Raw genomic sequence first — 136,899 nt, 5'->3', positions numbered from 1 at the left:
GTAATGTGTATTTGTTAGAACGTTAAAAATCAACCATTAAACAAATACGAATAATGTAAAGATCGACATGGTTCACTAACAGTGTGTAATTAGCTACATTCACAGGAGAGGGAAAACAAATGTTCTTAGAAATAATGTTTCAGAATATAATACAACGTTATTAGGTTAGAGAGTTAATATATGCATTTCTCTAAAATCTTACGATCATATGCTCAATTACAAAAACTAAAAAGTTTTCAAGGATGTTGCTCTTGAATTTGAAGCAAAGCTCGTCATCCCTAGACCTCAGCTAACAAACCGATCGATGAGACCTGTGTACTAGATGGATTGTTTGTAGCGTCACATAACAAATTTAAGATATTTCAACACAAAATATTCATAATTCGACACTCCTCGCAACATTAGTGATTAAAATTGATAGATTTCACCGATTACTTATACCATATCTATGAATCAATCAAATTATAGATTTTTTTTTTTTTTTTTTTTTGATAAAATATGAGTGTTATAGATAATGCTAACTAAGGGTATTTTGGCGGCTAAATTGGCTATTATATATAGTTAATAATTTCTATAACACATTGGTTATAAATAATCATTATTTGGGTAGGGTGACAAGTAGGGAATATTAAATGTTACAATAGAAAAAGTTAACAACTTCATTGAAATTAATTATAGAACACTGTTGTTATTATATGGTATAAACGTGATTTATAATAACTATCTGCGCAAACTTCGAGTCAGGGACCAAAGTAAGAGACTAATGAGAATTAGTCAAGGGTTAGTCACAATGTCCAATGCATTCAAAGTAGTGAAAGACAATTAGTCCTAACAAAGTGGAAAGAGCAATAATAATATGGATGTTTCTTCATAATAAAACAATTAAACATAACTTTGCAAGTTTCAACAACACCTCCACTTTATGCAGTGATGGGATTATTAAACTAATCCAAAATTTAAATTAAGAATCAATTTCTGTTGTTCGATTCTATTTAATAAAAATATGTTTCCAAGAACATATCTACTTTCGCTCCATTTTTGCAAAATAAAAAAATCTTAATTGATGTTTTATCATAAACCGCTTTGACTTGTAACGTAGGAAAATTCTACCAAACATTCAATATCATTTCCAAACTCATATATTATCATTTTTGTCATCAATCCAAGCATATACCTCAACACATGAAACAACATTTACTATCATTCTGAGAAGACCCACATAGTTCTTAAGTAATGTGGACACAATTAACAATAAAGTAAAAACACAATAACAAAAATTCTTAGAAACTATGTATATTTATTGGAAAAAAAAAGGCTATAAATGTAGGATAAAACACCTAGAAAACGAAAGGGAAAGAAGAAATATTTTTGTTTATAGATAATGGGTGTTGTTGGATTGGTAGGGAAATAGAAAATGAGGAAAAGAAAGAAAGCCCAACAAGAGCAATGATGATAGTATGAGAATGGAGAAATGGGGCGGCCACTGCGCTAACAAATGGGGCTAATGCTCTGAATTGTTTACACATATTAAGTAAAAAGCGCTATTTCCGTTCCCATTGCCCCCTAAATCCCCATTCCCAATCATTCTCAGTCTCTTCCCTTACCACTACTTACCTTCCCTTCCACATTCATTATCAGTCAAAGTCAAAAGTCAAATGTCAAATGTCACTTTGATTTGACGCCAAAAATAACACAGCAGCAACCACGTTTATCGTCTCTTCACACAAGGAACCATTGATCCATCACTTCTTTCAGCTCACACCCTGTTTTCTTCTTGCTTTTAACCTCCTCATCTCTTCTCTTTTTTTTTTTTTTTTTTTGGGATTCTCGTTCTTTTAATTTAAACGTTTCTTTTTATTAATCGAGTGGATTTTGCATTGGGTTTTGAATCAGTCAGCCATGGATCCAAGGATCGCCCTCGTGCGTGCTAAATTCTAATCATGCGAACTCTGTTTTTTTTTTCTTTTTTCTCTCTTTTGAATTTATTGGTTTTTCATTCGGATTCAGATTGATATATGAGGATTTGATAGTGTAATGGAGAAAGTATAAAGAAGATGAACGATGGCAAGCAAAATAACACAATTTGTATAAACAGATCCAAATGGAAATCTCCCAGAAAACATTCGTTTTTTTTTTTTTTTTTTTTTTGTCGAAGAAGAGAGTTTCTGCTACTTCAGACATAATTGACAGAACCCCAAGAAAATAAAAACGCCTAATAGTGACAGAGACACCATTTTCACCCACAAGGTGTATGCTTTCAATATTTTTGCTGTATCCTATCAGTCTCTATTATACTCTCTATACCCAAGAAAAGAAAAGAAAAAACACATATATTGAAGAAGGTAAGATCCGGAAAAAGCCACTGAGAAGGGGGAAAAAATGAAGGAAATTAGAGAGCATTTGATTTAGGAACCCAAAGCAAAGCATTGAAAATGTTGTTGTGTGTATTATTATATTAGATTACTTCATGCTCTTGCCTTGCATGGAAATAGCAAGGTCCGGCCAACCCAGCAAATCACCGTCCACAACTCCACCGTTTCCTCCGCCGTCAGTGGCATTCATCTGCCACGTGTTGTACCCGGAAGAAGACGTCTCCGGAGCCCCACCGGCGGCGTAACTCCCAACGAGATCCCCAACTTCAGGGTAAGGACAAGCAGTACCCCACAATCCCCTGCCTAGAGCGAACCCCATATCGTCAAACGCTGCCGGGGCATGACCCGACCCGGAACCGGAGGTGTATCCGCCAAGAGCCAAGAATCCGGAGGCTTGGGAGCTGAGCAAAGAAGTGAAAGTTCCAGGAGGAGGGATGGTGTCGTTGATGTCATTGTTGAGAGCATTGGCAGTGGGGAGAAGAGAAACAGAGGAGGAGGAAGAAGCAGAGGTGGAAGATGAAACGGAGGTGGAAGAAGAGGCAGAAACAGAGGAAGGGGTATTGTTGATGTTATGATAGCGAGAGCGTTTGGAGTTCTTGCGGGAGCCGCCGCCAACAGGGACGTCGCGTAGGGTGCCGCCATGGGTCCAGTAACGGCGGCAGGATTTGCAGAAATGACGGGGCTGAGAGAGGTTGTAGTTATTGTAGTAACAGAACTTGGTGTTGAGGGAATCGCAGCGTGGACATGGGAGAGGGTCGGATTGAGGAGGGGGAGGGAAGCCCATGGTGTGTTGTGGTTGGGGCCTACTGTTGTTTCTGTTGGATGATTCCGACGGCATTGGGACTACGAGCCAATGGGTCAGATTTCACAATAACTCTCTGTGTTTTTATCTGTTTGTTTGTATCTCTCAGCTCAGTCAGTGGTGTGTGTGCGTGAGGAAAGAGACAGAAGAAGAAGAAGAAGAAGAAGAAGAAGAAGAAGAAGAATGAGAGAAATGATAAATGAGAGTGAGGTTAAAGAAAGTGGAAGGAAGATGAGGGGTTTTTATTTAGTTCTAGAGTTTACACTTTTTGAGAGATACAAAAGCGGTGGGTCAGTCAGGTACGATGTTATGCACCTATTCAATTTGACCAAACATCTACTTATTTTCGTTCTATCTTCACCCATCTCACTCTAATCCCATTATAGGATTAGTTTGATTTCCCAACCTAATATAATCTAAATTTCATATTTCAATTGTGAATAACTCATTTTTTTTATTCGTCAAAATTTCAATTAGCTCAATTTAAAAAAAATTTAAATCGGGCGTTAGGGAATAACATTATGAATGGAGTCAAAAGAGGAGAGGAAGGAAAATGAGTGTGTGGGGGTGGGGGAGGAGAATAATGAATGTCGGTGAATGTGAAAGAAAGTAATAATGAGTGGTAGGATGGTGTGTGCCATTTCTATTGTTGAGTTGTCGAGCTTTGCATGCTCCCAACACTACATTACAAAAACCATCCTTTAACTTCCCCTTTTTTCCCCCCTTTTCTTCCACAATTTTGTTTTGTCACTAAAACCTATGACATTTTCCTATTTTTACTACTTTTTCCATTCTTCCATCATTTTTAATTTCAAACTCATTCCTTAACCCTCTCATTTATATTTTACATACTCTTTATTTCCAATTAAGTATGTTAAATAAAGTTTAAGCTTTTGCTAATTCTATTTCATCATTAGAATAATTTTGTTGTTATTCATGTTCGAATATTTGAATATTCGAGACTTTAGCTTCAAGTTCACTCTTCATGTGTCGATTCTATTCTTCCTTGTCTTAAAGTTTCTATATTATTTTTTTTTAGTTGTAAAAAAAAAACACAATTTCATTCAATTTGAACATTTATTTCTTATCGTAGAAATCTAAACATTAGATTACTACTATGAAAATGAATTTAAAAATTATGTTGGATTACAAACAATCATATCACTAATGCCACAAGTTAGGAATGATCAACTAGTAGTCAGAGAGCACCTTTAAAAGACTAGAAAAGTATTGTTCGCACTGTAACGGATCATTATTATTAAGGTGATTCAAATTAGTTGTCCTATATTTAAAACAAATGGGAGAATCATGAGTTTCTACATCTTAAAAGATACACAAATAAATTTCTACATCCAAAAGGATGGGATAGTAACGACCTTCAAAGTATTATAAAAAGACTATGATGTTGGCTTCATAATGTCATATACACTATCTCTTGTCTTTCTATTATGCATTATATTTTCTCGTAGATAATAACAATAAAAAACTTCTTAAGCTCACATATATAATTAGTGTATTGTTAGTGATTCGTACGAATTTGTTTATTCATCTCTACGACGTTAACTATTTGTTTTTTTTATATATACACAAACTATTAAAAGTTAGAATCATATAAACATCAACATATGACGACGAAAAGGTGTATTTTTTTCCCCCAATAAAATGCATATTACATGCTTTGTTCATCAATTGGAACAAAATCATGAGGCTAGCCAGATGAATATAAATTGTGACATTTTTTTTGGCTTTATCCAAATTCATGAACTATATGATATAATTTGAAATAAAATGTCACATCGCACCATAACATATCACTGTCACGTTGAATTTCTATTGTTTTTCATATTGAACCAACTTTTCCTGTAAATTTAAACTTAAACATAAAATTGTTAATTAATTAAATTAAGTTAAATCAAAGCTATAATTAACCAACCAATATAAATAATATTTCTTAAAAATCAATTCATTAACACCATTTTATATTATTTTTAAAAATGGCAAAAATAATTTTAAGAATCTATAAATTTTCTCTCAAATTAAAAATGAAGATAAAAATACAAATTGAGATTAGTGACAATTAGTCAAGGGGTAGACATAATTTCCAAGTGGAAGAACAATAATAATAATAATACGAATGCTTTTTTCAAAATAAAATAAAATAAAATAAACAAACATCACTTTCAACAATAGTGCCACTTTGTGCATTGGTGGTATCATTAATCAAATCCAACAATGTAACAACTATATATTTACTACATAACAACAAAATTTAAAATTAATGATAAGTTTTATCTATTCATTATAGTTAAATAAACATATCATACCCACATTATCATTCTGTTTTCTTTAAAGTATCAATTTCTTCGCTTTTTCTCAATTATAAATTGAGTAGTTATTTAAAAAAAATTATAGTATTTACTTTAAATAAAAATACAATTCTATAATTTTTATTTTTGTTCATTAACTTAATTTTATAAAAGTAACCATATTATTTGAATAATTTTTTATATATCATATGATTAATACGATGATAAAAAAAAAAAAATTATACGTTGATTTTTCATTATAGATATATCAGTCTATTCATATTTGGTTTTTTCTTTTTCTCTTGAATGATAGGAGAGTAATTGAGTATATATGCTTTTGCAAACCACATTTTGTCTAAATCAAATACATATTACTCAAACTTACACTTTTTTAAATCATTATATGTATATATTTATATATATATATATATAAAGCATACTTCTCAAACCCAAAATTTATGGTTTAATTTATGGGTCAAAAAGCCACTTGATTCTTTTATCATAGCTATAATTAACGTTTACAATGTATGACTTAACTAAATACGACATTAACAATATACTTTTGAAGTCATAAGCTAAAAACATGTATTTTGAAAATTTTCAATACATCTCCTCTGGTGCTTGTAAATTCTTTCATTCATACTATAAGGGCGGGATTTCTTCACTTTTATAAGTATAAAAAGAACACGGATGATGGTAATTTAATTTCTTAATCTCAGTTTGATCTCATACGTCAATTTTAAAGTAATATCAATGTGACTTACAATTTACTAGTGACAGAACCATAATCTAATGTTAGAGAAATCAACCTTGTCTGTATAAAGTTCAACTATAAGTTAACTAATTAAAATGAAAGTAAACTTAACTTAACGATAATTGAAATAACTTTTCATCATATACGTGGTGGTAGGTTAGAGTCTCCCAATCTTAATAAGTATTTTTAAAAAAAAAAATCGTTGAAATTTCAAAAGAATTTACCGATCGTCGAATTCTAATATATTAAACAAGCCAAAAGAAAAGATATGAGTGAGGTTTGTTACAATTAATTAAATACAAAAACTTTTTTTTTTTGTTTGTTTTACTTATTATTTAGATATGAGAAATGTATATATTTATGAAAAGAATAAAAATGCAGTGAGATAATGTGAAATGTGAATAATTAGATTTTAGAAATGGCATGAAATTATGAAGAGAGTTGGAGTTAGAGGGGGGAGGGAATAATGAATGTCGGTGAATGTGAGAGAAAAGTAATTATGAATTTGTCCACCTTTGCATGCTCCCTAAACCCTACACTTATAAAACTCATTCCATATCTTTTCTTTTTTCTTCCCACAATTTTTTACGCCTATAAATAAAAATAATGGATAATAGACTTGTATCGATTTTTATCGTTTATCGTCGATAATATTAACGATAGATTGTTTTTGCATATTATAATGTACAAAATTTTGTTATGATTAGTAAATTGTTTAACATATTTTTCTATATTTAAAAAATTTGTCGTTTTAGTTTTATGTTTCGTGCATGTATGTGATGACATTTTGATTGGGATTTTTCTAATTTGTGTTAAATCTTAAAATAAATATACAAGTTCTAAAAATTATTATTTTAAAATTTTAAAATTTAGAATTTAGTTTTTAAAATATTGATAAGAAGGAAAAAGAGATAACATATAAGAAGAAATTGTTAGATATATTTCCTAAGTTGGACGAGAATTTTATAGTCTTAGGGTATTGAATATTTGTTACTTTTAGTTACATATGATTGAATGGGTGATCCTAAAAGGAAATGAACAAAAATGAGTTATTGAATAGAAGTTCATATCCGACAACCGTGGGCTATAAGGAAGCCCATCAAATATGTTGATCATATGCAAGAGTGATAATTGAATTATGTAAAATTTTCAAAAATTAATTCATATAATTAAATTCACTAATTTAGAATAAATTTATTATTGTAGGTTTTTCTCACAAAAGGAAGAAGTATAGATCGATTCATACTCCAACTTCCATCTGCAAACGTTGAGTGTAAAATGATGGAGATTATGCATGAAAACGAAGGAGAGAGGAAGAAACTAGAAAATATGGAGCATCATCAATCCATCCTTTGGGTTTATTCATGAAATTAAGGCCTTCAAAATGGGGATTCCGTACAAAAAATTGGCATAGAGAGAGAGCCTCGAATAAATAAAGTAATGACACGTTGGAGTGAAGATTCAGCGGCAGAGTACTTGGAAGAAGGAAAAACTCATTGAGCTTCAACAATGGCCTTGGAGCGGGCATCTCCATTAACTTTTTCTCTGCCTCACTGACTTGTCGTATCACAACTACGACTGGGCCTCTTCTCTTCAATCCCTTCTTCACTACTTTGTTTGTTCTCCAACTTTCCCACTGCGCGCCACCCCCTTCTTCATTCATATCCCTAAATTACATCTGTGGCTCCGCAATCGGCAGCTGACCCAACTTTCTTCTAGTCCCAATTTTGCTGGTAAGGACACCCAATTACTCTCTAGATCTAGATTCTTCCCAGTTTCGACTTTTTTCTTGCATAATCTATACTGGGTAGGTTTTGTTCCTTTGATCAAATCGTTGGGGGGTTTTCTCTCACTCTGTAATCTTGCTCTCTCAATCGATTTTCAGGTTCCGTTTCGATCTGTTTGTTGTTAGTTTATTGAGTCTCTCCCTGGAGAAATGGATAAAGTAGGCGATAGTTCCAACAAATGGGCAGAGGATATTTATTGGAGCCATTTTCAGTTCACCCACTTCTATCAAATTCTTGCCGGTGGTTGTGAACAGCAACTTGTAGGTTTTCTTTCTTTGATCTTCCCTTTTGTCGCTTTCACAAACTGGGTTCTTGCATTTGATGTTGGATTATTACTAGATATTAGATCTTGTGCGCTGGTACACTTGCTGCTGATATCATGTGCCTTTCGAGATTTATCCTCCCAAGATAGCAGCTTTAAGTTTCTTGCGTCTTTTTTATTGTATCTTGTTAGTTGGTTTGGACTTGAGAGTGAATACCATTTGTTTTCTCTTTGTTCATAAATGGTGTAAACTTTGTTGGAAACTGTCTTTTCCGAGAATTTGGTTCGATTCTCGAAGAAATTTCATGTTTAAGTATTTCTGTGATATTCTTTTTCGATAATGCCTTTCAATTAGGAGCTTATATTACCGCTGCTAATTGTGGTTTTTTTCCCATTGTTGGAGGATTTGGATCTTAGAACCTTCGATTGCCTCTTCCAGACAGCTAATGTTTGAAGGACTCGGCAACTTCCCCGAATGTTTTTAGCTTATGGGGTTTCATCAACGGTTTACTATTTGGATAAGAATGCAAACTCCAATAGAACTGATTTCTTTTCTGTGGTCAACTATTTCTTTGCCTAAATTGCTTCAAAGCTTTTCTTACTAGCTTTTCTGGGAACTTGAGAGCGAATACCATTTGTTTCCTCATTGTTCAGTAATGATCGTTAATCCATTCGAATAATCTCCTTTCCAGAACCGTACATGAGATTTTCATCGAACTTGAGAGTGAATACCATTTGTTTCCTCATTGTTCAGGAATGGTGTAAATAATGTGGGAAACCCTTTTGGGTCAAATCTTTTTCTCCCAAACTCATTGTGAAGCAAATAACTTTGGAAACAAATGGTTCAAAATGCCGGTGAAAATATTTACCTGGTTCAAAAGGCTCAAGTGAAAATATTTTGATCCCCCTCCTACGGAGGTTGTGATTAGAAAGAAACTCTAGCATCTTTCGCGATCAAGAAACTACTTTTCTGGAGTTCTAGTTACACTTTTTGCTTCGACGTGCTCCTCCACTTCTAAACTCTTTTGTAATTATAGCCTAACCCAAATTTTTACTAGTTCTCTTTTTTGTAACCTATTGTGCGGGGATACCTCATCTCCTCCTTTCGTATCATTCTTTGTGATAATTAAAGTTATGTTTCTTAAAAAAAGTTGGAAACCGCTTTCCGAGAATTAGGTTCAGATTAAATTTTAGTTTTAATGATCTCGGCTAATTTTGGTTTTTTGTACCATTGTTGGAGCATTTGGACCTTACAGCCTATAGTTGCCATTTGCCCCTTGCATAAAGATACAGCTAACTTTAGAAGCACTCAGCGTCTTTGACTGTTTTAAGTTTGTGAGGTTTTAGATGATTGATGATTTTACTATTTGGATACAGCCACTTACTTCAATTGAACGTTTTTCTTGCTATTTTCATCGATGTCTTTGACCTGAGAATTGCAGAAAAGTTTCTCCTGCAAGCTTCTCTAGAAACTTGCCGACTCATATATATACTCTTTGCTGCAGGTAATTCCGGACAAATTTTCAAATAATTTGAAAAACAAACTTCCCGCCACTGTGACTCTTAAAGGTCCTAGTGGTGCTACATGGGATGTGGGATTGTCAACCAGTGATGATAAATTGTGTTTCAAACGTGGATGGCAAGAGTTTGTGAAGGCTCATTATCTGGAGCAGAATGATCTTTTGGTTTTTAGATACAATGGAACGTCACAGTTTGATGTTTTGATATTTGATTGGAAGAGCTTTTGTGAGAAGGAAGCATCTTATTTTGTAAAAATTTGTGAGAATAAAAAAATTGACAGCGGCGGCCAGGCTAAGAGGAAGCTTAGGGAACCCTCTTTGGATGGTTTTGATGTTAATATTAACAATGGTGCTGAATGTGATTCTTCTGAAAATATCATACATGATGACAGTATGGAACGTATGATACAGGACGTTGTGTCCAAAGCTACAAATTTTAATGGTCAACCAGAGGTTTTTTCGGCCGAGCCTATACGAACAGTGCAGACTAGAAGAAAGAAAAAAACTCCAAATAATACAGCAATTATTTCCACCCCTGAACCTGTTCAGTTATCAGGTAGTTGGAGAAGAAACTCTTAAACTTTTAATCCTTCATTCATATTGTTCCATGTTTTCTGCGGTTGACCTCAAAACTAGAGAATGAATAACTGTGCTTTAGAATTCTTGGCGATTATTAGGTTGTTATTATGTTATAGTGAATTTAACATGATGGTGGTGTTGTGTTTCTGGTCTCGACTGGAAAAGCATTTTTGAAATGTTTCTGTAGTCAGACCCAGTCTACTTGACCATTTTGGATTAGTAAGGAAAACTAGATCTGTGAATCAAAATGTCTATATGGTTTTTGTGGTAACCAATATGGTTTGTAACCATGGACTTTGCTAGATTCTGATATGGAAGCTACTCCCGTTAAGAAAATTGGGTCATATGTTGAGCAATACGTATCCCATCGGAGGGCTATAACCGAAGGTGAGAAGAACAATGCCCTGAAGTTGGCAGAAGCAGCATCAAGTGATACTGGTTTCAAAGTTGTTATGCGACCTTCACATGTGTACAGGAGATTCTTTCTGGTAAATCTCGTCTTCTGTTACTGATTATTTTTGTTGCTCCTTAAACTTCATTTCAACATCCAATATATCTTTTCGAAGGGAACGTCTGGTGTGCTTATTAGTTTTAGAAAAGGTGGCCATCCTTTTGTTGACTCTACTCTCCAACTTTTTAATTTTGTCAAAATTTGTTTTAGTTCTCATATGCATCACAATTTTCTGCATGTTGGTTGATGATGCAGTTTATCCCCACCCAATGGGTTACAAAAAATCTCTCCCTTCGTAACCAAGATATAATACTTCGTGTCGGAAGTGATGAATGGCCAACCAAATTCAACTTTACCCCTAGTCGTCAATGTGGTGGCCTTACAAGTGGATGGAAACATTTTTCAATCGACAACAATTTAGAAGAATTTGACGTCTGCGTCTTTGAGCCTGTCAATAAATCAAGTGGTCCTGTCGTCCTGGAGGTCAAAATCTTCCGTGTCGTCGAAGATGTTATCCCTCTGACTCGTGTAGCATCAAAGAGCAACCGAAAGCCAACCAAAGCACCTGAAGCTTAATTTGTGGCAAGTTCCCAAAATATTTTAGTACCTAATGTTAAGACCCAAGATTCTCTGTCTGTATAATATTGTGTAGGTAATAACCCTGCTTTAACTTACGATGTTTTGTAGCTGGGACCTGTCCTTTGCTAACATTTTTAGTTGATGCCATGCTAGTCCTGACTCCTGTTGTATGCACTAGTAGAATATCCAGTTTATGAGCTTTAGTTTCACCACTTTCAATGTGAAGCACTGCAACCAATGAGTTTTAGTATCCAGTTTATGAGCTTTAGTTTCACCACTTTCAATGTGAAGCACTGCAACCAATGAGTTTTAGTGAAGACTCATCCCAATCACTCATGTTGTTTTCAAAGAATTAACCCTTTATCGATAAAAAGGAAGATATAATCTCAATAACTAAATAAGAGGCTCTCAATTCAATTTATGGTGCCACTTACTTAGAAATTAATTTCTTACTAGTTTTCTTAACATTCAAATATTGTAGGTTTAGGTGGGTTATTTCATGAGATTTGTCAACATATTTATTAGTTGACTTGGACACTCGCGGATATAAAAAAAAATTACATGAGAAGAATCGAGGAATTTCACATATCTGACCTTGCCATATATGCAGCTATCTATTAGAGTGGATGGTAATCAGAATCATATTCAATATGTGTTACTTGGTATACAATTCCACCCCCAGATAAAAAGTAGTGTTGGGTGTCGTATTAAAAAACAGAGCAAGGGATGGAAGATAGATATCTCTTTGAATCCCTGAGTTGTTATGAGTGTATATTTGAAGTTTGAAGAAGCAGAGCTTGGGGTTCACGTGGGTTTGCCATTATTCAGTATCACTTACACAGAGAGGACAAAATGTAAATCTTGCAGGCTATGGCTGGGAGAGGGAAGGGATGATATGATGCAATGGACTCAGAATCGGTCATGTGCCAGCAAATTCTTCCCAATCTTGGAGGGTTTTCTTTGCTCAGAAAGCGCCAATGGTAAATTATGAGTAAGTTTTTTTTGTACATATTCTCTGTGGTACTGTGTAAGCAAATGAGTCTTGGTTGGTTTTGATGGGAACTGCCACAAACAACACACACATAGATGCAGACACCCATTATATCATATTATATTATATGCTTTTTTGCAAATCGCAGGTGGGAATTGAAAGGGAAATGGGAATTTGTTTCTTTTTGTGCTGTTTGACGTTTTCAAGTTCTCAACTTTTCTTTGTCTTCTGGACAATTGATGGGGAACTTGAAATTTTCAGGTGTAATTTTGTAGCATTTGTTTGAAAATTCTTGAGGGCTATTGAGAGGAAGGGGAAGGTACCTTTCCAACTTCTTTCATTTTTTCACTAAACATGGTTTTGTTCTTCTGTGGTCCATCCCACTACTGCCCAAGTGACATATAGAACCTTTGACACAGAATCCATCTCCCTCCTCTCTCCTTCTTTGTTTGATAACCATTTAAATTTAGTTTCCATATACTTCCATTTATGAGTTTCTTTGTTTTAATACTATTTTTTAGCGCTCTTTCTAACATAAAATTTAACTTTTTAAAAAACTTCTGTTCTTGTAGTTTTAGAATTTTACTTTAGAATATAAATGGTGTTGTAAGAAAGGTGAAAACCACTGTGAAGTGTTAGAATCCCATAACTCACTTACAAGCATGGTAATAAATGGTGCCATTATTGTTAGTATCACTATTCCTATTTCTACCATTTCAGACATTTTTCTGAGTTGGTCTCTTAATTACTAGTTATCCCAATTTTACTTTTTTCATGTGTAGAAAACAATTCGAATCAAAGCAATCTTTTTAGATTTCTTCTATCTTACCATCGTATTTCTTACATGTCCTAATAGGTGGGTAACTAGGATTTATTTGTCTCGTAGAGCTTCACTTCTTGAGCAAATATTAGAATCAATTCAATAAAGTGAAATCAATGTGGCTTTGCTCCACCAAGAAGGAATATGAAATGATATAAGTATATCATAATATTGGCTTTTAAACTTATAATTTCGTGCGAAGTAAATCACCCATTAAGATGAATTCTTCAAAGATAACTTGTAGATCACTATGCATAAAAACAACCAAGAATGAAATCAAACATTTAATATAAACTATTAGCCACATAAATTAGATTCACCTAACCACAAGAGTTCCTTTTTTTTTTTTTTCTCTTAAACAAAGTGGATTAATTTCATCAATTTCTCCATAGAGTATAGACTCTTTTGACTCAATAACCCAAATAAATAAAATAAATTAGAAAAGTCAAATGATCCAAAGGACAATGCCTAACCTTTTAGAACTTACCTAAAGATTTTTCTTTTTTTTTCCCTCTCAATTATTTGATCCTTACATCACTTTTGTGCCCTTCTTCTCATTAGTAAACGGCAAATGGAAAAAGCAAATAGATATCTTTACATCGTACGATGGGCACATGTGGGTTGTAGGTACCATAATCATTCAACTTATGACCAATGTTTGTCAATTTTTCACTATTACCCCTTACCTACATTATTACTTTTCTAACTAATATCACACAACTCCACATTTTGTCTATTTCAATACTCGAAGAACAACACCTATGAGATACTATAGAATCTCTTTCCCAAACAATCCATACTAACATTTACTATTTAAGTTTCACCTCTTAATTTAAAAACTTACGTTGATACCATCGATATTGCATGTGCTCCAAGTAGATGTCAGACTATGGATGATATAAACAATCTCATTTTTCCATCTTAATGGGTACGTGATATTCACTAACCTAAGTAATAAAGTGTATTTGGTTCGCAAGTCCTCTAGAGTCAACTATGTTTTTTATTTCGAAGAACCTATTAGGTATAAAATTAAAAGTTTGAGATGTTTGTCCATGAGTAAATGCCTCTAACTCAAAAGTTGTGGATACGTAGCATTTCATCATGTATTTGAACCTTCAAAAGTGAGAATAATGAAGCAAAGAAGAGATTTGAAGATCAGCTAGCTGAGAAGAGATTTGAATATCAGCTGAGAAGAGATTTGAAGATCAGGTGAGAGGAGATATGAAGATCAGCTCTTGAAACCAAAACATAATGAAAGAGAGAAGCAATAAGTTTTTCAGTAAAGAGAGAGCAAAGAACACAAAAAATGAAAGAAAGCACATGGTTGTGTTGAACTTCAACAGCCAAAAATAAGGGTCCCATCCCATCCCCCAATCCAAATTATGCATTGCCCTTTCTCTGATTTTCTCTATTAATTTTAAAGGGTCCCTTCAACTTAACACACAACAAAAATGTACTCTTTTTTCTCTTTTTTTCCCTCTTATATATATATATATATATATATATATATATATATATATATATATATATACCCTTTGATTGTTATTTCAATTTGAATTAGATGTACGGCATGCAGATGAATGTCTCTCATAAAAATAAAGAAAAACAGACTCAATTTCTTTGCAATAAATCTTCTTCCATTATGTGTTTGTGTTGTTATGTTAGGGAGAAAAACAATTGGGGTACAGCTACCATTTTTGGTCAAAGGGTATGATTGAATCAAATTATAAAAAAAAAAAAAAGTTTAAAAATATTGTTTGTGTCATCAGCCCTCCTCCTGACATGTGACATCCCTACATCAAGTTTCTCCATAAAATTATGGAAGTTTGGAATTGGAAGCCTATAACTTGTTAGGGTTTAGGGTTGTTGGGTGTTTCTAATTTCTAGACCAACATTACTCAAAGTCTATTTTAGACTATCAATCATATAGTAGAGAACATTAAAAAAAAAATATCATTTACACAAGACGAGGAGTTGTTAAGTCTAGCTTGTGTTATTTAGTTAAAAAATTCAATATGCGTATATGTTAGTTAAGCTAAACTTTTGTTTTTACAAAGTTTTAATATATAAGGAGGAAAAAACAAGGAGTTGAGTTATCCAATTTTAACTCAAAAATATTTTTCTTATTTTTTATAAATTTGAGTTTAATTTCTATTTACATTAACCTTAAAACATTCAATTTGATTTTAATTTAGTCTTTAAGAATAAAATGTTTTTATTGTTAATTAATTAATTAGGGATTTTCTAAACACATAACATTTTAAATCTACAAAGTAAACTTAAAGTTAAAAAGAAGGAAAGAAAGATAATTTTTACCATAAACGAAAGAAGAGTTTATCACATGACACAATATATAATTAGACAAGTGGATATAAAGGGTAAAAAGATAGATGCAATCAACGATGTAATAATCATCCATTTATGATTAAATAAAATGACAATGGCGAATCGTCAGCTTCGGTTATTCCAATGGCATCTTTCTTTCTTTCTTTCTTTCTTTCTTTCTTTCTTTCTTTCTTAATTTCTGTGTGTATTTAAGGGATGATTAAATAAAAATACACCCTAAAATGAGTTGTGTTAATTACAAATTAATTAATCAAATTGGATTTCAAATACCAAAATTGTAATGTTTCATTATTAAACGCCGTTGATTTCGCTGATTCCTTCCTTCCTTTCTTTTTTGTCTTTTTGGTCATCTCACCAAGTTAGACAGAGAATGAAAGAGAAGATGGGGGTTTAAATTAGGGCTCCAATCTCGAAGCAACACATGCATGTCGATACGTGCATACAATAAACTAATAAATACATTATATTTCTCTCTTCTTCTTCTTCTTCTTCTTCTTTTTCCCTCCCTTAATCTTGAAGCGTTTTTTAAAATAAAATTATGATTTTGATTTCTAAGAAAAGAACATCTATTTTGGAATATTTTGTTGATGTAAAAAACATCTTAAAAAAAAGGCTAAAGCTAAAGAAATATAGGTCTTCAAAGTCAAATTAAAATATAGTGTCATAGAGCTAGATGGGTTTTTATAGAGGATATTTGACCCCTAATTAAGCACAACTTACGAAGTTTTAATAGAATGGATTAATTAAAAGCTTATTAATTATCTCAACTTATACATGTGGGTTCTTATAAATCGTAGTATATGATATGATAAGGAAACAAAACAAGTAGCAGTGAGCATTTTGAGAAATAATTAACCTCATAAATACCGATCAATAGAGAAGATGATGATAATTATTCTTGAGTATTTAAATAAAGACAAGCTATAGAATCAAAATGTACAATTACATATTGTGAATTAAAAAGAAAGGAATTAAAGTGAGAGGAACCAAAAAGTTGAAAGAAAAGTTAAAAGAAAAGGAGACACATAGAGAGAAGAAATTTGTGATAAGACAAAGACATAGAATATAGAATATGATCGTCCAAAAAAATCATATATATACATATATATGTGTGTGTGTGTGTGTGTAGGCATGTTCCCCAGAAATTTTGTATATTCTAGAGAGAGAAATGCACAGAGAGAGAGAGAGAGAGAGAGAGAGAGAGAGAGAGAGAGAGAGAGATAAGAATGAAGTAATTTATTTAAGTGAAATTGATTAGCTAAGTTTTATTTGTTTTTTTTTTTTTTTAAAAAAAGAAGGGTTTTGTATTTCCCGGAGAATCTAGAGCGCATCAGACGCTGACCAAAGAAGAATACTTTAAATGTAAAAATGTAAATAATAATAATGAAATGGGAATTTAGAATTAGAATTAGGAGGGGGGGGGGGGGGGGGGGGAGGAGGTCACGTGAGGCACGAGGGGAAGAATGGACAAGGAATAATTGGACACGGAGAGAGAATATTGGGGAACTTAAGGATACATCTTAAGTTAAGGCAGACAATTACTACCTGTTTCTTTCAACCTTTAATTATGTTGGACTTCCACCCCCCTCTTTTTTTTTTTTTTTTTTTTTTTTTCTTCTCTCTATTTTTACCTTTTTTATCGATCTTATCAATCTCAACTTTCGTACACTTATCTCATTTTTGATAAATGTATAATAATTAAGTTGAAGTTTAAAAAGCTTATTAGAAACTAAAAGTTATTAGAAGTGATACATATCAATTTGGTTATGGAGTAATGAGTTACCCAGAATAGAAAGTGATTGAAAGTAACAAGTTAGGAGTTGAGAAGAGGGTAATTTTTGGACTAAACAAAACACATGTAGAAACCAAAAGAGGGAAAAAGAATAGGAGGGGAGCAGTGGAGAGAGGGGATAATTTGGAAACAAAAGTGAAATATACCTAGTTTATACACAAAATGGGGAATCTTTCTTTAAATTGATGTAACCCCACATCCCCCCCCTTATATTCAATTTACATATATCTTAATTGAATATCTCTATTGATTTTAAAGGTTTGGTCTTTACAAAGTATATATTTTGTCCAAAAAAAAAAAATTGCATAAAATTGAGAATACTCTATATTCTGTACCATACGTTGTAATTATATATTTTGTTTTTATTTTGAAAATCTTATATTATTCCTAAATATTTGTATCAAGTTACAAAGAATAAAAATATAATTTTGGAAAGGGAGGAGCTCATTTTCATTCCCCCATCATTTAGATAAGAAAGTCTCTCTCTCTCTCTCTCTCTCTCTCTCTTGTGTAGTGTGTTTGTGTTGGAAAAGCTGTGTGGATCCATCTGTGAGTATTAAATGCACACACAACTTTCAACTTTTCACTCCTAAATTTCCCTTTCCATTTTGCTCAAAATAACCAAAACCCTTTTTTCCTCTCACTCTCTCTCTCTTTTAATTTTTATATATGTAAATCAATTCTTATGCATTCACAAATTAGTTTTTTTTTTTTTTAAGAAAAGGTTATTAATGGTCTGGTTTTCCAAAGATCCCATTTTTGAAAACCCCTTTTTCTCAAACCCTTTTTCTCCCAAATCATAATCCACTCATAACTACTTCAAAAGCCCTCACCTCACCTTTTTCTCTTCAAATATATATTCATCTTTTCATTATAATGTTTATCAATAATATGGACTACTCCAACACCACCACCGCCACCCCACCACCGCCATTGCCGGACCTTTCCTTGCACATAAGTCCACCCTCGGATTCCGGCAATCATTATTTCAACCACCACCACCATCACCACCACCACCACCAACCTCAAATCTATAGCAACCATTTCAAAAGAGGCCCAAAAATGGGATTTGGATCAATTAAAAGAAGCATTAGAGCTCCAAGAATGAGATGGACTACCACTCTCCATGCCCATTTTGTCCACGCCGTTCAGCTCCTTGGTGGCCATGAAAGTATATATCTTTACCCTTTTCCATTATTATTTACTCACCACTATTATACATTGATTTAACAAAACTAATCAAAAATAAAAAATCTTTTAATTTCCCTTTTCTTTTGAATATGTAGGGGCAACACCAAAATCAGTCTTGGAGCTGATGAATGTGAAGGATCTAACCCTAGCTCATGTAAAGAGCCATTTACAGGTGGGCTTTTTTAAAAAAATAAATAGTAATCTTCTTTTATTAGACATAATGAGAGCAAAGTTGTCATTTTCTTTTTTTTAGTGAAAATAAGAATTAATGAATTGTGTAATAGTAATATTTTGAGAACAAAGAAAGTTAGGACAAAAGAGCATCAAGAGTTGTAATCTTTATATTGTTGACTCTTTTTCCTTTTAATTTTCGTTTTCTTTGCCCTTTTTCTTTGGCTCATGCAGATGTATAGAACAGTGAAAAGTACTGACAAAGCCACTGGTAAATTACTATCTTTTCTTTTGTTATTATTTTCTACACTCTCATTTTGGGAGTTTTCTTGAATTAATTTGAAACAATGTTTTCATTATTGAAAAACTACAAGAACTAATATATATATATATATATATATATATATATATATATATAGATTCTTTCAAAATAATTGCTTTTAGAATTTGAGAAAAATGAATATGTTTCCTCAAAAAATTTGTGTCCTATAATCTTTCTTCTTCTCTTTTTTACACTCTCTTTTCCGGGTTTTTTTCTTTCTATAAAAAAGAGTTACCTTGTGTGTGTGTGTATATATATATATATGCTAATTTCACCTCTATGTTAACAATGTTTTCAATATTCACGAAGGTTCCATAAAAAAAAAAATAGATTGATTTTATAAAATTAAAAAACACAAATTTCAAAATCATTTATTTTAGGGTTTTGAACCCTTTTTTTATATGAAATTTTAAATTTGGCAGACTCAGCCATGAAGAACCAAAGGCAAGAAATTGATGGAAGTGGTGTTTCAAATTGTGAGATATCTAATAATCCATCACTTACAATGTGGAAAAGCCCTAATAAAAAAATGTGAGTCCATTTTTTTTCTTTTTTCCTTCTTAATTTTGATTTCTGAATTTAAATAATCTTGTTTTCATTTGAAAGAAACATAGATTTAAGTAATTTCACATGTGTAATCAATAATTAGTTACTTAAACGTTTTGCATATGCAATATATCAGCTTCTTTGACCATACTCAAACTCCCCATTTATGATCCCTTCATTTTTGGGAATTGTTTTAGTGCCTACTGTCTGTTCTTTTTATATATTTCTTAAACTCAATTAATGACCCATCATTTCTTCACTTAATAAACCCATTAAAAAGATTGACTTTACTATATTAACATCAGTTTGAATGGTTGATTAGTGGTAATATTAAATTTATCTTTAGCTTAAATTTTAAATAGTATACATATCCTACCCTTGTCACGCTTGTAATTACTTTTTATAGATTACTATTTTCGTAAAATTAAGTTTCATTCTCGATTCTGGGGTATACAGTGGTATATGTCGATAACGTGTCAACCTAGTTGAAGTGCACTAGTTATCCTTTGATAACCATAAATCTCCTTCTAAAAAAGATTGATTTAATAGTGTGTGTGTGTGTTTTTTTTTTTTTTTTGTACTTTTTAATGAAAAGTAATATTTTTTACAACCCTAGATAATTTTCAGAAGGCCCATTATTTATTTTATTTTTGAAACCTTGATTAAAATAAACATAAAGATACAGAACAAATTGTCAATGATCATGAAAAACAAATTTTTAAAAATTGATAGTTTGGTATATGAGAGCAGCACTAGAATAGTTGGAAGGTGAAGAAAAAAACAAAAATTGAAACATTCGAAAACTCAGTAGGAATAATTTAATTTAAGTAAAGTAGAAGGATGAATAAATTAATGAGTATATGGATGAGCAGGAAGTTGTTCTGTTCATCAATGGAGACAAACCAAGAGATGACGAGCAGATGGAATCAATTTTGCAACAACACTATTGGAAACAACCAGGTTCGTATATGTACAAAACACAATACAACAACACCAACCTTAAACAACAACACAAATGCTTTAAATTTTCCTTTCCTTTTAAAAAAAAAAAATACACACAGTAATTTATAATCTGATGATAGTACCTTTCTTTTTTGTTGAAGCAGCAGCAAGAGAAGGACCGACACAATGGAAATGCAAATATGAAAATCTCGAGTGGTGTGAACAATCACAATAATAATAGTAATAATAATCTTAACTTAGATTTCACTTTGGGATGCCCTAATTATTCTCTAACAATCCATTCTAATCCTCACTCTTCATCTACTGAACTTCCTCTTCTCAAATGCTAATTGGGGGTTTTGATCACATATTTTAGTTAATTATTAATCTAATTAATTATTAATGTGGGTTTTGTTATTAATTGCTGCTTCATATAATGTTTTTTAATTAATTAATGTAGCCTTCGTGTAATATTCTCATTTCCCAATCATCTTCAATTCCATTGCTATATAAATGTTATGATGAAGAGATCTAGAGATGTTGAATTTTGATTAATTTTCGTTTTGTTTCTAGTATAAGACGTGCAGAGAAAAAACATGTTTATAAGGTATTGTAACTCATAAAAGTTCGAGCTTTTGGATTCGTTGGAGATTTTAGATTTTATTTTTAACTAAACTTTGTTGAAAATTTAATCCTTCCTTAAGATTCGAAGTGTATATGATTAACAAAAATAAAAGAATAGTAATTATTAAGTTTGATCTTATGAAAAGAAAACAAAATTGAATGATGGGTTGTAGAAAATTACAAGGTTTTGTTGCATTTTCTAAGCTAGAAGTTAGTGATTGAATTCTTACTCACAAAGGCCCACAACCCTATCAAAAGAGAGCCCATGCTTTCACAAATCAAGACAAATTGTTGAGTACCTTATTCTTCCTTCAAAAATATATTGTTGGCGTAAAGAAGCAGAAGCAAAACTGATGTTACACAAAAAATCATATGAAGTACACAATAATTTGCTCTTGAAATTTATCTTTGTAGGCTCTAATATGATGGCTAACATATTTCATAATATGTTGTTGATTGTGATTGGAGATATTCAATTTTATTCATTAAATGTGTGGGGTAGATATCTATCAATATGCCAATCTATATCATGGTGACAAATATTATCTATACTTCATCACCAAATTTCTTGATACGTTTAAAATGTTAATTTCAAATTACATTTCTATTTACTAGATGTTAACTTACTTGAGGTAGGAGTGAAGTGAGGTTGTTTTCTATTTAAAAAAAAAAAAAGTTAGGATAAGGATGAGAAATATCAAGTATGCACCAAGTTATTTCAAACTATGTTGACACATCCTTAAGACCGTCGTCGTATTCCTATCATATTCCGAGCCCAAGGACATATGTTAAGCAAAAGATCAAATCAAATAAAGATCAATTCATGTTAGAATTTTTTCTTATAAATGACAAAGTCAGTTTATAAACTTCATCATGTGTTAGATCCAGCTAGTGAGTGATGCTGGCAATGTTTGGGCCATCTCTATTTGTATGTAGCAAAATTTGTCCCCCCCACTTTTTTGGTATTAAATTTCAGGTCCGGGCGTCGACAAGAATATCTTTATATATAAAAGAATTTCAAGTAATATCTTTTCTTCTTTGGACTTCCAAAGTTTGTGTCATCTACTTCATTTACTCTTAAGAATTTTTTCATAAATCTCTACTAAACTCTCCATCAATCTTAATTGTATGAATAAAATCATTTTTGTTGATTAAATTTTTACAGTTTAATCCATATCTGATACACTATTAATGGCATGCATTGTTAATTATTTAACAGTATCAAATTGACAAAACCATAGAATAGCCGTGAGATTAAAAGTTAGATAATTTAGTTAATTATAGTTTAATATCTTATTCTCCAAAATTATAGTTAAACGAGGATACAAGCTAGACTATATATAGAGCAATATTTGAGTATAGCTCATGCTCCCATCGATGAGCATAATAAGGATTACGTTACACATAGGTGAGTGTACCGGTAGGTTGCGCCCAAGTCTTTTAAAACTATGCATCAAATATGTAAATCCGTAAAGAATGTGGCCTTGGTTAATTGCATATTTCCTTTTTTCATCATCTATATTTTAGCATTATATTGGGAATTCAGCATTTTCTTTTTCTTTTTTTGTATGGTGTAAGTTTCAATTAAGTAATAGAGAGAGTAGATATAATGCTTTACAACTATTTGGGTAACAAGATTACATTCTCACTAAATCTTCATTCCAAAATTATTACTTTCTCCACATGTCACAACATCACCTACATGCAAATTACTATACAATTCATGATACGCTTTCATCCACGTGGCACCTTCTCACTTCCTCCCCAGCTATTATCCATCGTCAGCCACCGACCCCGTCGGAAACTCCCCACACCTTCACCGATCTGTCCAGGCTACCACTGTACGCAATCCACCGTCGACTTCCCTGTTTATCCGGGCAGCGGCGATCTTCCTCCACGGCCAAGCATTTAACCGGTCCAGTGTGACCCGTCAGCACCGATACGCACGTGTGGAAAGGCCCATCCCTCCGCCACACGCATATGGTTTTATCGGCGCCGCCGCTTAGTACTATACTGTTCCCGGCGGCCGCAAGGCAGAGAACTGCCAGGTTGTGGCCCTTGAGGGCTCCACCGTAAGTCAAGCGCTTTTCTCGCTCCCAGAAGTTGACCAACCCGTCGGAGGATCCACAGTATACCACTGTGCCGGCGGCGTTGACGGCCACCGCCGTCACTGCACTGTCTTGCTTCAACAGCGTTTGGTCCAGTATGTGTTTTGTTGCGTCGTTCTCTTCTTCATGCTGTCTCCGCCATACCTGTCAAAAAATTAAAATATTAAACATATATATGAGCTCTTTTGGTTTTAGAAAAATCAAAACGGAAAGCATATGGAACTAATCAAATTAACAAATAATTCTTAATGCTAATTAGAATACAAAACCACCACCTAACTCAAAAAGATATAATGATACTTAAAGATCAAAGCATATACATAAATACATTGAATCAATCATATAACCATATTTGGATCTCTAATCCCATCATTATTAAAAAGCAATCACTTTTGAAGAATTATTCTTTTTTCATAACCCAACAGTTTATGACAAGAAAGAAACAACCATTTAATGTTAATTCTCTGATTAAGCTAACTTTTATTTAATTCATGTGATTTAGTTAAATCATCTCTATTCATAATTTCTAAATTATTATACTAGATGTAATTAAGTCACTAATTCACCCCAAAAAAAATTAATCAAGAGGAATGTTAATTTAATAGTATAGTATAATTTAACAAGTAAAAAATCAATATAGTTATTAACTATATCAGGAAGAAAATAGTATTGCAAAGTTTGACTATATCATGATAAATTACCAAGGTTAAATTTAATATTACATTGTCTAACACTAATAGTTGACTAACAGATAATCAATCAGTTTGAAAAATATTAATTCAACTGAATGGATATGAAGATAATTCGACAATATTACCTTAGCGGTGCCGTCGGCCGAGCCCGTAATGACCAAACCATCTGAAGTTGCGACGACGGCATTCACTGCATCGTCGTGAACGGTAAGTGATTCGAGGCACTTGGAATCTGAAATTCTCCAAACCTTCAAAGTTTTATCCCAAGAAGAAGAATACAATAGCGTCTTATCTTCACTCAAGCACAAGCAAGAAACTGCATCGGCGTGTTTAAACCAAAGCAAGCTCCGGTTCCGTCCCACAACGAAGTAGTTTTGAGGGTTCATGGAGCTTCTTAAAACATCTCTCATCGCCGGTAACGTCCCAGCCCGTCGGTGACTGCCGCTTGGGTTTTTCGGCGCCCCTTTCCAGACCCGAATTTTTCCGTCCTGATGACCGGTGAAGATCTTTTCGCCGGATATTATAATTGCCTTAACCAAACCACTGCTTGATTTAAACCCAGTAAATTCCTTGAGATTTTTCCATACCCGAATGTTCTTGCTGTCGGAGCCGGTGTAGAGAAGCTCGCCGGCGGTGGCTAACGAGTACACATGGCCTTCCTCACGAACAAGAGACCCAATGAGAGAATTATTGTTTTTATTATTATCATTAATATTATTCCGGTGAAGAACGAAGCCGTTTTGGAATTCGGAAAAACAAGGAGATTTCAGAAAGGGATAAGTCTGATTCCACGGTGAAAATATCGGAGGAGACTCGTCGCTGGTTGGCGTCGGAAAATCGCCATCGTCGTCTATTTTTAGATCGGAATTATCCGAGAAGAAATTCCCAAATTTCATAATCGTAAAATTTGGGGAATGTGAAGGGAAAAAAATTCAGAAATTGAAATTCAGGAAAAATGGAAATGATTTTGATGGGAGATTGCATGAAATTATTAAGGGATATATAAAATGGAAGAAAAAGATTTGAGGCAGAAGATGGAGACACGTGTGAGGAAGAGAGACAATAAATTAAGTCAATAATTGAAATTAAGTGGGGAGAAATAGAATTGAATAATACGAATTTGAAAATGGTCACTTATTGGTTAATTAGTAATTAATATTTAAGGACTATAATAATACGATTAGAGGAAAAATAAAATCAAGGTTTAGTGATGCAATGGGTGCATTTAATTAAGACTTTTAAAAGAGTGGAATGTTGACATTTAATGGATCTTAGTAAAAGTGCGATTTTAAATTAGAGGAAAAGTAAACTAAGGGATGCATCCAAGTGTGGGCAGCACATGTAAGGTTTAATATGGTAAATATTATATGGGAATTGGCTTTTTTGGTTCATTCAAAGATTAAATTCTCCTGATTGTGAAAAATAAACACTGTTTACTTATTATGTTTAACTTGTATTGTATTTATTAACACTTTCTTAATCTTAGATATTGAGAAACATTACCCCCATCTTATTGTACGTGACATGACAATTGAATAAGATATATCCATTAAAAGGCATTGAATTCATTTATTGATCAATTACAAAGAAAAAAGAGGTTTGTCCGAGAAGAATTATAACAACTTGTGGGATTAAGTACTTAAAATGAGTTGGACGAAGATGGTTGTAGGTTTGCACACCAAATATTTTTCTTTTAAAAATAAATTTATGGGCATGTGATGCTAAAATAGATTTGGATTTTTTTTTTAGTTAGACATAATTTAGTAGTAGGAGAGCTTTTGAGTTTTGTATTATTCTTATGTGTAATTTTCCAATTACGGAGGGACATGCATTGCATACTTTTAATTTTAATGATGAGCCAACCTTTTATAATATTAAGTATTTGGGATTAGAATTTGGTTTAAACACTTGTATAAAATTTATTTGAGCTTCATGATTTACACTAATTTTACTATTCCAAGCAATTGAGTTAGGTTAAATTGCATAATTTTATTCAATAATTGAAGTTCATTGATGAGTAGTGGTGATTAAGCACCAATTGCATATGGGTTATTATGGCTGAAAGAGTTTATCCATGCATTATTTTCTCCTTGTTAGAATTCAAAAAGTAATTACTTGTTCTCCTTTGCTTCATTGAACAATCATTTGACTTCCACCTCTTAGAAAAGAAATAATTTCAATGCATAGAAAGAACACAATTCAATAAATTGAATCTTATCTTTGATTTGACTTCGTAATTGGCATGTTTTTGTTACTCTCATTCATGTGTTCTTTATAAAAATAATAAAACAATATCATCTTACAGCGTTAATTTTCTAAATACTTGAAAACTTAACTATATTTTAAAAAAGAAAAAACTAAATAGTAAAAGAAAATTATATCATCAAGAACAATTAAAAGGAATATGTTATCCATAAAAGTCTATGAAAGGGATGGATATAAGAAAAATCCAAGCAAGCAGATTAACAAAAGTCATTGATATTTCTTAAATATACATAATTAATCAAAGTTACATTAAACATTTTACTAAAATGATAATCTTATCATGCGAATTTGTGTTCATTAATTGCATTTTGTCTTCCAATTTAGATGTGGATGAGAACAATAATAACTAACTCTAATCACAACTTAATTTATTTTATTTACCGATGATATTAACTATTATATAGTTTTGAGTAACCTAAACAACTTAACATGATTAAATTAAAACATAAGAAAAGATTTAATAAAATGATAAATTGAAATTTACATGTTGACGGTGGGGGTGTGGGGTGGCCAAAGGAATCAATCCTTCAAAGAACCAATAACGTCACAACCAATATGCCTGTTTTCTCAGGGCATTCACTATTACCTTACAAATCTCCTCATTACTCATAACCATCCAAAAGGACATTTGGGTGGAATTTTAGGTGTCACTTTGGCATCTAAAGGAACAAAGCTATTATCAAACCCATTTTTCCATTTCTAACCCAATCCTTTTCTAAAGCTTTTCTTTCCTTTTATTACTTCCCATATTCTTCTTTCCTAAACTTCTTTTTTCTTTCAACGCCTTTCATCATTACATTTACTACCTATCTCATTTCATAACTCAAACCAGTAAGTCTTCCAACTCTACTTTTCCATCCAAATTTGAATCGTGTCGCTCCCTATAATACTTCTTTATAGTTAACAAACATCATTGAATTATTCACCGACTATTATTTAATTTTACTATTTCTTATCCTAGCGTAATGCTTTCACTTTTGTCCTCAATTTTAGTTCGACTAATGGATAATTATGGTAATATCGTTTACTAAGACTGAATAATAAAGACTATATAAATATATATAAAAAAGTAAGTTCCTCGTTCTTGATCATGAGGATGTATCTCGTTATTTAATTTTTTTTCATTTCGTTGTGGAATAATATATGGAAGAAAATGAGGTGGCGTTTGTTAGTTGAGGGTGTTGAGTTGCTGAGTTGGATGCCGGAAGTGGAAAGCAAACAATAAAACGCACCAACTTCAACTGGGAGTCTGCCAACACAGCTTTAACATCCACCAACGACTACGAACCTTCCTTCCCTCATTCTTCAATCATAGTGCGACACGTGGTCTAGTTGAGATCTTCAATCGCCGCCACGTAATGGGAACCGAATACGACATGTCGTTAGGGAGCTTTCTGCTTATTTCCCAGCATCGTACGAGAGAAGAGCCGTCGAATTTGTAATTGCACCCCTTGTGTGGTCTCTCCTACCCCACACGTGGCTTATTCTTTTGGACTTGTCATTGCAAACAATAGTCCCATAAATATCTTTTTCTTTTTCTTTTTCTTTTTCTTTTTCTTTTTTAATCTCTACATTTTAATTTGGGGTTTTTGAGTCTCCAATGTTACCATTTTATTAAGGATTGAAATTTGAGTTTTGTTTAAATTAATATAAAGAAAAAAAAGTAGACGTAGAAACTTACTGGGCCGTACTATTGAGGACACTGTTGGCCCAACATGCTGCCTAACAAATGGAGCCCATGAAATCACACCAACTCTTGGAGTTGTCAGAAGTAACCATAAAAAAACGTTGGAAATATATTTAGAAAACAAAAACAATTATATTGGGAACATAAAACACAAGTTTTGATATATGAACGTAATTTTATATAGACTAATTGAATTTTATTTTATATATGTGTGTGTGTGTGTGTGTGTGACTTTAAAAGATTAAGCCTTAACATTAACACTATCCAATTATATGGGAAGGGAACAAAAATATATCTTAAAGAAAGAGTAAATTAGAAATTCGGTAAGCTGAAAAACAAAATTAATTATTTACGAGAATCTTTTCCTTTTTCCATTTTTGGTGGCTATGTGATTCTCTCCCACTTGTAAGATTTGTTATATCCAATCCAAATCCTTCACATATCAATTCACAACGTTAAATCATTTTTTTTTTTAACACACAATGCTATAATATAATACATTATAATATTCGAGTCTGTGTACTCATCTTAACTTTGTTTTTTTTTAATTAGATATGGCTTAGGATAGTAGATTTAAAAAAATAAAACTCTACAGTATTTATAAAGTTGATAAACTACTTCTTTTTTATTCTTTGCTACTTAATTTTGAGATGAAACAAACAAAAAATCATAGATAGATATAGTAATTAACTTTACTAATCAAATAACATGGACTTGTAATTGATACAAGGGTTGATAGTTCAAAACGAAAAGAGAGCGTTTGGGTTTACGATTTGGGGAAAGGATTATGGAAAACTAAAAACCCAGATTAGGTTTTCCATAATCCTTTCTTTCTCTCTTTTTCCACCATTTCACTCCTGCTCCAATTCTTTTCCCTCTTTTTTTAATCATTCATTAAACACATATTATCATAACACTGTTTATCATAATAACATGCTATGATAACACCAGAATTATTATAATACTGGGATCACTCTCTCAAAGTGTTAAAAGCGATTTGAAGTTAGAGAAAAGAAAAAATAGAGGTGTACGAAACTTATATTCTATTGGTTGGTAAGTAAAAGGGGGTGTAATATTTGAGTGATTGGATTCTGTTTCACACATCCAGTAATCTAAATTTAAAAATAAATGAAGAGGGACCAAATTCCCACACATTACTGACAAAGTTTTTAACTTGGAGCCTAAGAATCTCATAAATCCTTTCACCATAAAACCATCATATCTAATTAATAATTATAAATATAATCTTTGGTTCAAACTGATGCCGGCCGGATACAGAGCCCTTGTTCTCTTACTGCCGTCGGTTTCCGCCGCACGATTCCCCATACCACCGCCCTCTGTCCCACTCTCCCCATCTATAAAAACCCTTTATTCTTCCCCACTCGTCTCTTCAATTCTCATTCTTAATTTTCTCAAAAACAATGGCGGCTATGTCACCTCGACCTTATTCAGTCGAAAAGAAGATCGACGGAGATCAAGTGGAGGCAGAGATAGAAACGGAGGTTTCGGCGGCGTTGGGCCCAGCTGTGACGAGGCATATTGTGGTGAAGTCTTCGTCTTCTCACTCCAACCAAGCTCTAGAGAAAGCGGTGGTGCTGCGGCGGATCCGGCAACGGAAACGTGTTAACAAGTTGAGGGCGGCGGTTGGAGCTTTGTTCAGCTCACCGTTCACCGATAAAACAGAGGAAACCCATCAGAGAAAATGGGTGGACGAACCCTTCACTTCACTCTAGATCGATTCCAATTTTGTAAATTAGAAAAAGAAAATAAAGAAAAAATCCCCTTTTTAGTTGCTTCTTAATCCCATGTAGTATGATTCATCCATTCGAATTAAGAAATTCATGGAAGAGGTCAGTTTCTTTTCTCTCTCTCTCTTTTTTTTTTAATTTAATTTGCATCCAAATCTTATTAAGAGAGGTACGTTATGATGGCTTCGTTGAACAAGTTTTTGTTGTGATGTATTATACTTTGAATAAAAAATATCCAATAAAAAGGTATATGAACATAAGGTACAAAACACTACACACCTTCACGTTCCAACTTGTAACAAATTATTAACTTAAGCTTAAGAGTGTATTGGATTAAGTACAATCACACATTAACAATATTAAAAGTGCCTTTTTAAAATGCAAATATGCTGCAATGAATGGATAAATTATGGACCTGAAGTTGGAAATTAGAGAATGCGAGAGAACTGACCCAGGTCCAAGAGAAATGAAAATGGGCTAAGCCCAATTGGAACCAAAAAAAAAAACATAAAATTACAAAAATGCCCATGAGTCTGAATATGCGGGAAAATGTGAAAAGGACAAATTGAAAAAAGAATGTTATATAATTTTATTTACTTTCTACCTTTTGTGGAAGAAGAAAACAAACAAAGATTAGAAGCGGTTTTTAAAATCTCAATCCCATAGTCAAAGTCAAACAGGATGGGTCCTACTTTCAAACACGGGCCATAATTAATGAACCAATCAGGCTCCACTACACGGGGACCCACTCCAAGTACACGTCTATGAATACATATTTACTTTTGACTTTTTGACTCTTTTCACCTTCAACCTTAATATTTGGTTATGTCCCATTCTCACTCACTTCTATTCTTAATTATATACTCATGCTTATTTTTGTAAATTACAAGTATAGAAGCCTGAGCTTTAAATTTTGTGCTCAATAAGTTCGAAAAATTTTAAAAATGTTTATTACTTTCGTAAATTTTCTATTGTTTATCACTTCCTAATAGATTCTTAAACTTCTAGTTTGTTATATCAATTTTTAAATTTTGTATATAATAGTTTCTTGATATGTTTGATACGTTTTTTAAAAGGTCACTAAACTTAATATTGAAGTCGTATGACTATATTAGACATAAAAAAAATAGTTTTATGTCTAATATATTGATTATTGGTTAATCTATTAAAAAATTAGAGAGATCTTCGATAATATTTTAAATAAAATTGATAGACTTATTAGATAAAAAATTTTAAGAGAAAAAATATATTAGATGTCGTTTCTCGAAGTTATAAACCAAATAAATACAATTAAAGTTGTAATTTAAAGGTATGTGACCAAAGCATGATGATGATGATGGAAGAGACACTTCCAATTAAACTAAAATGTTTATGCATAAAAGGGAAATAGAGCAATTACAAGAATTCAAAGGAGAAAAGCTCCACCAAACATCATTATTCATATGAAAATATTGTGGAAACTTTTGGAGATTCATAAATGCTGGATGATTCAACTATTTGAATGATCTTCAGACATATTATGTAGGTAGATTTTTCTTTTATCAAACTTCAACTTCATCTTTTATCTCCTTCTTGGTTCACTAATTGCATGTGATTCTTAAGTTTACATAAGGTTAAAATTTATCTGTTTAATCATCCTTAAATTTTATCATTTTTTTAAACACTTTTTTAAAAAAGTTGTAGATTTAGAAGATTAAAGTGTTCGGTCTCAAATTCGAAGGGAACAAGAAATATATATAATAACTAATATCTATTTTATGACGTTGTTCATCCCAATTGTGATAAGTCTTTTTTTTTTTAATCAAAATTATGTTGTTGCGACTATGCGAATAACATTTAGAGCTTTGTGTTCAATTTCTAAATTTAAAAAATAAATATTTCGTTTAGTAATTATTTTATTATTTATTTTTGAAAATCAAATCTATTTTCTTTTTTTTTTTAATTAATAATTTACATATTTCTTAAATAGAATGTTATTAAATTTTTTGTCAAATTAAAAAAAAAAAACATTAATTTTTAAAAGCTACTTTTAAAAATTTGGTTTAGTTTCCTGAAGTACAAAAAAATTAATAACAAAGTTATGTTAAAAGACAAAAAAAATTCGAAGAAGCTAAGAGACATGTCAGTAAATGTTTAGGAAGTTTCCTTAATTTGTACGATAGGCTTTCTAACTTCTAAGAAAGAAATAATTCTTTGTTGTTTTAAAAGTCACACAAAACTTGAATTTTCTTCTTCGTCTTTCTTCTTAGAGCCGTATCCTAATGAGAACAGAACACCGTTTTTCAATCTTTTGACAGAGAATAAATAGTTGTTGGAAAATGGCCAAGTTGAAGACCACCATTTCTCTCATCACCCAATACTAAATTTATTTCCTACACATCACTTTGTGACATATCTATTACTCATTAAAATTAACAAAAAAAAAAAAAAAAAAAAAAAAACTATATACAACTAGTGGATAATACTGCCAAATGTTTTTGTTAATCTTTCCCTCTTGCTTCAACTCCACACTTACAACCCCTTTTCCATCAAAACACATTCTCTAATACCAACAAAATTCATCATTTTCCACAAAATCTAATCCAAACGCAAACCTTTCTTAATCTCCTAAGTTTTCCCATCTATGATCTCAAAAACCCGTTTCCTAGTTTCCTCTAATCTTCTTTTTCTTGTTCTAATTTCAATTACACTTAAAACAGAGGCTAAAAAATGTTCAAAATCATGTTCTTCCCATCAGACCCCTTACGATTTTCCTTACCCATTTGGCTTCTCCGCCGGCTGTCCAATCCGCCTCAACTGCAGCCACGACGGCGCCGCCATGATTGGAGAATTCCCTGTCGAGTTTATTAACTCCGATCATATCAAAGTTGTGATTAAAGCGAAATGCAACCGGGGGTTCCACACAATTCACCAATTCTTTAGCCCCCATTACGCCCCAACGGCCAACAACGCTGTTCTTTTACAAAACTGTTCTTCTCCGATTTCGACTTGCTTTTTGCCCACGACGATGGTTCAGACCAAATTCGAATCCCCCGATTGCTCTGTGAATCGCTCAAGCATAAGCTGCTATACCCAAAACGCCACCGGGTCTGCCGGTTTCTTGGACTTCAAAAACCTCACCGGAACCCACTGCGATTACCTTCTGTCGTCGATTTCCGCGGAGGAGCTCAATGGTAACATCTCTACCGGAATTTCTCTGGAAATTCAAACAGTGGATCTTGGGTGGTGGCTGCAGGGAGGCTGCCACCACTCCTGCCATGAAGATGCTAACTGTACAGAACTTAAATCACCCATTAACGGGATGTTGTCTCATCGTTGCCGTTGCCGGAAAGGTCTGATCGGCGATGGATATTTGGCCGGCACCGGCTGCCGGAAAGGTTAGTTTTTTTAACTTTAATTTTCTTCCCTCTCGTGATTATTATTATAATTATTATTTAGTTTGTTTGATTGCGCGTGATGATTTAGAAAGTCAAAAAAGTTGCGAGAAATGATGAAGAAATTTTTGGGGGTATTCCTTTTCTTTCTTCATATGTGGGATTAATTTGGTTGACTTTGTTAATTAGTTGTTGCGTTAAATTTTTATAATGTCATGTTGTTGACCCTACTTCAATTACTTGAGCATTAATAATCTCAATTAAATGTTGTATCCCCCTAATCTTTAATCTTTTAGTTTAGGTATCCCTATATATAATCACCTCAGAAAAATGTGTTCAAAACTACTATCATTTTGTTTTAGCATCACTTCAAATAATTGACTTTAAACACCAATAGATCACCATAGGATTCTTTCATTATTTGGTTGGGTATTTTCCATTATATATATAAGGTCTCACATCAACTTGGTCTTTACACTTCCTTTTATAGAGTTATTGATGTCTAGTCCATGAAACGTACCTAAATATGACCTATTATTTTAGACATATTTATACACGTGTAAATTTAACCCTTACTCTTAAACATAGAGGAAAAAGAATACTTTATTAAGAAGTTCATGATAGTCTTTGTCTTTTAAATCTTATTTATCTAAGTCTTGCTTATAGAAGAAAATTCTCACTCAAAGGCCCTCGTACTACTGACTTTGCACCATATTCAACTGCAGCCTCGACGTCTGCACTCCTCTCAAATTCTTTGACCTTTCTAACCTTTTCAAACGTCTTATTCCTTTCCTAGCTTCTTGACTCCAGCTCCGGCCAAAGAGTTGGATAGATAGCCACTTATCCTTTAACACATTGACTTGAAAATGGGTAACTAAGTGAGAAAATGGATCTAATGAAACTAACTTGATTTTAGCTCGCACATACAACTATCCTTTCGTCCCTCGCTGCCTTAAGGCATGTCTTTATCCCTACTCCTAAGCCTTGACTCCACCACGAAGAAAGAAAGAGGTCCCATCAAAATTTGTATGTACAAAATTTGAAGTTGAATCGTTGAAAGCCACGAACTACACTACTAGACTACAATGGTGGCAATTTTAGTGATATCTTTTAAGCAAAAGAAATAAATTTGAAGTGAGGAAGGTGAGTGTGTGTATAGTTTTTGGTTATTGGTATTGGCAGTCCTTTGGGAAGGGACAGCATTCCAAGAAAGGTGAGGCAAGAAAAAGTTGGGCTGTTGGAGACCCCATTTTGGGGCACTCTCTATCTTATCCTCTAACAAAATCAACCATCAAACTATTGGCCCATTACCCCAAAGTGACAATACCCCAATCATCTTTACATTTCCCCCCATCAATCTCTCCCTCTCCCCATTTCCTTAAAGTGGTCCTATCTTCATCAAATCTTGCTCAAACTTTGTTCCTTCTTTCTCAACTCTTGTCTTGTCATTTTCTAAAGACTCGTTTATAATTGTAATGAAACGTCAAGAATAATAACGACGATTAAGAATATGAATTTTAAATTTATAACGAGTTTTTTCTTTTGCCATCGTTTTGATTTTTTGTTTTTTTTTTTTTTATAATGTTACCCACATGGAAGTTATGCTATTTGAGTTTTCCTATTGTTCCTATTCTTATCTTTTATCAAAAACCTTTTACTTAGACATTTCATTTTCCCAAATCTTCAAAATAAAGTTCCACTTTGAATTTTGTGGCTTTTTTTTCTTCTCTAACATTTTTCTTTCATTTCAAAATGAGTGATTTATCTTCTTCTCCTTTTTTTAAAAGTGATTTATCTTTAATATGGTTAATAGAATATATTATCAATTTTAGGAATTCTTTTTACCATATAAGCTCTTGATATATTAAATTATAACAAAAAGAAAAGTTAATTTAATATACTATATAAATTATCTATTTTTTTTAGGTAAATAAACTTGTCGATTGAGCTAAACTCTTATTGATTGGACGTTTATTTCTGATGTTATATAAACTTACCATTATTGTTAATAGTTATAATAAATGATATCAATACAATTCAATAAGTTAAACAGTATCTATGATTACGTGATTTTATTAAAATTTATTGAGTTATATTTATTTTAATCATAGCTATAAATATAATAATTAAATTCAAAAGACAAGTACTTAATTATTATTATGTCTAAAGTTAATTGATAGGTAAATAGAGAGAGAGGTTGGATTTGTTTAGGAATATTTAATCACATTTGGAGAATGAGTTATAGTTAGTTTGTATGATCTGATTAATCAAGACGTTCTTCTTCTTCCCTAAACAGCCTTAAATTGCTACACTACCAAGTACGCTATCGGCGAATGCGGAACATCAACGACAGCCACAAGAACCGCCATTCTCATCGGAACCTTAATCGGCGGAGCTTCCGTACTTCTTGCTCTCGCTTTATTATGCTTCTTCATCCGCCGTCGTTCCAATCCCAAATCTATACACCTCAACAAAATCACCAAACGTCGCCTCTCCGAAGCCACTGCTGGCGCCGGCAAATCTACCATCCATCTCTACACTTACAAAGAGATCCAAAAAGCCACCCACAACTTCTCCGACGACTACCGTCTCGGCACCGGTGCATACGCCACCGTCTACGCCGGTAGATTACGCAACGGCGAATGGGTCGCCATCAAACGCCTCAAAAATCGAGACCCCGACACTATCCACCAAGTCCTCAACGAAATCAACCTCATCTCCTCCGTCAGCCACCCTAACCTCGTCCGTCTCCTCGGCTGCTCCATGGAATCCGGCGACCAAATCCTCGTCTACGAATTCATGCCCAACGGTACTCTGTCTCAACATTTACAAAAACAGAGAGGCACTGGCCTCCCCTGGCTCGTCCGTCTCGACATCGCCATCGAAACGGCTAACGCAATCGCCCATCTACATTCTGCAATTAACCCTCCGATCTTCCACAGAGACATTAAATCCAGCAACATACTACTCGATCAGAATCTCAAATCGAAAGTAGCGGACTTCGGGCTTTCAAGGTTAGGGATGGCCGAAATTTCCCATATCTCGACGGCTCCTCAAGGGACACCGGGGTATCTCGATCCACAATACCATCAAGATTTTCATCTCTCCGACAAGAGTGACGTGTACAGCTTGGGCGTGGTTCTTGTTGAACTGATCACCGCCATGAAAGTAGTGGATTTCTGCAGGGCGAAAGAGGAGGTAAATTTGGCGGCTTTGGCAGCCGATCGGATAGGGAATGGGCGGGTTAGGGAAATTATCGACCCGTTGATGGATATGGAAGGAGATGAATGGGGAATTTCGTCGGTAGAGAAGGTGGCGGAGGTGGCGTTCAGATGCTTGGCATTTCATAGGGATGTAAGGCCGTCAATGGTGGAGGTGGCAGCGGAGCTGGAGGAGATACGACGGAGCAGGTGGGAAGAAGGGGGATTGAAATGTAAGGAAATGGAATTAGTAGTTGAAAGTGGAAGCTCAAAGTCTAGCCATGGAGGAGGAGATTACTTTTCAAGAGGCTCTATTGAAGATTCATGGCGGAGTGAACAGAGCTCGCCGTCGTCCAGTAGTTTGTTAAATAATGTCCTTTTATGATCCCATTTTTGGGCCTTTCTTCTTCTTAATTGATTTGGGGTGACTTTCTTTGATCTATTTTTCATAAAAGAAAAAATAAATTTGAAGTTTAATTGATACCATAATTGATATTTGGTCTTTTATTTTAATTAAACGTGATATCTACTTACATTTTTTTAAGAGTAAACGTGAGACATGCCCTTAAACAAAAGTATCAACAAATTAGATTTGAAAATCTTGGTTTTTGATTCCTGAAATTATTGAAGTTAGCCACTTGTCACCTCTTTTTAACTGTCCATTTCCAAGTGTATGTAATTATTGAGGAAAGTTTCTTGTAATTTCATTTTCAAAACCCTAGAATTTCCCATTCCTTTAGGCAACAACACGTGATCATGCACCCAAAAAGATGAACCTCCATCAATTATTTCAAAGTTAAATCATATATTTTCCCTTTCCATTTTCTCTCTTTTTTCTTACTCAAAATAATGTCATAACAAAGGGAGAAAAGAAAAATCTTTATGTGATTAATTTCATATGTCAATCATTTCCATTCCATTGCCCAACATATTTTTCCTAAACCCCTTCATCTAATCTCTATATACTGATATGAGTAGTGTGATGCATGGATGGAAGATAAGATATTTCTTATTTAGAATTTGTTTGTATTAATTGTCTCATGTGGGCAAAATTATTGTTAGTATTCAACTCTTCGGTCTTCATTAAAGTCAATAAAAGAGGTTTATTAAATTAAAAATATATATATATCAAGCTCTTTAGTCTTATTATACTCTTTTTAACACGAGTAACAATTATGGAACATTTTTACGATTTAAACCTTAAGTTTTCTGCTCTACTGTTTAAAACAACATTTTATGGACCATATTTTAAGGTTGTAAATAGTTATGTCTTGGCCCAAAATAAAAATGTTCACAGTTCCATATTTTTCATGCGTGAATGAAATATTGACAAAAAGAAAAGATTATATACGTATGATTTACCCTGATCACCTTCGAAATTCATAAAAAGAACTAAAACATCACATAAATTGATGCATACACGAAGATAGAGAACACCAATAGGTAGAAGGTAGATTAAAGAGTTGGATATATGTAAAATTTTGGGTAGAAGGTAATAATAAAGTCTTGAAATAGTATTAAAAGATTGAACTAAATAATAATTATAAAGTTGAATAAAAATGAGGTATCACATGGGTACCTCAATAAGATATAATCACATGAAATAGAGATTTATTGGTAATTATATATATATATATATCTTTTATTGATAACTTCACAATCTTTGGAGCAAAGACAAAAGCCAGTTTGTGGGGGTCCCACATAGATCTCCTCTTCCATTGGTTCTTATAAAGTGGCAGACCCCACACTCCTTTTCCTTTTTACCTTTTTTATCTTTAAATTCTCGTTTTAAACTTTCTAATTACTAACTATACACTAATTACTGCGGTTTATTTTCTATTTCTTGTTCCCTTAGAAACTTGCTTTCTTTAGGGAGGTTACGGTGACGGCGGCACCTAACGGAGTGTTTGAGGCTTCGATGTCGAAGGAGTCGTAACGGAGGAAAAGTTCAACGACGAGAAGCCGAGAGATGAAGACGATGAAGTCTTTTCCTGCGCACTGCTTGTTCTGAACCGACGGCGACTGTGTTTCCGGTCCGTTTGACCATATGACGTGTTTGAGAAGCTCCTCACCCTCGCCCGTGAACCGATCAGGTACGAACTCGTCCGCTCTGTCGAAGATTTTCGGATCTCTTGTTGCGAATGGCTGATACCCACAAATCACTTCTCCTTCTTTGATCTCGAAAGCCGCGTCGTGGCTTTCCACCACAAGGTCTTTCTTTGCCCGACCGTACTGAACCGGAACCGGCGGCTCGATTCTTAACGCTTCGTACACCACTGATTTCATCAGCGGCATCTGTTCCATAGCCCCCATCGTGATTTTCCCGCCGTTGGCTTTTACGGCAGTACGAATCTCCCGTGCTAGTCGGGTGTGGAGATTCACTCCGGCTCGGCCGATCCATTTTATCATATTGGGGAAAAAGATCTTCATCCCTCCAAATGAATTAAAACAAGTTGTGAATAGCAAGTTGTGACAAGCTTCTTCCCTCGAAATTCCCAATCTATCCGCCTCCTCAAACACCGCCTCCGACGACTTGTAAAAGAAGTCGTACAACCGACGGTAATCGGCTTTAATCAACGCCGGGGGGAGCCGGACCGTGCGGAGGAGAAGCTCCTCGACGACCTTGGGGAGGCCGAGACTCAGAACAGGGCCAAGCTGGAATAAGACCCATTTCGCGATCAATTTCGGCGCATCGCGACCCAATTTGGAATCTACCGGATCAGCGCCGAAAAGAGACCGAGCCAAGAAATTAAACGCCGCTTGTTCACCGGAAGCATTGTACTCTGCTCTACCAGCAGCAGCCAAATCCTTTTCCAGAGTCTCGAATAGCTCAGAAAAAGTAGAGTGAAATTCCGGCATAATTTTATCCCGGCGGTGCTTGAGGAGAAAGAAAATCAACTGTTTAAGCTTAGCGTGATCGGGCTCAGATGGGTCAATATAAGAAAGCACCCTGTAACCGCCGGTGAGCTCTGTTACAGGCATGTAAGTTCCGGTAAAGAGATCTTTCTTCTCAACTTTAGAATGGTCGAAAAGAACAGGAAAACTCTTCCCGTCGAGTAAAACAACAACTCGGGAATCGGAAGTGATAAATGGACCCGGCGGCATATTAGTTCTATACACAGTGGATTCATACCGGAGCATTCGAGATTTCAAATACTCTTCCCTCCCCTGATTATAAAAATAATCATGTCTGTCCTTCAACGCCCCAAACATCGGTGGCCCATAATCACCGGGAACCTTCCTCAAAGGAAGCTTGGTGGGTTCCGGCGGCGAAACAATCCGCTGCGGCACTTGAAGAGAGGAAGAAGACGAGGAAGAAACTCCGTCGGTGGCGTAGATTGGACGTATGGAAACGAAGCCAACTCTAGAACGAGATCTTTGAGGCGTTTCTTGCGAGGATGGGAATCGCAAGTGAGGTTGAAGAGAAGGAATGACAATGGAGGACATTTCTCGCCAAAAATGCTCTGAAAGGGTAGTTTGATTCAGAGAAAAAGGAGAGTGTTTTGGTTTTGTGTTGTTGTTTGTTATGAATGAAGAAGAGATAATCGCTTTGCTATTTATATGAAAATGTAGGAAGTGGTCAGCTTTGACAAAAGACTTGTGAAATGTATGTTGAAAATTTTATGTTCACACGCTTTTCTTTCCTTTTTTATTTACTTTTTTTTATATCTTTTTCTTTCTCTTTCCTGCCCCCTTAATTATAATTATAATTATAATTAAAGTCAAAATTCAAGATTTTTACTTCTCTAATTTTTTACATACATCCCATTTTTAGTCTTCCTTTTATATATATATATATATATATATATATATATATATATATATGTATGTATGTATATGATATTATTATTATTGACCACGTAAAGATTGTTTTCTAATTAATCAACCTTAATTCTTTCTTTCTTTCTTTAATAATATTTTGTAGCTGTCTTCGTAGACAAGAATGGTCGTGGAGTTTGTATGACCATCAGAGCCATCTTTATGCAATTTCCAATAAACTAAAACCAATTTTAGTCCTACATTTCTTTACCTTTTTTTCTTTTTATATAGAATTTAGAGAAAGTGATTTTAAGTTATACTTTTTTTTCCATATTTTAGAATGTATGTCACGTTTCGTAGTTATATTAATTTTAATCTATGAAATGTATGTTTGCTTTCTCCAAAATTTCATATTGTAACGAATTGTTGAGAAAAATAAAGTTTGTTTGGTAATAATAATAATAATAAATATAGGATAAATGAAACGTTTATTTTAAAAATTGAAAATTGTTACCAACCAACCCAAAGTTTTTTGGTTAGGTCACCTATTGGACTAGAAAAGTGGTAATGATTGAAATTTAGTAGTTAATGTGGTAAAAGAATAACTCCTCGAGGGGGAGCACTAATACCTTTCAAAAACATAATTAATCTCTAATTGACTCTGTTTACTTTTAACACTATTTTTACTTTTCTAAAGTTCTATAGGGAATATATTTAAACTTTATGGTCCATTATATATATATATATATATATATATTGCGTCACCAAACAAACAAGTTAGTAATAAAGGTATGTTTATCTTTTCAATCAAAATACTTTGTTTACTTTTACATATTTTGACATGGACTTGGTGGAATTTAGTTTGGAATAAAAATTTGATAATGTTAAAATTCAATTTGATTCCAATCAAAATTTCAAATTTATCTATCAACCAATTTGTGGATATCAATTATACGAAATAATTTAATTGATAACTTGGGGGGACTTTTATATTACTGTCCATATTTTGAGAACAATAATAATTTAAGTTTTGAAAGTTGGATATTGAGGTTAATTTAATTTCAAACATCTCATGCTCATCTAATTCTTGTATTAGTTTTCCTGATTATTGACCAATTTTCTCAAATTTTACTTTTTCTACCTAATTTTCAACTTAAGATCTTGATTATTTCAAAACCAAGAAAAATCCAACAAATCTATTGTTTCTTCTATTCTGAATTTTTATCCCCTTTTTATGGACAAACAAACAAACATGTTTGTTTCACTTAAATTATGCTAACCTATTCGAATTAAGCCTACTATTTTACTTTACATGTACTTTAGTTTAAGCGCCACGTCATCAACAAGAACACTTTTTTATTTATTTATTTATAAAACCAAATTAACTCATTGAGTAATTGAATAAAAAAGAAAAAGAAAACAAAGAATATAACTAAAAATGGTTCTTTAATTCGGTAGAAAATTTACTCTTTTTTTTTTTTTTTTTTTTTAGAAAAAAAGGGAATCGGAACACTAAATTTCGGCTACAAAATAACACGAAAATTTGTTTTTAAAAAGGTGTCGAGTGACACGTGGCAAGTTAGGTTGGTTCCGTCCGACAACGTGGACAGTGTTGAGCGTGGGACCCGGTCGGTTGTCAAGGCAGCCGCGTTTTCACTCTTTTGACTCTGTTTTTTTTTATTCAAAATATACTTCCGATTTTTTTTACACTTTCAAAAGCTTTGATTTTATTATTATTATTATTTTTAATAATATGAAATAAATAAAGTTTCCTTTCAAGGTCGATTGTAAATTGAGGGAAATGGTTTAGAATAATGTTTTGATTGTACTTTTAGTTTTTGAAAGTTGTAATAATATTCTTAATTCTTATCACTCACTGATCACTTTCTCTTTTAGATAATCATATTCCTTTTTAATTAAAAGTATCAATAAAATATTTTTAAAACGTGAGAATAGTTTTTAAACTAAACTTCCTTCTCATCATCAAAATCCTATAAACTAATTACCTTATTTTATCACGTTTTTATTTTTTTTTAAAAAAAAGAATCATCAACAAAATTCTCTAAGTTTAATTTTTTTTTTGTCTACCTAAATGAGTTATATTGTAAACACCTTTATACTTTTGACTGTTGGGAAAATATTGGGTTTGAAAATTAATTTGAATATGCACCATATGCTCATCAAAATTGCTTTTTAATGACATCAAATTCATAATATATAATTTAGGTTTTTTATATTTAGTTTATTGTATAAAATTTGTACAGTCCTGGGGGAAAGAAAGATAAGAAAATAATAGAAAAGATAAAAAGGTATGGAATGCCATCCCCTGTCTAAACCCATATCGTTGTTGTGATAATGTATTTACATTTCTTGTTTTTTTTTTTTTTTTTTTTTTTTGTGTGTGTAGTGATTTACGTAGTTTGTTTTGTCTCAACTATATCATATATTTCAATATATATTCATTATCAATTAGTAATTGTTCATATTTCTATTTAGAAATAAATAGATAAAAAAAGAACTAATTAATTTTGATATGGATAGACAATAAATTATGATGAAGGATAAATAAAAGAAATAAATAAACACTAAAATATATGGTTTGAAAATAGGAAAAATAGATCATAAAATAATGTGAAGACAAACAAATGATTTGTTTAACTAAAATGAATCTCAACTTTTGATAGAGGATCATGTGGGAGGATTTTTGGAAAGGGAGATAGATATTATTCTAATTGAGATATATATATATATATATATATTTATACATTATTTCTTTTTATTTTTATTGAATTCTGAGATGGGACTTGAAACAGGGTGTTTTAGGATAATGTGAAGTACTAATAATACTAAACTATGATATTGTTAATTACAAAATAAATGGTTTGTTCAATTACTCTAAAAAATGCAATAATAATAAAAGTTTGATACCATTTTCTCCCAACCTATTTTCTGTATTCTAACAGTGCTTTGAAGCCGCACATATAGAATATGAAAATGAACATTTTTCTAAACAGGGAGTGTTAAATAAAAAATAAGAATCATGTTTTGCATTTATTCTGTTATTGTTATTGTTCCATGCCTTTTATTTCGTATTAATTTTTCTAACTATATTATTAGTTCAATACTCGTTTTAATATGTATTTTTATGATTTTTTCTCGGGTGAGTCTTGCTTTATATTCGTAAGATTTTTTTATTAAAGATGCAAACTTATCAAAAAAAAAAAAACATTCAAATTTTAATGCGAGTAATAATGAAAAATCGATACTCTCTCTAAAATGGATTTAATCGATACAATTTTATTCTTCAAAGATAAGTGGGAGATTCAATCTCCTAAATTCAATTGTTGTACTAAAAAACACTTCTTTACGTTAGATATTTCTTAATCGAAATTTCAAGATACAAATACCATTTGTATCTTGAAATATGACTAATTTTGTAATTGTATTTTTTTCTTAATTACGTATATATATTATAGAATTAGTGAATTACATTAAAACCCATATTTGTAAATATCAATTTAGATATTAAAAAGTGCACATCAGGTTCCTATATGGGCCTTTACGAAAGCAACTTGTTTGGGCTCCGTCCATCAAAGTTCGATATTCCAGCACGTGGATAAATCCTCCACCGGCCATTATCGCACGTGCGTATTCGATATTCCGGCGAGCCACCGATGGCGCCGACCAACCTTTATTCAGCTCCGGCGTCTGGGGTGTCGGAAACTTCCCCGTAATTGCCAAGAAGAATATTACCGCCACGTCTGCGGCTCTAAACACAGCTGAACCCACCAAAGGTTGAATTCCATTTCGACACTTCGTCCAACGTGGAAAATCAAAGCACACTTCTCCAAGTAAAAGGGAAACCGGCGTGTCAAATCTTCACGTCCGGACAAATTCCGGCCAAAATATGCTTGGAATCTTCCTTCTTTACTGGGTATTAATAAAACTCACCAGATTTCGTTCATAAACGAATATAAGAAACAATGGCAGCCACTAGATTTATGCAGCGAGTTCGGCCAGCCGCTGCCGTCTCCTCCTCTTCCTCTTCTTCATCTCCATCGTCGATGACGAACGTGAGGGTTTTGGGAAAAACAGGGTTAAATTTGAACAATGGCGAACGTTTAATAACTTCTGGAGGCGGCGAGGGAAGGCAGTTAATCGCTGTGAAGGCGGCGACGACGGCTCCCAAAACTGTGGAAACTAAAACAGGAGAATTGGATTTGGGTTCTTTGGTTTCGGATCTCCTCGTTCAATTGAAGACTACCTTGGGGAAGACGAAGATTAAGAAGCGAGAGATTCAGAAGTTCATCGAAAAGGTGAATATTCAATTGCATTAAACGTCACTGATGTAGCATTCATTAAAGCCTGACCGAAGTTTATGGATTTCTTCAGATAATAATCGACTGTCGATTCTTCACATTGTTAGCCGTCTCCGGATCTTTAATGGGTTCAATACTCTGTTATATTGAGGTGACCGACGCCGGCTACTTGTAGAACTCATTTTCTTTCCAATACTACTCTCATTTTCACCCAATTTTAACTACTCTGTTTTGAAATATTCAGGGGAGTTTCATTGTTGCGGAGTCATATCTTCAGTATTTCCATAGTCTTTCACAGAGAACGAACCAAACTCATACGGTGGAGCTTCTAATCGAGGCCTTAGGTAACTTTTGTACAGAAATTGAAATGCGATGTATGCATGTATCTCTCCGACTGATTTGTTTACTAAATGCAATTTAAAACTCTTTTGCAGATATGTTCCTCGTCGGAACAGCTCTGGTTGTTTTTGGGATCGGATTGTTTGCAATGTTCGTGGGATCGGAGAAGATGAAGGAAAAAAATCAGAAATGGATTTCTAGGTCGAATTTGTTCGGTTTGTTCTACATGAAGGTAATTAGGGAAAACATAAACATAAACAAAAACTTAAACCCAGCCCAATACAATGAATTATTTTGTTGATGCTTTTGGTCTGAATTGAATTATTTCTCAGAAAATTCCGACGTGGGTAGAAATGGAATCAATGTCGGCGGCGAAATCGAAGATCGGACATGCGGTGATGATGATACTGCAAGTGGGTGTGTTAGAAAAGTTCAAGAATATACCATTGAGCTCTGCCGTCGATCTGGCATGTTTCGCGGCCGCCGTACTGATTTCCTCCGCCTCCATCTTCTTCCTCTCTAAACTCAACGTGGGAGAAGGCGGCAGCGGCGGTTTCAAGTGAACCATGGCGGTGCTTCGTTCTTCGTTGGCATCCACAGATTTATGTAAAATTTTGGGAAGTCTAGACTTTATGGAAGAGAGATATTACCAAAATTCTTTTAGTTACTAATTTAATCAATTTTTTTTTTTTGTTTCCAAAATGGTAACATTCTACCCTTTTGTAATAACACAATCGATTGTACTATATTAAATTTTGGTGCACATGTCAATCTTTTTCATGTCCTTTGGGTTTCATATCAAACATTAGAATAAATTGAGAATTAGGAATTAAATTATCCATTAACCCTTCTGTCATTCTTGTTTATATGAGCTTCATCACCTTTCATAAAAACAACCTTCAAACTCACAATACCCACTAATTAAGAATCAGAATAAAACTCAAAGTTCTCAAAATGTACAAAATAACCAAAAAAAAAAAAACCCTACAACATGAAAAGTTCGTCATACATTACATTTCAATGGAAAAAAAAATGAACGAGAAAGATTACAGAAATTAAGAACATTTTAGGATAATAATACAAAATCATGATTTATGTGTCATTCACATGTTTTTCTTTACAATTATTGCAAATGAAATTTGTGGTTTATATTACATTTCTTGGGATTGGGCCATAAAGCCCAAGGCCGGGCTAACAGATAATGGGCTTAATGTTTAACAAACAGTTGAAGGCTTTGAAATCGATCTGGCTACGAGATTAGGAGAAATCCTCCATTCCTCGTGGTTCAAACTTTGAACTTGAAGGCAGTGGAACTGGATATACAGCTCGGAATTTGAAGCTTTGGAATTTGCCCATGATTTCAAACTGAAGCAAATCCAAGTGGCCGCAGCTTAGACTTCAATGGAGTGTGTGGTTCAGGGCATAATTGAGACCCAGGCAAGTTCCTTTTTCCTTTTCACTTCTGATTAATTTTCTTCTAGGTTTTTCAATTTACCAAGTATAATTCATCTATTCTTGAAATCTACTCAACCCTTTTATTCGTCCTCTTCATAAGATCTTGAAAGAATAACCACTTATGTTCTAGTTGACCCTTGAATCAATGTCTTCCTGCATTCTGCTACTGCTCGCTGTTCTTTATGACTATTGTCTGTTATTTTGTACCACTTTCAATGGAGGTTACTTTTTCCCTTGGTTATTCCTTACTTGACAGTAGCAAGAAGTTTTGTGCTTTGGACTTTTATTCTTGACAGTTTGATTCTGCAGCACGTTGAAGCCCTTGAGATTCTTCTTCAAGGTATTTGCGGCGTTCCTAGAGAAAGATTGAGGCTCCATGAAATATGCCTAAAAAGTGGACCTAGCCTAGGTATCCATGTCTTTCTTTATCCTATTATTTCATATTTTTCATTCTTAGCATCTGATGGTACTTTTAAGTTTTATCCTAGTTCTTTTTAACCCCTGATTTCGTTAGCGAGTGTTTGTTTTTTGGTTAATCGATGATTTAATTGAGTGATTGATACAAGTAGCATTTCTCCAAGTAAAATGGAGGTTGTGGTTTGCTTTTATAATTCAATGTCTTGTTTCATAACCAATCAGCATGACTTTAGGTGCTGTAGCATCTGAGGTTCGGATCTTATGCGACCTTGAGCAGGCTGAACCGACATGGTATAATTTGATCTTTTGTAGTAATGGCGTGTTGTTTACTTTGGACTTGGAGCTAACTGAACTAATGAGAACTGTCTCCATGAGTTTTTAGGACGGTTAAACATATTGGAGGGGCAATTAGAGGTGCAGGTGCTGAACAACTCTCTGTTCTGGTTAGGACAATGGTAGAAAGCAAAGTTAGCAAGAATGTGCTTCGTCTATTCTATGCACTTGGCTATAAGTTAGATCATGAGCTGCTGAGAGTTGGTTTTGCCTTCCGCTTCTATCGGGGTGCCCACATAACAGTGACAGTTTCATCAGTTAATAAGATGTTAAAGCTACATTCAACTGATGAGGCTGTACCTGTAACACCTGGTATACAGCTGGTCGAAGTGACAGCCCCAGCAACTTCTGATAACTATTCTGAAGTAGCCGGTGCAGTGTCGACTTTCTGTGAATATCTTGCACCGTAAGTACTTCTATTGAACTTTTAGTGTTAATGAACCATTTCAGTTGATGCATATTCAATAACCGATGAACACTGGAGCTTGATGTTGATTTGAGAAAACCCTCCTTATGTATATGTGTGTCATCTAACCTAATTTGAACATGAAACGGTTAAAATTATCAATCACAATTTGTATGCTGATTGAATTGTTTTTTGACCTCGGCCAGTGTTTAGAAAGCCCACTGATGCCCCTTAATGAAGCCCACTTAAGGGGTGCACGTCGACGTCTCAACCCTGATTTCCTACTTTCCTTTTTGTGTACCATGCAAGAATATCCTTACCATCTTGAATAAAAGCTCTATTTTTTCTGAACGTTGTATCATCTCGTTAATTACCATACTATTTTTCTTCACATGCTATCTTGTTTTTAAAGAGAATACTGACCAGGGAAAAATTCACTGGATGCTTTTGCATTGTAATCATTATCGTGCGTCTCCAAAGAAACTAGTAACTATATGTAATAGGGTTAGAAAGTTAAAATGAAGTGTTGTATTTCTGCCTTCTGGTATAGATTGAATTAGAGATCAAATCCCAAATGTGCATGTCTTTAGCTTACTGTTTGTACTTTCTAAAGAGCGACAAAATCAAGCTTTCCTCTTTTACTTGTACAGGCTGCTGCATTTGTCGAAACCAGGAATATCCACAGGTGTTGTTCCTACTGCTGCGGCCGCGGCAGCCTCGCTTCTATCTGATGGTGCCGGAACAACAATGTAGATGGTTCGTTACAATGCTTGAAGGTTATTGAGTTGGTATGGATATGGTGGCAGTAAGTTCTTCTAAAGTTTAGGAGTTAACCAAAACTTAATCTAGAAACGATTTTCTGTAGTTCCCATTGAGTTTAAAGTAGCTAGGCTGTAGCATATCTCTTTGATATCTTCAAGGAATGAAGCTTATATTTATGTAAATATCCTTCAACTACCAGATCTACTCCACCTGTTCAGAATTCTTTTTATCTAAATCATTGAAGAATTATATCGCACTTTGGATTTGGGATTTTTCTGGTGTACATAATCTTATTCATGAGTTGTAAAGGAAAATTTTGAATGTTTAGTTGATCATCTTAGTTTTTTTCTATTTTAAAAAATCAAGCTTGCAAATGCTGATTTGATTTATTTGGTTGGTTATCATTTTTCAGGTGTTTTCTGAAATATAAAAAGTTGAAGGGTAAAAAATCTAAAATCAGAAATTTGAAAACAATGTTGTGATTTAAATTCAAAAATTGGATTCTAATTTTAAAAAACATTAAAATTAGCTTAATTTATTTATGAATATAATTTATGTTTAAAAAATTGGATAATTCACAATTTTGATGTAAACATGAAGACTTAATTTTATTTAAGACCAAATTTGTAATTTAACTTAAAAAAATTATATAATAATTATTTTATATTATTATATAATTTACGGTTTATAACATGACATATTAAATTTATTTAATTATACTAAAATTCAAATTTTAGATACAATAAAATCATAAAAATAATTTTTTTTTACAAAATTTAAATTATTCAACAAATACATGCATCCTAAATTTATTGAATACGAAAACAAAAAATATATTTCTTATAAAATAAAATTTGAACGTATGATTTATTAAAAAAAAAAAAAAAGAATTAAAAAGTTTTAGTTCAGAAAAATGGAAGCTGCAAAATAATTCAAATTATATATAGATAAAAAAGAACAAATGGTGGAAGCAATTAAAAAAAATAGAGGAGTTGAAATGAAGAATGCTTTGGGTTTAAGTTTGAAAAAAAAGTCTCAGAAGGCAAGAAGTCAACATTTTAGATAATTTTACTTCAAACCGTCACTATTGACATTGAAAAATCAAATGCCAACGCACTAATTTAACTAAATATAATAACTCTTATCTCCAAATATTCTTTTAAACTAAACAAATCTTTATGCCATAGATTTCTTTCTTTTTTTTTTCTTTTTGATGAGTTTTGTCAATTTTACCCTTCTATCTAAAGATCATTCAATTTTAATTGTAGAATATTTGTTCCCTCATAATTTATAAATGGCTATAAATTATAATCATGAGTTGTTGTGAATGACAAAGATTTTAAAGATACTCATTGATCATATCCATAAATTAACTTTCTTTAACTTTTTTTTTTTTTGAAGAAAATAAAACAAAATCTTTTGGACTGATAAAAAAGTTTCATTTTTGTTTTGTCCCATGTAGATTTTCAATTCAGATTCACACCAAAACGCAAGAAATAGTCAGCATTAAGCCAAAAATAATAAAATTTATCATAGGAAAAAAAATAGATATATGTTTTATGAATAAAGATTTATTTTTCTTTTCATTCCAGTTTTGTTTTGATGGAGTAGGAAAAGAAAAATGTTGAAAAAGAGTTTGAAATAGTCCAACAATTGGCTGCCAACACCAAAACAAAAGTCAAAGAACTCGACAGTGCTATGATTTTTCTTTTCTAGTGGTAAATTTTGTTCTAAATTCAAAGTTTCTTAATCATTAGTTAATTAAGATCCCTTCGACTTGGAATGGAACTTTATTGTTCATAGAGGCAATGGGGTTCGAATCTTTTATCATCCACACCATTTTCCTTTAAGAATCTTTCAACTTTTCTTTTTCCTCCTTCTTGGTTCCATTTCTTCCCTTTTTACTAAAATCTTTCTGAAAATTGTTATGTAACATTTTCCTTTCCTTCTCTTGTAATTGTTGAAGAAATCAATCTATCTTTTCACTTCACCTGCCCACTTTCCCACTTTCGCTTTATTATCTTCTTCTTCCTCCTTCGCTCTTCTTTCCCCCTTTTTCTTCTTGTAATTATAAGCATAACGCGCCATTCTAGGAAGAGAAATTATACATTATTTCATGGTCTTTTTTATGCCTTTTTCTTCCTTTACGCTTTCTTCTCTTAGAACCCTTTTGGGGTTTATTGTCGTTGGGCAGAGTTTTAGGGGCCCCCACGTTCTGTATGTCTTCTAAGAATTGAAATCTTTGATTTTCCCCAACTGGGTTTGATGTTTCTTCGTCATCCCCTATTGGGTTTGGATTATAATCTTCTTTGACTTTGAATTTCTGAGAAAATCAACTTCTCAACCGATCTTTGCGTGTCTGCTTTGCCGTATTTCTATTTGCTGATGTATGAATGTGGAGAATAGCTTTGGAACTTTTCTTTCCGTCTGTATTCTCCCAATTATTTTCACGCTCTTGGCTGCTTTTCTTTACAAAAATTACTTGAAATTAAAAAATTATATCGCTCCCTTTTTTCCATACCTGAATAGATTATTCGCTTACAAAGAATAAAAGAAAGGGGGAGGGGGTGTAAACGAATGAAATATTGGTTTCTGTGATTACGGCGTAATTCTGGCTTTCTTTTAGCGAATTGGGATCTTTTCCTTATCTGGGTCTCTGCTACTTCCACCATTTGTGCAGCTTCTTGATTGATTTCTGGAGGTGAGTTGCTGAACCCACTCTTTTATTCTCTTCCTATTTCGTTCATCTGAAACTAATTGAATTTGAACCTTAGCTGAGCTGGAAGAATCTCTCTCTAATTACAGATGTTTTTTAGGGATGCTGTATTGTCTTTAGATGTCAAAACTTTTATTTTCAGGAGAATTCTTCTAGGGCAGAAGAAATAATGGCCGTGTATTGTTCTTGTTTGATTTTCTTATTGGTTTAAAGGGTTGTATTGATTGGGTGATTGAGACTGGATGTTTCTACAACTATGGATAAAAGTGTTTATATGATTGAAGGATGCTGTTTATTTGAGCCATTGGTGTTTCTTTTCATGCGGTTTTTCCTTCTAATGTTCTTCAAGCATGTTAGACATTGGTCTTTCCTTATGCTGTTTAAGGTTTAGAATGAATTTAATCCTCGTATGTTTTGTTTCCTCTTTCCCTTTTGCTTCATTTGTATAAGAGTCTTGGTATATAATAATTTAACCATTGCTCCTTATTCAATCTTTTGAGGATTGTTGTAAAGCTGAAACTATCAATTTGAGGGATGTATTTAATGATCTACGACTGCACTTATGTACTTCCCTTTTATCATTTTATTGGCTCTGGTTTTTCCCAGGTAAATTTTTTCATTGATCATGGACAGATAAGACTAAGCAACATGGGTTGGCTAAGCAAAATTTTGAAAGTTGGATCTGGTCATAGAATAGCTGAAAAGAATTACCAAGCAAACTATGAAGAAGATCCGAATTCTCATCTGCCCTCGACTTCTGAGGTGATGCAAACACTACCGGCAATCATCACTTTTTTGTTGCTATTTTTAGTTTCCAGAACAATTAGACATCATAGATCGTTCAACTAGTTATATGCAAAACCTTTAACTTTCGATGTTGAAACTTCTAAGTTGCCTTAAATCTTCGATCTTATTATTTCACGAATTTAACATACTGTGGTGGGAACTTGACAACAGGGTTTGTGGTCAGAGAATGAGAACGAAGACATTGATCGTGCAATTGCAATATCTCTTGTAGAAGAAAGTCAGAAGGCAAATAATGTGATTGGTGAGTGAAGTGTCTGTCAAATCTTGCTCCAATTGCTATTCCCAACTGCCATCTTACATTTTAAAAGAAATTATTGTTTACGTTCTCGAGTCTTATTTACAAGAGAATATAGGATGCACGACCTTACTTGAATAGGATCTATTCTATAGGTTGTACAATTGTGTCTTTTGAGTTCTAAAGAGAATATAGGATGCAATACATGGGAGTCTGATATTTTAAGTAGTGCACATGTTCTAGTTTATTTCCAAGACAATTTGCTTCACAATTGTTAAATAGCAGAATGAATATCTGAAATATTAAGATACACTATAAAGTGTTTCATGGTGTTGCAGACAAATGACATTAACTTCTCAAGTATTCATATGTATAAATATAGATATTTTATATGCGTCCCTTGATTAATTGTTGTAAGTGGGGACTTATACATGAGTTATTGAAACTTTTGATAGATCGTGATTATCAATTGGAAGAAGATGAACTTCTTGCCAAAGCAGTACAAGAAAGCCTCAATTTGGAGTCTCCTCCACAATATACAAGTGGAAACATGTATCAACCTTATCTACCTCAATATCAGTTTGGTTCCAGGTACTAATGTTCATTTCCATCTCTAGCAAGAAGCTCTTATCTTTGTTTCTATTAGTTCTTTTTTTGACCTTCTCTGCTTTCGAGTCTATTTAATTGCTAAGAAAATGAAAACTTAAGAACTTTCAGGCTACATTTTACAGTGTGAACCTTTTCTTTTCTTTGTTCGAGGAATTTATTGTCTACTAATTGATGAGAAAAAGAAATACGACGGTATGTTTTAACAAGTTTTGAATCTGGTTAGAATATGTGCTGGCTGCTATAATGAGATTGGCTATGGACGTTACTTGAACTGCCTCAATGCATTTTGGCATCCAGAATGTTTCCGTTGTCGCGCTTGCAACCTCCCAATTTCAGACTATGAGGTGAAAATTACTTTCTACATCATTCCGGAGTTAAAAGTACTTTTCTTGGCTCTAGCTGACAAGACATGATCCTTCCTTCTTATAGTTTTCTACTTCTGGGAATTTTCCATATCATAAATCTTGCTACAAGGAGAATTATCACCCAAAATGTGATGTTTGCAAGCACTTTGTAAGTACTTCTTCCGGTCCATAATCTCTAACGTGTAACTGAGGTGCTTTCATATACTGCTTTCTGATTTCATGAGGTTGTCTGGGTAAAGAGTGAACATTCTGCATGTTGACGAAAGCATATTTTAGTCAATTAGCATGTTGTAATGTTGGAGAGATTTCTATTGTCAAAAAAAAAATGTCACGTTTATCATGAGTTGTGATGTTTCTATGAATGGAATTAACATGTACAGAGTATGTTTTTCATCAAATATCTACTTATAGTCAATTGGTGTTGGGATTTGGGATATGTGTCTCATGAACAGATTCCAACAAATCCTGCTGGTCTTATTGAATATAGGGCACACCCTTTCTGGATCCAGAAATACTGTCCGTCTCATGAATACGATGGCACTCCTCGATGTTGCAGTTGCGAACGAATGGAGGTTAGTGGCATTTCATTAGGGTAAAATGGTTAAATTTACCATTGAGATTTTTAAAATCATTTTGAAATATGGTTGTATTAATTCAAATCAGTATCACTTTTTTAATCATGATTTTTATATAATCAAAATGGGTTTTAAATGAATTTTGAAATAATTTTGAACATGTCAAAAGTGACTTTAGAAATTACTCTCAAACAAATATGTTGTAAGTTCATCAAGAAAATCTCGATTTCCATGAACTCTGGACCAAGTGTTGGATTTTTTGTATTTACCAGCCACAAGAGGTTAAGTATATTCCACTTCATGATGGTCGAAAGCTGTGCCTTGAGTGTCTCGACTCTACAATCATGGACACGAAAGAATGCCAACCTCTTTATCGCGATATACAAGAATTTTATGATGGTTTGAATATGAAAGTAGAGCAGGATGTTCCATTGCTTTTGGTCGAAAGGCAAGCACTGAACGAAGCAAGAGAAGGAGAAAAACATGTAACTAGACAACCCCTTCTCAGCTGCAGTATTTGACGTTGTCTGGTCATTTGTTAATTGCTAACCAGTCATTAAGCCAGTATTGTGAATCTGTGTTGATTTTTCTCGTCCTTGTTAGGGCCATTATCATATCCCCGAGACAAGAGGACTGTGTCTTTCGGAGGAACAAACCATTAGCACTGTAAGAATTTCTTCTTCTCTCCACTCCCATTTCGTCTGTTTTTTTTCCTTGGGTTATGAATCAAGTTCATTGATCCAATCCCAAAGGTACAATATTCCCTTTGCACCAAATAATAATAAAGAAAAACCCTCAGAGATTTAACTCATCGAACAACTCACAGGTTTTAAGACGGCCTAGATATGAAAGGGGAAATCGAGTATCGAGCACGATGTCGGAGCCCTACAAATTGACACGCCATTGTGAGGTCACTGCAATTCTCATTCTGTTTGGTCTTCCTAGGTATGTAATAATCTCTATTTCATTGTTTTAGTCATTGGTTATTTGTTGAATGGAGTATTTAGTAGCTAAGTTACTTGCAATTTTTTTGCATTAATTATGTAAATCTCGATGCCCTCCATCCTCATTCTAAACCAACAACCTTAAGAATATGTTATTTCTATCCATATTTCAATGGAATTGTTAAAATTCTTGAGTGTCAGAAAAATGAGTACGACATAATGGTATATTAGTACATATGTATCTTGTGTAACTGGGATTCTCGACATGCACAGGTTGCTTACTGGGTCGATTTTAGCTCATGAGATGATGCACGCATGGCTACGTCTTAAAGGTGCGTTTTACTTCATTTGGATTTGACCAAAAAAAATTATCTTTGGCAATGACCTTACAACAACTACATTCCTCTTCTGTTCGATATTCTGACAATCATGCCACGGTTTTTAAAGGTTTTCGAACTCTCAGTCAAGACGTGGAAGAAGGTATCTGTCAAGTTCTAGCGCACATGTGGTTGAGTACCGAACTCATGTCTTCCCAAGACTACAACGATGTCGCCTCGACCTCATACTCTGCTGCTCCCACAACATCATCAAGAAGAAAAACCATGTCCAAATTTGAGAGAAAACTTGGGGAGTTCTTTAAACACCAGATAGAATCGGACATGTCCCCAGTGTATGGAGATGGATTCAGAGCTGGGCAGATGGCTGTGCATAAATACGGTCTTCGGACTACCCTCGATCATATTCAAATGACCGGGACCTTTCCTTATTGAAACTGGAGATCTGTACCTTTAATCAATAGCAATTCTTTTAATTTCTTCATCATTTCTTTTCTTGGCCTTCCATATTTACAGCTAAGGCCAAATTCATAGAAGGATCCCCTTTGTGCAGATTAAGTTAATTAGATTCATTTAATTTAATGCCTGTAATTCCACATTTGTTTCTGCCTCAATTCTTTCTTCATATTGATGGCGGTCGCCATATAACAATGTTGACGGTTGTAGCTTCTGTAAATGAACCTGAATCTTTAATAGAGATGACACTACCTCCCCCATGCTCGGTCGCTGTTCTGGTTCTTGGTTCAAGCAGGCTGTACTTAGCTTAGCCATCAGTTTAGCAAACTCCATTTTCTGTGTTTCTCTAATGTTGGAATCGATAAACCCGGGCAGTCGAACTTCCATATTCTCTCCAATGTTGGGTTTCATTGAAGAAAGTAGTACCTCTCTTCCCCCTTCCATAGAAACAGCTTCTTTTCCAGTAACAAGCTCCAAGACCACCACTCCAAAAGCATAGACGTCAATCTTTGGAGTTACAAGTCCCGTCTCCTTGTACTCTGGGGCCATGTATCCCTTTGCCCCCACAACATTTGTGGTCAAGGCAGAGGCACCCGTGGCTCTTTCTGTTACTCTTGCTAAACTAAAGTTCGAGACTTTGGCTCTTAAATTGCTGTCGAGAAGAATATTGCTGCTGTTGATGTTGTTATGAACATAGGCAGGCTCTGTGAAGCTGTGAAGATAGTGAAGTCCATTAGCGATGTCGAGAGCAATTTGTATCCTCTTCCTCCAGCTTTGTCTCTCTTTTCTGCTGCCTCTATTGAGCCATTCTCTCAACGACCCATTTTCCATAAACTCAAAAAGAAGGTAAAAACGACCATGGTTTTCACAAACACCCTCAAGCTTCACTAGATTGAAATGGTAGACTTTCTTCAGAATGTTAACTTCTTTAATGGCGTCCATCCTTGTTCTTTTCACTGCTAGTTTCATCTTCTTGCCAAAAGTTCCTCTGTACACAGACCCATTTACTCTGTTCTTAGGACTGAATCTTCTTGTGGCTTTCACAATTTCGTCGAACCCGAACACTTTCACAACTCTATCCATGCTTGCAATTTCAACTCGAAGATCAGCAGGTGGCGTCCATTTTCTGATCATGTTCTTATCGATCTTAGAATCCATCCCCTTTGCTCTGGTTTTGTAAATGAGAAAAAATGCAAAAGCAACAACAGCAGTGGCTAATAGGAAGAAACCCGCGCCTTTTGCGATTTCAACCCAAATGTTTCTTGTCGATTCATTCCCCTGCCAATTAGCAGTATAAGAGGATGCTAATTTAATTTGTGAACTTGATGGTTCGGTTGACAATGGAACTAAAATCGTCGAAAGGGGAGATAGATTTGGATCATCTTCTTCACTAAATCCATTTGCTTCAAGAACACTCTTCTTACTCACATTGAATCTCTCCCCAATTTCAGAAACCCTCTCGCCATAACCAACCAAATAAGTAGCTAAAAACTTGACCCCAATTCCGGTCTGGTTCCCGGTGGGACAGGCACATCTAAGCGGGACGAGCAATATCATACCAGGCCGGAGATTCAGTTCTTCAAACCCATTAGCAAATTTAAGAGCCTGGCAAGTTACAGAGCCCTGGTAAACCTCAGTGGCCGCAACGTAATAGGTATGAGAGTGCGATAAAACGAAAGAGGCGTTTGCTTGGTAGAACCGGACGACGCAAGAACAGTGAAGCGGAACGACGACCGGCGTGTTTGGCGGGAAAAAAGAGAAGACGCTGACGTTGTTAGCTACGGCGATTTGATTTGGGTCTGACGAAGTAAGATTGGAAATGGAAGAAACGGAATCGTAAGGAGGTTTGGATTTGAAAATGAGGAAGGCCCGGCAGGAGGTTGGTCCGCCGTTGCAGGAGTAGAGTCCGGTCAGTTCATTGTCGTCGGAGGCACCGCCACCGCAGCTGTGCGGTGTGTAATTCTGTTGAGCGTTAATGGATGAAGAAATTAGGAGAAGAGCATAAAATGTTGAAATTATATTCATTTTGTTTTGCATTTTGGTTTAGAACTTCAACGAATTGCTATTTAAATTATAAAAGGATGAAGAGAAGAGAAGAGAAGAGAAGAGAAGGGATTTTTAATTAATTCATTAATTATAACTAATTAAAGATGTCCCCTTCCAATCCATTTTTTCTACTTTTTGTCTTTTCTTTGTTGGAAGCTTATCCATGGATTTATATGTTCTTCCTATTCCTCCCCCCATCTAAAATATTTCAAAAACAAACATTTACAAAAATATAGACACCGAATTTTAGACCAATCATCCTCAACCTTTACCATTAAATTAAATTGTCATGTCAGACTAATTAAAATGTTTGATTTCTCTTTATTTGTATTTTGTCTGTATTAAAATAAAGTTGGGTGATTCATCATGTAAATTATAAATACAACATAAAATCCTTCAAAATTGAATGTAATCTTCATAAGCTACTTTCTAAGAGATTTATTATGTAAATGAAGAGAATGGTTCATGGATGTAGCCTATATAATAATATCCTTTGGAATCTTCTATGACTTGGAATCTAATGACTCACCATTCTCCAAATTCTTTTTCTATATATATACTTAGTGTTTGAATTGGTCAATATTTGATTGTGTCAAATAATGAGAGACAAAAATCAGCAAAAGTAGGCCTTTTCTTTTTCTTCCCTATTTCTTATAGCTATTTGCATTAACTTATTTAGTATTACCAATTAAGAGATTACCTTTGTGGGGGTTTTACTATTCAAAGGGAATTTGAATGTATTAGGAAAAAAAAAAACTACTAAAAACAAAATTTACTATACTTTTAATTCTTTTTTTTTTTTTTTCTATTTTTGACCATTTTAGAAAGTTGGTTTTCTTTTTGGGCTTTGGTAGAAGAAATTGGAGAAGGCCAGCCCAAATATGTTAAGCAAAAGCCCATTTGGATCTTAAAATTGAACAAATGTGGGTTAGAAAGCCCATAAGATCGCTTAGAAGAAAAGATTTTGTTTGAATGTCGTTTTTAAGAAAGCGTAATCCGTGAGGACAACACAACATATGATTTACCCTTTTCACCAACCACTCTCTTTCACCACCCAACTTCACACTAACCTATTCCCCCAACAAATAGTAAAATGTCTTCACGACTGACAACTAATATACATTGACGATTTAAATGTTTGTTCGTAGTTTGAGTTCACTCACTTTTGAATTTTGCTATTCGACAAGAACATATACTTAATTGGAACCTTTTTTTTTTCCCTCAAATTTTCTTATTTATGCTTGCTTATACATCTACTCACTTCCATTGAAACCGTTATTGTACTAAATATGAATGTCGCCCTCCACCCTACTCAATGTCATATACCCTAATCATATCTCTTACATATAAGCTTTAAAAATGTGAAACGAATCAATGCAATTCACTTAGTCTCATATTATCCATCCTTTTTACACACAAGAAAACATAATAGTGTCACGTGACACATTTTTATCGAGTGTTAGTTAAGCTATACAAGAGAGATGGATGCGACGCGATTATGTTTTTTTTTTTTTTTTGTATATATATATAAAATAGGTTATTTATAAAATGGCAGCAGAGAAATTAGAGAATTGGCTTTTTTTTTGTCTGATGTAATTAAATAAAATAGGGAGGAAATTAAATAGAATTAACGGGGGGGGGGGGGGGGGGGGGGGGGGGGGGGGGGGGGGGGGGGGGGAAAGACAGTAAAGAGTAATAATGAATTGGGGGAATTAAAGAGGGCAATCAGCTGGGAACTACTTTTCCACCCTCTTTTTCTCACTCCAACTATCTTACTTTATCTCTTCTTAATTCTTCTTTCTTTCCTTTTCTAATTTATATCAACTTTGTTTCTTCTTATAACATTATTTATCTTTGTTTTTTTTTCTAAATTTGGAAAGTGTGAGTGATCAAGATGAGATCGTACAGGACGAAAACAATAAGGAATAGTGTTTGATTAAAAATTGTTGGAACCAAATAAATTTTGTATTAATAATTGTATTGAAATGTTCATTTTAAATAAGGGTTTTGGATTACATTATAACACAAATTCATCCAATTCAAATAGTGTAATACATCATCGATTGTTGCATAAGAGAATATGATGTTATAGATGATGATAAAATTGTTTTTTTTTTTTTTTTTTTGTAATAATGCATTGATTACAATAGATGTTTTTCAATGAATTAAGAGGAATTAAAACACTTCATTAGGAGAGACAATGATAAGTTATCAACCAATTTCATAAGATTTTTTTTTTTTGGGGGGGGGGGGGGGGGGAATTAGAAAGTTTTATGTTTTAGATTACTAGTTTCTCATTTAATTTTTCTTGTCAACTCACTATCTTTAGAAAGTATATAATAAATTGATTAAATTAATTTTTCTCAATAATGTAATTAGAGGGTTCAAAACTCAAACAAAGTCATAGCTTGCTTAAAACAAATCCTTGTCAAAATTTTATTAATCTTGGATGTATTTTAAACTCCACCTATATTTTTACGATTCATTAAAAGTAACATTTTCAAAAGAGGGAAATTAAACAGTGACAGACAATTAAGTAATTGGTGAATCAAAGTACCGATTTACTTATTTTCAAGAAGGCAAATGTTTAGCCATAGATCTTCAAAAAGTTTCAACACAATAGATATGGAGAATTGATATTGTCAATCATTTTGACAAGAAGTAAATTGCGATAATTAAGAGATAATTTTATAAATTGGAGGGGATAATGTCAAACAATGCTTTAAGACTTGTCTCCATATAAAAATGAAGAACTCAAAATAAAAATGAAAAGAAGAAGAAGAAGAAGAAGAAGAAGAAGAAGAAGGTATAAGGAGTAATGATGTTCAAATTCTTACCTTAAAAAGGAAAATGGTTATTTATAGAAAAAATTGATGAGAATTGAGTGTTCATAACAAAATCTATACAAACTTTTGAATACAACAGTTATAGATACATAAATTTGATCTCCTTTTATCCTTTATTATTTTTCTTTTCCTCTCAAAATTCACCTTTTCAACATTTCCAATTTTTTGTTAAAAAAAAAAATTATAATTTTCCCAATTCCTATTTCCGGCCAATCATACCTTCTCCGTCACCGACGGCCGTCGTCTTCTTCTTTAATCCTAAAAACCAAAGCTTTTCCGACGAGCTTCTTCAACCGATCAAGAGTCCAACGAAAATGGAGTCTGTAACAAATCATAAGGGACCCACAAAGCGTCCAACGGACACGGCCGGTTCGCATCGAGCCGGGCCCACGGTTTCCCCTTTCCACTCCAATGCAGCAGGCTCACCGGACCCGGATGCAAATCCCGGCACAGTCCCCGGAAATTGTCACCGCCGAGTCCGTGCTGGTTCCATCGGTGGTCCACGGGAACGATGTTTCCGGCGAAGACGAGCATGAACGGGGGTAGAGATCCGAGCTCGTAGATCCTCATTCGCTTTTGAAGCTCCATCCATTCCTCGATTTTAGAGGTGAAGTCGCCGAGACGCCACCGGGAGAGGTCGATGACCATGACGCCGGTATTGAAGTAACAGGGGTTGCGATTGGCGAAGGTGAGAGACAGAGAGGGATTGGACCAGAAAGTGGGAGTGAAATAGGAAGTGAAATTGGCGTTGCAGTACTCCGGTGCTGCGAGTACGGCGTCGTTTAATTGGGTATTTGCGAGATTAGAGATATCGTCGACGAGGATTAGATCCGAATCGAGATAGACAACACGGCGGACGCAGAGAGGGAGGAGGTCGGCCAAGTAACTACGGGCGTAGTTCAATGGACAATCCAAAGCGGAGCGAATTGAGGTGGAGATCAAACGGGAGACAGCGCCGTCGTCGAATGGGTAGATTTGAAATTTCAGGTAAGGGAAGGAGGAGGAAATGGTGGCGCGTAAAGCGGACACGTTTGCAGAGGCGGAAGAAACGAAATGGAATATTACGTTTTGGGGGCAGGAGGAATGTTGGAGAACGGAGAGAATGGCCGCCATGGAGCCTCGAATGTAGGCCGTGTCCAATGTCATCGCCACGTGGACGCCGTCGTCGGAGCACAGCCCGTGACTGTCTTCCTGGCCGATGACGACCAAGGGACAATCCGGGGAGTTGTAGAATTGGGGGGCCTCCTTGAATAGAGTGGTGACATTGGCAGCGGTAATGGGGGAAATGAAGAAGAAAAGGAGGAGGAGGAGGAAGAGAAGGGAGATGGGTGATGGCGGTTGGAGCATGGCGGCCGCCGGCGAGAGGATGTGAGGAAAGCAGGAAAGGTAAAAGGTGGGTTTTATGTGTAAGGTGAGAATGAGAGAGATAGAGACGGGCCGGTGGTGAGTAGCTTTTGCTTTCAAATGAGGTTTAAGAAAATATTCCAACTACTTTAGAGGAGGGAGAAAGAAAAGGCAAGTGACTCTCAAGTCTCAACTCAATATGCAATCCTTTGTCCTTTGCTTCTTATTAATACTTATTTATAATGTTAATTTGCAACGAAAATCAAATAATTACTTTCCACCCCCCATTAATCAAACCATTATTATTTACGATCAACTTTCAAAATTATTTCACTTCCAAACTTAATCACATACAATACAATTACTAACCATAATGGTCATATACTTCATATCTAAACATTATTTTTCTCTCTAAGTCAGTTTAGTGAAGTTATGGAATCAATTTCTATGACCTTTTTAACTTTAGTTAGCTTTTCCATGGATTCTTTGTTGGGACACGGCCACCATGTAGTTAGCCAAATAAGACATTTGTCTTAAAATGATACAATAGGTTATTCTCTTGGTTACAACTAAATAGTTAGCCTTATTTTTTTTTTTACCACAATGACAATTATAATAATAACAATTGAGAGAGTATAACATAAGTATAAGATACAATAAATTAGTTATAAAAAAAGAAAAAGGAGAGAAAATAGAATAATTTTGAAGGACTTTAGAAAGCAAATAAAAAAGGGGTAATAAAAGTAGGTAAGGTATAATAAAAAGGCGAAATGGTAAATATATGTATGCTTTTTTACATGCACGTAACATTCTTCCAGAAAGATGACAATCGACATGTCGTATTCACATCGCGTTGAGTGGTGGTGGGTACCCCAAATTTGTTGCTTCATCCTCTTCTTTCCAAATTTATTACTCTCATTTAAATTTTTTAAAAAATACATTCTCACATGTACATACATATATGTATTCGTGAAGTGGTTTGATGTGTTATATTTTATGAAGTCCACTTCGTTCAAATGTGCTTGAGCTCGTGCATAGAGATTACGGTAATTGAGTAGTCAACTTACCCACTTCCTCTTTCATGAAATGGTAATTGGCTTGACTATGTCTCCTACACAATTGAGGCATGCTTCTTTTCCAAGTGTGAATCCTAAAGTTATTTGGGTTTTAGACCTACTAAAGACGATCTCTCAACTCAACATATGTCATCGACTAAGAAATTGAAAAAGAAAAAAAAAAATCTTATATTAGTTCGTCTCTTACACATGTTACAATGTCAACCATCCCTTTTTTAATCAAAATTTGTCTATGCATCAAATTCAATTGTCTTTTCTATATAATCATTGATGCATTGAGAATTTCAAAGTAATCATAGCTAAGAAATAGTCTAAACTAATTCACTTATGATAATTTAAAGATTTAATCGATACAATTGGTATAAATTGATACAATTGTTAATATTCAATGTTTAAAGTGACATGTTCGCCATATATATATACATACTGAATTATACATGGGAAGAATTCATAAAATTAGTCTGGTTTAATTATTGTGCATAAAATAATAATTGAAATACCTACCCATACACACATAACTAAGACATGGTAATGAGATCTAAAAAATTGAAATTGTTGCTAATACGTTTTCTCATTAAGAAGAAAGTCGGGAGCTTTGTAAACTTCCACTCAACTCTCCACATGCTATGCTACACTTCAATAATTTTTTCCACCCTTAGATTAGACAGCATATTAATATGTAGTCTACATTTATGAGCTAAGACTAGTAGTGATCACTTTATCACACTTTTCATACTTTGATTTACATATAACTATTTATTTTTCCTATTTGTTATCTTCATTTTATTTTCAAATAAAAATTAATTATAAAAAAAATTACTTCAGTTAGTGAATGTAGCACATCCAATTAGTCAACCATATTATGATATGCGAATTATTTTTTCCTCCTTTTTACATTATTATATTTCATTATTATTATGATTATTACTGTTATTTGATAGGTGTGCAATGTAATTTTGGGAACCGTTAAAGAAAAATAAAAAAAATAAAAGAGTAAACATATCAATAAATTTGAAACCTCACAGTTAGCCCTTTTGTTTTGCCATTGCATTTTGAAAATATAATTTAAATCCGAACATGTTTACTTAGAAAAGATAAATGAATGGCAAAAGAAATGCAACAATTTCAGAAATTATGCAGAGAAAGAAAATTGAAAACTTAACCAATTGAATATTGAAAAAACCAAACAAGTGAAAACTCAGTTCTTTCTAGGAATGTCACGCTATGAGGTCCCATGAATCTCAACTTTGGGTATGGGTAGAGGAAATGTCTCCTGTTTTCATTTGGGAGACATGGTTTGTGCTCCCTACAACCACAAAATTTAGCGGCGAATGATTTGAGAGCGGGGACGGGGACAGAGAGACCATCCCTATCTCATCCTGCCACATTGATTACTCCTCAAGAATGCTAACAAATCATCTTCAAAAAATATCTACAAGCTAGGCTTTAGAAAGAAAAAACATCCTGAGCAAGTTCAATACTCTCTGGTTTTCACAAGATGTACCATAACACATAAAAATATAGAAAGTGTCAACTATCATATGCTCCTATTGCTTCACTCATAGATCTAGATACTACTTTGCTAAATGAGGGTGGAGACAGACAATTCATTGGACGAACAATAAAACATTAAACAACTTAGCTCTACAAGCCATAGTACATCATTATATAAGTTCATTTGATATCCAGCACCAATAGCAAGCTCTACTATTCATCTCTTCATTTTCTGATAAACGTGGTCTATCCAGACAGTGACATGTTACATGAGCTAGGTGTAAGACTAAAATTCTAACATATTCCAAAAAAACCACAAGAAGCACATAGCGCGGATAGCGAATTGGGTAAGAGCACTAGATAAACCACTTAGGCAAATTAATCATCTTAGAGAGAATGAAATCAGAGCATCTGTTTTGTCCACTCTTCATTTGATGGCAATTGGTGGTCAGCAAATAAATCTGTGTATGATGTATATATGCATAAATGAAAACCTTCGAAATACAATTGCATAAGCATGTAAGCTCATGTTCACCATGCCTAAGTATAGAAAGTCGATGACCATTCAACATACAGTAAGACAAATCAAGATGAATGATGAGATATCAAACAATGTACCAGCAGATTTTTTTTTTTAATTATTTTTTTTAATTCTTATATTAGAGATTGAATACACTAAACACCACGAAGTAATATAAGCCCTAATGGATTCTTTCTTCTATTGCCAGATTAGGGCAAGAAGAACAAAAAAACCAATCAACAAAAGCAGGCGCTTCAGATAGTAATCTTGCTGACCTTGACGAAGCTGGTGATAGTATCCATGGGCATGACCATGGCTACCATGAAACATGTTAGGAAACCCATAAGGAAAGTTAGCGCCTGCACCATACATGCTTGGATCTGCATATCCATGCATCTGAAAGTTGAATAAAGATGGGACAAGACCACCAAAAGCTGCAGACAAAGTAAAATTGCCAAACCTCGTCGATGCCATTGGGGCAAACCCTCCAAGTCCTCCCATGAATCCAAACCCATTGTGAGGAAAAGGATTTGGTTCTGGGGGAGGACCTGCTGCTTCAGGTCTCTGTCCCGCAGGACGATTAGGAATATTAATTCCAGGAATACCTTTCGATCTCGGGTCAGTCGATGTCTTCCCCCTGCCATATAAAGGAACCAATTTTTGCTCTTCAATGATAGCCTTGCAAACTGGACATTCCTGGGGATGAGAATGAATATGCAGCCACTTATAAAGACATGGCCAACAGAAAAGATGACCACATAGGGTTACAATAGGATCTTGAGCTAAATCCAGGCAAATATTGCACTCAAAATTACTAGCATCACCATTGTTATCGGAACAAGAAGGACTTTGAGGTTGCCTACTCGTCGATTCCCCAAGCCCGCTTGCCATTTCTACACAACCCACCTATTGAATCACATTACACCACAAATTAGGATAAAGAAAAGAAATCCACAAAAGTCAAAGAAAAAATTCTTCGAGATCGGAAAATTTTCCTTCTACCAACAGAACCAAAGGGAAAACCTAAAGAGAATCAAACATCAAATCCATGGATCCACAAGCAAAACAACACAAACGAATCCCGAATCCTAGGGTTTCAAAATCCCCAAACAGAGACCGAGACAAAAGAATCGAAATCAAGGGAAACAAAAGAATAAAAGAAATGAGAAATTAAATTGCAATTACAAAAATAATCGGAAAAAAAAAATTGAAACAAACCTAGTGATTAAAGAAGAAGAAACCAACCGATCCTGCGTTCCGATATGGATCAAAAAGGGAAATCTGAAACCGGAGATGAACGCGTTTGACGGAAAACCGAAAAATATACGTTTGAAAATGGAAGCTTCTGGCAGCCGTGTGCCCTAAACAATATTCACTGCACTTTCTCCGTTATGCTCGTCAACGTGTTAGTTTTACCACGTGTCATTAGATTACTGGGTTACATCCTTAAACTATTAAACGGCTGTAAAAGAGAGTATCGACAATTAATTATATAGTCGCAGTAGGAAAAATACAATAAATTATATCACTAAAAAAATAGTATTTTTCATCCAAATTAAATGTCAAATTTTATGAGAACTCACCAAAGTTCATTCAAATCAACTATTGCTTCTTTCAAAATTCATAAATTTTCAAATTTAAGTCAACGACGGTCTAATAATATCAAATTTTATAAATTTGTCAGCTTTCAATGTTAAGTCCATATCATGAAACTAAAAAGAAATGGAGATAATTAAAATAAAAGGAGAGAGAGAATAATTTCCTTATCCAATTGATGTTTAAATAAAGGTGTTCTTATATCATTTATTTTTAACTTTGCTTCATTTTGTTTTTTTAGATAATAAAATCATTCATTTTGATCTTTCTACGTATAAATTGAAACTATTTTTTGAAGAAAAATTAATAAGTAACTAGATCAAAATAAAAAAGGTCCTTTTCAAAAATAATAAGAAAAAATTATTTATCCTTTATAAAAAAAAAAAAACTTACCAAAATATGGGAAAATGGACAAACTATTTCAAGTGTAATGAGTTTTTCTTCTTTAGTGGTTTGTTGTAATTGTAAATTGTTTGTATCTTTTTACTATTCTCGAAAAGAAAACCCCAAGGAAACAAAATCACACTACCAATTGTAATGAGTTTTTGTTCTTATGTCAATTGTTTGTATTTTTACTATTTGATGAAAAAACTTCTTAAATATATTATCTATTTTTTTATCTTTTACAATTTTTTTTTTAAAAAAAGGTGACACTATCATGTACTAGAAATTTTCTCTTATTTTTGTCCATCAAGATTGGAATTTGGAATTGTTACTTTTAAGAAAGTATAGAAACAACAAAAAAATTAAAAAATTATAAATACTTAAATTTTTTTTTTTTTTTTAAAAAAAAGAACCAAAGTGAAAAGTATAGAGAGAAAGTAATATTTAAAGGGACTTGTTATAAAATATTAGTTTTCTTTCATCCAATAGCTCAAGGGAAGCAGGTATGAGGAAAGCTAAGTTGGCAAGTTGTCATTTTTCTTCTCCGACAGATTGAAAACCTCATGTGTTGACTTCGTTAAAAAGGAATGAACTAAAGAGAAAAACAAAATGGGAAGTTTAGGGAATCAGTACAAAATCTAAAAACATAAATTTGAAGTAAAAATAACAAATTATACCCATTGAAGTTTCTCTAAAATATATTTATTAACAATAAAGCTAAGTGCAATTACTCGCCCATGTAATTTGAAATTTTGATGATTGATTGTAGATATATTCTTAATATTAGATAAAATTCTTCATTTTTCATTTTCAATTTTTTGTTTAACTTCAAATAGTTTTATTAGGGAAAAAAATCATATTTCTATAAATTAATTATTTACATTAATTTTAAATATCTCTATTTACTGTACTAAAATAATATTTTTAGAATTGATAAGTAATTCCAAGGGTTTCAACCAACCCATAATTAAAAAAAAAAAAAAAATGTATGGTTTCTAGAAATACAAGTGTTCCACACTTTTCCTTTTTCTTGTAGGACAATCCAACTCCCTCTCGACTCTTGACTCTTCATTTTTTAAAGGAAAACATAAAATTTACTGTCTATTTTTTTTCTAAAAACAAAATTTTACTAATTTACACCAAAAGAACAAGAATAATTTAACTCATATTTATCATGTTGTAGAGTCAATATTTGAATAATAGAAGAAAAAAAAAAAAAAGAGATAGTAAGCTTTTGATAATTGTCAACGTTTTGGGCATGTTTCATACGAAGAACACGAATCAGATTTTCGACAAAACATTTGTTTGTGTAAATTATTAAATTATTCAATAGATAATAATTGTAATAAATTTGGTCCCCGGAAACGAACCGTCCTTGCGTCCCACGATGGCCCAGTTTACTAGTCGGCGTCGTTTTGATCGTATTGTGATGCGTTTTTGTCTAATTAAAATTTAATATTCATATTTCTTTTTCCATTTACAAGATTATCAATAATATATTTATATAATCTCCTTTTTTTTTTTTTTTTTTATTATGTATTTATATGTGATGAATGATGTTATGAATTTGTTTTTATATTGCGAAACCCCCAAAATCCAAATGCCGACGGTTCCCCTCTTTCAATATTGGCTATCGGAGCATCCTTCCATTGTCAATTTCCGATGGAGCCACACCCAATCATGGGGCTCCACCTGGTCCTTTCTCGTCTCCGCTGTCACGCTCTACATCCTCGCCGCCGTATTTCTCCGTCTTTTATTGATCATCCTCCGCCGTCCACGCCCTGTCCCACTTGGTCCTGTTCCGGCTGTTCATAGTCTCTCCATGGCTGTAATCTCGGCTGTTATCTTCACCGGAATGCTCCTCTCCGCTGGGGCGGAGATTCGTGACACCCGATGGCTCTGGCGACGGAGCAGAACTAGAACCACCCCATTTCAGTGGCTGCTTTGTTTTCCAATTGGCACACGTCCTTCAGGACGCGTGTTCTTCTGGTCCTACATCTTTTACCTCTCTCGATTCCTCCATCTCCTCCGTACCTTTTTCACTGTCCTCCGTCGCCGCCGCCTCCCATTCTTCCACCTCTTTAACCAATCCATTCTCATCCTCACTTCCTTCCTTTGGCTCGAATTCTCACAGTCGTTTCAAATTCTGGCCATTCTCTCCACCACGCTCCTCCATGCCCTTGTCTACGGCTACAGATTTTTGACCGTCTTCGGGTTTCCAGCCGCCTCCTTCCCGTTCGTGCTCAATTGCCAAGCTGCTCTTCTTTCTTGCAACCTACTCTGCCATTTTGGGTTGTTTTCGTTTCATATTCTGAAAGGAGGGTGCAATGGCATTGGAGCTTGGGCGTGCAACTCTGTGCTCAACTCCGCCATTCTTTTGCTGTTCGTGAAATTCTACAAGGAAAGTCGATCGGATTTGATTTATAAGAAGCCTGCGAATTTTTGAAATGGGATTGCTCCGTTCGTGTTTTTTGTGTGGGGAATATTGAACCCAAATTAATGGGAGCGGGGTGTCATTGTAAAGTTTGTTTTTTGGTTTGTTAATATTAGAAGCCCGTCATTGAATGCACAGTGTGTTGTTGTTAAGGTCTAAGGAATAGAATTTTGTCAAATGTAAAAACTGATTTACACATATGATATAATAGCAGTTAATTTCTTATGTTATTAGATTCGATTTGTTAAATATATATTTGCAAGACAATTAATTCTAATTTGTGAATATGTTGTAAAATGCATCTTTAAAAACACACAAATATATCTTTGTTCATATTGGATACATTATTTTCAAATTTTTGTTTTAAATTCTATAAGACATAATGTTTGATAAATTTATTTATTGTAATTTCTCTTCCGCTACGTTAGTATTGATGTGATTTGAATTGATTTTGACCTTCTATTATCTTGATTTATTTTAGATTATCTGCTTCTTTGTTTATCTTATTCTAAATAAATGAAAATAATTTTGTTATGGAAAAAACAAAAAGGAAAACCTTATCTCTTATGGGAAATTTTAACACTCAAAAAGAAAAATTAGATGAATAAAAACAAATTTAATTCAATTCACAAAAATTTTAATTTCAAACAAATAAAAAAATCATAAAAACTCATTTCAATATGAAATTGAGAAAAAATCGAGGTTGGTGAGGCAATTGATGAAAGTCTCCAAATGTGTTCTTAGATAACAAATAATTGCTTTTTTTTTTTTCTTTTTTTTTATTTGGATAAAATTGGAGTTTATGGTCCAAATTATTGTTTATCAAATTTCAAATCAAGTTTAAAATCATATATTAACTTGTATATTACATAAGTATAATTACGATGCAATTTTGCTATATATTAATTTTGATTAGTTAGTTAATCAAAATGGCGGGGTCTATTTCCCCAATTTAGAATGTGTGTTAGTTTTCAACAACGCCCATCAAATACCCCATTTTGTCCCTACTTCTTTTGCGGTCCATTGCTTTCTGCAAAGGGTAATTCTGGAAGTACACCCACCCATCCACTAAACATTTGTACGGTTTGTCGGTGGTTTGTCCAAAGTCTAAACCCGACTTCGCCTCCACCTCCATCTTCACCTTCACCCACTTATCTCATTTTGTGATTTTTTTCTTTTTCCTACAAGAAAAAAGTTTTATTTTGCATTAACCAAAAAGTTTTAATTAATTTTTTCAGCATCCTATAAAGTTATAAACAGAGATGATAGGGTTATAAAAGTCAAAATAATATCATATTTACATTTCTAATTCACTGAAAGCATCATTTTACAAAAGAGAAAAAGAAAAGGCAAATGCGAGAATCTTACCATAAGTGTAGGTAAGTTTTGGTCTCCCTCGATGTGACATTGGCTCTTACATGCTTTTATGTTTAAATCAAAATCTAAACTAAATTAGGGTCGAGCTAAATTTGTGTTGTATTGCTAACCTCTCGGATGAGATGGATTAATTCCTTAGACTCATACCCTTTGAGAGGTCAATAATTTGAAACTTAATAAAATGAATATTTTTTTTTAATAAAAAAATCTTATATTGATTATGAAACTGAATTAGTTTTATTAATTTTATGTATAAGATTGAAGATGTTACCTAACCAGAGTTAAATCTCAGGTCAAAATCTGTTTATTAGTTTGGTAGTAAAAATTGATTCGACAAGCAGCCTCTCCTTTTCCTCATCCCTTACCTTTCGTTAATCTGAATTTTTCCAAATCTCATATTTTTATTATTATTGTGATTATGATTTTTCTTTGTAATTTAACTTTCCAACTTCTCTCTCTTCCGATAATCATTATCTGGTCTCAATTTACCATTTTGCGCGATTCCCTGTTCCATTACATTAGATAAGAACACACCCAGTTTCAATTTTTTTCAAGAATTTTAAGAGAAGACCCAAACAATCTTTTCTTCCATCCCTCTCTTTTTCTTCGGTTTCTGAGGTAATCCTTGCTCCTATCGAATGCACTTGTTTGTTTATGTAATTCAGCTGTTCTTATTAGCTTCAGATCTGTATTTCAATTCAACAACACTCTGGAAATTGTTATTGTTCTTTAAATTGGTATCTGCTTTTTCGTAATTCCCTTTTTGGGTTTTCCTTTGAATGGAATCCTTGATGCCTTTTGGAATGATTCTGTTCGGGATTTCAGTTTATTTGTCTTTTCCATGTCTAGAGCTGTTTAAATTTCATTAGATTTGATGAAGAAATTGTGAATCTCTTAAGGGATGTAAAAAAAAACGTGTGTTTGTTTGCAGCCCCATCTGTAGGAGAGGAATTCTTTGAATCGGTTCTTGGAAGAATGGATGTTTCTACGCCTCTGCAATCTGATAATACACAAAAACATAAATCTCTTAGTCCTAGTAGGCTAATGAGAGGGGTGATTTGTTTAGCGGTGTTTCTATCAACTGCTTTCATGTTCTTGGTGTATTTTGCGCCTGTAGTTACTCTCTCTTTGCGCCTTTTTAGCTTGCATTACAGTAGGAAGGCAACTTCCATTGTATTTGGTTGCTGGCTGGCCCTGTGGCCCTTTCTCTTTGAAGTGATAAATGGGACTAAAGTTGTCTTCTATGGGGATGATATACCAGCAAATGAACGTGTTTTACTAATTGCCAACCACAGAACTGAAGTTGATTGGATGTATTTGTGGGACCTTGCATTGCGAAAAGGGTCCTTAGGCTGCATCAAGTACATCCTTAAAAGCAGCTTAATGAAGCTGCCTCTTTTTGGTTGGGGATTCCACATTTTGGAGTTCATTCCTGTTGAAAGGAAATGGGAAATCGATGAACCGGTTATGTGCCAAAGACTTTCTACGTTTAAAAATCCTCGAGATCCCTTGTGGCTTGCTGTTTTTCCTGAGGGAACCGACTTTACGTATACCTTCCATTCCTTTTCTACTATATTCCAGTTTTTTTTTTCTCTCGTTTAAATGTATTATCCTACTAAGCAAAGAAAGGATGGAATTGGTCAAAACCATCCATTCCGCCTTCAATCTTAATGGTATGGTTGCAAATTATGCCTGATCTATTAGCTAGTTTGAGCTTTGAAATTTTAGCTTTTGTTCTTGATGATCTTTCTGCATTTAACAAATTGTCAACTCACACGAAAGTTACATGTAGGGAGGCAAAATGCAAGAAGAGTCAAGCATATGCTGCTGAAGTTGGACTTCCGGTGCTGAAACACGTTTTACTTCCTAAAGCAAGAGGTTTTTGTGCTTGCTTACAAACCCTACGAGGTTCGCTTGATGCTGGTTCGTTTCTTCAAATTCCGAACTCTTTGCTCTTATTGCTTTTATGCGATATGGAAGAGATTTTCTTCTTTGTGTTGGTGGAGAACATGGTAGCTGCTCAATGGTTGCTACACCATATAGCAATAGACTGAAAGCTAAGCAAGCTTATGTGTGATAATCCCGTCTTTAGTGAAAGACATCTTTTTATCTAGATGATATAATGAAATGCTTAGCATGAAAGAATATTTGAATTGATTGTGTTTATTTTGCCATAACTTCTGGTCCTGGTTTTGCTTCCCTTATTCCTAATTAACTTGTATCTTTGTAGTGTATGATCTGACTATTGCCTACAAGGATCGATGCCCTACCTTTCTGGATAATGTCTTCGGCCTCGGTCCTTCTGAAGTTCACATTCATATTCAAAGGATCCCTGTCGGTGAGATCATCCCCGCGTCAGATGAAGGTGCTTCTGCTTGGTTAATGGATAAATTCAAACTCAAGGATCACTTGCTCACATATTTCACTGCCAATGGCTATTTCCCCGAGTCAAGAGAAGAAGAAAAACTTTCTGCCTTCCAGTGCACAATGAACTTCATACTGGTTGTTTCCTTGACAGCCATATTTGCTTACCTTACTTTGTATTCATATTGGTCCAAAGTTTATGTAGTTTTATCTTGTATATATCTTGCTTCCGTTACATATCTCAGAGTACAACCAGAGCAAGATTTAGGCGTTTTGATATCAACGTTCATTAGCAAGAAACAAAGCATTGAATAACATTCTTTACAGGATGATACATGATTTTTTTGAGGCGAAGGTTTCTCAAATGCATCTAATATTTTGCTTAGATTGGTATTGAATTTTCGTGTAGAAAGAGAATTAATTTTTTTTTTATATAATGGGTCCCCATAAGCTAATGAAATCTTTGCTTCTCTAGATTCTATTGTCTCTTGGCCTATAAATGGACAGGCAGAAACTGAGCCCAAAAGGGAGTTTGTAGCTATATTATCTGTTCGTATCCTTCTCATTTGCCTAGCTTTTTTCTTCCATATTTCATCACTCGATGATCTATTTCAGAAACCCACTTGCGTATATGATGTGAAATCCTGGCTCTTGAAGGAGAGATCCCATTTTAGAATTTCCAACTCTAAACCTGCTCCATTCTCATCTTATGATGATCTCAAGTTCATCACTTGACTGTGAGCAAAAATGGGTGGCCACCAGATAGAATACGCAAGTGATTAATGTGAAAACTAAAACGCGTATTATGCATCAGAACTGAGACAAAGATATGGGAACAGCAAGTGATTAATTGAAATAATGCGATATTTATTACACACACGCTTACCAACTGTTCGTTAAAAGTTCCAAACCAGCAAAATGGATATTGTTGGGTTAGGTGACCGAAAAACCAGCAAGATGCGGTAGTCCCCATGCCATGGCCTACCTTGATTGCTAGCTTATGCCTACAACTTGGCCATGGAAGAATGTTCGGATGGAAGCCCATTCTGAAAAGCCACCAACTTCTTCTCTTAGAAGGTGGGTGGAAGTTGGAATGAGACAAAGCACATGATTTTGTTAACTGCTTTTTGTGGTCGTGGGCTGATTGTTCGGATAAAATGGGGATGTCGGCATTCACGATTACCTCAGTTCTCTTATGTTGTCTCTCGACATCTCCACTTTCTACCTCCTTCTTCCCTCACTCCTGTTTTTGGCCATTTCGGTTAATTGTGCTCAAACTGATGGTGAAACTGAAACCCCATTCTTTTTCTCTTTTCCATTATATACTCTCCACGTGGCTTCTTCTTTGTCCCCATCGTTCACGAAAAGATTGGTTGAAATATCTTTTTCCCATCATTAACTAATATAAATACACACCTCTTTTTTGCGTTTATCTTCATCTAACTCCCTGAAATCCTTGTTTTTGTCTCTGCGGCTTACTTGGATTAGAGGAAAATGGCTTCCACATCAAGTTTTTTCCTTCTGTTAGTTGTGTTGTCTCTTGGTAACGCCTTGTGGTTTAATGTTCTCTTTTCTTCTTTTTACCTTTAATCGACTGGGTTTATTTCAAAATCGCTTCTTTTTGCTGTTTTCGTAATGGGTTTTGGTTAATTAGATGACGTTTGCTTTCCTTTTTGGCAATTGGCTTGTGTAATGCTGCAGGAAATTTGGCTTTTGCGACTGTTTTTACCCTTCAGAATCATTGCAGCTATACACTATGGCCGGGAACACTCTCAGGCAATGGCGCAGCAGTGCTTGGCGACGGCGGATTCCCTCTAGCTCCCGGTACGTCGATGCAATTGACTGCTCCCCCGGGCTGGTCCGGGAGGTTCTGGGCAAGAACTGGCTGCGACTTCGATAGCTCTGGCAATGGGAAATGCCAGACGGGTGACTGCGGCGGGACGCTTAAATGTACCGGCGGCGGCATGCCCCCGGTCACGCTGGCGGAGTTCACTATCGGCTCAAGCAGTAACAATATGGATTTCTACGACATTAGCCTCGTCGACGGCTACAATGTGGGTATGGGCGTCCGGGCAAACGGAGGCACCGGCGACTGCCAGTACGCCGGCTGCGTCTCGGACGTAAATGGAATCTGCCCGTCGGAGTTGCAGGTAACCAACTCAGGCTCGGTGGTGGCCTGTAAGAGCGCATGCGCCGCCTTCAATACGCCGGAATTTTGCTGCACGAATGATCACTCGACGCCGCAGACATGCCCTCCGACGAAGTACTCAGAGATGTTCAAGAACGCCTGTCCGTCGGCGTACAGCTATGCATACGACGACGCTTCGAGCACGTGCACATGCACCGGGTCCGACTACTTGATTAGCTTTTGCCCGTCGGGTTGATCCTTTACTATTATTACCTTATCCTTTAATTGCATTTTTACTTTTATTTTATGAATCATTAAAGTCTTCTTTTTTCTAAAGAATAAAAAATATATATAGCCAATACAGTATTGTAAGCCAATACAGTATTAAATAGCAACCAACTTCGTTTAAATTTTTATAATTATCATTTAAATTCATATATGAAATGTCTTCCCAAAATAGTTTATTTGAGCAAATTTATTATACTCTATGGTCACACTCGACAAAGAAAGAAAGAAAGAAAGAAAGAGTAACGATGAAAGAAGACAAGAAACGTGAAACTTACCTTTGTGTGTGGGAAAAGGAATGGGAGATCCAAAGTCAATTTTAATAGCAAAATGGAAACATTAAAATGAAGAAATAGTTGAGAGTTTAAACTAAAAAGGCCAACAAAGACATGAATCACCTATCTCTATAAACTTTGACTTTTTTCATATACATACATATATATATATATATATATATATATATATATATATATATATATATATATTTTCATTACTTTCAAACCAATCAACCTTTTTTTCCATTTTTGGGTAATTCTTTCATTCTCTTTGTTTGATATAATTCTGCAATTTCTTAATCATACTTTCAATCTACATCTCATAAGGGTTCAATGCATTGAAAAACTTTGAACATAAGATTAACCTTATTTCACAATTTTAAAAATAATTTTTTTTTTGGGAATACGACGAGGTTAAAGTGTTCATAATCTTTAAATTTAAAATGTCTCAATCGTAGTTTTAAAATTTAGACGTTTAGGTTAGAACTCCATTAAAATTGATGAAAAGAAAATTAGCATGTCATCTTAGACTTGGGATTTGTCGGCATAAAGAATATTCTACCTCTTAATAATAATATGATAAAAATAATTAAGTACCTTTTTGATTTATGATTAGTATTTGAGTCATTTTCGAAATAGGATTTAATGTTGTTTGATGGAAGTCATTTCAATTAATGGTTGTTTGATGGGGTTTTGCAAAATTCCTATGGAACCAAACTTCAGGATCATTTATCAACTGTTCAATCAAATCACTTCTTTCTCATCTTCGATTATTTCGTTTTAGATACGTGAATTGGAATCAACATGAATTATGAAGCAAAGAAAGAGAATCGATTTCATGAATTGATATATAGAATTAGTGGAATGAAAAGAAGATAACAAATTAAGGAGAAAGGAAGCTTTTTTTCCTTTTTTTCTTTCTAAATTTTGAAGGGCCTTCGGCCAGTTTTATGTTATACATCAACAAAGCTTTTCCGACTTCACTTTTTTCTTTCTTTTTCTTTTTTTACCTCTCATGGCTTTCATACACTTACAAATTCTCTCTACAAATAGCTTTCACTTTTGAAAGCCTAAAACTTGACACTCTTTCAACCCAATTTTTCCTTAAATCATTTTTGGGTTGAGCACAACTCCAGACCTAAATCTAAAGGCATTTGCATTGCCAACTCTACCCCCTAAGTTAAGACCCCTTGGTAAAATTACAAACCCGATCGATAATAACAAAATCAAAAGAAGAAAAAAGAAAAAAGAAAAAGAAGACCCTACAACTGAGACTATTTTACAAACCTCCCTCCTTTCGAGGTGCTGTTACTTACGAATAAGCTACTCCGCAATCGATTAAACCAAGACAATTTGATTTCACCGGAGCCAGTACATTGCCCTTCACCTTCCTCCTCGCTGCTGAAAAGGGTCTGATCAGAGCAGTCGAGTGATGCCCCACAAGCTAGATTGTATGACTGACAAGCAGAATGGCATACTCGGAGTCTGTTGTCACCATCTTGATCACACTTTTGTATCGAAATCTGAATACAAAAACGGCATGTATGTAACAAGTGAAAATTAAAGACAGATTAATTCCATATGCTGAATTCAAATATTATGTGAAAGAAGATGTGCTGAGATAAGAGTGTGCTTTGAAAAGGCGAGCCACCTACCCAGCAAGCCAACTGCTTGGCAGCTGCATCACAGTAGCTACCACCAAAGATGTTAAAAAGTTTCCGGGCACCACCTGGAAACAAACGGTGGTAATTTGGCATGACAACAACTTCCTCGAGTTGCTGTAGTATACTCGGTTCACTTGGTGCACAGTGTTGGCCGGTCATATCCCTTTGCATTACATTTTTGCACACAGAGAGACTTGATATAAGCCTAGAGCTATTCTGGCATGAATATCCAGCATAATCCGAACAACGGAACTCGCAAATGCCATTATCACAGACACCACCATGAAGGCTACATTGCTCATCACAAATAGCTGAGATCATTCCAAGATGATTTTTTGTTAGGTCACAAAGTAGAATTCTCAATGCTACAAAAACAATAATATCTACCACAAGGCCCAATTCTTTCTTTCACTTATGGGATTCATAGTACACAAATTTCTTGAATCCCACAATTGCTTGATCAACTCCCACCTTGTTGCTAGGCATCTTTTCTTTTTTTCTATTCTTTTTTTGTTACCAAAAACCAAAGAGAATTTTTCTCATAGTAAAATTTCCTGATTATTCAGAAAAAAAATGAATGTTTAAGAAGTTCAAAGAAGAACATCAGAAGAGAATTACCAGTGGAGCAGTCAATGCCAGTATAACCATTTCCACATTCACAAAGTCCATTAGAAAGACACGTTCCATGATCACTACAGTTGTTAGGACAAGATCCTGCAAAAATCAATTTACATTTGTAGCTGAGAAAGCAACTTATCAACATAAAATGAAGTTATACAGGAAAGAAATTGATGCTCACGTTTGCTACAATCATGTCCATGAAAGCCTAGAAAGCAAAAACACTTCCCATCCACACAATCTCCATTGAAGTTGCAAGTATTGGGGCACTTTCCAGGCACTGAAACCGAGTCTTTGCTACAAAGTTCATGATATGCAGGGCAGACCAATTCACCTACAATAAGTAAAAACAAATCGTTAAATTTCTTGGACAGAAACCGTTCCCAAGACATAGACGAGTAATAAGGGTAAGCACTTGCCATTGAAGCCAGGAAACTGAACCGGTCCACCAGCTTCAGGGCAAACTTTCCACATACCATCGACAGCCACCTACAAAGAAAACAATTAGATCAGATTGCAATAGAGTAGACAACAAGTCCTTCTCTAAGAAATAAGAATCATGTCTCATCATCGTGCAATCAGAACAAAACTGTTGCAATGTTATACAATCACCAACTAATCCAACAAGCAGCAGAGGAAGAGACTATTTATGGTCCCATAATACTAATATTTGCAAGACCTTGCTAGAACTAAGCTAACTAGGAACTGTTCATATGTGCCTGTGGATATTTTTTAAATAACAAGGGTACAATGATAATAGCAAAAGTCCCAATACCTCCAATGAATTGTTAATGCACCGATGCTGATAACAACCATTTCCTTGGGTCATGGAACCTCTTACAAATCCAGTCCTCACAAGCGAGGAGGCCATACACCTGCATATCCATTAGAAGAGCTGTTGTTACCAACAAGATTATAAATCATTCACACCCAAAGTGCCAATTAGCCTTAACCATTCTTACCTTGAATTACTTCCCCGTACTTCACCCAACATTCTGTCAGGTGCACGTGCACTGTTGGTGTCAGTGCACGACCCATCCGAGTAGGCCACAAAGTAAGTACAATAATCAGCCAATGACGATTGTCCCCCTACGGTAGAGAAAATATCATATTGGTGAAAATTTCAATATCACAAAAGGGCTCAAATAAACCATTCGTGAATACATATATAATAGTCTACTCCAGAAACGGAAAAGAAAATAATGACTTCACAGTAACCTAGTTCCAATTCAAAACATATGCAAAATCATGAAATCTTCTATCACTCACCCTTGTTAGGTTGTGGAAAATATCGAGCCCATTGAGGGAGATCCCCGCTATAGCTAACAATTGGACAGTAACCCTCTGCCTCCCTATTATATGTACATCCTGACAACTGTGTTGTGTTGCAATGGTATGCCCCCTTCCACAGATTGCAGGGGGAAGTGACAAAATCATTTCCCTGGTTGTGACCCCAATCAAGACGATCTGCCATGCTATAGTTGGCCTGGTACCATCCACTATCTTCCAATAAAGCCAGAGTCATTTTCGAAACTACAGATCTTGTATCAACTGAACCAGTCATAATTTCATTCATCAGAAGCCTCTTCTCCCAGTGAGATCCTGAAAGACAGCGTCAATGATATGTGATCACTTCAAGTTTGATAATATAATGATTTAAATATTATCGTTTGCAGTGGTTTTATAATCTAAAAAGGTACACCTATTACATCCAAAAGTGACATGTCAGGTTAAGAATGCTTCCAGAAGAAAAAGACTACAATAGGTTGAGTAGACTGCAGGATCACAGAACTAAGGGGGGACAGGTGGAAGAAAAGTAGCAGAAAAAAACTAAGAGGAAAACCTGAAGTGCCACGTCCACCTCCATCTTCAAGCTCTAAACCGGTGAAATTCTCTGAAAATGCCTGTCAAGAGAATTGAATATTGAAATTGCTTGGTTATTTAGTTTTCAAGAATAATATAATAAATTCCCCTCCCCCCCAAAAAAAAAAATCACACACGCCAAAAACAACAAACAAAGCACTCACCCCATAATGATATCTTGAATGCATAACAACACGTGGTAGCACCACACGAGTCACTGTGCGCCCAAGTCTATCATCCAAGACCTGTTCTGTTACCTGATCATACATCAATCCATAGGTCAATTTCATGTAATCCAAAATCATATGAACATTGTCAGAGAGGAGAGAGCATTGGATGTATATCTTATATTTTATTCCTCAAGCCATTAGCACTAGCTATATTTTACCTGACTGCGCCTTCTTTTCCTCTCATCTCTAAAATGGGCGAAGGCATGTGGATCAAAACCAAGGACGTGCATAACCTGTGAACGATGGAACATGGTGATGAATAAAATAAATCAATTCTTTTTTTTTTTAACAAAACTACGCATGAAGCCCTCAAACCTCATGTATAAGAGTAGCTGATAGTAAGGTTTCTGCTTCAGCAGTCAAATGCCGAGGTGCAACATTCACATGTCCTGCAAGAGAAATGAAATAAGGTTCATATTTCATGTACCTCTGGAAAATGTATCATTCATCCAAGTTTCAAACAGTTCTCCCTCAAATAAAATAATATTAATTTCTTGTTTATATCCATGAGTGTCCAGACCATTTAAGTTACATCTCGACTAATCTCACGGACAATCCGCCTTAACTTAGAACATTAGGGTGTCAAAGTAACTTGTAGAAAATTAATTAAATAAAATAATTACCTGCAATTGCCCGACCCCATTGATCTCGTTCACATGCAACAGCCCAAGCAAGTGTGTTCCCAGTGGTAGGCCTTGTGGTCACTAAAAGAACCAAGTCTGCATTGGGAATACCCTCTGGAGGAAACATATACAATAGTTACAGCCTAAAGGTAGAGAGGTATCCCTTCTAAGGAACATTTCAAATAAAAAGATTAAAATACCTTCGACATATTCACGTGGTAGTTGCACACCACCATCCTGTCCACAAGCAGAATATCCACTTAGACGCAAGTTCCCTTTCACAGGTTCAACAGCTAATGCTCTTCTAAACCAATCTGCTGTCTGACCTAAAGCCTGCATTGAGAAGCCTTCTAAATCAATTTCCATATCAGAGCTTATGCTCCAAGAAAACTTGATAATGCATTGTATGAATAAAGAATGCCAATGAAATATAGAGATGAAGTGTAAGTGTCTTTTCAATACCTTCAGTAGTTTTCCCGTTGGTAAACACCTAATGTCAATTAATTTTCTTTTGCTTATCGTAATAATTTGCCAACTTAAATGAAGGAAATCAAGCATGCATAGAATAAAATATAAAATGAAGCATGGCATACGGGTAGATAATTAACACTGCATAATACCTTGTGCAGTCGATGCCTTTTGTCCTCCCCAGAAATATCATCCAATGTGCAATTATACCAGCAGTCTCCCGAAATTGGAGGATTGTTATGAGGATTGCAAGAAGGAGAGCCCAAAAAGGAACTAGTGACAGGAGGTTCTCCCAGCTGCTTAGAGAAAAACAAAAGGTAAACTCATGGTCAATATCCAAACTCTGTGTTGGGTAGACACGTTAGTTAAGAAGTTTCAAGGTCCTGTTTCACCTTCACAATATCGCCAACTTTTTGGCAATCCCTTTCAGGTGAGTGACCGACAGCATCATAATTCAGATATATTCTGATAGGTTGTTTTGCACTCTTTTGCTGATTTGATTGTTCTGAAACTCCAAGCAATGCTCTACCCTTTCTGTGAATGGGTTTTGCAGTACCAGAGACGTCATAAACTTGTGGTGTAACGGAGTATACCTTGAGCCCAGGCCGCCTTTTTTGCTCTAGAATTTGATCATGGATGCAGGCGTGTGAAACAATGCTTTCAGCTCCCCTTTCCAACTGGCGATCTTCAGATTTTACATATGCAACATCCAAAGCCAGAAGAAGCAAAATCTGAACGACAACACAACAAACCAAAAATTATGAATCACAGAAAAATCTATACATATAGTTTGTAGTCAAAACAAAAACAATTAGTTTACACAGGCAAAAGGTGAAGCTTAAACGCCAGATTTCTCTGAAGATTGGAATACACGCCCATCTATTTCCTATCTGGAATAATGAGATCTTACAGAAATTAGATCAAAGAAGAAAACCCACTTTAAACTCTATTGAACTTAGAGGAAACCATTGGTTCTTTCACCTAAAATAAACCATTGGTTCCTTCAAACTCAAGAAGCAGAAATCAGCTCAACAGAGAAAACCCAGGGAAATAGAACAAAACTTCCAAGCATTAACTTCCATGTTCCTTGACTTCAAAAGTTAAAATAAACGAACTCCCGGAAGAGAGAGAGGAGAGATTTAGAAGAGAAGAGATGAGATGGGCAAAATTACGAATTATTTCTAAAATCCAAACTTCCCCAGAAAATAAGCAAAAATAAATAAAACAAAACTTAACAGCCGTTCAGTTTTCTTGAAATTGTTTAGGAGAAAACGCACAGCAAAAACAGCTTTAAAAGTGCACTGGCAATGCCAATCCAACAATTGCAGACCCAAAAAGAGCTTAAAGAAAACTTTTTCTATTTAAGAAGAAGAAGTCCAGTCTAGAGAAACCCTAAACCTAAATCTCCACCTCCCACATAGCCAAAATGATTAACCCACCAAACTTTACCAAAAAAAACAAGCATCAGTCACCACAAACAGCTCACCTCAAATACAACAACGGTGAAGCGGATCTTAGCATCAAATTTACGAGCAGTACATAGACTACACCGAATCGTCTCCTCCATTAAGAGTCGAAGAAGACTGAAACAGTAACACAATCAATCCCATCAAATCGCCGCTGATTTTCCGATCGGGTACAAAACCCAGTAAAACCAAAAACTATTCTGCATTATAAACTAGTTAGAAGTATAACGAAATGGGGAGCTAAGAAGGAGCGTTTTGGAGTAAAAATGAAATGATTCAAAGGTAGTAATGAAATGGGGAAGTGGGGGTCCTCGATTTCTCCGACCCAGTTGAAATTTGAAGACTGATTCAAATCTGGAGCTCGTCAACGTACGGATAAGCAACCCCAAAAGCAAGAATTCGGTGTAAACAAGCACCTGAGAGCTCTTTCAGAGAAGAAAATGAGGAAAGAGAAGAAGGAAAAAACAGTGACTGTGAAGGGGAAAGCGCTTAAGAAAGCAAAAATAAGAAAATATCCAAAGGATTGAGTGGGGGTGGGTGGGGAAGATCAGTTTTTTTACACTAAACCAAAAAAAAAACATTTTTTTCGCTGAGAAAAAATTCCAAACCCATAAGAAATTTAAATAAAAATATTAGCCCCCCACCTTACCTTGGTTGCTTAGAACTACAAAAAATCCCATTTTACCTTACCATCACGTCTCTCTTTTTTTTCTTCTCTTTCCTCCAAAAATGATCATTTATGTTCATTAATGCTTGATTAGGTCTAAAATGTGGGCTTTAATTTTCAAATTAAAAACAAGGTTTGTCACCAAAATAGTACATAATGTTGGTTGGTACTAATCTAATGTGTTCTTTTAATTACTATATATATATATATATATATATATATATATATTTATCTACACAAAACTAAACAAAAAAAAAACACAAAGATTGAAGTTTCCAACCTTTTTAAATATATACTTTCTAGTTTTGTTTTTTATATTATAATTACATGTAAAAGCAAATTAATTTATTTATAAGACATAAAAAAAATTATTACTTGAAAAATAATGCAACAAAACAGATTAGCAAAGTGAATGTACTAATTATTTTTCTTTTTTAAAACATCTTCGATGGATATATACTATTATTTGATTGAAGAAAAATATATGACTCACAATGGACGATGCAAATTTAATATCCAAAAATCATATATGTGTTTGGACATCGATGAAAAAGGAAAACCATTTAATCTGTATTTTTATCCATAAGATATGAAATGGAAATTAAAGTCCATCTTATCCTATACATATTTAAACTCTCATTAACATTTATGGTATTATTATCTCCAACTCGTCTTAAAATCTAGTGTTAATTTTTCTTTGGATAATTTTTACAATCATCTCTAAAATTTATCAACTTCACGTATTTATTTTTTATGTACATAAAGTATTTAGTTATATCAATTTTAAAAAATATTGTTAGATTTTTTAGACAAATACATCTCACTTAAATGCGTGAAAATTCAACTCATTAATCAATAGAAATAGACTCGTTCGTCAATAAGATGTATTTTTCAAATGACATATTACATATTGGAATATAGGGACAAAATAACAATTTCATGTCATATTAACTTTGTTTGCTATTTGAATGATTAAACCAAATAGAGAAAAGTAATAAAAATGAGTACAATGGATGGATAGAGCATTGAGAAAACTAATATTTTTGAAATGTGTAATTTTGCATTTAATAATGAATTAAAGTAAATAGACATGCTATTGTCTTTTACTCTATAGCCACATGCAATGATCTTAAAAACAAATTTATCAATCATTTTCAATCAAAATGAGTTTTCTTTTTTTAAAAAAAAAAAAAATTGAATATATATTTTTGTATTAAATTTAATTAAAACACATAAACGGTAAAATATAAATTAATTAAGAATTAAGATAGAATGGTTATTAAATAAAAATTTGAAGAATCAATTACTTCCGGTTGACTTGACACAGTTGCCGAGAAGATGGAAGAAAGGGAAGGGAAGGAATCGAAGAGAAGCTTTTGATTTTCTTGGATGAATCAAACTTTTTTTAGGGAAAAAAGAGCGCGCCCATTGAAAAGGTAATTTTTTTTTTTTTTTTTTCGTTTGGTTGAAGAATTGGATTAGTATTAATCGAATTCTAAGTTTAGGGGATAGGGATTACGTGAATTAGCTTTTTTGGTTTCGAACAATTCTCAAAAGCTATTATACAATTACCCGGATTTGGGTTCGGTATTTTCTTCAAACCCACTTTTACAAGCTTTCCATTTGTGAATAGTTTCTCGCCGTTTCATTCATCCTCTTCCCCCCCATATGTGATCTATGTCTCTGATTCTTTCCTCAGATAATCCCAATAATCGAATTGTTTATGGTAGATCAAGGAATCTTTGAAAGTTAGAGAGTGGGTGTTCAGTGGGGAAAAGAAGAAAAAAAATTTGCGTACGGAAGGTGTTTGTGGAAATGCCTGAGAGAAAAACAGGGTTTTTTAGGATGTGGATTGTGGCTCTGTTTTATACAATTTGTTTTCTAAGCATATTTTGACTGTGGAACTGGAAAGGGACTTTTGGAATCCAACCCACTTTGCTTTAATTGCACAAATTGCTAGTGGACGGATTTGACTGCAACTCATGCAGTCTAAATAATGGTTTATTGTTATTATTAGCCTATCTGTCCAATTCTAGTGTCAATTATTAGAAACTTCCTGCCCGGAGTTTGGTATTTACCAACTAGCTTTTCATGGTTGAATTTTCAGATCTATTTGAACTATCAACCCAGATCTGAATCCACCTCGATTCATTGATACCCATCTGCATATTCAAATCATCTCAACAAACAGTTCATTCCATTAAGAACAAACTACTAAAACAAAGATACTTTTCTTTCTTTTGGTTTCATTTTAGTCATCAGTAAACACCTCTTTAACATCAGTTGTCCTTGAAATTTTTGGAAGTTGAATCAATTCTGTGCAACTGATGAATCCGCAAGGTCACTACTGATCGTCATGTTCTATATGCTTTCCAGCTCCCATTTTTCCACCCCGAGAAAGTGAAAGTGCCAAGTAAAGTTAGGTTGGAGTGATGATAAAGTTTTTGAATGTTAAAACTGGTGGGTGTGAAATCTGCTTTGATGTGGGAAAAGAAAAGTGATCAGAATCAGAACCATTCAGCTAGTGGAGCAAACCGAGCAAACAACTTCTAACTAATTTAATCAATTCCCCCTAAAGCTATTTCCCAATAAAACAATTATGTTTTTGCTCAGTCTTGCCAAAGCTTTTTAATTCGGTGAGAGCAGTTGGGTGGGTCTTGACATCATTTTTACCAAATAAACTTTTAGTTAGCGCCCATTTGGTCGCCTACCATGGTCCATTAGCATTTCTTTTCTTCAATGAAATTTTGATATTTTGATACTCAGAATCATCATTTTTTTTCTTCTTTTTCTTTCTCTTTTTTAATAGGACAAGATTCATCCCATTCCCATTACAAGTGCCTGTATTTTAAAGTCATTCAGATCTTACCCATATAGTTGGCCTAAAAATTTAAAAGTCACAATCTCTCATCTTATCCAAATATATTGGTATTATACTTTAATGTAGATGATTCATCCAATAACAATTTTAGGTCTCCATTGTTTTTTATTAATTTTATTCAACACGATTTGTTTTCATGATAGTACGTAATTATTGTTTTAATTTTAATAATAATTAAAAAAAGAAAGACGATTGGTGTAAATAAATCATAGATTATGATTATTGGGGTGAGCTAACTTTATTCAAATTATATGGAAAATAAATAGGCTTTGAAAAAAAAAATCCTAATATTAAAGTGATTTGAGATATTTTGTTGTTGGATTATGGGTTTGTTATCGGTGAACTTCTTTAGCAATTCTTTATAGCTTAATTTCAAATAAAGCATTCATTTTACAACTTATTCAAATTTAATGCGTAATTAAATAGTACACCATGATTTGAAATTCGTAACAAATGTCAAAGTTCAAATTTTTCAATTTTATTTTGTGTTTACTTTAGACATTACATTAAGATATGATGATTTTTCGGAAGAAAATTCAATTTGAAGTTTTATCCTCTTTATTTGAATAAATTCAATTTTCATACCGAACAAAAGATTTAGGTAGGAAAAAACAGTGGAGAAATAGAAGAATTGTTGGAGTTTTTGGTGATTAAAAATAAAATTCAAAGGACATAAAAATGAATAAAATTTGGGTTGGAACAATAGGTGGGTGTATGTGGAGGGGCCATCTAAAGTGCCTTGATAATTGAGAAGCCCTAATTATGAGACCCCAAATTTAAAAAAAATATATATATATATGTGTGTGTGTGTGTGTGTGTGTGTGTGTGTGTGTGTGTGTGTGTGTGTATGTATGTATGTATGTAATTCCAAAGGGGAAGAGGATTTGTTAGTCTATTGTCCTTTATTTGATTAGTTTTTAGGATTACCTTTGATGGCTTCTAAAATGAAATTTGCTCAATGTGATATGTAATAACACAAATAGATACCTAAATCTCATTTTTTTTAAAAAAAATTATATTCCAAGTTTTAATATTTTGATTTATGTTTTTATTAATCATTCACCGATAAATGTCAATCGATATAGACGGTTGACATTTTTGTTTTGAACAGTTTTAACATTTAAAATATTTTTTTCCATGTATTTATTTGTGAAACTACTCCTTAAATAATGAATGAGAATAAGAGAGAACCAAAAATGATAATGATGTGTTGCCCCATGTGGTGGTGGCAAAGGAACTCTTACTCAATTGCTTTTAATTATCTGCTTCCATTGACAAAAGAGAACAAAGTGGGCCTCTGGTCATTGGGCCCAACTTCCCTCTCTTAGGACATGACCCCTCAACCTCCCATCACCAATTTCTCATATTTAATATAATTTGTTTTCTTTTCTCTTTAGAGGGTCTATATGTGGGTCCCATTCAAAAAAAAAAATAAATAAATAAAAATACACCAACCATACTATAAACAGAATATTAATCAAACATTATTAATTTATGTTGTAACTCTTGACTTTCAAATTTTGTTTCTTTTATAATGTGTACATATATTCTTTTAAATATAAATACAATAGGACTGAGTTGGTGTACCCAATTATCTTAATTAGATTAACATAATCTCAGCATCCTTGACATTTAATCATTTGGAATATATTATTGAGGTTAACGTAAAGAATAGCATATACAATTTAATAGACCTAAAGAATTTCATTGATATAAATAAAAAATGGTATGATAAGTAGACAAAGTAAGCATGTTTCAACTACTGCATTGACATATCAATACATAAAATGTCTAAAATGACGAGAAAATAGATAATTGGAAGAAAAAATGGTTGTTAGGTAAAAAAACTCATTTAAGTCATTTATGTTCGAGTTTTATATTTTGAAGACAATTTTTAGTTGCATAAAACATATACATTGTTGAAAAAACAACAAAACGAATTTGTATTACTTGTTATTGTTGTTGTTTCTAGTATTTGTTTGCCTTTTGTGTTTTACCTTGGTTTAAAATAAAACATGGTGAGATGAGATGAGCATGTGAGGATGGAGAGTGGAAATGAGATTAGCACATATTTTATTATTTTACTCAAAATGAAGTAAGATATATGTTTTAGCAGAATGATGTGATTGATTGCATAACCTCTCTTTTTGCTATTTTTAATATCACTATCCATACATATCTATGGATCTGTTTATATGTATATCTTTATATTAATTTGGTTTAATATAACTTCAACCAACCTTATTTTATTTTTTCATTAAGAAAAAAAAAAAAAGACTTTCATTTTTGCTATAATAGTGAAGGATGCTTGTGCCTAGCTATAACCCCAGGATCAATCTAGGCATTCTCGTATCTTTGAAATTTTGAAGTACAGTCTTTTTTTTTTTTCTAATGGATTTTAGTGATAAAAAATACATTTTCTACAATAATTAATTTGAAATTATGATTATTCGAACAGTTTTTTTTTTTTTTATGATGTATCCTTAAATAACTTAGGGGGCGTTTGGGGGAAGAGTTGGGTTATGGAGAGTTAGGGTTATGATAAACCTATGATTATGATAAGATGTGTTTGGGGGAAGAGTTATGGAAGAAGTGTTATGATAATGTTTTGATAATATGTGTTTGGGAGAAGGGCTATGTGGATAGGGTTATGATAGATTAAGGAAGTGTTAGAGATTCCGAAGACATAGATTTCAAAAGAATGAATATTAATATGGCTACGGTTATATTATGTATAGAATTTATATAAAAGACTTCATAAAAAGAGGCTAAATTTAAAAACTATTGTGAAAAAATAAGATCCCAAGTTTTGTGTAAAATCAATAATAAAAATCCCAAGTTCTGTGGATTACAATAAAATAAAAGTTGGGTGGAAAAGTGGGGTCCTAAGCCATAATGATTTCTTTTATTTGAATTCATTTGGAATGGGATGGGGAAGAAATTCAAGTTGGAAGTGTTTTTTCTTTTCTTTTATTTTTTCATGTGTATAATAAAAATATATTTTAGTGAAAATATACATATACATATACATACATACATATATATATAAACACTTGCATTTCACAAAGCTTATCCACTTGCAATGAATCCTTTTTATTACAAAAAGAAAAAGAAACAATATTATTAAACAAATTGGATAATTATAATGATGATATATATATATATATATACACACAACATAAACAACAGAGGGCTATTGTAATTTTGTTATTGGTTATCTAAAGTGTTGTTGTTAGTTCTTTTGATTTATTGATTCATTCTCCTAGTTAGTTAGATGTGTCTGTATTTCTAATGATAGAAAGTGGGTATCAGTTTGAATTTACTTGCACTCCTTTTGCTTTGGAATATATCTTTTTCACAATTACCATTTTTGGTAATGTATGTATTTATTTTTCCCTCTGTTTTGGTATGGCCTTTAAAGATTCTTCTTCCCAATAACAATCTTAAAGATTGGAAGAATGTGTAAATTTACTATTTTATGTCACGCAATGTTTTTTAACTTTAGGGGTTGGTATAAATTTGCTTTATTATATATATATATATATATATATATATATATATATATATATATATATTCTTAATAAAGGATATTCTTCTCCTTTTTATCCATTTCCTCATATCTAAAGTGTGTTTTTATTTTGGTGTCATTGCAATTTGTCCATAGGAATTTTATAAATTTGATAACGTTGTACTGTCCATATTTACTCCAATTAAACTTTTAATTTGTCAAATTGAGCAAATGTCAATAACACTAAGTCAACCTCACTTAAGTTCAATATGTTTCATTTGTATAGCTATGGAATTATTTATAAGAGAAGAAGATGGGCTTGGGCTCCATGACACGCATCTAAGCTACCCAGAACGTGGGACTAATGAGCCCAGTAGTAGTCTAGCCCATTCTAAAGCCTAGACAACCGAAGTGTTCCTAGCTTCGAATTGTATTTCGGCCGGGCCTTCAGGCCCAATACTCACACCCTTTCGTATTGTTTAAACAAAAATAAATTGTTGAATTTTTTTTTGAAGAAATTGTTTTTATTTTTTAAATTAAACACTTGAAAATATAATCTAAACACGTCAAAATTGGTTTTTTTTCGGCGGGAGTAATCAAATCAAAGAGAGCAATACAATAGGAATCGTTTTAGGTTGGTTTTTATTAAGATTATTAAAAATACGAAGAGAAAGACTCACAATTTATATTTTCTGTGTTGTTCTTTTTCTTAAGAAAAAAATCAAACACACACACAAATTACAACGTTGTTAGCTTCCAAATGGGCCTTAGCTATAAAAAAGCCCATTTACTTCTCCGCTCCGTACGGTCTTTCACACATCATTCCGCCACCTGCGCCGGGGGCGGCGGAGAGGTATACAGGAACGCAGAAGGAGGTGGCGGAGACAGAAACAGGAAGGCCGCGGGAGGACTCGGAGGCGGAAGCTTCGAAGATCTTGAGAAGAGTTTTGCAGGAGGTGGTGGCGAGAGGAAGAGGAATGCAGCCGGAGGACTGGGAGGCGGCGGAGAGGGTAGGAGATACGCAGCTTTGGAAGATTGCTTCAGCTCCGGGAATGTTACACGGGCGGCATGGACAAAGGAATGAGAGAAAAGGGAGAAAAGGAAAAGCAGAAAGAACCCTACAGCATTCATCTTTTCTTCTTCTCTATGATGATTATGATGAAAGATTATGTCTCAAATCAACACCTAATGTCAATTATTTATACTAACCCTTTTCCATATTTGGCATTAATTTTGTGTACCCATAAAATTAATTACCATAACTATTTGTATGTCCTTCTATTTTTGTAACAATGTATTGTAAAGAATAAAACTTTCCTTAACTATAATATTAATAGTATTTACATTTAATTATAATACAAATAGTAAATTTTTTCTAATAAGGATAAGATGTTTATTTCTTAATTTAAACACTTTAAACGGTTTTATTTTAAAAAATTAATACACAGGTATGAGGATATTGTTGTTAAAGGAAACTTGTCAAATGATAATTTAAAATAATAATTGCAAAATTTGGAAGATAAATTCAAAATGGTATTATTATTACCTATAGAAAGAAATAGATAGGGAAGAAGAAAAGAAAATGATTAGTTTGAGGCTCCAAGAATCACTTTAATTGGTATCTCGTGCTTTGTGTAAAATACACTAAATTTCACAAGAAAAAAGAAATGCTAACTGCTCCTTAATGTTTTTATTATTATTTATTTTTTCCTCACTTTATCATCATTTTTATTTATTTAAATATTAAATCACACATCACTTTGAGTTTAGTGCAATTTTGTCTGTGGTTTTGGTAGCGACAGTTAACAATATAACTGACTGTTACAAAGAAATACAAATATGAAACGCTAAATGTTTCAAAATATTACGTATTTAATCTTTAGTTTTTTCAGTTTGATTTCAATTCAATTATTAGATATGAAAATGTTGGAATTTTACATTTGAATTTTGTCCCTGAGATTTATACTATTAACATCAATCTGAATATGAACTTTTTAATATGTAGTATTGATATAAATTGATAAATTTAAAAGAAGTAAATTAAGTTTTATTTTTTTCATCACTATTAAAAGTAATATTTAAAATTTCATTTTGTAACTACTTTTAATTATTCAATGGAGATATCAAACCTCAAAGAATAAATAAATCTTTAAATCTAGTAATCAATTTGAAACAAAAATCAAATACGATACGTGAAGTTTGAGATACGTTTAGATCCTAGAAACTTGGGTCTATTTAGTGCAATTTGGGTCTATTTAGTGCAATTGTAATTAACATGCACCTATAAGTTCTAATTGTAATGCTCAAATCTCCAACCCCTTTGTGGTTAAGAATGCATGCCAATGTAAAATGATATTACATACAAAACATGTAACATTCTATTTAGATCAAACAAATGAATGATTAACTTCTCAATATCAAAACTATAAAAATCTCTTGGCCCAAGTCATGAAAACAATGTGTTGCATATGGTGATCAAGACTTACGCACTCCAAAAGTAGAACAAAGATCATAGAAATGGGATTTGGAAAGATCAAACAACAAAATATGTACATTTTTGGGCAATGGAAACCCCAAAAGTTAGTCAGCATTACATTAAACAAAGGCTTAGAAAAGCAAAGTTGTTTGGGGCATTTCTCTCTCATAGGTCTCTAATATTTGCAGTTTACACATATCTACATCACAACTTACAAGTAACATCGTCACTAAAACAAGATATTACTCTATTAACTACTACGATAGAAATCGTGCTGACATCCCCCCCCTTCTAAACCCGACCAGAAAGACAAAAACCATTTGCGATCGATCGATACATATGTTACAGATAGAATTGAAACATTTTTTTCTTTTGATTCAGCTGAATTATCAGTTAGCATGGGAATCAACTTAATGGATTCGCCGGTTTCTCTACTCTTCTCATTTGCACACCGTCTTCAGCCTCTTTGCAGCCTTCACAAAACCCATTATGACCTGCAACTCATCCAGTTGCTTCACAACCAGAAAAGAAAGGAATGATGACACAAACGTAAGAAGGTTTCGACAATAAGTCCAAACGATTATTCTATGCAACATGGAAGAAAAACAGTTTTTTTATATGCAAGGGGAAAAACTCAAACTACCTGTGACATGAAATGCCTCTGAACTAGGTCTACCAATTGCTCTTTTGACGGGTTTGGAATGGCATCTACCTGCACAAATCCACCGATTTCCAGGTAAAGTCCATTGATTTTTAGGTAGTGAAAGAAACTTCAAAACAAACAATGCATCGGTATTCAAAACTTACCAGATTGAAGTGTCGCCAATATCTCCACAGTGCAGCCATCTCCAATTTACTAAGGTCAACCTTCTACACAGGAGGCGACAATACAAAGGGGAATTAGTTTAGATTGTAAGGCAGTTATACACATTTTGCAATACACAACATTAAACGAATATACCGTGGATCCTTGAGGTGCAGAAACCGAGCTCTTCGACTGTGAGTCACAGGAAAGTGATCTGCTCATTGTCTTGTGAGATGATCCAGATGATTTGTGTAATTTATGCCTTGATTTGTGGGATTTTTGGGCGTCATCAGATGCTGAGAATCAAGAATAGTTGAAAATGTTATCATGAATGAGTGACAAGGGTCATAAAAAAGATAAAAGAAAATGTGGAGAACAATTCAGGAAGAGGAAAAGTAAAAAAGTGAATTCACAAAGGATCCTATGCTGCGATCAACACTATCTAGAACCAACAAACATTCGACCAAGATCATTACCCTACTGCTGCTCCACCACTGCTAGTCCTCAAAGAACTTGCGACTTATTTTCATTTTCAAGAATTGCAGTGAAGATACTTGTGAGGGTTAAGTTTCTTACGCACTAGAAATTACTGTAGACACCAGACTAAAACTTGTCTCTGCTGATTTTTGGTTCAAAAAAGCATAAATCTACGGCTGTGATTTTAGAAAAGAGGCAGAGCTATACGATTTTACTTGTAACAAGTTATCAAGAGAAAAATCAGGACATGAATCCAAAAACAACCAGACAAAGATAGACAACAGTTATAGGATAAACTCAATTCTATTCTAAGACAGCTAATAAAAATAGAAAAAGAAGAATGATTGAGCTGAGACATTGAATTGGATCATCAGCTGCAAGACCCACCCATATCAATTCTATTCCATTGCAAGTTCTCAAATTCGAGATCGTCATCTTCCTCATTACCCGTCGGAGCCTCGATCACACTAAGCGCATTCCGCTGTAGTTTCACCTCTATACCATTTGTTAGAACCTGCAAGTTATCCCCATTCCAAGTCACATCCAGGAAAAAGGAATCAAAACGAAAAACCCTAATTCCTAATAATCGAGGAAGAAAAGAACATCCAATAACACCGAAATTACAACTTAAATGAAGCAGAAAAAAGAGGGAAATTCCAATTCCAATTCACGTGATAAAAGCCCATCATAATTTCACCTAATACGTTGAATTAGGCCAAACAAAAGTGAAAAAAATAACACAATTCTGCCCAGAAAACGGCCGAGGTATTAAAAAAATGGGTATCAAATTCATTGTAGATTTGGGAAAACTGATATAATCATGAGATCCAATGATTAAACGAACATGCAATAAAGGAGAGTATAGATAGAAGTTGAAGATGCCATCCCAAAGAACCAGTTCTCTATTAAATCCAAATTACAGTAAAGAAAACCCTGTATTCTCAGTTAATAACAACGACTACAGCAAAAATACTCAAATTCAGAATTCGCTGAGACGCGATCTTAGATCTAATATACAAAATTGAACTAAAAATTTTGGGAAATCGAACAGACATTGATCACACGACATGAAATGAATCCTCACATTATAAACCAGAATGAGAATCCAGAGAAATTCAATGTCTATTAAAAACCCCATTTCCAAAAAAAAAAAAAAACCCAACTCGAGTTAAAAAAAAAAATAGAGAAATCACCAGCCAATGCCACCCGCCAAGCCCAACGGCTTTCTTAACAACGCCTTGAAGTCCAACAAGGACGGATTTGGTACGATTGTTTCCAGTAACAACGACCTTTGTATGGCGAGGAAGCACGGAAAGCTCTTCCTCACTACTATCCCCACAGCTCTGCAAATGGGAGAACCCGCCATTGATAGAACTCTCCACAGCTTCAATCATTTCCAAGTGAAATGGGGTTAGTTAGAAAAAGAGGGGGGAGGGGACAAAGAAGATTCAGAAATGGAAATGGGAAATGGGAAATGATACGTAGATGAAAGAGCATGCAAATGGGGAAAGCAAGGAGGGGAGAGGAGAGTTTAGAGGAAGAAAAAACAGAGAGAGATTGCGGTTTACGAGTTAAAGCAGAGAGAAGAAGGAGAAGAAGAAGAAGAAGAAGAAGAAGAATGGAGGAAAAAGACAGATATTGTTTTAGTGGGTGGTGGTGTTGCTATGAATCCCGACGACCGGTGACGGACAAATGAGAAGATGACACGTAAGAGAGAGGTATCGATAATCATGCACTTGGTGGGGGAGCGGGTTTGCGGCATGATGCTCCCAATACCACCGGTGGTTTCAATTTCTGCTTCCCCAACAACGCCTCCTTTCCCTTTCTTTTCCGGAGTTGACTTGTTGACCTTTGCTGTAACCCACTACTACACTTAACACTCCTCATTTTACCAAATTACCCCTACTCTCTCCCTATCTCCTTTCTTTTCTTTTTTAATTTTCTAATTTTCATCCTCAACTTTCCAATATTTTCTTTCTTTTATCTATCATATTTTCTTAATCTGGTTTTCTCTCGATTAATCTGAAACATGTTTGCTAAGAATATAGACGACTATTACACATTTTCTTAAAAATTTATGAATTTAAAGGATGCTTTTGAGAATTCATATGTTAAAATTGAACAAAGTTAAAAAGTAACTAAGGCTAAAATATTTTATATATATATATTTTTAGGGAAGAAAAGATACTATGAAAAGACAGTCTCTTTGTTTTGAAATTTAGTTGAGTAACTTTGATTTTGAATTATTGTGTGGATATGAAAGAGTTATTCATCATCATTGTAGTTGAATAATCAATGTAAAGAAATAATTGAACAAACCTAATGTAAAAGAGTAAAAATAATCCAACAATCTTTATTCTGTGACAAAATTTACCGGCAGATCCATAATTTGTCTTCTATGGGTCCAAATAACACGGAGGCTTTCATAATATCTTACATGAATTTGAACTTTACATTAATGGATGCCAAATTTCCTAATAAAGCTAAGTACTTTTCTGTTTCAATTATTTTAAATACAAAAAAAACCCTTATATGACTATCATTATAAATTTTGAAATTTGTATAGACTTCTTTTTATTTTAATTTTATAGTAGCTAATAGAATAAAATGACTTAGGGAATAAGAAATTTTCAATTTAATTAAACTATGGCTAATTAATTACTAGCAAATCCTAATTTATAAATTATAATAGAATAAAAGCTTTTTAATGAAATGGAAGGAAAATCTCATATTTAACCTGAAGGTTATAAAAGTGGAGCGTGGAGCGTTGAGACTTGGAAGATGGGGTGTTTTGTAATTTCAATGTAAAACATTAAAATCAAAATCCAAAAAGAAAAAAAAAAGGCGAAATAAAATTAAGAAGAAGAAGAAGAAGAAGAAGAAACGTAACGGCAAAATCCGGAATTTTCTTTTTTAATAATATTTTATTTCGGTTTCTTTTAAAACGCGGGCACCACATCTCTACCTGCCGTCGGTGTTGTCGTATATCTCGTCCCACTCACACCTCTATCTCCGCCACACCCAATAAATACTCCCCCAATATAATTCTTTCATCTCTCTTCTATTTATCTATCTATATTTTTAAATCTAAAAAAACCCCAAATCAATAACTTTGAGAACTTCGAACGTAAAAACTGATCCCCCCCCCCCCCCCTCCCTTTTTTTTTTTTTCCTTTTTGTCTAAATTTTTTAAAAACATTTTTGCAAAGAAAAAGAAAAAAAGAAAAGGAGAGTGATTAATTTTCGCGGTGAATTTCCCGCCATAAGGGGGGAAAGGAGAAGCGTAGGATGGGATTCTCCCGCGCAAAAGATCGAAGGGAGGGGGACGTGGATAAAGGGTAAGGCATGTTTTCATAAAAAGCATGTGTAATGATGATAAAGTGTAAAAGAAGGGAATAAGGCTTTTAAAAACGGCGTCGTAAAAGAAGGCCCTGACCTGATAGAGTGTGAAAGTAACGTTACTACTCCTCCTTCCCCCTTTTTTTTTTATTATTATTATTTTTTTAAATTTTTCGTAATTGATTTAAATATTTATATTCCCTTCCTTCCTTCCTTTCTTCCTTCCGTACAGCGAAGTTTCCATGCTTGTGATGTGAACCCAAAATTAAAATTAATAATAATTTTAAAAAGGTAATTATTTTCTTTTTGTCTCATTTTGTTAAAGAATTTTAACCCTCTAATTAAACTAATAATTTTAGCTCTAAATCTTTCTTTCTCTCTCTCTCTCTCTCTGTCACACTTTGTTTTCTTAGCGAATTGAAACTACAAATGTAATGATTTTTTTTGAAGCTATCACATTAAATGTGGAAATTGATAGGAGACAAAAAAAAAAAAAAAAATATATATATATATATATATATATATATTTAGAAGGTAATGTTACTATTTTAGTCCGTGGTATAATGCTTGGTCTTCTCTTTTGTGTTTGGGATATTTTGGAAAATAAAACCTCTCCTACGGAAAAAGTGCCAACCTATCCTCCCATTATGTTCTTAGCAATTCAGTCACGTGAGTTCCCATTTCATTCTTGTTTATTTAATCCAAATTCAATCACTTAAAATCATCATATCCAATAATCTCAAATTAATATTTCAAATATTTTCCATACCCAGAATTGTTTTTGAGGAAATGGGAATTGGAGAGAGAAGTTTTGAATTTGAAATTTGAAAAGAAAGAAAGAAAGAAAAAAGGGGGAATTGTGAATTGGGATTTGGCAATGGACCCCAATTCCAACAGTTAGTTTCTTTCACACTTCACGAGACAAACAAAAACATAACCCTATAAATATTTTTATAAAGTTAGAGAGAGAAATAAAATGATTGGTTATGCGATAGTCCACGTGTCACTGTACCCCTGGCAAAGGCAGTAAAGATAAAAAAAAAAAAAAAAAATTATAATTGAATTGCCCTGACCTCTACCCCTGCCCGTTCTGCCCCCATTTCCTTAACTCTTCTTCTTCACTTTTTTTCATCCCAAAAATCACACACTTTTGCCCAAAACAAACAAATGAAATAAATAACTCTTTCTTCAATTTTAATTTTCTACTTTCTAAACAAAAAATAACAATTTTGTTTAATTTCAATTCCCATTATTAAAGCTTTGGTTCGCCCTTGCTTGTGTCGTTCGAGCTCCGGCGAATGAGAATCTAGCGTTTGATAGTATCGTTGTCTTTACCGATTTACTACGTTGTGTTTGACTCAACATATAATCTTGTCTTTTATGTCGTTTTTTCTTTTATAAAAGAAAATTACTTCTTTTGGTTTTTTAGTTTTTTTCTCGAAGTCGATAATAGCGAGATGTAATTTTTGAGAAAACAAATATAGATTTTTAAAAATAAACAACTAAAATTAATATCGTTGTTAAATCGGATTTTGTCTTTGAAATTTGGTTTCGGTTGTTTGGAAATATACTTTTCTAGTTTCAAATTTTTAAGAATTTATTTTAAATCTACGTTGGAATTTAATTACAAATTTAGGCTCCATGATTTGAAAGAAAAATATTAGGTTTTAATTTGTGTTGCTTTTAAATTAAAATTTTTACTCTCGTATTTTAATAAAACCTCGTTAAATAGTTCTTATGACTTTATACAATTCTTGTAAATAGTCTTTATGGTTTTATAGAAATGTATTACTAGACCATAGAAACTATTTTTTAAATATAATGTTATTGATTTGATTGTAATTTTGTCAAGATCGTATTGATCAAATTTGTATTTTAAGTAAAATAATAACAATATTTTTTAAATATTTACACGACATTTTGAAACTTAAAAAAAAAAAAAAAAAACAATTCTTCCCCTTCGGACCTCAATCTTTCTTCCTTTGATTAAAAAATGTCACTTCAACCTTTAAAATAATAATAAATTTGTGCGTCATTTAAAACTCAATCAATTATTCACTTTTAAAATTTTAAAAATTTAAATCAACGAGATTATGAATCTCATTTTTATTCAAACATAACATAACGAAAAGTGTATATTCGTTCAAAACTTAACGTTTAAATTAACACAACTAAATCGTGTCTTAAGTTGAAGGTAAATCGATGTTTTTTTTTTCCTTTTAAATCTAACCATTCGTCAACTTTTAATATAGGTTTGTTTTTATTTATTTTCCTTGAATTTGAATCAACGGTTTCATTTACCAATAATAAATAAAAACACGCGAGTTTTTCATTATGATTTGTTTAAAATCTATGTTTGTTCCACGTAAAATGTATTATCCAGCACAAACATAAGTATCCATATGGACCAAAATCGACCCAATTAAAATAGATTTGTAACCATTGTAATCATACAATTAATTGTCTATATCTTAGATATAACGGTTGAATTTTTAATCAAATTTAAAAAACAACTTCTTTAAAAACTAATTTTGTTTTATTGTTTTCGTGTTTTAGTTTGCTTTTTTAAACCACTAATAAAATTTCGATAGCAATGAAATAAAAGTTGAAGGTAGGATCAATGCTTACATGACTGATTTTAAAAAACAAAGTAGTTATCGAACAAAAGCCTAAATTACCTACGGTAATTGATTTTGTGACTTTTCAATTTCATTTTAGTTTAAATACTTTACAAATGAATGTCAATTTTAATAATTAAAAGTTATTTTTATCGTTTATTGTTTACAGTAGAGAAGGACAATAATTTGTATGGAAAAAAAAAAAACAGAAAGAAAAAAGGGACAGAAAAGTGATACTACAAGGACAGTGGTGTGTATAAATACATAACATATATGATATGATGATATAACATATGGTTTTGGATTAGTCCAGAAGGGGAAAATAAAGTCACGCTGTCCAACGGAATCCAATGTCATTTTTCAAACTTCTAAAATCCCATTCATGAAAAATCATTAATAACGTTTATTTCCACATTAATGCCTCAGATTACGTAAATACAAACATAAGAAAGATTGATCATAAATCTTTGCTTCGTAGCTTAAAAAGAATGAAAACAGAGATGAGTTTTTTGAGTTATTATAAACAATAGATGAGTGAGATGTTAGATTAGAAAAGATATTTATTGAAGATGACATTACCATACACACTTTAGGTCAAAAATAATAATTTCGTCTATAAGAAAAAAAAGAAAGAAAGAAAGAAAGAAAGAAAGATGTTATGGGCTTCGGCATGTGTGGGCTGGCCCAGCCCACGGGAATTCCGTCGGTGCATTGATGAAGTTGCGTCGGTTCGCGTCCTTCAATTTGCTGCATAAAATTTCCATATAAAAAACATTATAGAATTTCACGAAATATATGTAATATACAAATTGTGATTATTAACAATAACTCTAAGAAATGTAATCTTAGATTAAAAAGACATTGCTCCACTTATTTAATATTAAGTAACCACTCATTATTTAAAAATTATAATTTACTCCCTAGTTTAGTTCTTTAGCTCTTACATTAGATCCAATTTATCATCTATTGTTCAACTAAAAAATAGTAGGAACAAAAAAAAGACAAAATAATAATAATACATCTACCAAACCAAATACCTCTTTTTTTTTTTAACATGTAAAAGCAAGTTACTTTTTTCTAGAAGCTTATGAAGGCAAAAGTAGAAACACACATTTTAAAAAAAAAAATGGAATATGTTGGCATATTCCTTCTTATTAAACTTAAATTAAGAATTTTAAAATAAGAAAAAATTATTATGGCTCTACTTAAGACAAATTTATTCCATTGTGAATCTAAAAATCTATATTATCTTTAGGTTTATTAAACACATATTAAAAGTAAGATTTGTAATTAATCTCTCATACATTCAATGGTGCAAATGTGAAATTGGCAGAATACTACATTGTTTGATTACAAATTTACACAATCAAAGTGGATTTCAATATTCTAAAAAACACTTACAAAGGGAAAAGAAATTATATTAAAGAAAAACCCATGAATTCAATACAATGGTGGGTTGGGTACTCAAAAGTGAATAGCCTCTCTACAATTACACTGACTTCAGTAAGTGAATAAATGAAGTCAAGTCAAACACTTCAACAAAAAAAAAAAGAAAAAAGAAAAAAAAGGGTTATGTCTTCTAAGAAAGAAGTCATATCAACTACAAGACACCTCATCTCTAGAAGCCCCTGTTCTAACTTTACACTATACATGCAAAAACCAACAAACTTAATCAAACAGGATAATTTTAATCTAAGTAGTAGTCTGCTCAAAGCCATCGTTACTCTATTGCCATTATTAACTTACTTTTAACTGCCCTGTGCTAATACCAAACGTGTGAGATAATGCTAAGTGTAAGGATGATTGAGAAGAGATCTAAAATGGAAAGAAGCAAAGATACTTGTTCTGAATCTTCTTCATTCTCCCAACTGCCTTCTTCTTTTTCTTCTTACCTCCATCCACAGCTGTTTCTTGACCATTTGAGACCATCTTATTGTTGTGAGAACTTGATGCTCCTTGCAATTTGTAGCACTTTTTCTCACTTTGGCTTGCAAGTTTCAACTCTGGTTCTACGCGCCCTGAAATGGATGCTGTAGAATCGGTTTTGAGATTCTCTGTTGTTGGCGAGTGGCTTCTTCTGATGCTCACGAGAGATTCTGTGTACAAGAAGAATAGTTTAAAAACAGGAGAAACACAGCATCAGAAAACATGAGGCAAAGTTGTGTAAACAAGCGAGCACACATTTTGTAACAGTGAATCTATGGTTGAAACCATTGGTAGATTTAGCATAGGTCCGGGAGCTCAAGCCTCTTCAACTATATGCTCTTTATATTGCATATATATAAAAAAACTGAAATCGAAATATAGCGGACTCTTCTTTTCTGCCTTCAAATTCTAACTACATTATTCTTGATTCATAGGAGTGCATTCAATGGAAGGCAAAATATATTGACAAACCTGAAGCCCCTTGGTGCGCCACCTCCTTCTTTATTCTGGAGGGCACAGAAGAACGGATGCAGGCAGCATGTCTTTGTGCCCTGTCATGGTTAATGTCATGTTCTGCATCACACAGTACATCCATCACATCAAAGTCTTCATCCGATGACATGGTCAAGCAACTAGAATTTTCAGAACTCGATGATGAAGATGAAGGGACATTTAGTAAATCCTGCAACTCCAAGTAGTCGCCTTCAGAAATTACATCCCACTCAGGACGCATCTCTTCTAAATGAAGATCCACAGGTTTTCCTGCAACTGCCAATTCTACCATCTTGTCATCTTCACTCATCTACAAAATATTATTTGTCATTAACTGAAAATAAAGACACCATTTGCAGCTCTGTACCAAGTAAAGAAGGAAATAAGGAATAGATGGAAGTGATCGGTTTCCAGTCACAGTAAAAACAAGTAAAAAAGAGAGCACCAAATGGATATACAAATCCAGTCTCGTATCAACTTTTAGGAAGAGAAGTATGGTTGTCAGCATATATCGAAGTACAGGGGGTATAATGACAACTACCTCAGACTTGCTTGTGGACCCATTTGCCATGTTGTTTGAAGTTGAACCATCTGAAACAACCAACTGATGATTTAAGTTGTTGGGTTCTGAATTGAGAGTATTAGATAATTCAATTTTCAGAGTCTTTTCATGGTTTTGAAATTGTTCATCTCCAAGAAAGATTTTGCAAAGTGAGCTGGTTTCCTGCATGTTGCCCAACCAAACAAGCAATTGACTGGCAGGTTGGGTAGGAAAAAATTTAAAGGGAAACGTCAGCTTTTAAACTTTCTGGCAAATAGATTGCAGGATATACCTTTTGCTTGCTATTTGCACTCAGATCTGTCTGACTCATCCAGTACTCTTGCATAACCCAGGCTGTTTTACACTCCTGAGGTGCTTGGCCTTCGTAATATTCATATGTTGTTCTCCAGCCGCTGAAAGAAGAATCTGAATACAGCTTAAAAGCTCCTCCCTTCGGCTTCCAGGGACTAAAACTTGAGTCGGCATTCCCATGGAACTCAGCGTAAAACCAAACTCCATCTGGACATAAAAAGCACCTTAAGCTTCATTGAAATTAAAACAAGCTCATCTTACACTACAAATTTATACTTGTGCGCTATGCCACTGTTTATTGTTTCAAAAAAATTCTGTACTTTGACACAATAATTTGTGAAAGGACCCAATTTGGAAAAATGAAGGAATTAAAATTGAAGTTGTCATATGATATAAACCAAAAATTACAAAGTTCAACCCAAAGCACTTCAAGAGGCATAGACTCTTGAATAACACCATCATATCCAATCCTCCCAAAGCTGTATTTCTTAAGATAGCTCGTGAATCTAAAAACATGAATTCTTGTAAGTTGTGACAAGGAAAACATAACAAGTACCTGGTAACATTTCAGGTCTACACTGGTAAGGATTTATATCTAAAACATTTGCTGGTAAAGGGCCCCCCCTCAATATTCTCTTTAATGCTAAAAATGTCTCCTCGTCAGACGAAAATAAATCAAGCATAGGCATAGCCAGAGAGGTGACTGGTGAAGGAGTCATGGTAACCGATACCAAGGAGAAGATAAAAATCTGGTCTAATTTTGTCTTGAGCTGCCCCAGAAGACTATCATAAAAAGAAACAAAAATAAACTTCGAAGCAAATTAATCCAATATTGAATTGGATATGAATTTACATGAAAAGTAACTAAATGAAGATGCACAAATGATCAAGCACACTGGTATGCAACTCCATACAAGTTTGGCACATCTATTCATGAAAAAAACGTGATTTAAATCATAGAAAAAATGGAAAACTAGGAGAGAAAAGAGAATGATCGAAATAGAAACACAGAAGCCTTTTAGAAACATCGTCACTGGAACTGATACTAAGTATTACGAACATTGAATTTCACCCTCCGAATTCAAATCCAAGCATGACATATATATTGATTCATCAATAAAGAAATAAATAAAAGAAAGAGAAACAAGGTCCAAATATCACTCTGTCAATTTTACAAAATAGCTGCAACAAGCTCCAAGGTGAGAAAAATAACACATAACTGATATCAACGTTCCCATCCAAGATCCAACACTTGATGAAGGTGGATGACGACATGAAGACCAAAGCCTTCATGACACAGCTCAGTATAACAGAAAATTCCACAAGAAAACAAGAAAACCCAGGATATGGTAACAGTTCATACATAAAACCCAGATCAAGTATCGTTCAATACTCATCAATGATAACATCCACATAAACATCACATAATTTCGATCCTACAGGCAGAGAGGAAACAAACCCATCATTCAACTACAAGAAATAAACTCTTCCTTTCACTGACGTTCAAAAATCATCAGCAAATTACTCAATCAACGATCTCACCCACATAAACATTACGTAATTTCGATCTTACAGGCAGAAAGGAATCAAACCCATCACTCAACTACAAGAAATAAACTCTTACTTTCACTCCATCGTTCAAAAACCATCAGCAAATTACTCGATCAACGATCTCACCCACAAACATTACGTAATTTCGATCTTACATGTAGAAAGAAAACAAACCCATCACTCATCTACGAGAAATAAACACTTCCCTTCCCCCGATCCTTCAATCATCACCATCCAAACACGAAATGCAATGAAGAATCAATCAAAATCAGAAAATCAAGTAAATAATCGATAGAATAGTAGGTAATAATACAATCATCCATTAAATGAGGTCGGATCAGAAAATTCTAACCGCTAAGATAGTCGAGCAGAGAGCAGAAGAGGCGAGTCGCAGAAAGTCTTCCGTTTTCCTTTGCTTAATCGCACCTGTAGTCCGAAAAGCGAGGGAGAGAAGGGTATTTATAGCTGTGGAAACCCAACCATGGTTATGCTAATCACCATTCATTAAGCACACAGTTAAGACGTTTTTTTTTTTTTTTTGAGTGAATTTAGTAGTGGTGGTCAAAGTGTAGGAGTTGATTCAAGATGGGGTTCGTCATCGCCCTTAGCTCAGTCACTTCAGAGTTGCCTCTCCGGTTGGTGGACCCTTCGCCCGCGCTGGCCGTCACTGCCCACTTTAGTAATTTCACTTTGTATTGTATAGTCCTTCTCTTCCCGCCCGTTCCTCAGGAAGGGAAAAACCATCACGTCTCCTCTCCTCACCTTTTGTTTCTTAAAAATGTTTCTTTATATAAATTCAAATTTGTTCATATTTTGCAATTTTTATTTAATTAGTTGTGATTATAAGGGCTAAAAATGTTCATAATCATATCTTCATGTTTGCTTTGCTTGTTTTGAAATTGAAATTTTAGAAAACAGAAACTGCTTGACTTCGGCATGAGAATGAAAGACGCGGGAATGCTTATTATTGTGATGACATATTTAATTCAATTCATTGCCAAAAACAGTAAACTTCATGCTCTCACAATTACAAGTAATACAGTAATTTTGTGTAAACGTTTAACAATTCGATTCAATCAGTGTATTTTATTTAATTGAAAACACATTTCATTTTATTAATTGCAATTAAAAATGACAGACGCGACAATTACGTAAAAGTACGTAGAAAATAAAAAATGTATAACGAATCTTGTGTCTTGCTGAAAAGCTTTATATTCAAAACTATTTGTCGTTATTTGAAATAATGAAAATACGTGTATTTGTACTAAAACTTTAGGGGCCATTAGAACAAAAAAAAAACGTATAAGATTGCAATAACCTCGTCCTTGTTACACTGGATTTTACTTGTTTTATATTTTCTTATTAAACTAAAACTAGTTTATATCTCCAATACCTAATATTACGGGTCAAACACAAAGTATTGTAGCAATAGTAACTCACTGATATAACCTAAGATTACATTAACTAACTAATAGCTCCCATTTGAAAGAGAACAAATGATGTTGATATGTCTTCCCATTCACACAACAATCTATCTTCTAACAAATTTTCATATTAATAAAATCTCTCAATTAATACGAAGAGATTATCTATGTCTTTTTTTTTTTTTTTCTTCTAAAAAATAAAAATACGAATTTTCAACGCAAGAAAAGAAGAAATCGTTAATCCACAAAATGATAAAATCCACGCAGGTAAGGGTAAAATCGTAAAACTGAGTTTAACGCGTCGAGGCAACGCAAACCCGAACGGCGAAAACCCAAACCAAAGTACCAAAATAACCACCAGAAAGCCCTCACGATATTTGGTCACAACTGACCGACAACCGGCTTTATCCGTTCTTTTTCCAAATAATCAAACAAATGATAAAAAATGAACTTTAAAAGAGCAAAAAGTCACGATGACGTGTCATCCATGGGTCGGGTATTTCCTTGAAGAATTCCAGGTCATTCCAGAACGTTCCCTTTCCCGTTCCGTACATACGAGGATCCGGTTGGACCGTGCGCGGTCGCCTTTGCTGTTCGACCGGCTACTTCATCCGGTTCGGTTCCTCGACGGTGGGTACGCCCATACAGCGGGAAGACTCTCTCGAGGGATTCTGAAAATGGAGGAGGATCGCTGCTTAGCGAGGGATGAACTTTCTGTATTCCTGGAGTCTGGAATTTATCGGTTCGTGGATTCGAGATTCATTTTCGTAGACCCAGTCCGTGTTTTGAATCGTTTGTACTCACGGTTTAGGGTTTCTCCGGCTGGTTACTACTCACGATTCTTCGAATGTGAAAGGAAGGGCTTAGAGAACAAGGATTGTTTATTGTATGGAAAGAAGAGAAAGAGGAAGGAGAAGAAACTTCGATGTTTAAATGAGAAAGAATGTGCTGCTGATCGACGCCACCAGGTTTTTTCTATGTTTGTAACTTGATTTAATTATAATGAATCGTTGTTGGTGCTGGGGTTGAAAGTAGATTGTATGAAGATGATTCATCAATGTTTCTGCATGGGTAAATATTTTGTGGTGTTCACTTGCTGCAGGTGGCGAAGCCTCTGTTACTAAAGGCGTACGAGTCGTTATTGCAAGCTACTGATCTGTTGAGCGTAACGAGAAGTTTGAACCGTGAGTCTGGTTGTTCAGAGGGAAGGAAATTGTTTGATTTGCCCAGTGATCATCAATCATTGATTGAACATGGACGGGTCTGGCAAGCGCCTTTATATGAGATAACTCTGAAACTCCCCGAGCATGATCAGTCGAGTGAAGTTGGAGGTTGGTCAATTAATGGGAAGGGATCTTACATTCATATAATTTTTTCTCTTACATTTTGCATTACACTTTTTGTTAGGACATAATTTTTTTCATCTACTTCCCAACACATAGCTTAGCTTAGCTTAGCTGCTCTTCTTCTTGGTGTGCTTCATTTGCTTTTGGTTCTTGCTTAGTTATTTTTATGTCTTGATCAGTCTTCACTTACCTGGTAATCTTAGTTATTTTTATGTTTTGATCAGTCTTCATTTACGTTGGAATTCTGGCCAAAAGTTTATTTTAAGGGAGAAAATAACTTTGACAAACTAATCTTCCATTGTTGGCTCCACCCACTTCCTTCTTTAGAGTTCAGTGGTGTTCGTAAATTTCCGACAATTTATTGCTTCCGTTTTTCTTCAGGATCCTCTTTCAAGGACAGAGTGGTTCCTTTATTCAATAATCTGGTTGTCAATGAGACATCCGATGAAGTGGAAGCTGAATTTCTCGATCATCAATATATATTGCCTCGTGAAAGTTGCTTCTACATGGTATGGTGGTGAACTTGTTGACATTTTTCCATTTTTGATTTTTTGAGGCCATTTATTAATGGAGGTTTTCCACTTTCCTTTTGGTGTTCTTGAGAACTGTTACTGGTTATCCAAACTATGTTGTTGCTGTTTTTTGTTTGTTAATGTTGCAAGTTGATTTGACCTCTCTTCCAATCCAACTAATTATTGTTTTTCATAAAGAACCTCCGAATGTCTTCAGATGTCAAATAAGCACTGTTCTGTATTTATGTCATTTGGGATAATTTCAGATGCTTTCATTCTAAGATTTTATAGGTTTAGCTCTAAGTTTGTCTTACATGAAACTGTTTCTATTGTTTCCATGTACAAGTCTGATTTGAGGCTGGTTCACAACCTTATTCCTGGTAAGGTCCGCATGTCTTCATGTTTTGTAGTTTCATGTCTAATTTCCAAACGATTAAGCATTTCATTTATGCAATTTATTGTCGTAAGAGTATCAGCTTTTTTATTTGGTTGGTAGTAAATCTTATAAAATAAAGTTACTTAGTTGACAGTAAATTAAAAAGAGAGAAAAAATTCAGTTGATCTTTAGTTAACTTATGATCACAGGTTTATTTGAAAAGAAAATAAATAAGAAGCCATTGAGATAAATGAAAGAATAACGAGTGCATAAAGAAAGGTCCAGTGAAAGGGGAGTGGTTGAGATACTGTTTTAAACACGTGGTTTTCGTCACTTAAATCTTCTGTCCCTTTTTCTATTACGATAGCATCGCTCTCTCCCATTTGTGCCATCTGATATCATCCTTTTCCCATTTTAAATTTAGGATTTATGTAGAGGAACTACACGTGCGGCTTAAGGTTTAGGAATAATAGTTATGCACACACTCATGGAACTCTGTTATCTTCTCAGTAGAAATGTCTGATTGTATTTTTGGTTGCTGTTCAGCTGAAGCTAGCTCTGGCTTTAGTCTCATTCTGATCGATCCGCCGTGGGAAAATGGAAGCGCTCAACAAAAATCAAAGTATGCTGCTTATTCATTTGCATATCCTTTTAAAGTCACCCAGCGTTTTTCAAATGATTTAAAGCTTCAAGTGCATTTAGAGTTTTGAAGTGTAACTGATTATGTTTGCCGACTGCCGAGCATTGTTAAAGTTTATAATCTCTAGTTAATATCTAACTAAAACTATTGGGATATCGTCAATTGTCAATAGTGCTGGAATATCTAATTGGATAAACAAATTTACTGTCCTTTCACTTTCCTTATATGTTTGTTGTTACAACCACATTATTGCCATTCATCATCAGTTTTGCCGTGCTTTTTTGCACTATTGTTTAATATGTGTGTCCGCTTGGACAATTAATGTTTTCCTATTTAATCATAATAGGTATCCTACATTGCCAAATCGACATTTCTTAGCTCTGCCTATTAAGAAACTGTCTCATGGCAAAGGGGCACTGGTCGCCTTGTGGGTGACAAACAGAGAAAAGTTCCATCGTTTTATTGATTTGGAATTGTTTCCTGCATGGGGAGTCATACATATTTCCACTTATTACTGGTTGAAGGTCCGTTTTTCTCTTCTTTGCCTCTCTCTCTCTCCTTCCCCATCTCTCCCGCAAGTTGTTCCAACCTTTTACATACCTGCATATTACAGGTCAAGGCAGATGGTTCATTGATAAGTGATCTAGATCTCTTCCATCACAGGCCGTATGAATGCCTTCTCTTGGGCTATTGTTATGGTGAGGTATCGAGTCATTGGCTGATTAAAAAAAAACTGAATTGATTAAGGAAATAACTTAACCTAGGAAGCATCTTTTTCTGCTATGCCCACCAAGAGAAGAAAAAGAATGTAATTTACGTACTTTCGTTGAATTATAACTGGATTTATTCTCTGGATCTTAAGTAGTTTAATGTGAACTTTGGATCACACTTTTACTTAGTCGTGAATTGAAGGCTAATGTAAAATAAATACCTGTTAGTTTGCCTGGTCGTTTGTTAAGTAGCACCAGTTCAGCCAAAATCTGCCTAATGAACACGCCATGCTATATTTCTAACTCAAATACAATAGAACTAAAAGATTTGTTTTGTGGTCCATTGATTAATGCCATTGGATTCGAACTGTTCCACACTGTTAAACTTTTACTTAGTGACGACTTCTTTAAAATACTTGGGAGTATAGGATGTTAAAGATGTGAAACTTTTGGAGCAAACCTTACCTAAAGATCGGGTCATCATTAGCATTCCTGGTGATTACTCGAGGAAGCCACCAATTGCAGGTATCACTAGAAACGGTACTTTTTTCCCTCTCTCTAAAAGTCCTCTGAATCTATTAGATCAATACCCTTTATATCTGTTCCACCATTTTGCTTTCCATCCAGAGCTTCTGCAAGAGTATGTTCCGGGGCCTAAACCTGGTCGCTGTATCGAACTTTTTGCTAGAGAGATGAATCCTGGATGGCTCTCTTGGGGGAACGAACCCCTTCACTTCCAGGAATCACAATACTTCATTCGGACATAGCCAATGTATACTTTCAATGTAGGCTCTGCAACTCTCCCTCTGCCGGTATCTTTTCGAGTAATTTATCATTTTCCAAAGTCTTAAGGTGCGGCCACACGCTTTGATCCTTCGCTAGATTATTGTTGATTGGCATTAGCCCCTCACTTCCCCATCTTAACTTGTGAACAGCTCATTGTAGTGAAGTTTTTACACAGTTTTTTCCTTCACATCTTTGCATGTAGTTCTAGTTTCGCACATGGGTTCTGATAAAAAAATTCGGAATCCATCTTTTCTCTCTCATGTTGCTCTCTCTTTCATGTTGTGACTTATGGGTTCTATTGTTTTTCATGTTTTTCTTCTCTGCATGCGTTGGGGATGGGTAAAAAGGAAACAGATTTTATTCATGAGTGGACACAGTTATTATAACACTATAATGTTGAGAACTACAAAATTTGATTCTTTATGTGACCGGACTATCAACTTTTAGGATAGCAATAGATGTTCTTTTTCTCTTCGGACAACACCTATACACTTCGGATTGACACGTGAATTGATTTGATATTACGATTTACACGTTTTTTTAGTTGTTTATCATTGTTACTATTATTTTTAAATGTATTGATTATTCAATAAACAATAAATTATCGAATGATTAGATTGTGTTAGACTTTATTTGATATCTTGTTAAATGGGTTATGTTTTTGTTTTTCTTTTAGATATAGAAAATTACGATGTCCATCTATTTAAAAATTAATTTATTTATAAGGTTTGGGACGAATATTATAATGATTTGGATCCAAATGTTTTTATAGGTGTTATCGAACATCATCATAATTACAAATTAATCTATCCTAATTTTATTATGAAACTGTAATTGACGCAAAAAATCCATGACCTTTATAGAAAATAGAATCAATTAAATAAGTTCATCTGCTAATTTTATTTTGAAGGGATGACCACATATTAAAAATTGGAACTTTTGATATTTTTATATTACAAGGTTATAGAATTCTACTTAGCTATGCCATAGATTTATTTTACTAATATTATAGTTGTCTTTTTAAAAATTGCACAGTTCATTAAAATAAAATCAAAATGCTATACTTTAAAATTGAAAAACATACTTATATTTAGATGATCTATTTTAAATGAAAATTGCTATAAATATATTTTAAAAAACATCAAAATGAAAGCATAATCCTCCATAAAATCCTCCTACCACATCTATAAGGTTTTTGCTATATTTAAAAACTATGAAATTCTATATATATATATTTTAAAAAAAGGTTACGTAGAAAATGATTTAACAATTAATAGGTGGGTTCCACATCAAATAAGAATTTGAACTTTCAAGACCACTTTTCACCAAAGACAAAAAAGTTATTACTGCTTTCCTAAATCTTTTACCTTTTTTTTTTTTTAAATCACCCTCATTTTTTAGTAAATTCGATATAAACACTTTGATGAGAGATAAGTACTTAATGATAAACTTGGGGTTTAAATTTTGACAAAACTTGATTTTTATTTAAATTTTGCACAGATGATGACTCATTCTTTTATGTGGGTAAAATCTAGTTTTTCTACTGATGTTATTGTATACCACAGTGTCATATTGTATAACGTATCGTATTAATAATGGTCTCAAGTCCATAGTATTTCTAATACAAATCGTCATTTGATGAAGAAAACACAAAACATTTTATAAGATACTGTGATCTTCAGTTTTTTCAAACAAATGCGACAAACTATGAGAAAAATGATAAGGATGACTAGTAATCCAAGTGGGAGAAGAGAAGTCAAGTGAGGGTGTAAATGAGTTCTTAAACCCATCGAGTAGTGCTTGAAAAGACATCATCTGCCGCCAATGCCATTGCCAGTCCCTTGCTTTTCCCTCTCTTTGCGGCTTTGATTTGAGCCCCACAAATAATTACTTATTCACTTTGTTTGTTTACTAAAACTGCTCTAAATAACAAAATGCAGTAAAATATTATAATATCTCAATCTATGATATTTTGTAAATATTCTTGTTCTATCGTACAAATTGGTGTAAATGAGTTTTTTTTTTTTTAAGTGTCTTTTAATAAATGTTAGGAAACTATTTGTAAAATTTATTAATATTAGAGATAGAACAAACATTTATGAGACGAATGTTATTTCAATGTAACTAATAATAACTTAGCTTAAATGATATTATCGTAAAGGAAGGACTAGAAGGTTTAATTTTCTCCACGTCAATTTATACTAAACAAGAAAAAGAAAAGAAAACTCTTTTTAAGTAAGGACAAATTTTAATTCAATGACAAAATTAATGAATGTCTCGTACTATTCAAGTTAAATCATAAATCTTATCCTAAAGTTAAAAAAAGAAAAAAAAGAAAAAAGTTATGTATAGTCTCTAGAACAGGGGTTATGTATAGATATTTAATCAAACTATAAAAGTTGAATTATAAATTTAAAAGCAATTAGAAACGAAAATAATTTATACTTAGAAAACACAAAGTATTGTAATGATTTGGATCCAAATGTTTTGAAGGTAGTAAGACTAAATTTGTAGTAATTAAAGTGCCTAAAAAATGGGTTTAAGAAAAAACGAAGTGATGAGGAGGCGTGTTAGTGGGGAGTAACGTGCAGTCATAATCACCGTCGATCTAAGGCCCCACCGATTTCAATCACGCGGGCCCCAAAAGTCAAAGAACAAACACAATCAAACCGTAGTCCTCGTCGTCTTCTTCTTTATTTTCCTTTTCCCACTCTCAAATTTCTCCATTTCTTCTTCCCTCTACTTTTAACACCCAAACACCACACTCTCCCCGGAATATGACCTCCGACGGCGCCACTTCTGCCTCCAATTGTCGCCGGAAGCCTTCTTGGAGGGAGCGGGAGAATAATCGGACTAGAGAGCGTCGGAGAAGAGCCATCGCGGCTAAGATTTACTCCGGCCTTAGAGCTCAGGGTAACTTCAATTTGCCTAAACATTGTGACAATAACGAGGTCCTTAAAGCCCTCTGTGCTGAAGCTGGTTGGACTGTCGAAGATGACGGAACCACTTATAGGAAGGTGTGTTTTTGGTTTCGCTCTTTTCAATTGATTTTCCTTACTCGTTTTATTTTTTTCTCTTGCTAAATGTAATGTTGAATTTCAAATGGCGCGTAGTAGATCTGAATGGAGTGATTAATGTACTGGTTGTTTTGCTGTTGGGTTTAAATTTGATATGTTTTTCACAACTGGGATCCATCTGAAAAGTCGATCGATTCATTTCGTTTTGTAATTGGCTTGATTTTAGTTGAAAATTTGTGAAATAAATTGAGCTGATGAGCTTAATGTAGTGATCTTTGATCAAATCTGCTTTGGTTGTGCTCTAGAAATGAAATGAATATGCTTTTGTGCTTTGTTTCTTCCAGGGATGCAAGCCACCCCCGATTGATATTGTTGGCACTTCAACCAAAATCACCCCTTATTCTTCCCAAAATCCAAGTCCATTGTCTTCTTCTTTCGCCAGTCCTATGGGATCTTACCAAGTAAGTCCCTCCTCCTCCTCCTTCCCGAGCCCGTCCCGTTACGATGGCAACAATCCGTCGAATCTCATTCCTTATCTTCGCCAAGCGATTCCCATTTCACTTCCTCCTCTTAGAATCTCAAACAGTGCTCCTGTGACCCCTCCCCTTTCATCCCCAGCCTCAAGGACTCCACAGCCATTCCCCAATTGGGAAGTCAATGCTAAAGAATCCTTCTCCTCCTTGAATTATCCTTTCTTTGCAGTGTCTGCTCCAGCTAGTCCGACCCGCCCTCAGCTCCATACTCCCGCCCCGATCCACAAATGTGACGAATCTGAATCATCTACCAATGATTCCAATCAATGGGCACTTCTCCGTGCCTATGCGCCTTCTGCATCGACAATGCCAACATCTCCCACTTTCAACCTTGTGAAACCTGCTGACCAGCACGTTCTGCATGGTGGTTTCATCAAAGAAAATGGAAGAGGAAACGAATTCGAGTTCTTGGGCTACAAGGTTAAGCCTTGGGAAGGGGAGAAAATCCACGACGTTGGATTGGAGGATTTAGAGCTCACACTTGGTAGCAGTAAGGCTCGAAGCTAAACGGAAGTAGAAATGATCTACAAACATAACACAAGTAAGAAACCCTCTTTCAATTGATTCATGGTCTATCTGGAAATGTCATGGCATGGCTCATTCCATTCAATATTATAAGTTAAAAACTTTACTTTATACAGTGTCTGTCTTTGAGGGAGGGAGCTTCATTCACTTCATTTCAGGCAATGTTTTTTCCTAGTTTGTTATATTACATTACAAGGCATGATTTTAGGGAGTCCCAAGTTTATAAAATGTTTCAAGTCAGCAATTACTATGTAGATAGATGTAATATATGACGAGAAGGGATTGAACAGTGAAATGAACGCATATTGCTCTGTTTTTCCTTATCAAATTTCTGTTTCAATTTAATTCAATTCTTCAATTTGCTTGCATTTTGCCATTAGATGGAACTGAAAATGGATTAGGATTGGAATTGTGGCGGGGTGGGGGGCCATGAGAGCTGGTTGGTTGTGTTAATGGCAGAGCCCGACAAGCTCCATGTTCAACCACACGCTTTTAATAAATGCATTTGACAATGTAATAAAAGACAAGAAAGCTTTGTCTTTGCATCTCTTGGCTATTGATTTAAGCTGAATGGGTTGTCTTCTTGAATATTATTTTCTTTAGCTTGCAGACCACACAATTTTTTCTCACGTGGGAAGGTTGACGAACAGTTTGAACATGATTATGTTCAAATTAAATTCAAAATTTAGTCTCGTCTATTTCGTGGTTAAAATATTCCAAGTGTAGAATTTAGTTTTGAATTCTGATTCTTAGCTATATGTTCCTTAACCTGAGTACAGGTTACATCCATTTTCATGCATACCTTTCAATCACAAAGGGGTTAATTTTTTAAAAAAGGAATTCTTTTTTACGTGATGGTTTGTGATTGACACTTAAGATGCCATCCTAGTATTTTTCATTGATTTGTATTGACCTATAATATTGACATATAAACTTTTCTTTTTGGTCCACAATATCGACATATAAACTTTTTTTTTTGGTCCACAATACACATTTTATGCCACATAAGTGATGTTGACTTCGATAAATTAAGCCGTTAACACGAATATTGTCATTTGGCTTATATATACAACTAAGATGAAGTAATTTCAAATTATACCATCAACCTATGACATGCTTAAGATTAGTTTTTTAAAAAAATCAAAACCACAGTGTCGGATCATCCAAAATTTACTTAGATAGTGGAAATTGTGTTTAAATATCGAAAAATATTAAATTAGTTTTTAAATATTTAACAAGTTTTTAAGGTCGATGTTTTATTGAGGTTTGTACATTTGTCAAGTAATGTTTTTCTTACCATTCTACATCTTAACATAAAATTTTATTGTTCTCAAATTCTACATCATAACATAAAATTTTCTTGTCCTCAGAGATGTATTAGATATAAACTTAAAATCTTATACATTTTTAAGACATAAATTTTGATAATCTAGACATCTATTATTCACAATTTAAGACCATATATAGACGTAAATCTAAAAGTTAGATTTGATATTGGTTGTAACATGGAAAAACATTTTAAGTTCCTTTAATAACCCTTTGGAATATTTTGAATTAAAAACAAATTAAAACATCAATATTTTGGGGGAATAATTGTTTTTGATTTTTCTCTTTACATCCTCCCGTCATCTTGGCGAATCTCATGGCACGCACAACTATACCAAATTCACAAACTCCAAAACGTTGTCGTTTCCTTAACCATATCCTTTTTTATGTCACACTCACAACAATCTTTGACAAATTAATCTCCAGCCTCCGGTCTATTTGGGAGAAACTGAATTTTCCCCGCCTTCCTCTCTCTCCGTCGTTACCATAGCCATGGCTTCCAAAGCTCCACCCTCGTCCACCGAGAAACAAAGAGACTTCTTCAATCATCTCGAAGCTTACCTCGCAAAGAGAGACGGCGTCGACAAGCTTTTGAAAATCTCCAGGTACACCACCAAGATCATCCTCTCCTCTTCCGCGATCTCCGAATCCCATCCTCTCACTCACCGTCTCAAGAGCTTTGAGTCCAGCGTTGGCGTCAGCCGGAAAGCCTTCCGTCTCGGAAAGTTTATCCAGGATATCAACGCCTTAAGAAATTCGCATTTCGAATCTAACCAAGAATTTCTGCTCGCTCTCCTTGCGTATGGCGGAGAAGGGATTTATTACTTTGTCGAACAATTCATTTGGTTAGCTAAATCTGGTTTGATTGACAAACGACACTCGAGTCGGTTGCAGAAGATCAGTGCGTGGGCGGAATTAATCGGGTATATTGGGAGTATTTCGTTGAAATTTAGGGATTTGAATCGGATTCTTGAAGATGAGGCGTGTTTGAAAGCGAGTATTGAGATTGCTGTCAACAGAGGAATTGGGCATCGGGAAGAAGACGAGAAGATGAAGAAGTTGCGTGCGAAGATGTTGATGAAGAAGCTTTCGATTGTTCAAGATTTTGCCGATGGATTCATGGCCGTTGCGGACGTTCGTGATGGCAACGGCCGGTTTTCAGGTCCTCTTCTAATTTCTTTTGCTGGGCTTCTCTCGGCATTGATTAGCACTCATAAGAATTGGATATCATGCTGAAATAGCTTTCAATTTTACCAGGCTAAATTTTCTGTTAATTTCAAAACATTCATAGCACAGGCACACACTATACATCTCAAGGAATGCATGACATAGGAATTTTGATCCTGAACTATCAATGTGTAATAATGATTATTGTTAGTCACCTCCCACGTTTGAAAGAATAAACAACACAAAAATGACCCCTGCTAAGAAGGGACTTCAACTATGGAAATAGAGTATAGGATCGTTATGAATGATCTTCAAAATCGAATCCTAGAAGCCTAGAATCCACACCCTAAAATCCTTTCTCCCTTGTCAATGTCAGTTTTCTCCCACATTGTTAGCTTGAAGCTTATTGTAGTTCAGTTCATTGGTTTCACATCCATTGCCATTACAATCCTTGATCATAGGTTCCTATTCTCTTCAATTTATTACAGTGGTAGCTGCCAATTTTAATCAATGTAGACTCTCTGATGAGATCATGTTATTTCCCTGTGCAAAAAGTATTCTGATCGATGGCACTTACTGCAGTGTTCATGTTTAGATTGAGTTAAAGGATTTGTTTGAATCTTCTTCAACGGTTCCATTTGTCAATTTCTTTGAATCAAACTATTATTTTTAGATAATGGAATAGTTTTGTACAAGTCCAAATCAATTTAAGAGATTATATTCATCCTAATCCAACCTAAACCCAATAACTTTCACTATTCAACCCACTCCATATGCTTTCAATTAGATTGATAGAAAGTGTCGTGCCATTGGGTTTTCTTAACACGAACAACTTCATTGGCATCCATGGACTTTTCTGAGCCAGAAGATCAGAGGAGTGTGCAATAAAACAATTCTAACCTCTGCTTTAGATCTATGATTAACACTTCTTACTTTTTTGCCTGTTCATTCTGGTTTCTTTCACTTCAAATTTTGCTGAAATTTGAGCATTAATGGGATTGGGGATTCCCTCCTCTCGGTTTTTGTTCATTTTCAACTTCTTACATGGGATATTCTGCTGAGATTTTCAGTTCTCCAATCAATTCTATACTGTCACAAACACCAAGCTACTGGTAGACAGAAATATGCATTGGGGTGTTTTTGCAAAATAGATATCTTTTTTTCTTTTAGTCTGTTTTCATGAATGGGGTTGGATTTAGTTTCTACTTACCTTTCTATGCTTATTTAGGAGTTCTTTTGAAGTTATTTGAATCTGCTTTGGCATTTCCAAACCTCTCTTTTTCTGTTTACACTTTGGGAGGTGGTTCTTTAAATTAGTTTCGAAAACCTTCTCTAAATCATCCGCCGATTTAGCATAGGCCGAGCCCCCCTCAACTTTATTGTCTTTATATAATATATATAAATAAAACTACTTAATTATTAATATTTATCATTAGCTTAGAGGTTACTCTGACTGTCAGGCTTTAAATGGTTCTTGACCTATGCGACTCTGAAACTAAAAACTTGTGGAGCAAATGAAAATTATGTGTTTTTTCAAACTCGTCTTTCAAAACTTAGCAAAATATAGATTACAGTTTTATGAACTATATTCATCGTTTGGAAAGAATTTAGTGAGATTGTCGCAATAGTTTTTAATAACCATTTGGTATATAATTTAGAAATTTGCATTATCTAGATAAATATGAGATACAATCTTGAGGTACTTTTTTCGTGTACCATTGGTTTAAAAACTACTAGTCATGTTACAGTGTTTCTCTAAATAATTACTCCGAACAAAATGTCAAATTTTGAGTGTTCTCTTTATTAAAATATGTTTATGGTGCTAACATGAGCTTAGCTTAACTAACATTTGTTTGTATTAGACAACCTTTTAAATGAAAGTGTTTATGTTTTTAAAAATAGTAAAAAAACACACATTTTTTTTAAATTAAAACTATATTAGAAAAGGTAAATGTCGTTTAAGGAAGTCTTTCTATTTTAAACCGTGTCATCAATATTAAAATCTCAAAATAGAGTGAAACCATCATATTGATATTTAAAGAGTAGCCCTTTCTTACACTTTTAAATTACTTCTATTTTGTGGATCTTTGATAATTAAATTTTAAATGAAATTATTGTAAAACATTTTAAATTCATATTCTCTTCATTAATTGACAATAGAAAACTATCAATTTTATAAATATAACAAATAAAAATTAATAAAAGTCAATCACTAGTCTACTGATAGAATTTTTTTTATATTTCTATAAATATTTTGATACGATGTACTGTATTTAAAAGATATTTTCAAAGGTTAATCCAAATATTATCTCTTGCAAAAAAAAAAAGAAAAAATAAAGAAACACATAAAGTTGAAACGAGATGGAGATGTTGATATGAAATTTAATACCCCAATGTCAAAAACATTATTTAAGTCTACCTCTTAAAAGTATTATTCCCTCTCTTAGTAACCTTTAATAAAATAAAATTCCCAATTTGCGATCCGCATGATTACAATCGCACGGCTAGAACAACGATAGGCCATACAATCTAAGGGTGGATGTTTCCGCACCGAATCGAAGCCTCTTGACCGTGGGCACGTGACTTTAACATTTTTATTGCACTAATTAAATAAAATATTTTCCAAGTAAGATCGCGATTCACGATTCCTCGACGTGTAGTACACCGTTTGTAAATTATAAAATACTCTCTTAAATTACCATTGGATATCTAATTCTATATCTATTAAATCGTTTTACTTTATTCCAAGCTTTTAAAATTACACTAACTGATTCTATATTAATTTAAATCTTATGCTTATAAACTTTTAAATTTGTCTTTTTAAAGCTTAAGGGCTACAATTTTATATTTTAATCAATAAAAAAACTATTATTTAAGTCGATCATCTTTATAGATATAAAACCGAATTGTTTACTAAATTATTTATTAACAAACAAAATTCAAGAAACAAATAAACTTTCAAAAATTAACTTTGACTTTAAAAAGATGTGGGATAGAATTTTATTGTTAGATTAAAAAAAAAAATAGTCTGATTTAAATTTAAAGTACACCCGTAGCAATTAATTATGGTTCTTTTCCCACCAAAAAAAACATCTGTTTTTTTTTAAAAAAAAAAATTAAAATTGAAAACATATTTTATTTCACAATTTAATTTTTATTTTATAGCATTGAACTTTAATTTTTTTTTTTAACTATATATATATATTTTGATACACCACATCAGCTAGTAATTATTTGGTTATGAATGGAGGTATAGATAAAATAAAAATAAAATATGAGTTTTTTTTTTTTAAATTGAAATAGTTTTATATTTAATGAGATAAACAACACATCACAATCGAAAGCAAAAAAAAAAAAAAAGAGATTAATATAGTAATTGAAGTTAAAAAATAGGCAAATCAAATCTAATATATTTTTCGTTTAAATCTTGTTTTTTTGTTTTGTTTTTGTTTTCGTTTTAATCTTTATATATATTTAAAATATAAAATTATTAATAATAATAAAAAAATAGAGTGAGGAAAAAGAAAATTGTCGTGATCGTGACAACGCGATCTTAGTCTGGAAGCTCGGGAGGAGCTTTAGCAAAGCAAAGAAAAGCTTTATCGATTCGATTTTGGCGTTCGTGGAGGAGGGAGGGAAATGGCGTCTGAGCTCCAGCAATTGAGGTTCAACCCACCCCAATCCAACGCATCCGACGAATCCTCTGCCAAAGACGATCACCCACTCTTGAACTCCGACTCTCCCGCCGTCGCCGACCAGGATTCCGACGATCTCCACCAAAATTATGCTCCCTTTGTCCGACGAGACGTTTACGGCACCATGGGCCGAGGAGAGCTTCCGTGGATGGAGAAACTGCTACTCGCAATGGCCCTCCTTACAATCGTTCCTATACGGGTGGTTATTGGGATGACTTTGCTGGTTCTCTATTACACGATTTGCAGAGTTTGTACGTTATTTCACGATCCGAATAGGGAGACAGATGAGCAGGAGGATTACGCGCATATGGTTGGATGGAGGAGGTCTGTGATTGTTTGGACCGGAAGATTTCTGTCTAGAGCCGTGTTATTCGTGTTAGGGTTTTATTGGATTTCGGAAGTTTATCGAATCCCGCCTAATGGGGACAAGTCAACTGACGAGGTGCGCTTTAATTTCTGCTATCCGTTACAAGTTCCGACTTGGTCATTGTTCTGTTCTGCTTTCTTGTATGTTTTAGTTCATAGGTATCTTAATCTCTTCATCTTTGAGTTGGTTCTTGTGTTTATTAATATTTTCTATTTTCTCTTGTTTGATGTCTAGAATGAGGGGCAAGAGAAGTCTCAAGAGTCTGAAAGACCTGGGGCTATTATCAGCAACCATGTATCATATTTGGATATTTTGTATCATATGTCTTCTTCTTTCCCAAGCTTTGTTGCTAAGGTTTGTTCAAACACAAGTTATGATAATTATACGGACAATGTGTGATAGCTTTTGGTCTGGGCCAATATGAATTTACATTATAGTTCATCTTTAGGTCTGACTTTTCTGATCCTCGATTTTTCTTCTTTTTCTTGTTTTGGCTGAAGAGATCAGTGGCTAAACTTCCTCTTGTTGGTATTATCAGGTTGGTTCAGTTTGAATGGATTTAATATTATGATTATCTTTTCCGGAAGCCAAACTTTTATTTAAGGTTTATTTTAAAATCTCGGGGGAAAACCAATTTTTATCCCCGAACCTGTTTCATGTTCTATATTTCTTAAAAGTTTAGCTGTCGTTTTTCTTTTGTGCCAGCAAGTGCCTTGGTTGTGTCTATGTTCAAAGGGAGTCAAAGACATCTGAATCTAAGGGTGTTTCAGGTACGTCATGCTTCCATCTCTCAATCATCTGTGACGTTTCCTGTTGATTATTGTTACTAGCCGAAAACTTATGCTCATATGATTGGCATTCTAGTCATAGATTTGAGTGGGTGAAGTGTTTCAAGACAATGTAGGTATCCTTAACCATAATTGTTCACACAATCATACTGCAAACTTGCTCTGTATGATTCTTGCATAATAGTTCATTCAAGGACATTATTCCCATGAAATGGCTTTTAACTAATGTTCATCTGCTTATAGGTGTTGTGAGTGAACGAATTCGAGAAGCTGTGAAGAATAGCTCTGCTCCCATGATGATGCTTTTTCCAGGTCTCTTAATGTGCTCTTAAGTACATCGTCTATTATTGTTTTCTTCACGATTATTGTGTCCCCCTTTAACTTAAGAGAATCACAGTGCTTAAATTTATCTCACATAGTTGAGGACGCTGACTTTGTTGATATTTAAGCCAGGTATAAGTTCAACTAACTAATAACTATAAAAAATGATAAAAATTTAACAATTAATTTATATGTAGAAGTAGTTTTTTTTTTTTCTTTTTTAATATTAAGCCCAGTAAAGTATTCTTTCTTTATTGTTATTTTTTGCCAATATGAGACAATTTAATTGGCCTAATTACGCAGAACAACCATGGGAGAGCCCTCCTTAGGTAAGGTCCAAAAATTCTTCCTAGGTGCGAAGAGTATAAATAGAGCAGCTACCGGAGGAATCCTCCACAAACTTTACCATTTCTACAGTCACATGGATCACAAAGGAACTTTGATGAAATTGAGTCACAAAATCTGGTTTCCTTTTTTAACGGACACCATTCCAAAATATGGGTGGTTTGGCTATGATTGTTGTGCTTATCAGAAGAGGATAAGAATGCTGGGATAAGAACCCTAAACCGTTGACAATTTTACAGTTAGGAACTAACTTTTAGATTTATTGATAGTATAGGGAATGGATAATGTTCATCAAGTTTTGATACCACTTTGGTATTTTAACCTAAATTTTTTTGCGTTTTATTTAGCAATAAAAAGAATATGAACATTGGTAAATTTATTAGTAAGAATGGCTAATGAGATAATCTGAGGAGTAATTAGGAATTTGTGCTTGTGTTTGTTTATTGTCCAAGATGTTTAATGTGTTATTATTTTCTTTTACAGAAGGAACAACCACCAATGGGGAGTATCTCCTGCCATTCAAAACGGGTGCCTTTTTGTCGAAAGCTCCTGTTCTTCCATATATTTTAAGATATCCATATCAGAGATTTAGTTTGGCCTGGGAATCAATAACAGGGGTAAGACTTTCTACTTTATTGTACTTGCCCTTCTAAGATTTCTTCTTCAAATTTTGTTAAGGAGAATTTGCAAAATGGAAGTTGACATCATCTAATGGGGCGGTGCCTTACTATATATATATATATATATTTATTTATTTATTTATTTATTTATAAGAAACAAGTATATTTATATAACAAAAGAGAACAACCTAAGGGCAAAGGACAAGAGGGCCCTCCCCAGTAGAAACTAAAAAATGATGGCCTTCCAATTGTTGAATATCATAGAAAGGCTATAATTTCAAAAGTGTTTGGTGTAATTTGTAGTGCCGTACTATTTTCTTAAATGCTGTAATTCAGTTTGAGTATGCATGTTAAATATTCTGATTGTGAAGTTTCTCATATGGCCTTCATTCTGACAATTGTTTCTTATGAGCCAAGGCCAACTACCAGCCTTTGGTATAATGGTGTAAGAAGTTAATGAGTTTAAACTGTGTGAACATAAACGTCAAGAGGTGAATAAGGATGAAATTTACTTCAATGAATTTTTTAGTAGTGAATTATTGCAAGTTCAATTGGTAATTGGAACCTCCTTCCTTCTTCTTTTGGGATACCACGTGTGTTAAGTCTAGCTTTCTACGTAACTAATCCCACAAGATAACTACTCAATATGATTACTTTCGATATTGGACTTTCTAATATTGAACTATACAGTTTGAAATTGAAACCATAGCCTTGTGTTGGTTGCTTCTACCTCAAATTACTGAACCGACTCATTCGTGGCTACCACTTTTGATATTATAAAGGTTTCAGGATCCTAGTATAAGATATGTTTGAATTCTTATTGGCAGGGCCGTCATTTTCTACTTCTTCTCTGTCAATTTGTAAATCATATGGAGGTAATAAGATTGCCTGTCTATGTCCCATCACCAGAAGAAAAGGATGATCCGAAGCTTTATGCTAACAATATCAGAAGGTTGATGGCGAAAGAGGTACTTCTTCTCCTTCGATGCACTATATTATATTCATTTAGGAGAGTGAGCAGAGATCTCAAGCATGCCTCTCAAAAGGCAACAAGGACCATGACAAAAACATCAAGACCTTTCTGGTTGAATATTCTGTCAAAATTGTTTCCTATGCAACCATAATTTTCAGAGCTCGAACTAAACTGAATCCCCTTTACGCTCTATTTGAGTGTGTTATACTAGATAAGTTATGGTGATTGTTTTTATCTGCAGGGAAATATGATGCTTTCGGATATTGGGCTTCCAGAGAAGCGTGTGTATCTTGCTGCTCTGAATGGTAATAATAACATCCGTAGTGTTTTGCATCAGAAAGACGACTGAATTAACTAGTTCGAGTCTAGTTTTAGTTTGTCCAGGTTTATGCACTGTTATGATGGGAGGAAGTTACGCACCCACCCATCTAATACTACTAGATACTACTAAGAGTGCGTTTCTTGGCCTGTACTTTATATAACAAACGTAATATTTGAGTAGAGTTTTTACTTATTAGTGTGGTGGCGAGTTTCTGTTTATCAGAGCATGATGTAACATGTTGATGCCTGGACTAAAAATTTTATATTGGTAATGAAATTGAAAGAGTTGAGAAAATTGCCTTGCCTTGAGAAAGGAAAAGCCTAAACAGCCTATTAATTTGAATTCTGAGGTGTCTCTTTGGTGTTCCTGCAGGTATACCACGCCAATGCTAATTTGGGATGTCATCTTCTGTAAATTCTTGTAGATGATAAATATATGGAAAATACCATCACCATCATCACCACCACCATGTGCAACAACCATTCATTTAAACTAATATCGTCTCAAATAAACTTGTTTGTATGATTCTTTTTGAGAACACTTCAATTTTGCTGAGTAGCTTGTGTGCATATACGTGTGGGTCTCATCAAATTTAGGATTTCTAGTTTTGCTGAGGTTTCAGTTCACTTGTGAATCTCACAATAATTTGCTTGAGTGATTACATAGTCCTGCAGGCTGAACTTCTATCACAAGATGATGAGGGTGGTTTTATGATCATGAAATGCTGCTGCCTGTGCGGAAATATCGTACTTGGGTTTTGACCCTTTACTTCATTAGAGATATCGTGTTTGATTCAGTTAACTTTTACTATATAAACATTCTCTATCATGAATTTTATGTTGTTATTTACCAAAAAGTAGTGATAGTAAAGGAAATCATAGGTTGAAAATCACCAAGTTTACCTTGTCAAGATCTCTCCTTCCCCTTGTCTCATTCCAACTCCCTCTTCCGATTATTCATTTTGCTTCAATTTATATCAGGAATAATAGAAATGGGGAAGATGCATCTAAATCACTAAGCTAAGCTATGCTCTAGTTGGTTAAATTGGTTATCCATGAGATTTGGTTTTATGTTACCTCCCCCTTTCCCCATGTGATACCTCAAATTCCACAGCTCCCATGTTATTAAATGTTTGTCACTATAATTTGCCTTGCAACCGAAAAGGAGTAGACAGTTGGACAAAGAGTACAGTTTGCCTTGGATTTTTCTCACCTTTGCCTTGGGATGCTTGTGACTTGTGACCTGCTTTCAATCAATTTGGCAGAGCAAAATATCCTTTGGACATGTGATTTTTTACCTTTAAACTTTAAAAATTGTATCAGTTATATTTTCTTACGGTATTGTCTCGAAGAACTTATAATTTATATCAATTAAATTTATAATGATCCTTCGTTATGATCACCATTGAAAATTATTTATGCACCAAAACAATTAGAGTAAATTTATACATGGTTCGAAAATTATTGTAATTAAATATTTTAGTTCAACGTGTTTATTCAATATTAAAAAAATTTTAGTAAAACATTCAATTACACTGTAGATTTTAAATTAAAATTGTATATAACAGACCTATTAACTAGAACGATGACAATGATATGTGTGCTAAATAAATAATTGTGGACAAATGACAAAAAAAGAATGGGGACAACTAAAAAAACAAAATAACACCTAACATATGGAATCCTTATGCCATTCTATTTTGTTAGTTGTCCATTCTCCTCTATCATTTGTCTATCATACTATAATATACCAAATTAGCCAACTCCCAAATGATAAAAACCAAACCTTTCGAACTTCGTAGGGGTATTTTTGCAGTTTGCGCGTGATTATTATTATTGTTATTTTTAATTTGTTAAGGGTGTTGAAATGGGAGGAGACCAGCATGGTAACGGACCATTGATTAATACGATCCAGAAATAGACATTACATTTACACTGGGAAGGCTAGTGGGTTTGTCATCTAACAGAGAAATTGCTTGCATCTACTCACAGCAAGCAACTCCCAAACAAATTATGTGAAATTAGAAAAAGGATGAATTCCCTTCTCTTTCCAATAAAAGATATCTAGAACAAACAAATTTTCTCACCTATGCTTTAAGGCATGAGGGTTCACTGTTGGATTTTTTCAACTCCCACCCTTTCGATGGTGACTGTAGAAATAATGAATTTGAAGACAGCTGCTTCTGCCGCGACGATATAGAAGACAAGCTACTGAACACACTCCTCAGCTTCGTCTTCTCGGTCTCGTACGGCAGGTATGTGGGATCGTGTCTTACCGCAGATATTCTAAGGGACTCGGGAAGTATGCAATTACAGATGGAACCTGTAATGTTGATCCCTTTTTGTTAATCTTTTTGTGAATGTGAAAAAACCACTCTTTTACATTTAATTTAACCCAAATGTCACTATACCACAATGGATTGAAAGCAAGCATAGAATTGTAGGGCAGCTGAAACTTTCTTCTTTTGGGGAATAAATCAATAGATTTAGCATTCACACGATCAGATTTGAGATGGAAAATCGCTTCTAAAAGGGAATGAGATAGAAAGGTACCTATTTTAGCCAGTCGATTTACCCATTTTGGAATTGATTTTCCAGTCAACTGATGACAGACGTCCCTGCAGAAATGATTGCAGTTCTTGACAATTAAGTGATATGTATCCCCATAATAGTTTGAAGAGCGTTGCTCAATGAACTCTCTGACTTCATGAGGATCGAGGCAGGTTGTGCCAATTAATATTGACCTCCTGAACTTGAAGCCCGGGCATTGTCGAGGCTCGACTTCAAAAACGCCACTGGTTGGATAGTCATGTGCTCCAAATGCATATTCTACACCATGGACTGCACAATGCATACATTTCACTCTCAGAAAGGAATAAGATCGCACTAACTTTCTAATTTCAGGTCACAATTGGATTTGTAGTGGCAAAAAGATAGGTTTGTGACATTACCTTCTACACCAGAGTGAAAGATACCAAGGCCTGCCCAATAGACATAACCATTCACAGGGGTTAAATCATACACGTTTAGATAAACTGGCGTTGTGCCTGGACCATAGTTAACCGACTTAGATTTGGAAAATAGACAAAAAGAGAGAGATGGTGATTTTCCTTTCAAACGAGGGGCAGTTGATTTCCATTTCTTGGATCCAAGCTTCAGTTTCATTTTGTTGACAAAGAAAAAAATCAGACTTCGGTTGATGCCCCTCTCCAATCTGTTACAGGGACAAGCAGAATAAATCACCAATATGGGGAAAGTACAAAGACAAGACAGATTCATGCTATTATCCTCAGAATAAATAACTTTCTAATCAATTTTCCCGATCAAAGTTTTACCCATCATTCAAGTGATGATAAAGAACTCTCCAATCCAAATTACTCCTATACCATACACGAATCTTATGCCTGAATTGTGCCAACTTATAAGATATAGCTCAGTCCAACAGATGCATGTGGTTCAGTAATGACCATATGGGTTCAAACCTAAGCTTTAGGAGAGTAAAAGCTATGCAAAATTCTACTTCATATGATTATTATCGGCCTTACTCAATAAGAATGTGAACCCAAAAACTTATAAGTTCATTTAGTCTGCAGAATATGAGGTCTATTTGAGTAGTCAATAGATTAAAGAAGTGCAGCAAAGGGTCACTAAACTTAAACAAGCTAGCAGGACAGGAGCTGATTGGAACTGTCTGATATATAAATCAAAAGAAAAGTTGAGAATCCATTTTTGCAGCAAATTTGTAGCGAATTACACTAATGATTGGAAGTTAGTTTAAAAACATTCTTTTTATTCCTTAGAATAACATTTAAATGATGATGTTAGCCTGATTTTGAAAAAAGACAAAAGCTGTTTTTCAGATAATCGCAGACTCGTACTTAATGATTACATTAACACTTCAGCTCAATCTGTACAAGTAATCTTATCACTACTCCCAATTTAAGAAAATAATTATGATACAAAGAGTAATTAAAAAAGAAGAAAACGAAAAAAAGTAAAGCCAGGTAGCCCCTCCGTCATCATGCCATCCTCATTCACGTAGTATTTTTAATCCTTTACCATATTGAGAAGATATGCTAGTTCTCTTCTCCCATTACATATAGAAGGCTAATAACTTGAACAATTAAGGGTTTTCATATTAGTATCCAAAACCTAAATAGATCTGAACAGAAACAACTTATGAGTCTAGAACTTTTAATTCAAGAATTATATATTGGAAATAGAAAATAAAGTTGCAGTACATTTATTAAGAGCCAGCTAAGTTCTCCAACAGAACATTAAGCATCAAACCTTTAATTAAAAGCAGTCCTAAAAGCTAGGATTCTCATATTTTTTTAAAACTATCAATGAAAGCACATTGTGTCTCGAGATTTTCAAAATCAAACCGATAATAGAATTGTTTACTTTCAAATCAACTCGTGTACAAATTACTTTCAATTCTGGAATTGGAAAGTAAGAGTTATCGATTGAAGGAGGAAAAGAAAAATTGGTAAAATTAAATTCAGATCTGAATGACAATTAAATTAACCAACGAAGAAAAGGGCACTCCAAAGTGGCCAGCATTAACAGTCAAGTCAGCTATCAAAGATCAACAAAACAGGAAACCATGCTTTCTGCGAAGACGTTAAACAAAACAACAAGGGGAGGAAAATTCAGAGATTCAGAAACAAAAACGCAAAACAAACAATCAAACGGTCTCGAAGCCAGCTTATGAAGGAAACCCCACAAGTTCTTAATCATTCAAAACCCAACAATTCAACAACCGCACAAAAAAAGAAATCGAACCCATGTCACAAAAACAGAGAAATGGGAGCTGAATGGAACAAGAAGTCAAAAAAAAAAAAAAAAAGGAACTCACGGATTCAAGAAGATCCAAAATGGGGCATCGAAATGAGGCAGCAGGATGAAGGAGAAAGCATAAAAAGGCAAACCCAGATGAGTAAAGAGACAGAGAGATAGGAAGAAAAAGAAGAAGAATGAGAGGGACCTGAAACAAGGGTTATAATCCTCGTTTGGCCGCCTCTCGCTCTCTCTTTCTCTGTGTATCTCTCAAAGGTTTGTGCTAGATGAATAATAATGGAAGTGGGAAAGGCAAAGAAAGTGGCATAAACCAAAAGGAAAGAAGACCAGATTGATTAATGTGGGTGAGCCTAAGAGGCACAGCCACAGCCACAGCCACAGCCACAGCCAAGCCACAGTTTGAGAGAGAAAGATGATACAGTGAAAGTTGTCTCATTATTTTACCCTTTCCCATACCCTTCTCTTCCCACCACGTGCTTTGCTTTTCTCCAAATTCTCCATCTTTTTAGCCCATCTCTCATTTCTTCTTCTTCTTCTTCTTCTTCTTCTTCTTCTTCTTCATTTCATTTCAATTAATACCCCATACTTCTCCAATGACCTTTCAAATCTTTCTTTGTTGATGCATACACCATTTAAACTTCTATATTGTGATTTATAGATTTCTTTTTTTAACTTCCAATTAAATTTTATAAATTGCTTCTTTCATAATATTCATAGTTTGACCTTTTTCTTCCTTTCATAAAACTATAGGCATGAAAACAATCCATTATTATTAAACTAAACTAATACTGACATACATTTAAGTTAAAGTTATGTTCATGTTTGTAATAACTTAAATGATGGTTCATCTTTTCTAAATAAATAAAGTCCGAGGTGGTAAATTCAAATATTTGACATTAAAGTTAACAACATGTCATTTATATTTAGTTTAGATAGGTCTAATTTAGTGAAAGTTAGTTTTTTATTAATTGGTCATTAATTTGCTATATTTATAATAATTTTATAATTTTCTTTTATTATATATACTAATACTGTGAATACAACTTTTTCATAATTTAATATAAGAATAATATAAACAAATTGAATAAATTATTAAGGCATTTTCTGAAAGTGGAAGATTTGATTTTCTTCTCTACCAGATTTTTTTCAGTTTAGATTTTGATTTACAAATACTATGACTAAGCTGAAAGTAAATTAAAATATAAAAACTGTTATCCAAAAAGAAATATTAGAAAATAGATATAAGATGCCATTTCATTCTTCTTTTTAATTATTGTTAGAATTGAATTGGCCTTTTGCTTGCAAGCCATTGATGCTGCCATGAGTACAATAATGAGTGATTTCTGGTCAATATCACTTCAATAATGTGACAATAATGGTGTGTGTCTCTATGTATATGTATATATAATATTTTGACTTTCACTTCAATAATCGGTCGGTCTTTCGATCTCATCAAACTATAGGATATCATGCGAAAATTTAAACAACGTATCTTTTGGTTGTGTAAGTTTAATTTTGATAAATGTTAGTTATTCGTCGAAAATTTATAAAGTTTTGAACAAATTGTATAGTTTTGTATAAACATCTTATATGTAATTTTTGAAATTGAGGATGAAACACAAATTGATGTAAATTCGTGAGGACCAAAGGTTTATTTTAACAACAAAATTATTTAAGAAATGGTAAATTTTAAAATCATTGATAAAATATTGTGGTAGTAACAATTACACCATCAAACTTTCAAGTTTTGTAATAATTGTAAAAACTAGACCTGTGAAGGATAGAAATTGAATCTTCAAACTTACGTAATCAATACAATTTATACAATTATGTATGTTTAAGGGGTTAGTTTAAGAATTTGGGTAAATTTAATGAACTCAAATTTTTAATTTTAAAAGTTTAAGAATCAATTACCACTGTGCTTTAAATTGGTAGGGTGACAAAGTCATGCCCAATTGCTTACAAATTGGAATTCAATTGCGATATTGTAATTTACATTCTCTACATGTCTTAGAAATGATTTTACACTATGATTATAAAATTACAAATTTAATATTATGTCGAATAATTTTAACTAAATTAATTAACTCACTAGAAAGTGTCGTTTCTAAACCCTCGTCTAGATTATTGGTAACACAACGAAATAAATTCAAGACATTTCAACAATTTCATAGTTTGAACAAAATTAAATAGCTATATGACCTATCTCATTTATAAGGAATACAATATTTTTCTTCATTGTTCTAAGTGACTCAAAACTTCTATTCATGACGTTGTGCAAATTCTTTCTCATTACGACTTGTTTTCTTATGTTTGTTATGTGCATTTTTATTTTTATTTTGTATGTTTTTGCTTCCAGAACAAATTTCACTCTATAAGAAATCAAAATAACAACAAAACAAAACAAGAAAAAAGAAAGATAATTTGAATGATGTTCATCTTCATCTCGTGGCTGCAATATTACAACGTATCATTAAATTCTCCAAAAGAAAAGAAAAAGGCATTGGGCTTCTTTCTAATTTAATTTTAACCTATTCATTCACATGAAAAATTACAACTTCAATGCCTCTAATTTTCATTTTCTCACCCTCTCCTCAAAGGTTCCATGGTCTCCTCATGAAGGCTTCTGTACTATATATATATATATATATATATATATATATATATATATATATATATATATATATATATATATATATATATATGCATATAACTTTCTTTTTATCTCACTTCATATATTACTATACATTCTTTGGATTTAAGGATTAAACGTTACGACGATAAGTTTAAAATTAAGTCTAGGTATTTTGACATTTCGTTTGGGAACATTAGAGATACCCAAGTCTTGTTTGTAATTATTTTAAAATATTGTTATGAAAACTAAATTGTTGACCTCAAAAGTGCTACCGGTTATAATTAAACTATTTCTTTTAGTTTCTGTCTCTTTTATTTTAATGAACATATATGAGATCTCTGTGTTTATAATCATGATTTATAAAGTGCGTAACAAATATTTAAAAACAAATATAACATTAAACCTTCCTATATTTAATTCAAAAGATTAGTTTTCATACAGATACTTTGCTTTAGAAGAAAAAACTTTAGGTAACAAAACTCATTACATTAAAATCAGTACCAAATGCAATTCAAAATTTTTAAACAGAAACAAAAGCCACAAAAACCCGTGCGTTGCCAAATGGGCCGGATCATGTTCTTTCTGGGCCGAGTTTTCTTCTAATAATGTTTTTCAGAAAAAGTTTAGAAAATTATTTGAAAATTAAAAAAAAAAAATTGATAAATTATTTACACTCCATAGAACAAAATGACTAAAAGATAAACTTTTCACTTTGACATTTATATAAACGATAAAGACAAACTATTCTTAACAACTTCAACTTCACAACAAAATTCTAAAATTCAATTCTTTCTCTCATCGATGGAATGAATTGTGTTTTTAACTTTTCATTAATGCTTTATTTTCTTTTAAGTTACCACTAGAAACACTAAGCACATGATATACAACATGATCCATCCAAAAAGGGAAAAAAGCTATACAAATAAAAACAAAACGATAAGGGTAGAATACAAAATGAAAGACGTAAACAACCCTTCTTATATGTATCAATGTTTGTGCATCTCGTTCTAATCCTCCGAAGATAAAGATTAAATTGATCTCATCCACATTGTGATTAAACTAAAGTCGAATTGCTACCACCTGTTTATTCTCCCACTTTGCAAAAATTTTTAGTAATTTATGAATTCACAAGAAAAAGAAGTAATATATCACAAATAGAAAGAGAGTTTATATGCTAAGAGTTAAGAAATGTTTTGAGGAATATAGTGTTTACAGAATGCATGCTTTTAACAGTGGTTGATATCTACTAGCATCAAGATTCGTCCAAAAGTACCCCCAAGACTTTTAGACACTATATTTTCTATTTTCATATAATCTCCCAATAAACAACAGCGCAGTTCCATCAATCAAAATTGTTCAATTATGGTTGAATTATGGTATAAACACGAAAAGGAAAAAGGGAGTTTTTAGTGCTTTATGACTAAGAAAAGAAACATGAAAATGGGGATTAACTCTTATTTTCTTAAAATATATGAGGACTCCGATTCATCACTACACTTATACGAACGACGGTTTCTAAAAGAGAAAAAGAGTTATGAAAGAGTACATACATAAAAACCATCAAATTATCTTTTTGTTTTTCATTTATCGTTAGTAAACTCCAAAACGATAAAAACACTAAATTTGAAATACCAATATGTATTTCACTTCTTAATACCTAAAAAAATTATATTTCCATGTTAAAATTTGATGTCTTTCTCAAAGAAAAAATAATAACGAAAAGAATTCCTATGTAATATTGCAAAATTTAAGAAATTGAATATCTGAGATAATTTTTTAAAAGAATTAAAGACCTTCAAAATATTATTCAAAAAAGTTAAAATAGAATAAAAGGACTCGAACGTAACTAATATATATATACACACACAGATTCAGCTCTATATATAATTAACAATAATAGTGGAAAATGAATTTAACAAAAACTCCCGAATGAGAAAAGAAAACATTAATTGAAAATAAAAGAAGCAAAAAATTTGGGATTATAATAACATAATTAAAAAAAAGAGAGAGAGAGAAAATTGTACAATCTATTCGCTGTTGCAAAATGTAGACCCACGTGGTAACCAAGAACCTGCATGCGTCCTTTTCCTATACACATACCTTACCGGAATCCGATGCAGAACCCGGCGGAGCCCATGGTCCAATTTCATAAGCCATTACTCCCGCCGCCGCCGTAAGGCGAAGCAGTTTCAACGTCACAACCATCAAACGACGTGAAAAGAGCAGAAATACCATTGCCGGAAACCCCACCACCTCCTCCTCCTCCTACACCCATGCCCAGTCCTAGGAGATCCCGCGTGGTGGGTTCGTTGCCGAATCCAAGTCCGAGCCCAGCCGTCATGGAGATGGCGGGGCCAGGAGACTGCGACAACGATAACCCAGAGGCACGAAGCAAAGAGGAGGCGTTGGAGCTGGTGACGCCCATTTGGGCAGCCTTCTGCAGCAAGGCAGTGGCGGACATGGCGGCGGGTTGAGGGGACAAAGAGTAATGTGGAGTATGGTCTTGGAAAATGGAAGAGGCTGAGGTTGAGCCCGATGAGGCTGAGGCTCTACATGAGAGGAAGAGGGATGTTGAGAGAGAGAGCGATGTGGGCTCAAAGGCGGTGGTAGAGGGATCATTGCCACCGTCTGATCGGTTGACGCCGGTGGTGAGTTGATGGGGCGGATTAGGGGGAGCACTTGTAACAGTGGGAGGAGGAGAAGAAAATACACCAGCGAAAAAGCTTGCACCACCGCCATTTGTTGGGCTGTTTATGTTAACGGTGGAGGCCACGGCTGAGGTTAAGCTTGTCGCTGCTGGTGTTAATGACCCCATGGGAATGTCCGGTGGTTCTGCACCCAAAACATCATGAAAGAAAAAGGTTGAGGAAAATATAAAGCTACATCTTTGGATAAAACTTGTAGCTTTTTGAGTTACCAATTTCGAAACTTGCCGGAGTAAAATTACGGCTGTTTGAAAAGTAAACAAGTCTTCATATTCCTCTCTTTTTAGATTTAATAACCAGTAACTTATATATGACTAAATAAAAAGCTACTAACTTCAACCTATAAACTCTAAGTCAAGACAGCGAGCCAAACGCTCTCAATTGGTCTAACTTCACAAAACTTTGAAATTACAAAAGTCAAGAACAGTATAATTGATGAAATTAACCACAATTATCCAATCATTATCGTATCGAGTAAAAGAGAATGTTGATGAAATTTCAGTTATATAATTAGTTTTTTCAACCTTAGTTGATAGGAAGATATCTAGAAACAGTAAATAAAAATATTAACCAATTAAAGAATAACCACCAAAACAGCACTAAATTATTTCGAACGATGAGATAACAAGACAATAAGATTTTAAACCTTTTGAGTTTTTGGCATAAAAATATTGGAATTCATAGTTAAATTCAAATAATAATAGACAATTAATTTTGGACTTCCAAGACTCCTTAAATTTAAATAAGATCAAATAAATCAAGTAAGCTTAATTAACAAAAAAAAAAAAAAAAAGTTATCGACAAAACTAAAAGACACAATAAATTTGCTTAAAAATTAGATCCTAGAGCAGCATTAGATACATTTTTTCTTGGTGCGACATACCAAATTATTCAACAAATTCTTTTTATTTTTTGGGAATGCAATAAATACATTATATTTATTAACTATGATATAATATTAAATTTACTTTTTTTTTTCTTTTTTGTTTATGGTACTACTCCAAATTATTACTACTAAAAAAAGTTGTCCATGTTGTGATAAATCACCCCTATTAAATTAATATATGGGTGAAATGAAATGTAAAATTTATGACGGACTAATGAGCTTTCAAACCAAGCGGTGATTGTAATTTAGTGATAAATTAGTGTAGGTTTTGATGGACTTTCTAGAATTTAAAAACATGTTTCTACAAATGTTAAAGAATTGTTTATAAAAACTAAACGTTTTGGAAAATCAATCCAAAGGACAAAAGTCCCTTGATTAACAAGGACAACGATTTATTTAAATATATATATATATATATATAAAAAGGACAACAATGAACCATATCAAGACAGCAAGCTTCTCAAGGTTTCTTCCACTATACAAAATTTCACCTCTCCAACTTTAATTGCTTTGCCAATATTAATTACCTTTTCTAAATCAAGCAATTAACAAAGGAACACAAACTTAATTTTTCCATAATCATAGAAAGAACGACATCAGTGAGCATTTATTTTACCTGAGCTTTGAATTGACAAACCAGGAGACACCGGCACGGTGGCCAATGGCGAAGAAGCAACCACCGCGGTGGCGGCAATAACATTGGTATCCGAGCTGGCGAAAGCCAAAGCATCGCAAAAAGCCCGATGCGTAATGAAACTATCCCTCCTATGAAAAAAAATTAAACAAAGAAGTTCAAGAAATTTGGGGGGGGGGGGGGGGGGGGGGGGGGGGGCAAATAATGAATAACATGAATTAAATGAAGATTTGATTAGTGAATTTTACCTAGAAAACAAAGTTCCACAATCGCATTTATACTCTCTAGTCCCACAGGTTTTCATATGCGCTTTCCAATCCGATCGAACGGCGTATTTCTTGGAGCACCGCTCGCACTTCCACTTCTTCTCGCAGTGCTTTCTAGAGAAGTGCTTTTTAATGCCGGTTAGGTCGCCCAGTGCCCTAGCCGGATTATGATGCACGCAAGAAGGTTCTGGACAGACGTAGACTCGTTTTCGAATTTCGTTGCTCGTCCTTTGCCGGAGCTTCCAAGGTAAGTTGTGGCCGCGCCGGTGAAGCTGCAGGTTCTGGTCTCGCTGGAATCCTTTGTTGCAGATCTCGCACACGAATCGGTTTGTTGCTAGAAGCGATTTTGGCGACAGAGCTATAACCTCCGCAGTTGGATCTGGCATCCCTGGGAGATTCCGCTTCTTCTTTGCTGGAGTCACGGTGTCGATTATCTCGACTTCATCAACAGCTGGCGGGGAAGATGCGGTAACCATCGCCGTTGGAGAATTACTCTCTGCCGATACCATTGGTGATTATTTCGAGCCCTAACTTATTTGGATTTAGAAAACTATTGCTGAAGAGAAGAAATGAAAATCGGAGTACTTAGAATAATGTAGAGAGCATTATCTAGTTTGAGTTTTACGTAATTAAATTGAGATCAACTCGGTGATCGGATTTGTGGCCGGGAATTCGTGGTCCTTCGAGGCGGCGGCCACTTCACAATTCACACTTGAGAGGAACAAGAGAGAGGTTGAAGAAAGAGACAGAAATTTAAAATTTTGTGGGTTTTTTTTCACTTTTTTTTTTTTTTGTTCTTGTAGTCAAGGAAAAAAATCAAAAGATTAAAGCGGCGCGCTAACCATGGTTAAGATTTTCGGACTATGGTTAGGGGGAGGTCTGGGCCCCACGGGAAGTCTGATCTTTTTGTCTGCTCATGCGTTGCGCCACGTGTCTGGATCTGCGGGTCTATGATTTTTGTCGGGCCAAGTCGGACTACTCCAGCCGGTGCTTGTCGTCTAGTCCAATTATTTATTCCATTTTTCAAACTGGATAAGCGATAAGACAATTATAACCCCCTGCTAGAACACTCCCATTATAAGCACCCCTAATTCAAAAAAATAAAATAAAATAAAATAACTAAACATCTAAAGTTATAATAATTATTTACTTTTCTATAATGTTTACTATAGTATTTATTATTAATTCTTATATTAAAATAGTTCACCTATAATTCAAAATAAAAATAATCTACAATTTAAATGTAAATTATTATAATCCAATTATACCAGCTTAGTTGTACCCAAAATATCCCTAAAATGATATGGATATTTGATGCACTAAATTGAAGTGTATTTAGTAGTTATTATAATATATTGTTTTATAATAGTTTAAAAAACTACACAAACTTGTGTTTTTTTTCTTCTATAAATTACAGTAAAAAA

At 33.9% G+C, this 136,899-nt stretch overlaps 24 protein-coding genes across 39 annotated transcripts; 13 read left to right on the top strand and 11 right to left on the bottom strand.

The window, feature by feature from the left end:
• Positions 1 to 2,062: 2,062 nt before the first annotated feature.
• Positions 2,063 to 3,455, bottom strand: LOC103487930 (dof zinc finger protein DOF1.6-like). The gene has a single exon (XM_008446437.3). It carries the CDS (start codon positions 3,208 to 3,210, stop codon positions 2,461 to 2,463), a length of 750 nt encoding a protein of 249 aa, XP_008444659.1. The 5' UTR covers positions 3,211 to 3,455; the 3' UTR covers positions 2,063 to 2,460.
• Positions 3,456 to 7,457: 4,002 nt separating this feature from the next.
• LOC103487931 (B3 domain-containing protein REM16-like) lies at positions 7,458 to 11,661 on the top strand. The gene is made up of 5 exons (XM_008446438.3): positions 7,458 to 7,967; positions 8,120 to 8,281; positions 9,789 to 10,359; positions 10,686 to 10,870; positions 11,089 to 11,661. The coding sequence occupies exons 2-5, from the start codon at positions 8,171 to 8,173 to the stop codon at positions 11,407 to 11,409; spliced, it is 1,188 nt and encodes a 395-aa protein (XP_008444660.1). The 5' UTR covers positions 7,458 to 7,967; positions 8,120 to 8,170; the 3' UTR covers positions 11,410 to 11,661.
• Positions 11,662 to 17,963: 6,302 nt separating this feature from the next.
• On the top strand, positions 17,964 to 20,899 carry LOC103487932 (probable transcription factor KAN4). 2 transcript variants are annotated; one of them, XM_008446439.3, is made up of 6 exons: positions 17,964 to 18,532; positions 18,648 to 18,724; positions 18,958 to 18,994; positions 19,468 to 19,576; positions 20,464 to 20,551; positions 20,698 to 20,899. In XM_008446439.3, exons 1-6 carry the CDS (start codon positions 18,238 to 18,240, stop codon positions 20,881 to 20,883), a joined length of 792 nt encoding a protein of 263 aa, XP_008444661.2. In that variant the 5' UTR covers positions 17,964 to 18,237; the 3' UTR covers positions 20,884 to 20,899. The 2 variants fall into 2 exon arrangements, with proteins under 2 accessions (XP_008444661.2, XP_050938354.1); XM_051082397.1 differs by having other exon boundaries at positions 18,113 to 18,532; positions 20,701 to 20,899.
• Positions 20,900 to 22,741: 1,842 nt separating this feature from the next.
• Positions 22,742 to 24,939, bottom strand: LOC103487933 (protein JINGUBANG-like). The gene is made up of 2 exons (XM_008446441.3): positions 24,083 to 24,939; positions 22,742 to 23,409 (listed from the first exon to the last, which is right to left on the bottom strand). Exons 1-2 carry the CDS (start codon positions 24,851 to 24,853, stop codon positions 22,939 to 22,941), a joined length of 1,242 nt encoding a protein of 413 aa, XP_008444663.1. The 5' UTR covers positions 24,854 to 24,939; the 3' UTR covers positions 22,742 to 22,938.
• A 7,035-nt stretch (positions 24,940 to 31,974) lies between these two features.
• On the top strand, positions 31,975 to 36,720 carry LOC103487934 (wall-associated receptor kinase-like 14). Its single transcript, XM_008446442.3, has 2 exons — positions 31,975 to 33,034; positions 35,328 to 36,720. The coding sequence occupies exons 1-2, from the start codon at positions 32,281 to 32,283 to the stop codon at positions 36,614 to 36,616; spliced, it is 2,043 nt and encodes a 680-aa protein (XP_008444664.1). The 5' UTR covers positions 31,975 to 32,280; the 3' UTR covers positions 36,617 to 36,720.
• A 1,276-nt stretch (positions 36,721 to 37,996) lies between these two features.
• LOC103487935 (allene oxide synthase 1, chloroplastic) lies at positions 37,997 to 39,678 on the bottom strand. Its single transcript, NM_001328446.1, is given in 1 exon segment — positions 37,997 to 39,678. A coding segment is annotated over 1 exon segment (1,596 nt). The 3' UTR covers positions 37,997 to 38,082.
• A 4,132-nt stretch (positions 39,679 to 43,810) lies between these two features.
• LOC103487936 (uncharacterized) lies at positions 43,811 to 45,417 on the top strand. Its single transcript, XM_008446445.3, has 5 exons — positions 43,811 to 44,306; positions 44,383 to 44,460; positions 44,554 to 44,653; positions 44,744 to 44,880; positions 44,981 to 45,417. The coding sequence occupies exons 1-5, from the start codon at positions 43,974 to 43,976 to the stop codon at positions 45,209 to 45,211; spliced, it is 879 nt and encodes a 292-aa protein (XP_008444667.1). The 5' UTR covers positions 43,811 to 43,973; the 3' UTR covers positions 45,212 to 45,417.
• Positions 45,418 to 45,851: 434 nt separating this feature from the next.
• LOC103487937 (mediator of RNA polymerase II transcription subunit 18) lies at positions 45,852 to 48,293 on the top strand. The gene is made up of 5 exons (XM_008446447.3): positions 45,852 to 46,085; positions 46,413 to 46,512; positions 46,754 to 46,811; positions 46,903 to 47,259; positions 47,910 to 48,293. Exons 1-5 carry the CDS (start codon positions 46,050 to 46,052, stop codon positions 48,010 to 48,012), a joined length of 654 nt encoding a protein of 217 aa, XP_008444669.1. The 5' UTR covers positions 45,852 to 46,049; the 3' UTR covers positions 48,013 to 48,293.
• Positions 48,294 to 49,699: 1,406 nt separating this feature from the next.
• LOC103487939 (protein DA1) lies at positions 49,700 to 55,323 on the top strand. 3 transcript variants are annotated; one of them, XM_051082396.1, is made up of 12 exons: positions 49,700 to 50,722; positions 51,371 to 51,499; positions 51,695 to 51,785; positions 52,235 to 52,370; positions 52,612 to 52,732; positions 52,818 to 52,901; positions 53,206 to 53,325; positions 53,601 to 53,813; positions 53,932 to 53,994; positions 54,155 to 54,273; positions 54,546 to 54,604; positions 54,720 to 55,323. In XM_051082396.1, the coding sequence occupies exons 2-12, from the start codon at positions 51,386 to 51,388 to the stop codon at positions 55,040 to 55,042; spliced, it is 1,443 nt and encodes a 480-aa protein (XP_050938353.1). In that variant the 5' UTR covers positions 49,700 to 50,722; positions 51,371 to 51,385; the 3' UTR covers positions 55,043 to 55,323. The 3 variants fall into 3 exon arrangements, with proteins under 3 accessions (XP_050938353.1, XP_008444672.1, XP_008444674.1); XM_008446450.3 differs by having other exon boundaries at positions 49,830 to 50,722; positions 51,344 to 51,499; XM_008446452.3 differs by lacking the exon at positions 53,601 to 53,813 and having other exon boundaries at positions 49,846 to 50,722; positions 51,344 to 51,499.
• On the bottom strand, positions 55,181 to 57,088 carry LOC103487938 (protein LYK5). Its single transcript, XM_008446449.3, has one exon. The coding sequence runs from the start codon at positions 57,086 to 57,088 to the stop codon at positions 55,181 to 55,183; it is 1,908 nt and encodes a 635-aa protein (XP_008444671.2).
• A 2,898-nt stretch (positions 57,089 to 59,986) lies between these two features.
• On the bottom strand, positions 59,987 to 61,480 carry LOC103487940 (probable galacturonosyltransferase-like 1). Its single transcript, XM_008446453.3, has one exon. The coding sequence runs from the start codon at positions 61,300 to 61,302 to the stop codon at positions 60,253 to 60,255; it is 1,050 nt and encodes a 349-aa protein (XP_008444675.1). The 5' UTR covers positions 61,303 to 61,480; the 3' UTR covers positions 59,987 to 60,252.
• Positions 61,481 to 64,314: 2,834 nt separating this feature from the next.
• Positions 64,315 to 65,774, bottom strand: LOC103487942 (uncharacterized). Of its 2 annotated transcripts, none has more exons than XM_008446454.3 (2): positions 65,608 to 65,774; positions 64,315 to 65,295 (listed from the first exon to the last, which is right to left on the bottom strand). In XM_008446454.3, the coding sequence occupies exon 2, from the start codon at positions 65,278 to 65,280 to the stop codon at positions 64,588 to 64,590; it is 693 nt and encodes a 230-aa protein (XP_008444676.1). In that variant the 5' UTR covers positions 65,281 to 65,295; positions 65,608 to 65,774; the 3' UTR covers positions 64,315 to 64,587. The 2 variants fall into 2 exon arrangements, with proteins under 2 accessions (XP_008444676.1, XP_008444677.1); XM_008446455.3 differs by having other exon boundaries at positions 65,635 to 65,767.
• A 2,179-nt stretch (positions 65,775 to 67,953) lies between these two features.
• Positions 67,954 to 69,026, top strand: LOC103487943 (elongation of fatty acids protein 3-like). The gene has a single exon (XM_008446456.2). The coding sequence runs from the start codon at positions 67,970 to 67,972 to the stop codon at positions 68,813 to 68,815; it is 846 nt and encodes a 281-aa protein (XP_008444678.1). The 5' UTR covers positions 67,954 to 67,969; the 3' UTR covers positions 68,816 to 69,026.
• A 1,409-nt stretch (positions 69,027 to 70,435) lies between these two features.
• LOC103487944 (probable 1-acyl-sn-glycerol-3-phosphate acyltransferase 4) lies at positions 70,436 to 72,929 on the top strand. The gene is made up of 4 exons (XM_008446458.3): positions 70,436 to 70,798; positions 71,112 to 71,727; positions 71,973 to 72,103; positions 72,411 to 72,929. Exons 2-4 carry the CDS (start codon positions 71,156 to 71,158, stop codon positions 72,857 to 72,859), a joined length of 1,152 nt encoding a protein of 383 aa, XP_008444680.1. The 5' UTR covers positions 70,436 to 70,798; positions 71,112 to 71,155; the 3' UTR covers positions 72,860 to 72,929.
• A 127-nt stretch (positions 72,930 to 73,056) lies between these two features.
• On the top strand, positions 73,057 to 75,107 carry LOC103487945 (pathogenesis-related thaumatin-like protein 3.5). 2 transcript variants are annotated; one of them, XM_051082395.1, is made up of 2 exons: positions 73,057 to 73,621; positions 74,246 to 75,107. In XM_051082395.1, exons 1-2 carry the CDS (start codon positions 73,516 to 73,518, stop codon positions 74,926 to 74,928), a joined length of 789 nt encoding a protein of 262 aa, XP_050938352.1. In that variant the 5' UTR covers positions 73,057 to 73,515; the 3' UTR covers positions 74,929 to 75,107. The 2 variants fall into 2 exon arrangements, with proteins under 2 accessions (XP_050938352.1, XP_008444682.1); XM_008446460.3 differs by lacking the exon at positions 73,057 to 73,621 and adding an exon at positions 73,631 to 74,087.
• Positions 75,108 to 76,115: 1,008 nt separating this feature from the next.
• LOC103487946 (uncharacterized) lies at positions 76,116 to 82,701 on the bottom strand. The gene is made up of 17 exons (XM_008446461.3): positions 82,185 to 82,701; positions 81,091 to 81,429; positions 80,851 to 80,994; positions 80,431 to 80,563; positions 80,231 to 80,344; positions 79,923 to 79,996; positions 79,766 to 79,840; positions 79,542 to 79,634; positions 79,358 to 79,418; positions 78,784 to 79,116; positions 78,477 to 78,603; positions 78,290 to 78,389; positions 77,934 to 78,003; positions 77,696 to 77,848; positions 77,515 to 77,610; positions 76,888 to 77,207; positions 76,116 to 76,755 (listed from the first exon to the last, which is right to left on the bottom strand). The coding sequence occupies exons 1-17, from the start codon at positions 82,263 to 82,265 to the stop codon at positions 76,507 to 76,509; spliced, it is 2,562 nt and encodes an 853-aa protein (XP_008444683.1). The 5' UTR covers positions 82,266 to 82,701; the 3' UTR covers positions 76,116 to 76,506.
• A 9,042-nt stretch (positions 82,702 to 91,743) lies between these two features.
• LOC103487947 (uncharacterized) lies at positions 91,744 to 94,794 on the bottom strand. Of its 2 annotated transcripts, none has more exons than XM_008446462.3 (6): positions 94,172 to 94,794; positions 93,366 to 93,492; positions 92,658 to 92,797; positions 92,504 to 92,566; positions 92,340 to 92,408; positions 91,744 to 92,208 (listed from the first exon to the last, which is right to left on the bottom strand). In XM_008446462.3, exons 1-6 carry the CDS (start codon positions 94,370 to 94,372, stop codon positions 92,137 to 92,139), a joined length of 672 nt encoding a protein of 223 aa, XP_008444684.1. In that variant the 5' UTR covers positions 94,373 to 94,794; the 3' UTR covers positions 91,744 to 92,136. The 2 variants fall into 2 exon arrangements, with proteins under 2 accessions (XP_008444684.1, XP_008444685.1); XM_008446463.3 differs by having other exon boundaries at positions 92,504 to 92,563; positions 94,172 to 94,693.
• Positions 94,795 to 100,332: 5,538 nt separating this feature from the next.
• LOC103487948 (NAC domain-containing protein 13-like) lies at positions 100,333 to 104,278 on the bottom strand. The gene is made up of 6 exons (XM_008446464.3): positions 104,110 to 104,278; positions 102,763 to 102,989; positions 102,187 to 102,413; positions 101,895 to 102,077; positions 101,333 to 101,663; positions 100,333 to 101,031 (listed from the first exon to the last, which is right to left on the bottom strand). The coding sequence occupies exons 2-6, from the start codon at positions 102,923 to 102,925 to the stop codon at positions 100,751 to 100,753; spliced, it is 1,185 nt and encodes a 394-aa protein (XP_008444686.1). The 5' UTR covers positions 102,926 to 102,989; positions 104,110 to 104,278; the 3' UTR covers positions 100,333 to 100,750.
• Positions 104,279 to 105,639: 1,361 nt separating this feature from the next.
• LOC103487949 (methyltransferase-like protein 2) lies at positions 105,640 to 109,859 on the top strand. Of its 3 annotated transcripts, none has more exons than XM_008446465.3 (9): positions 105,640 to 106,149; positions 106,284 to 106,512; positions 106,909 to 107,036; positions 107,386 to 107,419; positions 107,962 to 108,037; positions 108,402 to 108,579; positions 108,669 to 108,758; positions 109,194 to 109,290; positions 109,393 to 109,859. In XM_008446465.3, exons 1-9 carry the CDS (start codon positions 105,655 to 105,657, stop codon positions 109,530 to 109,532), a joined length of 1,467 nt encoding a protein of 488 aa, XP_008444687.2. In that variant the 5' UTR covers positions 105,640 to 105,654; the 3' UTR covers positions 109,533 to 109,859. The 3 variants fall into 3 exon arrangements, with proteins under 3 accessions (XP_008444687.2, XP_050938351.1, XP_016900086.2); XM_051082394.1 differs by having other exon boundaries at positions 109,194 to 109,305; XM_017044597.2 differs by lacking the exon at positions 109,393 to 109,859 and having other exon boundaries at positions 108,669 to 108,753; positions 109,194 to 109,305.
• A 2,384-nt stretch (positions 109,860 to 112,243) lies between these two features.
• LOC103487952 (protein BRASSINAZOLE-RESISTANT 1) lies at positions 112,244 to 116,333 on the top strand. Of its 5 annotated transcripts, none has more exons than XM_051082391.1 (3): positions 112,244 to 112,568; positions 112,913 to 113,642; positions 115,379 to 116,333. In XM_051082391.1, the coding sequence occupies exons 1-2, from the start codon at positions 112,329 to 112,331 to the stop codon at positions 113,606 to 113,608; spliced, it is 936 nt and encodes a 311-aa protein (XP_050938348.1). In that variant the 5' UTR covers positions 112,244 to 112,328; the 3' UTR covers positions 113,609 to 113,642; positions 115,379 to 116,333. The 5 variants fall into 5 exon arrangements, with proteins under 5 accessions (XP_050938348.1, XP_050938349.1, XP_008444690.1 ...); XM_051082392.1 differs by lacking the exon at positions 115,379 to 116,333 and adding an exon at positions 114,230 to 114,576; XM_008446468.3 differs by lacking the exon at positions 115,379 to 116,333 and adding an exon at positions 114,007 to 114,197.
• On the top strand, positions 115,445 to 116,380 carry LOC103487951 (peroxisomal membrane protein 11A). The gene has a single exon (XM_051082393.1). The coding sequence runs from the start codon at positions 115,445 to 115,447 to the stop codon at positions 116,186 to 116,188; it is 744 nt and encodes a 247-aa protein (XP_050938350.1). The 3' UTR covers positions 116,189 to 116,380.
• A 3,239-nt stretch (positions 116,381 to 119,619) lies between these two features.
• On the top strand, positions 119,620 to 124,446 carry LOC103487953 (lysophospholipid acyltransferase LPEAT1). Of its 2 annotated transcripts, XM_008446472.3 has the most exons (9): positions 119,635 to 120,256; positions 120,416 to 120,535; positions 120,682 to 120,719; positions 120,887 to 120,951; positions 121,213 to 121,281; positions 122,119 to 122,252; positions 123,083 to 123,223; positions 123,470 to 123,533; positions 123,923 to 124,446. In XM_008446472.3, the coding sequence occupies exons 1-9, from the start codon at positions 119,759 to 119,761 to the stop codon at positions 123,940 to 123,942; spliced, it is 1,149 nt and encodes a 382-aa protein (XP_008444694.1). In that variant the 5' UTR covers positions 119,635 to 119,758; the 3' UTR covers positions 123,943 to 124,446. The 2 variants fall into 2 exon arrangements, with proteins under 2 accessions (XP_008444693.1, XP_008444694.1); XM_008446471.3 differs by lacking the exon at positions 123,923 to 124,446 and having other exon boundaries at positions 119,620 to 120,256; positions 123,470 to 123,844.
• A 987-nt stretch (positions 124,447 to 125,433) lies between these two features.
• On the bottom strand, positions 125,434 to 128,963 carry LOC103487954 (deSI-like protein At4g17486). 3 transcript variants are annotated; one of them, XM_008446473.3, is made up of 4 exons: positions 128,408 to 128,963; positions 126,501 to 126,763; positions 126,103 to 126,390; positions 125,434 to 125,872 (listed from the first exon to the last, which is right to left on the bottom strand). In XM_008446473.3, exons 2-4 carry the CDS (start codon positions 126,712 to 126,714, stop codon positions 125,637 to 125,639), a joined length of 738 nt encoding a protein of 245 aa, XP_008444695.1. In that variant the 5' UTR covers positions 126,715 to 126,763; positions 128,408 to 128,963; the 3' UTR covers positions 125,434 to 125,636. The 3 variants fall into 3 exon arrangements, with proteins under 3 accessions (XP_008444695.1, XP_050938345.1, XP_050938346.1); XM_051082388.1 differs by having other exon boundaries at positions 126,501 to 128,162; positions 128,408 to 128,837; XM_051082389.1 differs by having other exon boundaries at positions 125,434 to 126,390; positions 128,408 to 128,872.
• A 3,951-nt stretch (positions 128,964 to 132,914) lies between these two features.
• On the bottom strand, positions 132,915 to 136,274 carry LOC103487955 (zinc finger protein ENHYDROUS-like). Its single transcript, XM_008446474.3, has 3 exons — positions 135,458 to 136,274; positions 135,192 to 135,340; positions 132,915 to 133,816 (listed from the first exon to the last, which is right to left on the bottom strand). Exons 1-3 carry the CDS (start codon positions 135,982 to 135,984, stop codon positions 133,131 to 133,133), a joined length of 1,362 nt encoding a protein of 453 aa, XP_008444696.2. The 5' UTR covers positions 135,985 to 136,274; the 3' UTR covers positions 132,915 to 133,130.
• Positions 136,275 to 136,899: the final 625 nt, after the last annotated feature.

Source organism: Cucumis melo, chromosome 3 (genome assembly GCF_025177605.1).
Source record: "Cucumis melo cultivar AY chromosome 3, USDA_Cmelo_AY_1.0, whole genome shotgun sequence".
NCBI lineage: Eukaryota > Viridiplantae > Streptophyta > Magnoliopsida > Cucurbitales > Cucurbitaceae > Cucumis > Cucumis melo.
Note: the sequence above shows the minus strand (reverse complement) of the source record. Positions and strands in the feature narration are given on the sequence as shown.

Coding starts and splice junctions, on each gene's coding strand:
- LOC103487930 (XM_008446437.3), bottom strand. CDS start 3,210: ATGCCGTCGGAATCATCCAACAGAAACAACAGTAGGCCCCAACCACAA.
- LOC103487931 (XM_008446438.3), top strand. CDS start 8,171: ATGGATAAAGTAGGCGATAGTTCCAACAAATGGGCAGAGGATATTTAT. Junction 10,360..10,685: donor TGAACCTGTTCAGTTATCAG/GTAGTTGGAGAA, acceptor GGACTTTGCTAG/ATTCTGATATGGAAGCTACT. Junction 10,871..11,088: donor TGTACAGGAGATTCTTTCTG/GTAAATCTCGTC, acceptor TTGATGATGCAG/TTTATCCCCACCCAATGGGT.
- LOC103487932 (XM_008446439.3), top strand. CDS start 18,238: ATGTTTATCAATAATATGGACTACTCCAACACCACCACCGCCACCCCA. Junction 18,995..19,467: donor AAGTACTGACAAAGCCACTG/GTAAATTACTAT, acceptor TAAATTTGGCAG/ACTCAGCCATGAAGAACCAA. Junction 20,552..20,697: donor ACACTATTGGAAACAACCAG/GTTCGTATATGT, acceptor TTGTTGAAGCAG/CAGCAAGAGAAGGACCGACA.
- LOC103487933 (XM_008446441.3), bottom strand. CDS start 24,853: ATGAAATTTGGGAATTTCTTCTCGGATAATTCCGATCTAAAAATAGAC. Junction 23,410..24,082: donor CGGCCGACGGCACCGCTAAG/GTAATATTGTCG, acceptor ATTTTTTGACAG/GTATGGCGGAGACAGCATGA.
- LOC103487934 (XM_008446442.3), top strand. CDS start 32,281: ATGATCTCAAAAACCCGTTTCCTAGTTTCCTCTAATCTTCTTTTTCTT. Junction 33,035..35,327: donor CGGCACCGGCTGCCGGAAAG/GTTAGTTTTTTT, acceptor TTCCCTAAACAG/CCTTAAATTGCTACACTACC.
- LOC103487936 (XM_008446445.3), top strand. CDS start 43,974: ATGGCAGCCACTAGATTTATGCAGCGAGTTCGGCCAGCCGCTGCCGTC. Junction 44,307..44,382: donor TTCAGAAGTTCATCGAAAAG/GTGAATATTCAA, acceptor GGATTTCTTCAG/ATAATAATCGACTGTCGATT. Junction 44,654..44,743: donor GCTTCTAATCGAGGCCTTAG/GTAACTTTTGTA, acceptor ACTCTTTTGCAG/ATATGTTCCTCGTCGGAACA.
- LOC103487937 (XM_008446447.3), top strand. CDS start 46,050: ATGGAGTGTGTGGTTCAGGGCATAATTGAGACCCAG. Junction 46,086..46,412: donor AGGGCATAATTGAGACCCAG/GCAAGTTCCTTT, acceptor TTGATTCTGCAG/CACGTTGAAGCCCTTGAGAT. Junction 46,812..46,902: donor GAGCAGGCTGAACCGACATG/GTATAATTTGAT, acceptor ATGAGTTTTTAG/GACGGTTAAACATATTGGAG.
- LOC103487939 (XM_051082396.1), top strand. CDS start 51,386: ATGGGTTGGCTAAGCAAAATTTTGAAAGTTGGATCTGGTCATAGAATA. Junction 51,500..51,694: donor ATCTGCCCTCGACTTCTGAG/GTGATGCAAACA, acceptor ACTTGACAACAG/GGTTTGTGGTCAGAGAATGA. Junction 53,995..54,154: donor AGGAACAAACCATTAGCACT/GTAAGAATTTCT, acceptor AACAACTCACAG/GTTTTAAGACGGCCTAGATA.
- LOC103487938 (XM_008446449.3), bottom strand. CDS start 57,088: ATGAATATAATTTCAACATTTTATGCTCTTCTCCTAATTTCTTCATCC.
- LOC103487940 (XM_008446453.3), bottom strand. CDS start 61,302: ATGCTCCAACCGCCATCACCCATCTCCCTTCTCTTCCTCCTCCTCCTC.
- LOC103487942 (XM_008446454.3), bottom strand. CDS start 65,280: ATGGCAAGCGGGCTTGGGGAATCGACGAGTAGGCAACCTCAAAGTCCT.
- LOC103487943 (XM_008446456.2), top strand. CDS start 67,970: ATGCCGACGGTTCCCCTCTTTCAATATTGGCTATCGGAGCATCCTTCC.
- LOC103487944 (XM_008446458.3), top strand. CDS start 71,156: ATGGATGTTTCTACGCCTCTGCAATCTGATAATACACAAAAACATAAA. Junction 71,728..71,972: donor CCTGAGGGAACCGACTTTAC/GTATACCTTCCA, acceptor AGTTACATGTAG/GGAGGCAAAATGCAAGAAGA. Junction 72,104..72,410: donor ACGAGGTTCGCTTGATGCTG/GTTCGTTTCTTC, acceptor GTATCTTTGTAG/TGTATGATCTGACTATTGCC.
- LOC103487945 (XM_051082395.1), top strand. CDS start 73,516: ATGCCATGGCCTACCTTGATTGCTAGCTTATGCCTACAACTTGGCCAT. Junction 73,622..74,245: donor CCAACTTCTTCTCTTAGAAG/GTGGGTGGAAGT, acceptor GTAATGCTGCAG/GAAATTTGGCTTTTGCGACT.
- LOC103487946 (XM_008446461.3), bottom strand. CDS start 82,265: ATGGAGGAGACGATTCGGTGTAGTCTATGTACTGCTCGTAAATTTGAT. Junction 79,419..79,541: donor ATTCAAGATATCATTATGGG/GTGAGTGCTTTG, acceptor TTCTCTTGACAG/GCATTTTCAGAGAATTTCAC. Junction 78,390..78,476: donor GTACGGGGAAGTAATTCAAG/GTAAGAATGGTT, acceptor ATGGATATGCAG/GTGTATGGCCTCCTCGCTTG.
- LOC103487947 (XM_008446462.3), bottom strand. CDS start 94,372: ATGATTGAAGCTGTGGAGAGTTCTATCAATGGCGGGTTCTCCCATTTG. Junction 92,798..93,365: donor ATGGAATAGAATTGATATGG/GTGGGTCTTGCA, acceptor CTTGATTCTCAG/CATCTGATGACGCCCAAAAA. Junction 92,209..92,339: donor AGAGGCATTTCATGTCACAG/GTAGTTTGAGTT, acceptor CTGGTTGTGAAG/CAACTGGATGAGTTGCAGGT.
- LOC103487948 (XM_008446464.3), bottom strand. CDS start 102,925: ATGACTCCTTCACCAGTCACCTCTCTGGCTATGCCTATGCTTGATTTA. Junction 101,664..101,894: donor GGTCCACAAGCAAGTCTGAG/GTAGTTGTCATT, acceptor AATATTTTGTAG/ATGAGTGAAGATGACAAGAT. Junction 101,032..101,332: donor GGCGCACCAAGGGGCTTCAG/GTTTGTCAATAT, acceptor TCTTGTACACAG/AATCTCTCGTGAGCATCAGA.
- LOC103487949 (XM_051082394.1), top strand. CDS start 105,655: ATGACGTGTCATCCATGGGTCGGGTATTTCCTTGAAGAATTCCAGGTC. Junction 108,038..108,401: donor AGCGCTCAACAAAAATCAAA/GTATGCTGCTTA, acceptor TAATCATAATAG/GTATCCTACATTGCCAAATC. Junction 108,759..109,193: donor TGGGCTATTGTTATGGTGAG/GTATCGAGTCAT, acceptor TTGGGAGTATAG/GATGTTAAAGATGTGAAACT.
- LOC103487952 (XM_051082391.1), top strand. CDS start 112,329: ATGACCTCCGACGGCGCCACTTCTGCCTCCAATTGTCGCCGGAAGCCT. Junction 112,569..112,912: donor ACGGAACCACTTATAGGAAG/GTGTGTTTTTGG, acceptor TGTTTCTTCCAG/GGATGCAAGCCACCCCCGAT.
- LOC103487951 (XM_051082393.1), top strand. CDS start 115,445: ATGGCTTCCAAAGCTCCACCCTCGTCCACCGAGAAACAAAGAGACTTC.
- LOC103487953 (XM_008446471.3), top strand. CDS start 119,759: ATGGCGTCTGAGCTCCAGCAATTGAGGTTCAACCCACCCCAATCCAAC. Junction 120,257..120,415: donor GGGACAAGTCAACTGACGAG/GTGCGCTTTAAT, acceptor TTTGATGTCTAG/AATGAGGGGCAAGAGAAGTC. Junction 122,253..123,082: donor CCTGGGAATCAATAACAGGG/GTAAGACTTTCT, acceptor TCTTATTGGCAG/GGCCGTCATTTTCTACTTCT.
- LOC103487954 (XM_051082388.1), bottom strand. CDS start 126,828: ATGAATCTGTCTTGTCTTTGTACTTTCCCCATATTGGTGATTTATTCT. Junction 126,391..126,500: donor CTTTCACTCTGGTGTAGAAG/GTAATGTCACAA, acceptor TGCATTGTGCAG/TCCATGGTGTAGAATATGCA. Junction 125,873..126,102: donor AAATCGACTGGCTAAAATAG/GTACCTTTCTAT, acceptor TCAACATTACAG/GTTCCATCTGTAATTGCATA.
- LOC103487955 (XM_008446474.3), bottom strand. CDS start 135,984: ATGGTATCGGCAGAGAGTAATTCTCCAACGGCGATGGTTACCGCATCT. Junction 135,341..135,457: donor TGTGGAACTTTGTTTTCTAG/GTAAAATTCACT, acceptor TTTTTTTCATAG/GAGGGATAGTTTCATTACGC. Junction 133,817..135,191: donor TTTGTCAATTCAAAGCTCAG/GTAAAATAAATG, acceptor TTTTGGGTGCAG/AACCACCGGACATTCCCATG.